We start from the raw sequence: 144,179 nt of genomic DNA, 5'->3' as shown, positions 1-144,179 counted from the left end.
TCTTCTCCAAGGTCACGCTGCCAGAACCAAGTCTATAAATCATGACATAAAACTGAATCTCGTCTTTTGATATGAAGGTCTACTCACAGCCTGGACCTTAGTCACAGAGTGATTGTTTGGCTCTTGGCAAGTCATTTGATTTCTCAGTGGTCCAGGCAAGTCTCTGAGACTATAAATTAATCATAATAAAGAACAAAAACTCTATGTAAGCCTTTTCTGTAAGGGAACTGAGGAAGGGCAGTGGACAGCGAGCCCAGGCCTTCAGAGCATGGGCAACCTCTGAGCTGAATCTCACTGAAAGATTAGTATTTCTTACACCACAATAATATTACATTACAACCAAAAATCCCAGTTTGTTGATCCATTCCCCTTCTGATAGATTTTTTTCAATTTCCAAATTTTCGCCACTACAAAAATAGCTACTAGAAATATTGGATATCTCTGGGATACAGACTGAAAGATCATTCCTTGATCCTTGCTAGGGTTCAGAGTTGATCTATATGCAAAATCCAGCTTTGATTCAGACCACAGAACCCTAGGACCCTGGGACATTGGAAGCTAACATTCCTGACCCTTCGAAATCCACAAGGCCCAAGCCTCCAGAGTAATCTCCTGCATCAAAAGGCAAAAAGATCGAGGTCTGACCTGGGTCAGGTTCAGAGGGACAAAGGCCAGGGCCTCTCCCTTCACTGGTCCCATCAGCAACGGCATCTAACCAAGAGGGTCGACCAAGGAGAGCCAACTAAGGCCCCCACATCTCCCTGAAGGTGCTCCTGGTCCTTATCACGCACCTGTGAATGGTCAAAGCTAAGTTAGCGTAACAGAGCCAATAGATTCCAATTCTCCCTTCTCCATCCACGGCACCTTTATTCCTCTTGGGGGGAAAGACACCATCAGAGATGGTTTCTGCATGTGTGACATCATGCCATGGGAGACAGTCTCTGCACACATCAGTCATGTTAAAACACATAAAACACATGTTTACACATGAGTGTGTGTATATACACCTGTGTTTGTATATATTCATATTTATTTTAAGGTGTGTGGATTGTAAATTCCTTGAAGACAGGAATTGTTTCAATTTTACCTTTATACACCGAGATCTGGCACAGTTCCTTTGGTACTTAAATACTGACTCAAAGACTGAGGGATGGGTGCCTTAGTTACAGAATTATCATCAGTCTTCACTGGTAAAGACTCATTTCCTCCAGAGTTCCCAAACCAAAGAGCTCGGATCAAACCCAAAAGTTCTAAAAATCCATCTTTCTGCATCCTCTCAACTGCAGACTAATCGAGCGCTTGTAGTTGACCGTCTCTGCATGTTAAAGGACCCCGGAAAGACCCCATTTCCTGCCTTGGAGCCTTGGGGGTCCAGTGGATACAGGGATCTTGCCAGACCGATCCCAGTCAAGTATGCCTCTCTTGCTCCAGGCCCCTCCCCGCAGCCAAAGTCTGGGAATCTGCAGGCCTGGGCCAGTTGGGCCCACAGAGCCAGGAGAAACAATACTGGTGAGGGATCCTCTTACAGAACGAGCCCGCACAGTCGGACCATCCCCCGGACTCAGCAAGCCAACTGACCATCCTTTCAGGGGGATCTGGCTCCCCATGGAGCCCACCCTCACCCAAGCCCACGCTCCCCCTGCGGCCCGCCAGGCTCACACCTCCTTCCTCTTCCACATTCCAGAACCATGAGGTCTTTTGGCTTCCTCGAAATCTGTGTTTCTATCTATCTCTTGTTAGAGAGCTACACAACCAAAAGGGTTTTTTTTTTTTTCCCTCAAGCCATTTCCCCCCATTTTAACAATATAGTGACTTTCTTTATTCAGAGCCAAGGACCAGGAGCCAAATATTTTGCATGTTGGAGGTAGGACTTTGGATACAAAATACAGCTTCCTTTCAGCGTGGCTTTCTGGTAAAGAATAATAATAATGCCTGCCTGCCATGCAGAACCCCGTGCTATCTCATTAACTCTCCAAATAGCCCCAAGTGGGATAGAAGGGAAGGTCACAGTCAGCCATGAAGCGATCAGATCTTTTCCTTACTGGACTTCAAACATTTCCATGAGAAAAGATAAAGGTCTTTCTCTACAAGGGGCTGGAATGGGAGATGTTCAAGCCAAGGTCCTCTCCAGCTAAACCACCCACCCTCAAAATGGGATCCTCCTTGCTTTTTTCTTTGTATTATTTCTTTTTCCACATAAGAGAGTCAAAACTAGGGCAGGGAAGTCCGAGTTTTTACCCAGGTTTTAAAATTTAGAGAGTACTGACAACACTTAAAATCCTCCAACGATTAAAAATAATTGAACTTAACACTATTTTAGGGAGAAGATCATATAAAAATGAAGTTATTAAAGGCCTATTCCTCCTTTCTTCCACAGACAACATCCTTTACCGCTTCTCATAAAATATCATAAAAAGTTGATCTGAAGGTGCATTTGTTTTCTGCTTGTCCCCTCTACAATTGCTGGCTGTTATAATGGTAATTTTCCAAGAATTACTTAAATAAGATCCCTCCAAAAAATAAGTAAAATCCTCTAGAAAAGTAATTGAGATAAAGGGAGGGATCGAATGTGTCGTCTTCTATTTTGTTGTTGTTTCTGTTAACAACAAGAAAATAAAAAGGACGTGTACTTTAATGTCGATAATTGGGTGCCCTCCCTGTTTGTTGTCTTTAACTTGAGTTTTATTGGCCTTTGGGGTTGACTTTGTTTATATGACTACATTATTGTAGTCATTGTGTATATTGCTCTTTGGGCTCTGCTTTCCTCACTTGGTATTACTTCATACCAGACTTGCCATGTTCCTCTGAATTTCTCACATTCATCATTCTCTGTGGCGCAATAATATCCCATTATATTCATATACCGTAATTTGTTCAGTCACTAGGACCTAACAAATTATGGTAAATTGGTCACTAGGACCTAGTACGCATTGTGTTTCCAACTTTTTGCTGTTATGAAAAATGGTACTAGAAATATTTTTGAATAGAGGGATCTTTTCCACATAAAGATAGAAGCCCAGTTGTGGGAACTCTGGGTCAAAGTGCAGGAAGAGCTTAGGAACCTTTCTTGTGTAATTCCAAACTACCATCTGGCCAATTCACGGCTTACTTGGAGTAAGTTACCATGTCCCGTGATAATCCCTCCAACATTGACTTTTCCAATATTCTTCCATTTTTGCCAATGTGATGAGTTTGAGTTGATAGCACAAAATTGTATGGATTTGAAACTCTCTGATTATTAGGAAATGTAAATAATTATTCAGATGGAAAAAAATCTGCAAAGGTTGTTTTTACTAACATTTAACCAACAATAGCACTATCACCTTATGTAAACTTTTTTATTTCTAGCTTTTATGGGAAAAGTCTGTGATAGAGAAATAAAGAGAACAGAGGGGAATTTTGAGTTTAATAAGAAAGAGGAGAAAATTATGCAAGTAAAAGAAGAGGGGGTTATGTAGGTGATTTGGAGGGGTTTGGACTTTTGAAGAAGGCAAAAGGTTAAATTTGGAAGAAATTGAGCAAAATCCAGAGAAAAGTGATTTGGGTTCAACTTCTAGGATTTGTAAGAATGAACAGGATTAGGGACCTGAGAGGAGACCAGGAGACAATGATTCAGTAATCAAAGTAATCAAGTAATAAAAAAAGGCAAGCAAAAGAAATCGCCAAACAAAATTAATTGGTAAAGAATAAATAAAACAAAATAACAATAAAAAATTAGTGGAAAAAGATACAAATTACACACTTGAGGCTAAAGAACAATGTTGGAACTGTTCCTCAAGAAGACCAAGCAGCATGTACTGAGGAGGAACCGATGACCAAGTAGATAGTGTGGATAGATATGGGATCTGGAGTCAAGAAAGACAAATCTGGTCTCGGCCACTAGCTGTGTGATCCTGGGATCACCTGACTTCTGTCTACCTCGATTTCTCATCTGGTAAATGGAAAGAATAATAGCTATTACCTCTCAAAGTTGTTGTGAAGATCAGTGAGATAAATCTCTTTGAAATTGTAAATCTCTTGTAAATTTGTAAATCTCTTTGAAATTGTTAAGAACCATATAAGTTCTAGGTATTAATTGAAAACTCAGTCAGAAGAATCAAGGGAAGGAGTAAAAGTTGATATCATTCAACTCAGGTGTATAGTTATCGACAGATAACCTGATAGTAACAAAGAGATCAATTATCTTCCTGAGAAATGTGTGCAAGTAATAACAGGAAAGTTGCCAATTAGTGGAAAGGAATGCTTCGCAGTTCTGGTGATTCACGTGGGCAAAGAAAATATTGCCAGAAGAAACCCATAAATATTGCCAAGAAATTGAAGATCAAAGGGAGGCACAAATGATCTTTTGCTAATTTCAACAAAAGAAGTACACAGAAGAGAAAAACTGATTTGCACACCTCCTTTGTCATCTTTGTCCTATCATTTTTAATAATAATAACCTCAGTAACAATAACAGCTAACATGAAATAATAAAGACTATAATAAAAAATGTTTTCAGTCTTACAACTGTTCCCTTTGAAAGGACAAACAAAAAACAAAAAGAAAGTAAGAACTGAGCTACAATTCCTTTTCCTCACTGTCAGTTACAATCAACCAATTAATTTCTGTCAGTTTCATTCTGAAAATTTTGGATTATCTAATGTACATAATCCTATTGGAGCCCTTTTATCCTTAATACTCAGAACAGTGCCTCAAACCTATTGACCATTTATTACTTTTAGAACAGAATTATATCACATACTGTTATTCAATGTTTTCCATTATTATTTTCTGTTAAAGATCCATAAGCCATTCCTATGCTCTGACTGTACTACAAAACAAAGTTAAGTTCCCAGACCTCATTCTCTTTATTTTTAGAAAATATGAATGATATCTGTCCCTCCCCACTGAGAGGATTATAAATTTAGTTCTGGTTGGAGGACCTTAGAGACTCCCCTTGTTTCATATGTTGGGAAGCTGAGGCAACAAGGGGAAGCAACTTATCCAGCTTCACCCAAGGAGTCACATGGCAGAAATGGGATTGGAAGAGTGGTCCCAGAAGTTCTTTCCCTCATTCAAGCCCTTCGATACAATGGATCCAAGACCACTGACCATGTCCCATCAATCACATCTGCCAATTCTTTCAGAACTCTGTGGTGTAGCTTGTCCGGGCCAAGAGGACTGAACTCATCCAGAACAGCTGAGCATTCTCTTTATTTATCTCCCCTTTCAAAACCTACCATTATCTCTTTTATCTTCCCCAACCCACAGATCATCCTTTTTGGCAGAGAAAAGCAAAGCAAATGAGTGATGAATTCTCTGCCTTCTCTTTGTCATATTTTATCAACCATTTGAGCGGCCATCTGAGCTTTCTTTAAAGTTCTTCCTTTCATCAATATGTGAGAGAGAGAGAGAGAGAGAGAGAGAGAGAGAGAGAGAGAGAGAGAGAGAGAGAGACGGACAGAGAGAAACAGGCAGAGAAACAGAGACCAAGAGAAACAGAGACAGAGACAGAGAGAGAGACAGAGAGACAGAGAGACAGAGAGATAGAGAGAAAAAAAAACAGAGACACAGAGAGAGACAGAGACAGAGAGACAGAGACAGAGACAGAAACAGAGACAGAGACAGAGACAGAGAGAGAAAAACAGAGACAGAGACAGAGAGAGACAGAGACAGAGACAGAGGCAGAGACAGAAACAGAGAGACAGAGACAGAGAGAGGGGAGACATTTGGGGGGAGTCAGTGGGTGGGTGGGTATGTGGGAGGGGTGGAAAGGGGGTGGTGGAGATTTTCCCAGCTGCATGTGATCCAATCTGTGACAGCTTAGAAGTGCCTCGAGGGGCTGGCTCCAAGTTCAGAAGAGGAAGGTTTAGAGTTTGCACAACTGTAGAGTGGGTGAATGAGGGAAGCATTGTGCTCCCATGGGGAGGAGGTGGCTGCACCTGGCTGCAGAGCCCAGAGCCAAGATTACCCATCCTGGGGTGGGGGGGACACGGCCCAGCTTTCCCAGCTTCCGATTGTTGGGCGACACACTTAGGGCTAAACTCTGAGGTCATTTCAGGTGCCCCAGCCTCCTGGCCCCTAGCTTACTACATGGTGGACACGTGCTAGATGCACATTGATCTGTGGACTTGACCAATGTTCCCCATGCCCAGAAGCCTAAAGCTCACTCTCTTTCCTGCAGGGATTCGTCACGGCTCCCATGGCAAACCGGTGGAGAAAACGGCCCCATGCTGTGCTGGGGCCCGGGGCCACAAATCATTTATTTCCCTTCAACTTCTCCCATACTGGGCCAATCAGTTGCCTTTGATTAGCCACGAGTCATTCTCTGATGAGCTCTGATGTACGGCGGCCTCCTGCTGTGGGAAAGTCTCAAAGGAAGATGCAGTTACCCACAAGACCCTGCTCAATCAGGAATGACTTCTCTCTGCTTCTGCAGCTGCCTTGGTGGAAATATCCCTGCACCCCCTTGCCCAAAGTTCTATCTCTAGTCACACAATTATCAGGTGTCAAAGTCTGGGTTTAATGTACTTAATTCAATGTTTAGCATTATAATATATATATATATATATATATATATAATATTATAGTATTCAATTCAATGTATAGTATTATAATATTCTACACTATACCATACTAATATATATTGTGCTGTAGAGTTACATACTCTTCTATATTATAGTATATATAATGCAATAGGATTAAATTTAATGTATGTCTTATAGTATTCCATATGTGCTAGTATTACATATAGTGCTACGATATTCAAGTCAATGTATAGTATTATAATATTCTTCACTATACAATACTAATATATATTATAGTATAGTATATATAATGCAATAGAATTAAATTTAATGTATAGTGTTATAGTATTCCATACTATGGTAATATATATCATTATAGTGTTATATATTCTTCTATACTATAATGAGATATATATATATATATATATATATATATATAGTGTATAGTATTACAGTATACACAGTAGCATGGAATCCTATCCTACAGCAATATCTGTGTGTATACATGTATCTGTGTGTATATGTCTATGTACAAGTGTGTGTGTGTGCGTATGTATAATCTTATAATATTCAGTTCCACAAACAGGATCATAGATTTGAGCCCGCCCACCTGGTTCAGCTCCTCGCTTCGGTGGAAAGTGAAGGCTGAGGAAGGGAGGCTCGTCCAGGTCCTCATGGTCAGCCAGTGCCGGGCCGAGGTTCTGGGTCAGATGTTCTGGCTCTGCATCTAGTCCTCCCGCTGACCCCTGCCCCAAATGCAGCCGGAGAAGAGTTCGTGTGGAAAGGACGTTTCCATCCACCACTTGCTGGGTGAGGAGGCAGAAGCTCTCCATGGTGGCCGGGAGTGGGAGGGAAGGTTTGCTGTCCTGGGAGAGCTCGTGGTCAGCCTGGGGGCGGGCTGGTCAGACGGTCTGGAATCCTGGGCCCAAGTCGGTTTTGAGAGGGCCTGGGCCAGCCTGGCATGTGTCCGCAGAAGGGCATCCAGGACGTGGAAAGCCTCCAAGCGAAGTCATCCAGGCTGACCGAAGGGACTGGGAATGTTTATCCTGGAGAAGAGAAGACTCCGGGGAGATGGCTGCTGTCTTCAAATACTTGTAGACTCAAGCTGTGGAAAAGGGATGGGATTTGTTCCACTCGGCGCTGGAAAACAAAATGATGAGCGGCTGGCTGAAGTTATGGGACCCTTGTTTCTGCCCAACATAGGGGGAAAATTCCTAATAATTAGTGACCTTGAGAAATGGAGTCAGTTGCCTTGGAAGAGAGAACGTTGGGAGAGGTCAGAAGATCCGAGTTCAAGGCTAACCTTACGAGGCAGGTCACAAACTCTCTTTGGCTCAGTTTTCCCATTTATAAAATGGGCACAATAATAGCATCTCTCTCCCATGTTGGTTTTGAGAACCAAATGAGATAATTGCCTGGCACATAGTAAAAAGAATATAAAATATTATTATTTGTGTATTTTTATTCATTATTGAACATCTTCCAAAAAAAAGATGGGTGGCCACTTTTCTAGGATATATAGACAGAATTCAAGTTTTGAGTTAGGTTAGAGCAGCTGACATATGAGAATCTCAGGTTCACTGACTCCTCAATCCCTCTCTGCTCTAAATTCATGGCACTATATGGACATCCCTCGTACATTGGGGAAGATGGCGTTGTATTTACTTGTACAGCTGCCAGTAGCTCATAAGAAGTCCCTTGAAGGCAGAGCTCCTCCCTTATTTCTCATGCTCTCTCCTTCCCACCTGACACAGTACGCAGCCCCACATTACAGGAAGTAGAGAAGGAAAGGACACTCTGAGGAGCAGGTTTCCCAGTCAAATATCTAATTACTTGGAAAATCAAGTTTAATGTCTCCGTGTTCTGGCCTTCACCCAAATCCTACGAATTCTTTAATCCAATTCAATTTAGCATTTATTAAATGAAAGTTTTCTAGGGTCTGGAAATGAAAAGAGCCACAAAAATAATCCTGGACCTCAAAGAGCTCATATTCTGCTGGAGGAAAAGAAACACAAGAAAATACAAGACCATCCGAGGATGGGAGGAGAGCATCAATAACGGGGGGAGGACAGGACACAAGGAACGGTCTTACAGAGGAGCTGAGCCTTGAAAAAAAGCAGGAATTCTCTGATTTGGGAATGGAGAGAATTCCAAGCATGGGAGAGAGCTTATACAAAGGCCCAGTGGTGGGAGACGGAATTAGGTGGTTTTAGAACATCTGGTCATTTAGTCTGGCTGAAACACAGAGGGCCTGAAGGGAAGAATTAGGAAATAAGTCTGGAAAGGTAGGCTGGAGCCAGATTATGAAAGACTTGGGATGCCAGGCTAGACAGGCTCTATTTTATCCTAGAAGCAGAGGCAAGCCACAAAAGGCTTTTGAGCTGGGAAAAGACACGATCAGACTCATAGCTGTGGAATATGGGGAGCCGTGTGGAGATTCGGGGAGACTGACCGGGGCTCTTGCAACAGGCCAAAGTGAGAGGGGATGAGCGCCTCAAAAGGAGAAGGAGCTGAGATAGTGGAGAGACGAGATGGTGGTGAGAACGGGAATTGGCAAAAGATGGCAAGGGGAGGATTGAGGGAAAGGGGAGGGGGGAGGACTCTGAGGTCACCCAGAGGGGAAGGATGGGGCCACCCTCAGTCAAAATACAGCAGCCTGGAGGAGGGACATGTGCCATGGGAGCTGTTGGGGACCCAGTGAGTGTCTGTGATTTCAAAGCTCAGCTCAGAAGTTACTTTCTGTATGAAGTTTTTCCCAATCCCCAGATGCTAGTGCTTCCCCCACAAAATAACACATTTATGGGTTGCTTTTGTAGGGATTCTTCATCTTCCTTTCTTTCTTTCTTTCTTTCTTTCTTTCTTTCTTTCTTTCTTTCTTTCTTTCTTTCTTTCTTTCTTTCTTTCTTTCTTTCTTTCTTTCCTTCCCCTTCCTTCCTTCCTTCCTTCCTTCCTTCCTTCCTTCCTTCCTTCCTTCCTTCCTTCCTTCCTTCCTTTTTATCTTTTTTGCCTCTTTTTATCTTTCTATGTCTTTCTTTTTATCTGTGTCCATTTATCTATGTCTGTGTTTTTCTTTCTGTCTGTGTCTATTATCTATTTGTGTCTTTCTATTTTTCTGTCTCTTTATCTGTCTTTCTATTTTTCTATTTGTGTCTATTTCTCTATCTGTCTGTGTTTTTCTGTCTGTCTGTCTATGTATTCTGTCTCCCCAATAGAATATAAGCTCCCTGAAGGCAAGAGCTGTTTCTCTTCTGTCTTTGTTCTTGTATTGCTGACACATTTTCAGACCTATCGTTGTTCAGTCACTTTTCAGTCATACTTGCCTTTTTGTGACCCCATCTGGGGCTTTATCGGAGGGGTCTGCCATTTCCTTCTCTAGCTCATTTTACAGATGGGGAAACTGAGGCTTGCCCAGCATCAGCCAGCCCCGAAGTGTCTGGGGCCGGATCTGCGCTTGGGGAGATGAGTGATGGCAGCCGAGTTTACACCCAGAGAAGCTTTAGAAATTCAGGACTCGGATAGGCTCAATCAGCAGAGGAGCAATCAGATGGCAGAGGGATTACAATGGGGGAGAATACAAGCTTTTTCACCCGCCAGAAGGCAGTGTCCATGCGAGCAGCTCCAATGGGATCGCCACCGTGGTGGGAGATGGGATGAATGAATCTGGCCGAGTCTGTCCCTGCTTATATGCTCCAGTATAATTACATTATCTTGTGGAACTATAGTGTACTCTAGATTAAGTATATTAATTAAGTATATTAAAAACTATATTAAGTACATGTACTGAGCCAGAGAACTATCGATCCCCATGCTAGACGAGATAACCCTGAGTTAGCACCTTGTAAAAATCCTTGTTTCAGAGTTCTGGCCCATGACAGAGAAGGTGGTGGAGGGATTGCCCCGCTAAAAGGTCCCAGAGCCTCCAAGGTTGAGTATACCCACAGCTAAGCCAGACCAGTCATCCCCAGGCACATCTTGAGTTCTCCTGTGCACGAGGAAAGAACTGAGATTGTACCCACGGAGAGGTGTCAGGTCCGGAAAGGAGCAGGGCGCAGGGAGATGGCCGAGGGCCGGACATCACCACGAGACCAAGGAATGGGCCGTCTGGGAACCTGTCTGGAATCCAGCAGAACCCGCACCTTCGCCCAGGAGACCCTGGGCCTCTGAGCTCCCCAAGCGGCTCCAAGACGTGCAGGGGCAGAGCCAGCCAACGGGGCCCTTCCTCAGTGGGGGCCCCACTGTGAGGTCACAGATCCGGCCCCATCCGGATTTACATCACACCCTTTTCTGATCACCTTACCTGAGCTGTTTCCCTTAAAAGAAAACTAGGAAAGGTGATCTCAGCAAAGGTGTCCAGTGTGGAGGGGCCCAAGCCTGTTCCTCCTGCTGCCTCAGGAGTCTGTCGAGGGGCCCCTCAAGCTTCCTTTGGGGCAGGGACGGGGCAGAGGGGCTTGGCTTTAGTGGAACTGGAGTCTAGAAGCCCCGGGGAAGTCACTCCCAAAGCGGAGGGGATTGGCCCAGATGGACCCCAAGGTCCTCCGGCTCTGATCCGCTGTCCCAGGAGGTGAGAACAGCACCTAGGTGACAGACCACTGAGGGTCACAGGGAATAATGTTTGTCAATCCTTCACAGACCCTGGAGCTCTATGGAAATGTCTGCCAGGATTTATCTGAAGACCAGCCCGTTTTATGGTTGGGGAGGCTGGTGGTCTCACAGTGGGGGCTGCAGGGAAGCATTTCTGCTTGGGAGTGTGTGTGTGTGTGTGTGTGTGTGTTATGTGTGCGTGTGTGTTGTGTGTTGTATGTGCAAGTGTATTTGTGTGTGCATTTGTGTTATGTATATATGCATGTAATATGTGCACTTATGTGCGTTGTGTGTGTGCTGTACTGTATATGCGCTATGTTGTGTGTATTGTGTGTGCGCTCTGTGTTGTGTGCATTGTGTGTGCACTCTGTGTTGTGGGCACCGTATGCCCCACTAAGGCTGGGCCAACTCCTGGGCAGGCCCACGGTCCCCGGCCTGGGACAGGCCACGGTCTCCCACAGATGTTGGGAAGATGTGGCCTGGGCTGTTGCTGCCTTTCAAGGCCCCATGGGAAGTCCGCTAGGGCAGAGCCGGGGCCAGAAGCCAGATTTCTTGGGGGTCCCATATCCTTTGGCTGGGATCTGGCGAGGATACACAAACCCTCATAGACTGGGTGCAGGAGGTCAGGGTGCTCCCGCTAAAAGCTCCAACGGAGCGCCAGCTCCCAGCTTGGTGAGCCCTGAGCCACCTTACGGCCCTCCAGGAAGGGCTCACCCCATGAGCAGCTTTCGGCCCGCTGAGCCGGCCCCCGATCTGCTTGGGGACGGCCCCAATGACTAGGAAACTTCTCAAGCACAAAGCCCGGCTGGGCTCTTTCTGGCTCCCCTCCCGCTCCCTACAATCTCTCCTCCACCTGACGGCCTCAAGCCCCCGCCTCCTAAATGTTCTTGTCTCCTCCGGACTAAACTTCCCGAGTTCCTTCAAGCAGGGTCCCTACGGTACAGCCCGAATGGCCCATTTGAACCGCCAGAAATTATTCCAGAGCTGGACCATGTAACGGTACCAAACACAAGAACCAGAACATTGCTCTGATTTCCATGCTACAGATGGGCATCGTGGGTAGCCATAATCAAAGGGAGCTGAAAGGTTTTTTCAATGCCTCTTTTTGCAGATAAAGGAACTGAGGTCCAGAGAGGCCGGGCCTTTCCCAAGAGCCCACGGGCAGTAAATGTCAAGCTGGGATTTGAACACAGAACCCTCTGTTCCTTCCATGACGCAGCCACGAGTGACTGATTTCAAAAAAGTCTGAAACTGGTCAGGCCGTGGGAGAGCTTCCCAGGCTGTTATGTCACCCCATTATCCCAATTTTATTATCCATCCCAGTCCCAATGGGACCGGAGATGGGGGCCCCCAACGGCTGCTCCATCCTCTTTATTTGTACCATTTTCAGGGAGCCTTTATCAGCTTGGGAAGTGGCTCAGTCGGCCGTCAAGCAGACTGACCCCTGTCTCTTTTCCCTGGATGTGGGAGTTCACATCCTCTGGGTTCCCATCCCTTCCTCTGAACCCACAACTCCTTGGAAGGGCAGAAGCCCAAGCAAACAACAGACAAAAAATAATAATAATAACTCGGGGCGGAGAGGTCAGAGGATGTGACAAGGAGAAGAATTACATCCTTCACCTCAGCTCCAGGAAAGCTGGTCCTAAAACATGCCAGAAGCTGAAGGAAATAAGTCCCGCTGATATCCTGGGAGAATAATGTACACAGAGCAATATTCCGTCCCAGACCTCCGGGACTGTCGCCTATAATTTGCACTTGGACCTTCCCCAGCCCCGGTTCCTTGTTTATTGAACGAGGGCTTTTCCGGTGTGTTTCTGGGTTTGTTTTTCTGATATTTTGGGAAGGGGTGGAAAACAACCCATATTTCCGAAAATCCTGTCCAGCCCGAAGAGCGAGGGGTTAGTGGTTCAGCACCTGGTTGAACCCAAGGAGATTCTCACTAGAAAGTCTCTCCTAGGCCGCAGCGACCAAGGCCGGGCCGGGATAGTTTGGAAGGCAGAGGAGAGAGAAGGAGAGCTTTGGTGCCCTTGAAATAGGAGCACGGGGGCACTTGAGAGCATCAGTGCCCCCCAGGATCAGAGCAAGAAGGGGCTCCGGGGCTACCCAGTCTCACCGAATCCTTTGCAACGGAGCATTCTGATGCCAGAGTGACTGGGAGTCGTTGCTGATGGAGAGCCAGGCTCGGAGGCGAAAGGCCTAACTTAAAACACTCCAAATACAGTCTTTTATATAAAAATACAACAAAAAATAATAAATAAAAAAATACAATAAAATAAACAAAATACCACAAGATACACATACATTGGATCTAACATGTTTGACCTCTACTGGACTACTTGCCATCTAGGGGAGGAGGGGGTGGGGAACTGGAACAAAGGTTTTGCAAGGGTTAGTGCTGGGAAGTATCCACGCATGGTTTGAAAAATAAGACGCTTTCATTAAAAAAACAGTATTGTGAATAGTTCCTTAAGACTGTGCTTCTAGAAAAATCGAATATGGACTAAGTAGAAAACCAAATAAAAACCGTTAGATGGAGTAGGTACCTCCAGAGAGCCTGGATCAAGGGCGCCTTAGGGGGCAGCCTCTGAGAGGCTCCCCGGCCAGGAGGTGTCACAGACCGCCACGGAACCTCCCGCCTCCCCGACTCCGAACCCAGCGGCACCCACTCTGTGCCCGGAGCACCCGGCAGCCGGCAACCTCGTTTCCGCCCCTTTGCACTAGGACTGACTAAACAAGGACGGCCCTTGCGCTTTCCTTCTCCCACCCCCGCCCCTAGGCCGGCCCAGGAGACCCCCGCAGCTGCCACCCCCGCAGCTGCCTTCTGCCTCAGTCAGGGCCAAGCCCGGGACGCCGCGGCCGGTGGGGAGCCCCGGAAAGCGCCCCCGGGAAAGGCTCCGGGGACCCTCCGGGCCCCTTCGCCTCCGCTCCGACCTGTGGGGCGGGGGCTGCAAGCGCCGCCGGTTTTCAGATGAGGAAACTGAGGCGGACCGTTTGGCGGCTCACAGCGTTTACTGTGTTTTATGTATGTTATGTTTTGTTATATGTTATATTGGAGTACTTTAATGTAGGCCTTTCTGCCTCCGGAGGTGTCTGGCCCGAAGGCAGCCCAGGTAGCTTGGGAATCTCATCCGGGGCCTTCCCCCACCCCCACCCCCACCCATAATTACGCTAACGACGCTCCTGAGACCGGAGAAAGGCGTTTATTTTGACGGAGAGATCATTAAATTAAGATCGAAACCACGTGGCCCCGGCCCGGCGCAAGGGGGACCCTCAGGGCAGAGGAAGAGGACTCGGAGGGGGGGAGGGAGGGGAGGAAACAGCCCTTTCCTCCACTTGGGTAAATATTACTTCCTGGCCCCGGGGCCTTTTCCCGGCCCAGCCCTTCCCACCCCGGAGCTCGGCCACAAAACGGGCAGGTTCCCGCCCCTCCCCCCCCCCCCCCCACGCAGGAAGTGGTCCCTTCGGTGCCGGGGCGGGGGCGGGGCCGCGGGCCGAGCCTGGGACGTGGGGATGGGGGGGAAGGGCGTCGGGACACAGAAGGGGAATCGCGGCTGGGGGAGGGGCCGCAGGGACCCCGCCGCTGAGGGTCTCCCCCCCCCCCCCTCGCTCTCGCAGCCCTTTTTGGCAGGCTTTGCTAAGGCCCCGCTAATCAAACTGTGGGTCACGGAGGTTACAAAATGACAATTTCTTATCAGAATCATTTTTATTTATTAGTGATTTATCATTATTTATATTGTTATGTTATTATACTTATTCATTAACGTGGGATCTGCAGCCCCGGTTTGTGTTGCTCCGTCCCGGGGATCACGGGAAATTTTCTCGGGTAAAAGGGGTCGCGAGGGGGCAGAGTTTAAGGTCTGGGCCAAAGCCCTGGGGGAATCCAACAGGTGAGACACAGATGCGGCCACAGCGCGGCTCCCACACGCGTGGATGGGGAAACGGAGGCAACTCGAAGCGGATCGATCCATCACCGAGCCCCGGAGCCGGGGGTCCCACAGCAGAACACTCCCCGCCCTGTAGCCCAGGCTGGAAACAACTTTACTGTGGAACCTCTGGGATAAGAGCAAAGGCTTCCGAGCAGGAAGGATGCTCCAGGGAAGCTGGAGCATCCCTCCCATTACACAGAGGGGACGCCGAGGCTGAGAGAGGCGCCCTGGGGGCCACGTGACGCGTGGGCATCGGGGGCGGGGTTGGCACTCGGTTTGGGGGCTCGTCCAGGGCGGAGTCTCGGCTGCGTCACTTCCCACGGGGAGTCATGTAGCTTGTCTGAGCCTCGGCTTCCCCATCGGCCCAAAGGAGAAAAGGCCTTTGAGGCGCTCCCTAGTCTGGGCCTACGATCCCATGAGCTTACAAATGGGGAGACTGAGGACACACGAAGCCCCCGCGCCGCTCCTGGGGACCTGGACCCCGCGCCGCAAGGGCAGACACGACCGGGAGTGACGCGCCCGCGTCCCCAGGTGACAGGAAGCCAAGGCGGGAGGATTCGAAGCCTGGGGCACCAAGTTCTACTTGGCCCAGTCCCTGTCTGCCCTGGCCGGAGGAGGCCGTGCGGCCGGAACAAGGCTGGGCGTCCACGTGGGGCTAATGACTCGGCAAACGGGGGCCGATAATGGCCAAGGGTCTTTTCTCCATCACCTGGAGCTTTGCAAAGTGGTTCCCCCGAGCCTCATCCTAGCTCTGCTGGAGGTGGACGATCCGTTCATTTTATGGATGAGGAGACTGAGGCCCGAGGACGCTCGGGGACGGACCGCCCGGCCGGGAAGGGCAGAGGCCCAGTCTCGCTGGGACTGGAGGCCGTCTCCGGGGCAGCCTCTCACAGGGCCGGCCTCCGCCCTGGCCTCCCTCCGCTTCCTCTCTTCCCGGCAGCTGGGGGGATGCCCCACCCAGCCCGGGGCCAAAGGCTGTTCCCGTGGGTGTTGGATCCTAAGAAGCCACTTCTGATTTTCCATCAACAATTGTTAACCACCCACTGTATACCAGGCTCCGGTACCGATGGGCCCTAGCCTCCGGAAGCTCGCTGCCTCCTGCAGAGACAAGACCTACCCAGCTGCCATCAATAAGCTGCAGGCGGGATCCCCTGGAGGCGGTCCGCCCCGGGCAGGCCCTGGAGTCAGGGGGCTGGGAGAGCTTCCCCCTGAGCCAGGGAAGCCGGGAGGGAAAGGAAGCGGGAGAGAATGCCCGAGAAACCTGCTTCCCCAGCGGCCCGTCAGAAGGGCTTTCCTTCGCACAGGAGCAGGGGCGTCAAAGCAGGAAATATGTGCATATAAATGTATGTTACATAGATCATATATTATATTATATAATATATATAAATATAGAGAGAAGAAAATAGCATTATATATGAATATATGTTACATAGATCATATAATTTCTACATTATATATAAATATAAAGAAAATAATAGCATTATATATAAACGTATATTATATATTACAATATACATTATGTATATAAATATAGAGAGAAGAAAATTATAGCATTATATATATTACATATATTATATAGTGATATACAATATATAGAAATATATAGAAAGAAGAAAATAATAGCATTATACATAAATATATGTTATATATTGCAATATAATATATAATAATATATGTACAAATATAGAGAAGAAAATAATAGCATTATATATAAATATATTATGTATTATATATAATGTGTATAGAATAAAATAATAGCATATATATTACATGTATCATATATATTATATTATATATATATTATATATATAATATATATTATATATATATATTATATAATATATAGAAAGAAGAAAATAATAGCATTATATATAAATACAATATATTATGTATTATATAATATAGAAAGAAGAAAGTAATAGCATTATATATTACATTTATCATATATTGTATAATAATATATTATGCATATAAATATATAGAGAAAAAAATAATAGCATTATATATAAATACAATATATTATGTATTATATAATATAGAAAGAAGAAAGTAATAGCATTATATATTACATTTATCATATATTATATAATAATATATTATGCATATAAATATATAGAGAAGAAAATAATAGCATTATATATAAATATAATATGTATTATATATAATATAGAGAGAAGAATATATATATATATATATATATATATATATATAAAGGGGGGGGGAAGAATGTAGCCTAAATAACCTCTAAAGCCTTCCTTCCAACTCTGGATCTTATAAACTTGTTCTTCAACTTCTAACTGTGGGACCCTGAGTGTCCCTGGAAACCAAATAATGGATTCTCAAAGATTCAGGGACTTTGGGACCCATGGGGACCAACCCATATCGGAAAAAGGATCCACTGCACAAAGTGGAGATCCAGGCTTTGCTTGAGAGGATACCCACCACCTCCCCGAGCAGCCCCTTCCTGTTTGGAGAGACCTAATGGCTGGGAAGGGCTTTGCTTGTTGTTCTGCCTTGTTTTGTTTGTGGTATCAAGCCTGGCTGTCTGTAGCTTCCACCCACCGCTCCTGGTTCTGCCCTCTGGGCAGCAGTCCAAAATCCTAACCATGCAGTCTCTACTTTGCGGATGTATTAAAGAATAAACAAACAACAACAACAACGATAACCTTTCTCTAACTTCTTAATTTATTCAAGACTATTGAGTGCAGAGGGCTTAAGCCAGTCTATTTTTTTCCCCTGTGGATTGAGTAAAATATAAAAAATTACAGAGAAGTGAGAATCATTAAAAAAAAGTTGAGATTTTTAACAATTTCAGTAAGACTGCAGGATATAAAATAAACCCACAGAAATTGACAGCTTTTCTGTATGTTGCCAACAAAGTCTAGCAGCGAGGGATAGAAAGAGAAATTCCATTTAAAATAAGTAGACAATATAAAATATCTAAGAGTGTATCTACCAAGGCAAATCCAGGAACTATGTGAACACAATTACAAACACTTTTCATACAAATAAAGTCAGATTTAAACATTGGAAAATATTAATTGTTCCTAGGTAGGGAAAACCAATATAATAAAAATGACAATTCTATCTAAATTAACTTATTCAGTACCATGCCAATCAAATTGCTAAAAATAATTATTATACAAGGCTAGGAAAAAAATAACAAAATCCATGTGAAAGAATAAAAGGTCAAAAATATCAAGGAAATTAATGAAGGAAGGTGGTCTAACCATACCAGATCTCAAACTATATTATAAAGCAATAATCATAAAAACAATCTGATCTGGCTAAAAAATAGAGTGGTGTGTCAGTATAAAAGATCATAATAATCCAGTATATGATAAACCCAAAGATCCAAGCTTTTGGAAGTAGAACTCATTATTTGATAAAAACTGGAAAACTGGAAAGCAATTTGGAACAAACTACACAGAGACCAACATCTCACATTGTATACCAAGATAACATCCAAACAGTTATTTGATTTAGACAAAAGGTGCTATCATAAGCAAATAAGGGGAATGTGGAACGTTTTAAGTGTCTGATCTATGGATAAGAGAAGAATTTATAACCAAACAGATAGCATTATAGAATGTAAAGTGAATAATTTTGATTACATTCATTGAAAAAGATTTTGCACAAACAATACCAATGCAGCCAAGAATAGAAGAAAAGCAGAAGGGGAGAAAGGGTTTAACAAGGGTTTCTGATAAAGACTTTATTTCTCAAACACACAGAAAACTGAGTCTTTTTTTTTCTGTTATTTAGTATTTTATTTCCCCCCAGTAAACAATTTTCAACATTTGTTTTAAAACCTTTGAGTTCCAAATTTTCTCCCTTCCTCCCTTCCCACCCCCTCCTTGAGAATATAAGCAATTCAAAGTAAGTTATACATGTATAGTCATGCAAAGCATTTTCATCATAATTATATTGTGAAAGAAAACAGACTGAGAAAAAACCTTCAAGAAAAATAAATTGTTTTGTTTTGGTTTGGTTTTGGTTTTTAAGAATGTTTCAATCTGTTTTCAGACACCATCAGTTCTTTTTCTGGGTGCGGACAGCATTTTTTTCCTGAGTCCTTCACAGTTGTCTTGGGCTACTTTATTTCTGAGAACAGCCAAGTCACAGTTGATCCTCCTACAATATTGCTATTACTTTGTAGACAGTACATTTCACTTTGTATCAGCTCGTGGAAGTCTTCCCCGGTTTTTTCTGAGAGCATCCTGCTTCTCATTGCTTACAGCACGGTAGTATTCCATCATAATCACATAGCACAATTTATTCAGCCATCCCCCAATTGATGGGAATTCCCTCAACTTCTAATTCTTTGCCTCCAGAAAAGAGCTATTTTAAGATTTTTGTACATATAGGTTCTTTCTCCCCTTTTAAAAAAATCTGGTAGCAGTATTTCTAGGTTGAAGAGTATTCACTGTTTTATATAAGGCCTTTGGGCATAGCTCCAAATTGCTCTATAGAGCGGTTAAATCGAACAATCAGATTTATAAGAATATGAGTCATTCCCCAATTGATAAATGATTAAAAGAAAAACAGCTAAGTTTCCAAGGAAAAAAATTAAAAGCTATTTATAGTCATATAAAAATGTTCTAAATCACGATTGATTAGAGGAATGCAAATTAAAATAACTCTGAGGTACCCCCCATACCTATCAGATTGGTAGAAAAAGGAAGAACAATACATGTTGGAGGGGATGTGGAAAATTGGGATACTGGTAAGTTGTTAGTGGAGTTGTGAATTGATCCAACCATTCCGGAGAGCGATTTGGAATTATGCCTAAAGGGCTATAAATCTATGTATACCCTTTGACCCAGCAAAAAAATGTATATTTGTCATCATACATTTTGAGGTAAACATTTCTAGGTAGAAACTAATCTGTTAATGATTAAATAGAAGTGGGGTGCAGAAGGGGAACCTATTCCCTACAATGGAAGGAATATTAATCAGTAAAGTACAAAGTCTGTAGCCCAAAGAAATTTTTTTTAAAGAAAAAGGATATATTTGTACCAAAATATTTATAATGCCTCTTTTTGCAGTGACAAAAAAACCTGAAAATGATGGAAATATCCATCAATTGGGAGTCAAATTGAAGCATAAGATTATATTATAAAAATGGTGCACAGGATGTTTTCAGAAGAGGTGGAAGTAGGGAGGGGGGTTTATTCCTGCCTGTTCTGCACAGTCTGGTCCTTTAAGTGCTAGAGGGGATTCTCATGGGGGTCACTGGCCATAATGAGTGTGGATCCAGGATTGCAGGTGGGATGGTACAGTCAGCCAGCCAGAAGTCCGAAATGCAAGCCCAGTGGAAGTTTTGGACCTGAAACTGGTACTGTGCTCTATGGGAACCAAACTAAGCAATGAACACAATCTCCTTCCCCTGAGCAGGGACTGAGGTGGGAAGGGGGAAGAAGAAGGATTTTACCTCCCCCATGGCAGGCAGGGCAGGTGGAATAAGTTTGTATATTTGTCATCATACATTTGGAGGTAAACATTTCTGGGTAGAAACTAATCTGTCCCTGATTAAATGGAACTGGGATGCAGGAGGAACCTATTCCCTACAATGGAAGGAATATAATCAGTAAAGTCTGGAGCCATTAGCAGAGAACCTAAAAACACACAAATCCCTAAAGGGCACTGAAGAATGCTGCAAGTGAAGGGAAATTTTAATTATTTGAACTTCAAGGCAGTGAGGACACTAAATGTGTTACACCAGAAAAATAATATATACAACGATTATAGAAATGTGAATGAAAAAATATTTTTAAATAGGAAAGTTTTGTAAAATTGAAATGACCTAATGGCCCCCAATAAGAGATGAGAAAATGGACCTCTCCTTCCATTGCAGGCACGGGGGACCACGTGTACAGAACCTTGCATTTAATGTCAGACTCAATGGGCTGGGTTAATTTTGATGAAGTACTTTCCTTTATTTCTTTCTTAATCTTTGTTACGAGAGATGGCTGTCTGAGGAAGGGAGGGAGAAGGATATATTTGGAAATTCTATCAATACATTTTTTAAATATGCCATCTCCCATATAGATATCTTCCTTGCGAGGAGGTTCCCATTATTTACACCTAGTTCAGTTCTTTATATCTAAGAGAATCAGATCCAGAAAACAATTTTCTCTTGAGAAGGATCTTTTGAAGGATGAAACTATTATTAAGGCAAAATGAGAAAGCATTCCCTGCTGCACTTTTTTTCAGAGGGAATTTCTGGAGGTTCTTTCCAATGACAATATCCCTTCTATCTGACCTGTTCAGTCATTTTTCAGTTATTTCCCACTCTTCATGACCCCATTTGGGGTTTTCTTGGCAAAGATACTTCCTAAAAAGCTATAAAAAAAAAATATTTCCTAGCCCCACAGTTGACTTTCTGTTGATCTTCACTCAAATAGTGTCTATATTTTCTTCTTCAGAGACAAGGAAAACGGATCCTTTAAGACTATGACCTCCTCTGTATGTCCTTGGTTTGGTCCAGCTACTCTTCCCATATTTGTTTCCTTTGGTGCCATTTCTGCCTTATCAAATAGCACATCAAACGGTTCCATCATCATTGATAGAGAAAAAAAAGTTTCTGAGAGAAATCTGTAGCAGTCTTTCCCATTTTCCATCTCTTCATGGACCTCCTCCCTGTTTTAGCCTTAAATGCCTTCAGAATGATCTGGCTGAGTTGGTTCTCTTGCCAAGCTGTCTATAAACTTGTTTTCCATGCATGGCTTCTCACTGTTTTATGAGATGATACTGCTCATTATCTTCCACCACCCTCCTCCAAAAGATTATATAAATAAGCTTCCATTCTAAAGCATCACTGCCCTGACTCTGTTCAGCAAAAAGATCAAGTGTTTTAATCATAGGATCATAGTTTTAAAGTTATAGAGAAACTTAGTGATCACACAGTCCCAACCCCACCCCTTATTTCATTGATTAGAAACTGAGGACTACAGAAAGGACTTGGCCACAGATAATAAGTGACAGAGGCAGGATTAAGATTAGGAGCCTCACTGATTTACATCCTAATTTCCTTAGCTAAAATCAAATATCCATGTAAATGTTTGTTCTTTCATCCATTTCTCTCTCTCTCTCTCTCTCTCTCTCTCTTTCTCACCATAATATTTTATCTATGTTTTGCTCTTATTTTGGCATTATTTTTTATCTTTTGTCTAAAAAAAGCAAATTGACAATTCACAGTTGAATTACAGATAACTTCACATAGAATAAGTTAGGTTCATAAGAAAATAATTAATGATTATGGTAATTTACTGTTTGATAAACCCAAAGACCCCAGCTTCTGGGATGAAAACTCACTATTTGACAAAAACTGCTGGGAAAATGAGAAATTAGTAGGGCAGAAACTAGGCATTGATCCACACCTAACACCCTATGGCAAGATAAGGTCAAAATGGGTTCATGATTTAGACATAAAGAGTGATACTATAAGCAAATTAGGAGAACAAAGGAAAGTTTATCTCTCAGATCTATGGAGAGGGAAGGAATTTGTGACCAAAGAAGAATTAGAGTACATTATGAAATGCAAAATGGATAATTTTTATTATATTCAGTTAAAAAGGTTTTGTACAAACAAAACCAATGCAGACAAGTTTAGAAGAGAAGCAGTAAAATGGGAAAATAAAATTTGCATCCAAGGGTTCTGATAAAGGCCTCGTTTCTAAAATATAGAGAGAATTGACTCAAATTTATAACAATACTAATCATTTTCCAACTGATAAATGATCAAAAAATATGAACAATTTTCAGATGAAGAAATTAAACTATTTCTAGTTATATAAAAAAAGGTCAGAGAAATGCAAATTAAGAGAACTCTGAGATACCACTGTACACCTCTAACTAGCTAACATGACAGAAAAAGATAATGATAAATGTTGGAGGGGATGTGGGAAAACAGGGCACTGGTACATTGTTGGTGGAGTTGTGAACTGTTCCAACCATTCTGGAAAGCAATTTGGAACTGTGCCCAGAGCACTATCAAACTGTGTGTCCCCTTTGATCCATCAGGTGTCTCTTCTGGGTTTGTTTCCCAAAGAGATCATAAAGGAGGAAAAAGATATTATGAACCACACAGGCTTGGTGTATGGAGGTAACAAAATAATATGAAATAACATGTAGAATGCTTTGCCCATCTTAATGTTATTTAATGCTAGCTATTATTACTGACATAATAAGAACTGACTAAGTGCTCATTGATTGATAATGATTTTCATTAAAGATGTCTATCCCAATTCTGCCTCCTATCATTTTGAGAGAAGCATAAAGTGACTTCAATTCTTTGGGCCTTAGTTTCTTCATCTGTAAAACGGAAAGGTGGGACTCAGTGAGGTCTAAGTTCTCTTCTACCTCTAACTTTATAAACTTACAATAAACTGGCTTTGTGACCCTGCGTGAGCCATTTTCTTTCCCCGAGTCTCATTTTCCTACTTTGTAAAATGAGAATATTGAATTAAACATTCATAACTTGGCCCTGTGGGGGCTGCTTTTTCAGTCCTCCTGACTCTGTGGCCCCGTTTGAGGTTTTCTAGGCAGAGACACGGAGGGGTTTGCCATTTCCTTCTCCAGCCCATTTTAGAGATGAGCAACCTGAGGCAAGTAGAATGACTTTCCCAGGATCACCCAGACAGGTCTGAGGGTTACCCTGTGGTTTATCAAATCATTGTTTTTAATGAATTTTTTCCTTCATCTCTGGTCTTTTCTAGCTCTGTGATCCCTTTATTTATTTTTTTCTAGAAGAAAAGGAGCCCTGTAGGATGAAGGGGCGATATCAGAGTGATGTTTCTGCCCTGTGCTGGGCCAGATCTGAGACCCTCCAGGACTGGTCCTTTGGCCTGTTTGCTGAGGCTTCTAAGCCGGGCTTCTGCCTCCTCTACCTCACCTAGTGAAGTCAGGACAAACCATGGGGAGGTGGGAGAGCTACAGGCACAGGGACTGAGGCTGTTTGTATTTCTCCTTTGTTTTCTCAGCAGGAGCAGGGAGGTGGAGGCCAAAAAGTGAAGCAGAAACTGGAAAGCCTGCCAGAGAGTGGGCTGGCACTGAAAGAGCGGCGAGGCTGGAAGACTGAGGGAAAGGTCTGTGGCTAATTGCACGCCTGTAGCAGGAGCTGCCTCCCTGAGCATCCTCCCAGCCCCACCCCCCCACAGATACCTAGGGATGGCAGGAGGTTGGCCCTGGGAGCTGGGCCCGCCAGTGCCCTCGGCAGGATTCCACAGGCTCCTCCGTAAACCAGGAGCGTTGGACACCTCCGTGTCCTAGAGCCCTCTGGCAGGCAGATTGGGGGAGCCCAGGGCCCCCTTCCCAAAAGCATGCTGTAAATGTGACAAATGTGCAGGGATGGGAGGGAACCAGAGGTTAAAGGGGGAAAGAAGAAGGAGATAAAGGTATACCTTTCCCCTCCTAGATTCACAGACCTGCAGAAATCTATCTATAAAACTCCTCCTCGTGGCTTTCAGATTAAAGACTCCTAAGCCCCCTCCCAGCACTGACATTCCCTGTTTTAAAGCCCCTCTTGCTCTGACATTCCCTTTTAGCTCTGAGCTTTCATATAATCTTATACCAATAAGTACCATTTTTCAATAGCTTCAAACTTAGCTAAAGACACTTGGAAAGAGAAGAGAAGACAAAAGAAAAGGAAAGGAGACAAGAGGAGAGAAGAAAAAGAAGAAAAAAGAAGAGAAAAGAAGAAAAGAAGCAAAGAGAAAAGAAGAAAAAGAAAGAAAAAAGAAGAGAAAGAAAAAGAAGAGAAAATTTTTTTCTTTCTTAGGTAAGAATCTCTTGTATGCAACTCATGCCTTTGATTTCTCAATTTATTGCTTATACATTTGTGCGCACGTGATATACATGTGCCTCTGTGTGTGTGTGTGTGTGTTAGGTAAGAACCTCTGGAACAGATTCACTTTAAACGATGACCTTGAACGCCATCCAGGGTCTCTGATCCTCCAGTTTTTGCCGGGCAGGGGTCTTCTCCAGTTGTTTTGTTCTGTATCTGCCCATTGGACTCCGATGGCTCAGGAGGAGAGCTCTCCCTCCCTGAAATCCACTTCATTTGCACGTCCCGGCATCATCTCCTGAGGTCATGGTCCTCTTGGAGAACAAAGAACCAACAATAATTTGCTGGGATGTGGAAGGCTCACTTTGAGGGGAGTCGGGAGACCTTCGATGATGTCCCAGCTTGGAACTCTAGAACTTTAGGGTTAGAAAAGCCATAAGAGGTCATGGAAACCAACTTCTGTCTCATCAAGGATCCCCCTTCAACATTCCCAACTAAAGGGGATCAAGCCCCCTGGACTATTGGAGCCTTTTCATTCATTTTCTGCCTTTAGTCTCTCCTCTCTCCAATCTGCAACGTACCCTCTGAGGGCTGCCCGAAGCAGTGAAGACATAAATGACTCACTCAGCCAGTATGGGGCAGATGCAGGAGTTAAACCCAGGCGTCCAGATCACTGTCCACTGTGCTACACTCCCTCTCACCTGGCGGTGATTAATTAATGCTTGTTTCGTGTATAAAAGGTGCTTCATAAATGCTTACATAGACCATGAATTTGTAAGGCAGCCCGTTCACTTTTTGTGCGCCTCTGGTTGCGCCTCTACTTTCAATCTGCTCCTGCTCACTCCTGCCTGTGATGACCGCGTTTAGCACCCAGATTATATTAAAATCAGCCAGAGTCAGAATAAGGGAAAATCCTTGAGCTTTATTCTTTGCGGAGGTGAAGGGGGATGGGATACGAAGTGAGAGCAACACATCAGGACTTGCACAGAGAGTGGGCAGGGCTGTTCTTTCTCGAAGCACATGTTAATAGAGTATCATCCAATTGCTATTTAGCCTCATGTGCTTGGGACCTCAGTGCATCAGCTGGAGCTTCAGCCCATTACACCTTCCCACCCATCCATCTCCTCTCCCGACCCCGGCACTCTCTGGCACCTCTTAGCCACACAATTTGGGACAAGTTAACTGGCTCCGGGCTTGGATCTCCGTCGGGTAAAATGAAGGGATGGCATTAAGGATTTCCGGTTCTGCCCGTCTGTGTTCCAGCGGCTCTTCCAGATCGTCCAGACCATCCGTATCACAAGATGGAGGCTTTATGTAACTCAAACCTCAATCTTCACTTGCCTCACAGAGGCTCTTGGGATGGCCAGATCTACAAATTAATTCTTTGACCTCTCTGACCTTAGGCCAGGGATCTTGGTGGGAGCCAGGCAGCCTGGCTGGGCCTGGAGGAGGTGAAGGAAAACCAGGGTGATAAATGTGAAAAAGGAGCCAGACTGGGAAGGGCTTCGTGAGCCAAGGAGAGCTGAGCATCCCAGAGGCAGAAAGGATCCACAGGGACTTAAGTGAACCTGAGAGGGAGGTGGTTAGAGCCAGGCTTTGGCAAAGTGGCTTGGAGGTTGTGTGAAAGTGTATTGGATTTTACAGAGAAGACTCCAAAGCTGAATCTCATCAGCTGGTCCAAGGGTTTATCTGAAATGGATAGAAGAAAAATATGGAGGAGGAGGAGCAAGAAAAGGAGGAGAAAAAGGAGGAGGAGCAAGAGAAGGAGAAGGAGAAAAAGGAGGAGGAACAAGAAGAGGAAGAAGGAGGAAGAGGAAGAGGAAGGAAGGAAGGAAGGAAGGAAGGAAGGAAGGAAGGAAGGAAGGAAGGAAGGAAGGAAGGAAGGAAGGAAGGAAGGAAAGAGAGAAAAACTCTCTAATACTGAATATACTTAGGCAAAACAAATTCCCACAATGCTCATGACCAACATTTATCTCCTTCATATTTTACCTGTCATCTTTCTGTCAGGAGGTGAGTAGCATTTATTATCACCAGACCTGTAGACTCATGATTGATCACTGAGTTGATTGCTTCTTCAATTCAAAAATCTGGGTTTTTTCCAGTAAAGTCATCACTCCAGTGGGACAGGTTGCGTCCCTTCTACACCTGGGCAGATGGTTCTCACGCTCCTTAACATTCAGACTTAGAAAGGTTCTCCGTGGCCACTTAGTCCCACCCAAAAAGCATCCCAAATGCAACATCCTTGGCAAAATGTCATCTCCCTTCTGCCTGGGGACCAGTTCCCCTGACAGAGAACTGACTGTCCCCATAGGTGACCTTTCTACATTTGTCCCATTTAATCGTCAGGAAGTTTTGCTTGATATCAAGCCTAAATTTGTCCCTTTGCAACTTCCACCTATTGTGTGTGCTTCTGACCTTTGGAGCCAAACAGAACAAGTGAAATCCCTCCTGCAATGGCGGCCCTTCCAGTCCTGGCAGGGGGTACCTGTGCTCTCTGAGTTCTACCCAGCAACCCTTCCTTCAACCAATCCTCATAGGGCACAGACTCAGGCGCTTCTCCATTCTGATTGCCCTCCTCCCAGACTGGCCCGCTTCAGCTAGAGTGCCTGGAACTGAACTGCAAAAGGGAGACTCTGGGCGTTGGAGGGAAGCACTTATTCCTGGAAGCTCTGACTGACTTTCTCTGCTTCCTTGTCACAGTCTCGGGTCCAAAAACAAAGCGTGAGCTCTAGTGCCAGAGCCTGGGAGAGGATGGGAGGAAGCTCCCCTTACTGACATGGTTCTTCCCACTCAGCAATAGAAAGCCCGAAAAAGCTGAAGCAAACTTAGGGTTCTAAAAGGCAGAGAGGAGCAAGGGAAGGAGTCTAGTATCAAGCCCGAACTGTGCAAAAGTGCATAACTGGGACCTAGACTGCCCGTGTAAAAGGAACAGCAGCGGACGCTCGAGTGTTTGAAGGGGAGACGGCGTCCTAGGGTGGAAATGAAGGAGGGGGCCACGTTGTGAAACTTCATCATGGAGGGGGGATGGCGATGACCGCAGAGCATTTGGCAGATCCCAGTGAGCGGGAAACCCCAGGTACAGAATCCGAAGGCCGGGGTGCAGGTCTGCCATCTGAGCACCAGCTGTTGGAGAAATTCTAAACCAGGCCGATGACAGAGTCGGGAATTTATCGGTTGCAGAAACTCAATTTGTTTTGTTTTGGTTTTGGAATGCAAGCTTAATAGGAGTCAAGAGCATGACAATGAAACACAGAAAGACACGTCCATGTTGGATGGAATTAGGAGATGCAGAACTTCCAGGAATAAGGAGGGGACCCTGCCTCTGGCCCCACCTCCCCCCCACCCCCAGCATCTTTCATATTCCAACCCGGAACCTGGAGTTCAGTTCTAGACACATTCTCCCTGAAGCTGGGCTTCCTTCAGTGTCTTGTGCCTCAGACTCAGCTCCATTAAGAGCTATGTTCACTTCTTTTTTTCTATTTTTTTTCTTTTTCTCTCCCTTGGTTTTCCTTTGGGTTTGAATTTTTCTCTCCCAACATGACTTATAAGGAAATGTATATTTTAAAAGTTAATATACATATATAGCTAGAAAAAAATAAAACAATAATTTAAAAAAAAAAGATTTTTAGTGAGTAAAAGGCCTGCCTCCCCTTGTGGGTCTCCTGCATTTAGCACAATACTTAGAACATGGCAATCACTAAGTGATAAATGTTTTTTTCATCAAACTTTTTCTTTTTTTTTAAAGTTCTTCATGCTTGGTTTTTAATTTTATATTTATACATATATATATATGAAACTTTTTATTTTCAAAACATATGCAAGGATAATTTTTCACCATTGACCCTTGCAAATTCACCAGTTTTCCCTCCTTCCCTTTTTCATCAAACTTCAATCACTCATCACCTGATTCCTTAAGTCTTCCCCATCAATTACGTTTATTATATTGCTATTTCTTTGGGTTCATGGTGTCTTCCATGGATAGAGCACAAATCCTTCCATCTTACTTTCCTTTCAGCTTTATCCCCAGGAGCCCAGCAGGGTGCCTGAAGTAAAATAGGCTTTTAACAAATGTAGGGTTGGTTGATTAGCTGACGGTCAGAACTATTACTCTATTTTCCTCCCCTTTGCTCACCTTGTTCCCATATAATCACAAATGGCCATTGAGGAATCGTATCTAGAACTGAAGGGAACCTGTGGCCTTCCAATCCCTCATATCAAAGGAGCACTGAGGTCCAGGGACACAAAGTGCCCTGTCCAGCATCACCCAGGTGGCAGCAGGGGCGTTGGAACCCAGGTCTCCGGATCCATTGGCTCGTTCTGCTGTACCAAGATGCCCTATTAATCCTGTCATAATGGAGGCCCAGTAAGAAAAAGCATCAATTCCCCTCTCATTCATGCTAGGGATTGCATTCAGGGCTTTCATCTCTCTTCAAATAAACCTGTTTCCACTTGCAAAGAAGGGAGGGGAAAAGTTATTTATTGTCTCTTGTTCCCCCAATAAAGGAAATGGTTCCTTCCTTGTGGGAAGTTTTGTCCCTCATCTCCTTTCCACCCTGCCTCCCACTCAGAATGTTCCTGCAGAGGATGCTGCCCCTGGCTCTGCTGGACCAAGGAGCTGGGGACTAAAACTGCCTGAGCAGAGACAGATGGTCCACATTACGTGCAGAGTTGTTTGTGAGAGGTCCCGTGACAATATATTTGACCCACACTTTCCTAGAAAGAGGCTGGAGAAAACATTTTGAAACTTATTATTTCCCCTGAACAGGGGACAATTCAGGGCAGAATCAGAATCCACTGGAAGGCAAAGCACGTAGTTTTCCCAATTTTTATTTGGTCTTTCAATAACAGTATCCAGCATGGAAGTAAATAGGACCAAGGCAGGCTATTTGACATTCAAGAGTAAAAACACTTATCAGGGAAATGTTCATGTTAGGGGCAGTACTGTGTGAAATTAATTTCCTCCTAATTTCCTCAAGCCAAGGAGAAAGGTGAGTAGCCGTTCAGATCACCTGGAAAGTATCCTTGGGGCTCCTGGGGGCTCCTTGGAGATTCTCTCCTTACAGTCTGACCATAGTTCCCCCCTTTCCTTCTGGCTGCCCTGGATTCTGCCGTGCTAGCTTTCTCTCTGGAAAGCTTCTCTGGTCTCTAAGATCAGGTTACTCTTCCATTTGTTTTTCCCCTCACAAAACACCCAGGTCATCTTGGTGACCCCTGAAGGCTGATTCAGGCTTCTTATGCTGGGCTTAAGTTCTGAGCAATTGTGCAGCAGATGTGACAGTGTACCAATAAGAATTTACCTTGATGACCCTTAAGTCAATTTAGTCAAAGTGTGGGAGAGGTTTGAGTCAGGATGACCTAGATTCAATCTGGCTTCTGATACATACTAGCTATGTGACTCTGAGAAAGTCTTTGAGAAAGAAGGAAGGAAGGAAGGAAGGAAGGAAGGAAGGAAGGAAGGAAGGAAGGAAGGAAGGAAGGAAGGAAGGAAGGAAGGAAAGAAGGAAGGAAGGAAGAAGGAAGGAAGAAGGAAGGAAAGAAGGAAGGAAGGAAGGAAGGAGAGAGGGAGGCTAGGAAGGACGGAAGGAAGGAATGAAAGGAAGGGGAGGGAGAAAGGAGGGAGGAAGGGAGGCTAGGAAGGAAAGAAGGAAGAAAGAAAGAAAAGAAAAGAAAGAATGAAGGAAGGAAACAAAGAAGGGAGGCTAGGAAGGAAAGAAGGAAGAAAGAAAGAAAAGAAAAGAAAGAAGGAAGGAATGAAGGAAGGAAAGAAAGAAGGATAATATAAGATTATATTATCTTATATAATATAAGAAAGAAAGAGAAAGGAGAAAAAGGGGGGAAAGGCAAGAAGGGAGGAAAGACAGAATTTGAGGAGATGAGGTAAAAATATAAGAAGAAAAATTGAACAAAACCAGGATTTTAACTGTAAGAATGACCACTTTGACTTTTTAAACTGACCACTTCTCAAACCTACTATAAGATGCCCCCCCCCCACCCCATGAACATACCAACACAGGAAGTAAGTGCTGGGGAGAAGAACAAAGGGACCCTCCCCAGGTGGCCTGGGCAAGCAAAGCTTAGAGAGAAAGAAGAATGAAAAGGACCTTCCACCTTTGATACAGGGGATACTCCACCCACCCCTTCCCTTGCAAACACAATGCTTTACCCAAAATCCAAGGGAGCTACTCCCAGGACCTTCTGAAGGAAAGACATCCCCTTTTTGATAAGAATGTGTCTGATATCCCAAATCTATCTTTTAGAAAGATCTAAAAGCAAAGTGTTTTTGACTAAACCCATTTCACAGAATCATTGTTCAGAATTTGAAGGGACCTCAGACACAAATAGTCCAGCCCCCACCAACCCAAGCATCCTCTTGATAACATCACTGGAGAATGACCCTCCAGCCTCTGCCTGAAGACCTTCCAGAAGGGAGACCCCAAAACCTCCCAAAGTCGCCTTTCCCATTCTGGGACAGCTCTTATCCCTAAGGAAGCATTTCTTTTTTTAGAATAGCTTTTTATTTTCAAAATATCTGCAAAGATAGTTTTCAACATTCACCCTCACAAAACTTTGTTCCAAATTTGCTCCCTTCCCACTTCTAGACCACAAGTAATCTGATATATGTTAAAATAATGTGCAGTTCTTTTATATTTCCACAATTATCAAGCTGCACAGGAAAAATCAGATCAAAAAGGAAAAAGAATACGAAAAAATAAAATGCAAGCAAACAACAACAAAAGTGAGCATACTATGTTGTGATCCACACTCAGTTCCCATAGTCCCCTCTCTGGGTGCAGATGGTTTTCTCCATTACAAGGTTATTGGAACTAGCCTGAATCACCTCCTTGTTGAAAAGAGCCGGAATTGATCATCACATAATCTTGTTGTTACTGTGTATAATGAGTTCCTGGTCCTGCTCACTTCTCTCAGCATCAGTTCATGTAAATCTCTCCAGGCCTCCCTGAAATCATCCTGCTGATCATTTCGTACAGAACAATAATATTCCATAACACTCATATACCATAATTTATTCAGCCATTCTCCAACTGAGGGGCATTCCCTCAGTGTCCAGTTAAGGAAGCATTTCTCGACATCAACTTTGACATCTCTCTATTTATCACTTCCATCCACTGGCCTTATTTCTGCCTTTTCTGACAAGTCAGGTCAGAAGGGTCCACCCACATTTATCAAAGCCATTCTGCCTCACAAAACTGTTGTTTACTGGAGTCCTGGGAGGATGACAATCTGAACAATATTTTTCTTTTCTTATAGCTGAGGAAAGCAAAGTCATTTCCCACCTTGCTCAGGTAAGAAGGATGGGAGAGGGGATTTGAATCCAGATCTCTTTGTTCAAACTCCCATAATCTTGCCCCCATACTGCGAGGACCATCCAGTCTAGGCTTGCTTCTATGGGACAACTCCAAAACACCTGGATCAATTAATAAATAACACAGTGGACAGAATGGGAACTTGGAATGAGACCCATGTGAATTCCAAAACACACTTTCTAGCTGTGTTATCCTAAGCAAGTCACTTAACCCTTCTAAAACTTAGTTCCAAATCAGGGATACTAACATTACCAACCCCACAGGATTGTTGTGAGATAATACAATCTACTTAAAGTGTTTTATAAACCTATGAAGTCATAAATATTCAAAGACTACTGTCTTGTGCTAACCCTGTAAACTAAAAATCAGAATAAAAAATTCAAAGAACACTACACAGCATGTCATACAAGAAGGTGGAACTGGGGAGCCTTAGCCTAGCAAGGGAAAAATTTGGGGGGAGTGAAAATGGAAATCTTCCTGGGTTTTTCTGAAATCATTCCCCTCATTGTTTGTTATTGTTCCATAGTATCCCCTCACATCACACTACAATTTGTTCAACTCCTCTCCAGTTGATGGTCATCCCTTTTATTTCCAATTCTTTGTCACCCTAAAAAATAATTACTATAGACATTTTTGTACTTAATGTCAAGGCTCAGAGGTCAACCTTGTAGCCTTGAGAATAAGTAATTTCCTTTCTCTGAACTCCAGTTTCCTCATCTGAACTCCAGAATCATGCCCATTAAATGTACCTCATGAGAATATGCTTAGGATCAAAGGAAATCATCACTGTGTGGTACCATGAGCCCAATAGCTTTATTTTTTTCTTTTTTCTTTCATATCTTTTAAAATTTTATTTCATTAAATATTTCCCAATTGCATGTAAAAAATTAATCATTTTTAAAGTGTTTGAGTTCTAAATTCTTTTCTTCTTTCATGTCTCTCCCCACTCCTTGACATGACAAGCAATTTGATATCAATTATATATGTGAGGTCATGAAAAACATATTATCCATGTTGCAAGAGAAAATAAAAACAAAACAACAACCAAAAAAAAAAACAAAAAACCAAGAAAATTAAGAAAGAAGGAAAAAACTGTGCCTCAATTTTCAGTTCAGTTAATCAGTAGAGAGCAATTTTCATCACGGGTCCTTTGGATTTGTGTTGAATCATCATCTTGATCAGAATAGCTAAGTCCTTCTCAACTACACAATATAAGTTGTAACTGTGTATGCTTTTCTCCTGCTTCTCCTTAATTCATTTTGCATCAGTTCATAAAAGTCTTCGCAGGTTTTTCTGAAACCATTCCCCTCATCATTTATTATACTACAATATCCCATCACATCATACACTACAATTTGTTCAATTATTCCCCAATTGATGGGCATCCCTTTTATTTCCAATTCTTTGCCACCACAAAAAGAAAATAATTGGTATAGATATTTTTGTATAAATATGTCATTTTCCCTTTAATCTCTTTGGAAGACAGACCAATAATGATATTGTTAGGTCCAAGGGTATAGAGTTTTATAGCCCAAATTGTCTTCCAGAATGATTGGACTAGTTCACAACTCTATTAACTGCAGTAGTACATCAGCATCTCAATTTTCCTTTTCTACCATATCAGCCAATCTTATAGCTATAAGGTTATACCTCACAATTGTTTTAATTTGCATTTCTCTAATAAAGTTATTTAGAATACTTTTTCATGTCACTATAAATAGCTTTGATTTCTTTCTTGGACAACTGTTTGTTCATATCCTTTGGCTATTAATTGAAGAATGACTCATATCTTTATAAATTTGATTCAGATCACTATATACTATAGAAATGATATATTTTTCCGAAACACTTGCTACATGTTTTCCACTCAGTTTCCTGTTTTCCTCCTCATCTTGGTTGCATTAGTTTTGTTTGTGCAAAATCTTTTTAATTTAATGTAATCACAATTCATTTTATGTCCTACAAAAATTGCTTTTTCTTGTTTGATCATAAATTCTTCCCTTATCCATAGATCTGACAAGTAAAATTTTCCATGCTCCCCTAATTTGTGTATAGAATCACCTTTGATAACTAAATCATGTACCCATTTTGACTTTTTTCTTGGTGTTCAGTGTGCAATATTGATCTTTTCCTGGTTTCCAGTTTTCTAAACAGTTTTTGTCTGAAATCTTTGGGTTTATTATCACTAAATCATCATGGTCATTTAGAATCTAATCTATTCCACTAATTCACCATTCTATTTCTTAGCCAGAACCATTTTGTTCTGATAATTGTTGATAATTTATAATATAGTTTAAATCTGGCACGACTAGGCTTCCTTCCTTGACATTTTTATAGTCTCTTGATATTCCTGACTTTTTATTCTTCCAGATAAATTTTATGATTTTTTCCTAACTCTATAAAATAATTTTGATAGTTTGAGTGATATAACACTGAATAATTAAATTAGTGATAAGTTTTCATTTTTATTATATAGGCTCACCCTATCCATGAACAATTAATATTTCTCCACTTATTTAGATCTGACTTGATTTGTGTAAAAAGTATTTGGTGATTGTTCTTGGCAAGTGGATTCCTATGTATTTTAAATTTCCTACAATTACTTTAAATGGAATTTCTTTTTCTATTTCTTCCCTCTGGATTTTGTTGGTAGTAGATAGACATGCTAATGATTTATGTGGGTTTATTTTATATTCCGCAATTTTGCTGAACTTGTTCATTGTTTCAACTTGTTTTTTAGTTGATTCTCTTCTCAAATGTCTTTGTCTACTGGGATGTGGATATTTGCCCCATTAACATGTGAAGATAAACAAAATGTAGAAAGCACTTTGTGTCTCTCAAGCTTTGTTTGCATCTTCAGTGGTAGAGAGAGGACTGAATTTGAAACCAGGAAGCCTCTACTTTAATTCCCTCATTGATGTAATGAAAGATTTGTAGATAATCTCTAAACCCCCTTAAGCTTGAAATCCTATCATCTGTTTTACCTCCACCTTCCAAAAACATCACTGTTCCATCTCCAGTTAGGTCAGCCCCAGTTTCAACTTCTCCCAGAGCAAGGCCTCCAGGCCCTTCACCATCCTCTTCCTCTGGACATGGTCTGGCTGATTCATAGAGAGGGTCTTAAATTCAAGATCTCAGACTTGCTCAGTATAATAGAAACTACAATGGGGCAGCTTCGTGGCAGGTGATAGAACGGGAGCTGTGGAGTCAGAAGGATCTGAATCCAGGTCTAATCTCACCACTCACTGCATGATCCTGAGCAAATCACTTAACCCCACTGTCAAATAAAGGAAGAGAGACAGAGATGGAGAGAGGGACAGAGACAGAGAGACAGGCAGAGAAATGCAGAGAGACAGTTTGAGAGAAGGAAGAGGAAGAAAGAAAGAAAGAAAGAAAGAAAGAAAGAAAGAAAGAAAGAAAGAAAGAAAGAAAGAAAGAAAGAAAGAAAGAAAGAAAGAAAGAAAGAAAGAAAGAAAAAGAAAGAAAGAAAGAAAGAAAGGAAGGAAGAAACAGAGAAAGAGAGAAAGAGAGAAAGAAAGAAAGAGAGAGAGAGAAAGAAAGAAAGAAAGAGAGAAAGAGAGAGAGAGAGAAAGAAAGAGAAAGGAGAAGAAGAAGAAGGAAGGAAGGAAGAAGAAGAAGAAGAAGAAGGAAGAAGAAAGAAAAAAAGAAAGAAAAGAGGAAGGGAAAAAAAAAGAAAAAAAAAAAAGAAAAGAGAAAGAGAGAAAGGAAGAAAGAAAGAAAAAGAGAGAGGGAAAGAGAGAGAAAGGAAGAAAAAGTGGAGGAGGAAAGAGAGAGAAGAAAGGAAAGAGAAGAAAAGGGGAAAGAAGGGAAGGAAAAGAAAGAAAGAAAGAAAGAAAGAAAGAAAAGAAAGAAAGAAGAAAGAAAGGAAAAGAAAGAAAAGAAAGAAGAAAGAAAGGAATGTATTTTCTGCTGATTGACAAAAGAGTTTGGGACTCACTTTCTGGTTTATCTGTCAACCTAAAAGCAATAGATGCTTCAGGGGTATCTGGCAGATCTCCTTCAGCCTAGACCCCAGCCTGTGACCCTGAACAGGTCACTGCCCCCGTGTGCCTCAGTTTCCCCCTCTGTAAAACGAGCGGGAGAAGGGAACGGCCGACCGCCCCAGTCTCTCCGCCAAGACAGCCCCGGACGGGGTCACAAAGGGTCCCGGCTGCAGATCAAAGACCTAAATCTCCTTCTGCCCGCGCGTCCCCCTGCCCGGGACCCCCCCCCCCCCGCCCCCCGGGGCCGGGCCATTGTGACCGGCCCTTCTGCCCGAGAGACAAACAGTCTGACCCATTATCAGCCGGCGTAGACGGGGCCGGCAGCGGGGCTGATAAGGCCCGATTGTCCCCGGGGTCTCCATTCATTCCCGGGTCAGAGTGCGCTCCCGCCCGACTCAGCAGCGGCCCGCAGGAAGGGCCCCCAGCCCCGCCCCCCAGGAAGGGCCCCCAGCCCCGCCCGCAGGAAGGGCCCCCAGCCCCGCCCCCCAGGAAGGGCCCCCAGCCCCGCCCCCCAGGAAGGGCCCCCCCCAGCCCCGCCCCTCCCCCCGCCCCGCGCTCAGGTCACCTCGGAGGTAGCTCCTTTGTTTCGTCCCCGAGCGCCCGCATCCCATTTAGTGACTCCCCCCAGGGGCCTGAAGAACCTCCGCCATTGTCTGGTCTCCTGCTCCGGCAGGGGAGAGCCTGGGATGGCTGGAAGGGCGAACGGGGAAAGAAGTAAAGGCTGGGGGTCCTTGGGCGGCCTCCCGCGGGGGAGCCCTGCCCACTTCGGGGCCCACTAGTGGTTCTCTGGGCCTAGTTCGGTTATGAAAAGTAAGGCCTCCGCGGGAACGCTGCTCAGCCTGACGGCAGCTGCCCTCGGCCAGCACCCCCCCAGCCCCTGAAGGCCCCCTTTGGGACCGAAGGCGGAGCCCCCCATCCACTCGGAAGATGTGCCCTTTAGGAAGCCTTCCCAGCTCTGCCTTCCCGCCGGCGGTCCCCCTTCCCCTGGAAGTGACTGTGCTCCCCTGGAAGTGACTGTGCTCCCCTGGAAGTGACTGTGCTCCCCTGTTCCACTTCCCTCCCCCTCCGCGCCCGTTGCTTTTCTCTAAAGAGGCCGGCACCCTCCCGAGGGCAGGACTGCCTTTGTCCCCTCCCCCCCAGCCCAAAATCTCGCGAGAAATGAAGGCGGACGCACCTAATGGTCTTCTACTGCACGAGGCGCCGCGTGAAAGGAGGGAAACGGGGCCGCGGCCGCTGTGGGCGCGCACTCTGAGACCGACGCGGACAGAGCTGGGCTTGGGGGAAGGGCGGGACCCCCCCCTCCCGGGGGCCGCCTCAGTGGGGAGACTTGGCGGGAGACCCTGACGTTCCCCGGGCTCTGGGAGGGGCGGGGCCGCTGTCTGCGCGCCCCGTGAGGTGGAACATCAGTAGAAAGGCACGTGGAGCAGGGCCGGGGACTGCGGGGAAGAGACCGTGTGTGTGTGTGTGTGTGTGTGTGTGTGTGTGTAATATATAAGTAGCCTGACTAGCCGACAAGCCTCCTTCGCTGGGTCGCCTGGGCCGGCCGCCCGCCCGGAAGGTGCAGGAAGGTTTCCCCTCCCCCCCTCCGCATTGGAGACTCTGGGTCCTCGGGGAGACAGAGCAGCTGGGGGAGGGGCCGGCGCCGGCGTCCACAGCAGCCTCCCGGAGTCAGCAGCGCGCATGGCTCTGCTCAAAAACCCGTCGGGCCTGGACGGCGAACGGACCCCTGAAGGCGGCGGGGCCCAGGAGGCTTCGGGTCTCCTTTGTCTGTGGCACTTGCCCGAGGGCCGCCCAATGGGGAGTCCCGGGAGGAGGGGAGAGAGGGCTGGAACCCCTCACCGTGAGGGGGTCGGTGATGACCCGCCCTCCTTCCATCAGTCTCCCGTCCGCCTCGGCTTTGTCGGATCCCGGCATCTCCGTCCTCTAGCAGCGGGCGCTCCGCTTTTCTCAAATCTGGGCCAGTTGGGGCCCTTTCCCTCATGCCTGGGCGGGGAAAGAAACCGGATCCTGATTCGAACCCGCTGTTTGGAGATCACCTGGGGAGGGGAGTCTTTTGGGAAGGCTTTTTTAAAGGCCTTTCTCCCCGGTGCCTGGGCACTCTTTTTTTATTTTATTTTATTTTTTAATCAAAGCTTTTTTATTTCCAGAACAAAAGGATGCGCGGGTAATTTTTCAACACTGACCCTTGCAAAACCTTGTGTTCCAATTTTCCCTCCTTCCCCCCATCCCCTCCCCTAGATGGCAAGTAACCCAATATATGTTACACATGGTGAAAATAAATGTTAAATGCAATATAGGTATACTGCACAAGAAAACTCAAATCAAAGAAGGAAGAAGGAAGAAGAAAGAAGAAGAGAAGAATAACAAGAAAAGGAAGAAGAAGGAAGGAGGAAGAAGAGAAGAATAACAAGAAGAAGAAGAAGGAAGGAGAAAGAAGAAGAAAGAAAAGAAAAGGAAGAAGAAGAAGAAGGAAGGAGGAAGAAGAAGAGAAGAATAACAAGAAAAGGAAGAAGAAGGAAGGAGGAAGAAGAAGAGAAGAATAACAAGAAAAGGAAGAAGAAGAGAAGAATAACAAGAAAAGGAAGAAGAGAAGAATAACAAGAAGAAGAAGAAGGAAGGAGGAAGAAGAAGAGAAGAATAAGAAAAGGAAGAAGAAGAAGAAGGAAGGAGGAAGAAGAAGAGAAGAATAACAAGAAAAGGAAGGAGGAAGAAAAAGAGAAGAATAACAAGAAGAAGAAGGAAGGAGGAAGAAGAAGAGAAGAATAAGAAAAGGAAGAAGAAGAAGAAGGAAGGAGGAAGAAGAAGAGAAGAATAACAAGAAAAGGAAGAAGAAGAAGGAAGGAGGAAGAAGAAGAAGAGAAGAATAACAAGAAGAAGAAGGAAGGAGGAAGAAGAAGAAGAGAAGAATAAGAAAAGGAAGAAGAAGAAGAAGGAAGGAGGAAAAAGAAGAGAAGAATAAGAAAAGGAAGAAGAAGAAGGAAGGAGGAAGAAGAAGAGAAGAATAACAAGAAAAGGAAGAAGAAGAAGGAAGGAGGAAGAAGGAAGAGAAGAATAACAAGAAGAAAAGAACAAAAAGCAACAAAAAAAAAGAGTGAAATGTCTTGATAAATGACTTTCAATAATGACCATTGGAACGCCTGAACATCTCACTGTTGAAGAGAGTCACATCCACGAATTAATCATCTTTGTCTTGCAGCGGGACAATGATTGTCCTGATTTTCAGCATCAGTTCCCTGTCAGTCTCCCCCAGGCCTCTGAAACCATCCTTTCATTTCTTTTTTTTTTTTTTTTTTTTTTTTTTTATTTAATACCTTAAACCCCAGGACACATACATGGGCAACCCAACACCAAAATTGCCAAACCTCCTGCCCAATCCCCCACCTCCCACCCCCACCCCTCCCCCAAACGGCAGGACATTGAGACAAATAATAAAATATAATTAGATAAAATAAGTATACATGAAAAAATACTTTGCTGACAAAAAAATGCCTGAATTACACAATTAGCTTGTGAAGGAAATCAAAGATGGGGGAAAAAACATAGGGACTGGGAATTCAATGAATGGTTTTTAGTCATCCCCAGAGTTCCTCCTGTATAGTGTCAGTTCATTACCCCCATTAGAAATGATTTTTGGGATCTCTTTGAGGGATGGCCTGATCCATCAGGGACTAGTTCATCTAGTATTTTTGTTAAATCAATGATCTCCTGGTCCTGCTTCACCCCCAGCATCAGTTCGTAAGTCTCCAGGCCTTCCAACCATCCCCTGGTCATTTTCAGAACACAACACTCCACAATTTTCATATAACAATTTATTACCATTCTCCAACTGATGGACATCCACTAGCCTATTTGCCACCACAAAAAAGGGCTCCACAAAACTTCACAACAGGTCCCCTTCCTTCCCTACAATTCCTAAACCAAGTAATTTTGGATCAAAGGGAGATTAGTTTGATAACTTTTTAATAGTTCCAAACCCTCCAAAATGGTTTGGACCTGCTAAACCCACCAACTGGTCATTTCTTACACAACAATAGTATTCCATAGCATTCGTACACCATCACTTACTCAGCCATCCCCAACTGATGGGCTGTTTCCAGTTTCTTAGGGCAAACTTTAAAACTGTCTGATCCCTTCTATCAAATCATTTCCATTTCCACATTCTTTGGCCTACTTAAAGCCAATGTTTGAGCAGGATTCTTAGAATACAAGATGTTATAATTGAGAGAGAATTTAGAACACAAAATATTTAGAAAGACATAGTTGAATGTCAGAGCTGTGGGTGATCTGGATTAAAACTAGAGGAACTGATGAAAATCAAATGTCATGGGGGGAACTTAAAAAATGTTAAAACCCAGAACCCAGAGCTAAAAGGAACCCCAAACCACAGGATATTAGAAAATAGAAGGTAAGAATGGGGGAAAAAAAGAGTTTTGAATTTAGAATGTAAGATTATAAAGGTACTGAGAACATAGCGTATTAGAACACAGAATGTTTCAGCACGAACATTAGAAACTAGAGTGTACACATTGGAAAGGACATGGAGAAATATAAAGAAGGCAATGTCAGAAATGGTGGGGCTATTACAGGTCAGCAGATTCAAGCCCTTTGTTCTACAGTAGAAGAAACGGGGTTGGGGGCATAAAGGACAAATGTTTTGTGTCCAAAGTCAAACAGCAAGCTAGAGACAGAGCTCCAATTAGAAAGTCTTTTTACCCCAGCTTGCTGCCTACCTTAAGGACCATATAACTAGTTCTGACCTTAATTATGGAGTATTCAGGGCCATATCTAGCATCTTGTTTTCATAAGGGCAGAATTAGGGCATTAGCCAGACCATCTGCCAAGAGATATTTCATGGCTGGGTTTCAGACATCTTGTCTTTTCCTGTAAGAATGATGACATTGATAACATTTACATTAAATAGGAAGGAAAGAAGGGAAAAAAGGAAGGAAGGAGGGAAGGAAAGAAAGATGAAAGAAAGGAAGGAAAAAAGGAAGGAAGGGAAGGAAAGAAAGAGGGAAGGAAGGAAGGGAAGGAAAGAAAGAGGGAAGGAAGAGAAGGGAGAAAGGAGGGAAGGAAGGAAAAGAAGGAAGGAAGGGAAGGAAAGAAAGAGGGAAGGAAGAAAGGGAGAAAGGAGGGAAGGGAGGAAGGGAGGAGGGAAGGAGGGGGGAAGAAGGACGAGAAGAATTTGAGTTATTGAAACAGAAAAGACAAGAAAAAACAATTTGAGCAATAAATGAAGTTGTACACAGCAAAAAAAAAAACAGTCCAAAATGACTACCAAATCAATAGTTCAGAGAGTGTGTGTGTTTGTGTGTGTGTGTGTGTACATGTTTTTCAAAGCTGATGTTTCTTGTCAAAAAATTAGCTGATGTTTTTCCTGGAACTGGCTTTTGGAAGGACAAATGAGACTTGATTAAATATGAAGTGATTTGAAATCCAAAGACCTCACTGCATAATGTCATGTTTACTCGGCATTGAAAGGGACACTGCCAAGGACTGGTCTCATTCTTCATTATTTACTCTTCATTCTTTCAAAACCTCTTTTTGGATGCTGTCAGAACGAACCCTTCTCTCTGTTTTGTCCTTTTCACAGAATTAAATGTCCAAATTTTCTCCGAGGTGGGAGGAATGGGGGAGAAGGGGGAGGATGTTCCCCAAACCCCAGGACTTCCGCCTCCTGGAGGTCTGTCATTGTCTCTTCCTGGTTTGGAGCCCTGGTCTTGCCACAGATTTGTGGGGTGGCCTTGAACAACTCACACGAATCCCAGATTCTCTGAGCTGGAAGGGAACTTAGATGTGAACCTGAACATGGACCCAGAATGACCCAATGTGGCAAGATGTAGAATGGAAGCTTCTTGAGGGCAGGTGCAGATTTCCCTTTTTCTTTTGTATCCCTAGCGCTTGGTGCGATACCTGACCCATGGCAAGTCCTTAATAAACACTTCTGGGTTGGTCCAGTCATCCATTTCAAAGCCGGGACCAAGTCCAGATTCTCCAAAGTCAAATCCACTTCAATTTCCACTCTGTCACCCTACTACCACCTGATCTTCCTCCTCTCTAGGTCAGACTTCTCCAGTCTCTTCTACCTGTGGCTCAGTGACAGAGCCCTGGTTGTCCTCCTTCCAGCTTCTCATTCTGAATGGTCGGCCTGGAACTGAAGCCCCTTCTCCAAAATGGTCTGAGCAAGGAAGCGGACAAAGGGATCTCTCCCTATTATGATGATGACGACGACGACATTTATATAATGCTTTAAAGTTTAAAAAGTGATTTTCATCCATTCACTCATTTTGTTCTTCACAGAAAACCTTAGAGATACATGCTAGTATCATGTCCATTTTATAGATAAAGAAACTGAGATTCAGAGGGATTAAGGGACTTGCCCTCTGTCACATAGCAAGTGGCTGAGGCAGGATTCTAAGTGACGTGTTCCTGCCTCTGTGTCCCCTGCTTTACTTACTGAGCTGGCAAGCTGCCTTCTGGGTTTACATTAGCTTTTTTGTTTGTTTGTTTGCCACATCACATTGATGACTCATGATAATCTTTTAGGCCACTAAAATGCTGGAGTTTTTTCTCTTGCACTACTGCCCCACCTTTGTTCTATTCTAGTGCCATTGGCTTTTTGGAATTGAGCATAAAGTTTCTATTTATCTATTATACTCTGATTTTATTTAATTAATAAAATTGACTAATGTTTGCTAAATGTCTATGATGTGTGAGACATGATGTTGGATGCTGGAGATACACTGATAAAAGTCATGTGATCCTGATTCTCAAAGATCTCAGCTTCTAATGTGATAGATCACACACACACACACACACACACACACACACACACATAAAAGATAGAAATCACAGAATCTGTGAAACGGAAGGGACCTGCACAGCCCTCCACATCAAAATCACCATAATATTCATCATGAGGGCCATCTACCCTCTGCTTAAAGACCTCCATCATCGAAGAATCCACCATTATCTTTATACAAGCACATACTTATTTAAAGTTCAATGCAATGAATATATAAGCATTTATTAAGCACCTGCCATATGTCAGTCATTGAGTTAAATGTTGGGAATAGTAATGAAAAGAATGAAAATATTCCTGTTTCCAAGGAGTCAACTTTCTAATGGAGGAGACGATATGTGTATGTATATATGTGTGTATGTGTATATATGTATATAAATATGTAAATATTTACATGTAAATATAAATTACATATAATTGTGTATAACATATATTGGATTGATTGCTATCTGGGGAGGGGATGGGGGGAAGGAGGGGAAAATCTGAAACACAAGGCTGTGCAATGGTCAATGTTGAAAAATGATCCATGCATATGTTTTGAAAAATAAAAAGCAAAAAAGCTTTTTTCAAAATAAATTTTCAAAATAAAATTTGTCAAAATAAAGAAATATCCTAAAACCACCAAAGATGCCTAGGATGGTAACCCAAAATCCCAAGCAGAAGGAAAGCAGGTTAGCATCCCAGCTGGAAAGAAATAAATTCCCAAATTGAAAGCCACAACATTCAAGGCCATTTGCTTGAATTATGCCCCTAACTTCTCTATTAACAAGTAGAAGGCCCCTTTTCATTTTTCTGATTATGTTGATTTGGATTTATTTTCTTTCCTGGGCTGTCACTCTTCCCAGAGTTTCTAATACTATTACATTTATAGCAGACATGTTGACTCTATGGCAAACATGGGTTTCATTTCCCAGACCACTTTAAGCAGCATTTGTACCCCCAACAACATAGCTGGGGAAGTTCCGGATTTGAATCTTGGTTCTCCTACTGAGTATTTGGGAAAATGTGGACAAATACCTTCCACCTTTCTGTCTCACTTTCTCAACCAGGCTCCAGAGATCATCACTATCTCCTAGGAAGTGAAGATACTTAATTTGGAATTCTTCCCTGGGGCTGAACTGTCTTAATACAGGAGTGAATAACTACAAACCTACTAGTTAATTAAATTTACCCCAATCATGCTTCACATCCCAATAGCCATGAATGTCTGCCATCTTGCCATCAGCCCTGTGGCACTCTCCTCCTGGTTTTCCACCTTTCAATTTAGAAATAATAAATGGCTACTACGATTGCTCCTGGAAAGCCTCTTGCCTTTGACTCCACTCCCCATCCCCATGAGTAACTAGGCTCAAACTCCATCTCCAGGGATACCTCCAGCCATGTCCAATGGAATTCAAAGCTTCTTCAGGGGAGAAACTGCCTCACTTTTCTGTTCTTATCACAGGTGGCTAGCTTAGCACCTAATACATAGGAAGCACTTAATGATGCTTTTTCACTCATTCATTCATTTATTCATCAGCACATTCTCAATGTTTTGTCACCAGATTCCATCAAATTAGTTGTTGAGTCTTATCAATTAAACCTCGCACTGAAAATAATATCCAGCATTTCTAATATACATTTAGGTTTGCAAAACACTTTAAATATGTTCAATCAATTCTTATAATAACCCTCAAAAGCTGGTGACATTACTAATCCCTGTTTTACAAGGAAGGGAACCGAGACAGACTGAAGTTAGATGACTTGCCCAGAATCTCACAGCTGGTGGATTTTGGAAATGGGATTCAAATTGAGGGCATCCCGAAACCAAATTCAGTGTTCTCTCTATGCTCCACTTGGCTCCCTGTGTACATTCATATCATCTTTCCCATCTGTCTCCTGCTCTCGGCTCACCTAACCACCAGCCTGGTTCAGGCCCACGTCATCTTGCTTTCAGATTATTTTAATAATATCTTGACTAGACTCTTTTCCTCAATTCTCTCTCCAGTCCAGTGTGTACTACACCCTGTCACTGAGTTGACTTACCTGAAGTACAGGTTTGACTATATCACACACTCACACACACTCACACATACACACTCACATACTCACACACTACCACCACTTATACCTTCACAAAAAGTTCCAAAGGCTCCTTCTTATAAGCTATTTATAGCTCTCTCTCTGTCTCTTCCTCTCTGTCTCTTTCTCTCTCTCTCTCTCTCTCTGTCTCTCTGTCTCTCTGTCTCTCTGTCTCTCTCTCTCTCTCTCTCCTTCTCTCTCTCTCTGTTACTCTCTTCCCCCCTCTCTCTCTCTATATCTATCTATCTATACACACATATATACATATATCTATATATATATATGTATACATATATACATTTCTATATATATACATACACATATATGTATCCAAATACATGCAAACATGTATAATATATGCTTTGCATAATATACACATGTTATATATTCATGCAGATATGTATATATGCACGTTATATATGTGCACCCATGCATTAATATGTATATAAGATCATTTTTCCTTTCTAGACTTCATTTTCCTGTTTTGTAAAATGAAAGAAAGAAAATTATACTTTAATTAATATTTATATTCCATCAGTCCATTAACTAGAGATGGATGCCTCCATTTACTTTTCTCTCATGATCATAAGTATAACTTTTATTCTCATTATTCAACTGAAACTGCTTTCTCCCAGGTTTGTTCCACTAGCCATGAAGGAGGCTGATGAGGGCATTAGGGAGTGTTTAGAGCTTACTTAGTCAGACATGGAAGATGTCAAGGTCATTCCCTGCATCCTGGAACATCGCTAACTTAACTTTTGTCTTGCCGCTAGTCTTCAATGACCGGAAGAGAGAAGAAGGACAACTTTGTGCAACTCTGCCACACTTAAATTCAATTCATCACAAATCAAGATGTTACACTGTGATGTTATTGGTCGTCTCTGAAAATAAAGGATAAACAACAACAAAAACAACATCTGGAGATGTATAGTAATTTTCAAAATTATAGTATAGAAATTATATACTATAGAAATTATAGTAAATTTCTAAGTGCTTTAGAATCGTCTTGGATTATTGTATTGATCAGAATAGCTAAGTCATTTACAGTTGATCATTGTACAATATTTTTCTTACTGAATGCAATGTTCCCCTGATTCCCACAAGAATTTTGTTATGTTTTTCTAGCTCTATAAAACATGTTTTTGGTAATTTGATTGGCATGGCACTGAATAATGAAATTAGCTTAGGTACAATTATCATTTTCATGTTGAATTTTGTTCATAATATGTAGAAAGAAATGCTGATGATTTATATGGGTTTATTTTAGATCCTGCTACTTTGCTGATGTTGTAAGTTGTTTCAAATATCTTTTTATTTGATTCTGTAGGATTGTCTAAGTATACTATTATATCATTTACAAAGTGTTTTGTTTTCTAATTCTTCCCATTTATTTTTCTTGTCTTATTTCTATCCCTAATATTTCTAATATAATATTGAATAATGGTGATAATGGATATCTTTGCTTCACCCCTGACCTTACTGGGATGACTTCTAGGTTGTCCCTATGACAGATAATGCTTTCTGGTGATTTTAGAAAAATACTTATTATTATTTTAAGGAAAGTTCCACTTAACCCTATGTTTTCTAGTATTTTAATGGGAATGAGAGATGTTTTTTAAAAATATTTTTCTTAATGTATTGAGATAATCACATGATAATATTTTTTTCTTTCTAATATTGAACCAGTCCTGCACTCTTGGCATAAATCCCACCTGGCCATCGTACTTTAATCTCCTTGCCACTAGTTTGTTTGCAATTTATTCACTAGAGAAATTGGCCTTTAGTTCTTTTTCTCGGTTTTTGCTCTTCCTGATTTAGGGATCAGAACTATACTTATGTCACAAAAGGAATTTTTTCCCCAAATAATTTATACTATATTGATATCAATTGTTCTTTCAATATTTGGCAGAATTCACTTGTGAATCCATCTAGTTCTGGTGATTTTTTTTCTTAGGGATTTCACTTATTTTCCCCTCCTTCCCCCCATCCCCTCCCCTCTCCTACTTTTTCTAAGTAGGGTTTTTTTTTTAGTATTTTATTTCTTCTTCCATTAAGCAATTTATACTTTTGTAAATGTTCATCCATTTCACTAGACTGTTAGCTTTATTTGGCATATAATTGGACTGTTTTTCTGTCTTGGAAGGACTTGTTCCTGTGCAGCCACAAATTCACAAGCTTCTCTTTGTGCTGGAATTGTGACCCAGAACTGAATATAGGCAAAGCAACAGGGGCCTGCAGCCAGTGCCAGCAAAGTATCACCTGTAATCTCTTTCTGACCAATTGTCTGACCATCACCCCACCGCCACCCCCACTGAGAACTCCTGAAGCAGCTGTTTGCTACCGGGGTTACCATGGTATAGGCTCTGCTCTCCAAATCCCACAGTGACACAGACCCCTCCTGCTAAGCTCCTATGTTGCCTTGGTTTGGGAAAATGTTTCACCCTGATTGTTTCTTAGCTCTGACACTCTGATTTCTATTTAAGGCATTATTTTAAAGTTGTTTGGAAATGAATGTTGGGAGGCTTGAAGTTCACTATCCTGGAGTGGAAAATTTCAAACGTTTCTTTGGTTCTATCACTTCTATGTTCAAAATTTTCTTCTTCAGTAAGACACATGCACCTCAAACTTCATACACTTCATACAAACCTGATCTAGGAGGTACCTCAGGGCAAAGAAACATAGAACCCCCCCCCAAAATAGAGCTAAAAAAATCAGTGACCCAATCAATTAGTGATATCAATCAAGAAACAGAGAGACATGTTGAGGGTGGAACAGAACATTGATCTGTAGATGTGTGTTGAATGAAGAGATGAATGTTTGCTTTCTTCATGCTGGGGCCAAAGGTTCCTTGCTGAAGTGGGCCATTTCCTCACGCTGAGTGATTCCCATGTACCTTAGGAGTCTCAGAGTCTGTGACTTTCTCGCATTATGTTCACCACTTCCTTCCTTGCCACTTATAAAAGAGCCATCTTCAGTGGAGTCCCAGCCACTGTTTTGCTATCCATCTTCCTTATTCCTGAACATTTCCACTGCACTTGATGACCTCTCATAATCTCAGCAGTATTTTTCCTTTTGCTCACTCCGCCCTTTGGATTCTGATCCGATTTGTTTGGATCTGAAGCCTTTTCGATTAGTTTATGGCCTATTCACTCAGACTCTTCCCTTAGTTTCTCTCTAAGGAATATATTTCTGCGATCTCATTCAGCCTGGGAGAATCAAGTTTTAGCTACTCTCCCAGGAGGCCAAGTAGAAAAATGAATATTCTGAATTGATTGCATTTTTCTACTTGGCCTCCTAGGAAAGTTGTTTGTTTGCACAATTATATTATGGGTACATATGTGTCCAAGTACATATACATTTGTATTTGTGCAAATATGAATATTCATAAATATATTGTGTGTATATGCATATGTAATATACATGTGTGTTATATAAAATGCATGCATGTGCATATGGACATAACTCATCCTGTGACTGAAAAACAAAATGGATTTACTTTATCTACGACTGACTTCCAGCTCATTTCTTCTGGTAGCTCCAGTGGCTCCAGACCAGCTTCCTTTGCAGATATTTAAAGACCGTTCACCATTTATCTCTGTTTCCTGGACTATTTATGGTTTATTACCTCCATCTGCCTAACATGAGATTATATTTGGGAGCTGATGAAGCAAAAAAATGTCTTTGAATTTAAAATGCCAAAGGAAGTCTTCAGGGCTCCCACCCACCTACCCATGATGGATGAACCGTTTTCTAGCGGGTTAAATTTGACCCATTGTTGGCTTGTAGAAGAAGGATGACCCAGTGGCAAGATCTCTTTGACAATATTTGTTATCCTGGGCAAGTGGGAAGGTGACAGTCCCGAAACACAATCCATGAGACCCTGCGCTTTGATGATGCCGTAGGAGCCAACCACTGGAGCACAGCAGAATCACCACATCATACAGTTAGTGAGACTGAGAGGTAGCTGTGAAAATCCTGGCTCTTTGCTGTTGATGTGGCTCTGGGTGAGTTTCCTCACCTGCTGAAACTCCTTTTCCTTCTCTGTGAAATGAAGGGTGGAAGTGATTCAGCTTTGGGACTTTTTTCAGCCTAGCATCCCGGCAGTCCCCTCCAGGTCTTCCCAATGGCTTCTTCTGTTCTCCTCTCGTCATCCTGGCTAGCCTTCCCTGAAGTTTCCACCTGCACTTCCCTCCAACGTGACCTCCCATTTATCCGTCTTTACCTCATATATACGTAATCGTTTGCATGTAGACTTCCCCATTAGACTACAAGTTCCTTGAGAGCAGACTGCTGTTTTTGGACTGCCCACCACATCGTAAACCCCTAAAAAAAATAAGACTTAACTGACCAAATAAAAATAATATGGTCAACCCCACCCAGACAAGGAAATGGGCCAGAAAAGGAAAGCAAGAAGCAGCCCTCTGGATTTGCTTCCATCTTCCTCACTTGGGCCTGGCAACTTTCGTTTGTTCCCTGAATATTTTGCATTTACTTACCTGGGTCTTATTCCCCACTTCCTCTAGTAGAATGTCAGGCTTTTGAGAGCAGGTACTTTTTATTTTTGTCTCCGTTATCCCAGCACCAAAGTCCTGGGCTGTAATACCAATACCTAATAATAATAGCTAATACTGCGCTTGGTAATCAATGCTCGTGGAACCGAAGTTAATTGGGGATCAGCTAGGGGATTTCTAAGTTTCTTTCCAGTTTCCATACTTAATGGCCTATGACTGAATGGAGTCACGGACTGAAAGTTGAAAGAAATTATCCAACTTAAAACGGGCATTTTACAAATAAGGAAACACTGACTCAGGAAGTTTGTGGCTGCCCAAGATCCTAGAATGAGTAAGTAAATAGCAAAGGCTGAATTCTAAGCAAAGTTTTCATCATTTTTTCACACATTGCCTCTCAGAATGAATGGAAGAGGATATTTGAGCAGAAGTTAGGAGGGTGTAAGCAAAAGTCCACAGGACAGCAAGGCTGGGCCCTGGACTCCTCCAAGCTGACCATGTTTCCGATGGCCACTTCCAAATTCAATAAACAGAGGGACTGCTTCCTCCCCACCCCCACTATCACCCCCAATTTTCAGGCAACTTTTTCCAACATGGCTTAGACATGGGTCTGACTTCTGCTAAGATACCTTCTCCTTTAAGACCAGAAACTCCACTGGAGTTAGATTTGGAAGGGGGATGGACAGGCTGATGATATATCCTCCCAACCACATGGCCCCCCTCAAACACTCTCTTAATGGGAACCACATGGCCTGGCATTCAGGGAGGCCCTTCTCGCTTTGACATCACTGGGGGAGGGGAGTTGGGAGGGAGAGTCTTCAGCCAAGCTCATCAAATGACCGAGGTCTCCGGTGGGGAAAGGGTGGAAGGCGGAAAGTGGGGCTTCAGGCTCTGTGCACCCTCCCCACCCTCCTCCCCCGCCCAGGTCCCCACTGATGAAAAGGGCCCTCTCTCTCCACTGACATTTGTTATGACTCCAATTTTGATTATTTACATGGTGTAATGAAATACCCCATTCCTGGTCTCTTTCTCTCTACCCACATGTGACTGTTCCTGATTAAGGCAGGAGAAGCGCGTGGTCAAGGGGAAGAGCCCACATTTGGGGTCCGGGATCTGGGGTGTAGAGCTGGCCCTTCAACAAGCCCCCTGGGTGACCCTGACAAGCCGTCCTAGGCCTCAGCTTCCTGCGTGGAACATGTCCAGCATCCCGTCCAGGTCCAAATTCTGGGATGTTCGGCTAAGTGGAGAATCCTCGGGGGCTGCTGCTGAGGTTGGGTGTCAGTTAATTAATCAACAAAACTATACTCAGTGCTGGGAACTGGGTTAAGTTCTGTCAGAGATTAAGAAATAAAAGCACCACTCACTTCTTTCAAGGAGTCTCCATGCTCCAGGTTTTCATAAAATACATGTAAAAAACGTTATATAATGAATGAATAAATGAATAAATGAAAAAAAGCCCTACTATGTTCCAAAATTCTGATGATACAAAGGCAAAGGAAAAAAATAGATCCTGTCTGCAAGGAGCTTCCAGTGAAACTGTAAGGGACAGCCTGACTAGACCTAGGCCTATTTCTCAATGATTTAAATTAATGTAAACTATAAAGAGGGAAAGGTCCCTGCCGGAAACGATAGCTCTGGATGTCGTGTCTCTCTTAATGTAGCTCAAGATTCCATTAGCTTTTGGGCTGCCATATTGAACTGTTGGTATAGATTGAGTTTGCTGTCCACTAAGACCCCCGGTACTTTTTCAGAGGAACTGCTCTCTAGCCCATCTTAATTCATGAAGTTAAATTTTTAAGTTTTATGCTTATCCCATTTAAAATGCATCTTATTAGATTCAAGCTAATGGAACTCAATGCAATCATGTAATGTAATTCAGTCTGCCTAGATCATTTTGGATGATTGGATGATCCAATATGGAAATTTAATGTCATCCTGCAAATTGGATAAATAAGCCATTTATAGTTTTTGTTTTTTCTAACTCATTTATAAGAATATTCAATTGCACGGAGCACAGATGGATTCCTGAGGTGCTCCACTAACCATGTCTTTCCAAGGTGACATCAAACTAATAATTGGCTCTTTAGGTCCAGATATTAAAACTATTCCAAGTCTAGCTATCTGAGTTATCACGTAGCCCGTTGTCTTCATCTTGTCCACAAAGACAGCATGGGATGGAAGATTTAAAGGTAAAATTTAGAGGTTTTTATTATTTTTAAGATGCAGCAAATGAATAAGGTCCAGAGAAGGGAAATAATTTCCCTAAAATCATATAGGTAGTGAGTGAGAAACTCAGGATTTGAATCTAAGTCCCTTGATTCTAAACCCAGAACCGTTCCCATTACACAATTAATAAGAAAATTGCGCAATGTTTTGATAAAACCCAAACTATATCTACAGCTATCCCCTTTATCCACCAATCCAAGCAGCCTATCAAAAAGGAGATGAAGTGAGCTTGACAAGGTCTTTTCCTAATGAATCATTCTGGCTCTTTGGAATCACCATTTCTTTTTTGTAGATGTCTGCTATACGTCCATTTCTTTCATAATATGTTCTAAACTGTCTTTAGGAACCAAAGTCAAATTCACCTTTGCCTTTTTCTGAAAACTAGAACAAAATTGTTTTTCTCTAATCCTAGAGTACCTCAACTGCTCTCCAAGTCTGATCTTTCCAAGGTCATTAACACTGACTCACTCATTTCACTTGCCAGTTCTCTCAGGACCCAGAAATGCAATTCATCTACTCCTAGTGACCTAATCTCATCACAGGCTACTTGGCTCTCTCTTGTTATGTTTCTGGTCATCGTGGATATTAATCCCTTATTCTCCATCTCCTCTCCATCTCATCTCTTCTTTAATAGCACAATCTTTTCATCCGCTGCCAATTATGGAAACCTGGCTACCTCTGAGGGAAGATATCTCATCCCATGGTACATTTTCCAATGTGAAAAGCAAATTCTTTTACAGCTTTCCTCCCTTTCTCAGCAGTTATTTGCTTTCTCATTCCCCTTCAGTTCCTCATCACCCACTTTCTCTCCATCCCATGACAATCAGATTCCTAATCCAATCTAGTAAGAGATTATTAAATGAATATGTAATATACATGTGTGTTATATAAAATATAGAGATTACATATAGATTTATATGTAAATTTATGTAATATATAATTTATGTAAATTTTAATATAAATATATAATTTATAATTAATTTATATAAATTACATAAAATGTGTTATATATGAATGGAATTCTGGAATACTTATCCTCTTTAATTAACCAATTTGCTTAATTCCAATGGCCAACATCTTCATCTCACCTCAGCCATCACAGGGATGGTCAAATTTAAGATTTTTCCACTCCATATAAACCTGATTCTGATTTTTTTTTTCCTTCTTTCCTTGTGCCTCAGCTCTACTAAACTTTTTCTTTCTCCTTACACTGACCTCTTTACACTTCCCTGTTCTCCCAGTCTATCATCCCTCCTCTGTCTCTGCTTTATGGTCTTCACAGTATTGACCCTTTAGTTGATCTCTTCAAATATACTCTGTCCTCCACCTTTGACCCTCTTCTACCACCATCCAAAGCCTGAGAATCCTCAGCCCCAGGTAACCCCCACCATCTGTCTTCTCTCCTCCTACTCCTATGCTCCTGAATATAGGAGCAAGTCACAGAACCAAGTCAGCTGGGTTGGCTACAGATTCATGTTATCTAATCGCAACTGGGTGCTCACAGCCCGCATAAATCCTTTTATTCTTTCTTATCTGATGGACTCTAGATCACACTCCCGACAGGGGTATTTTCAAGGAGTCTTCCCTCTTTTTCAGCCTTTATTCCAGTCCCAAGCCATTCTCTCAGGAGATAACCTCACCACTTTCCTGATGAAATCAAGGCCATCATTCATAAGCTCCCTTATCTCTATTCCAAACCACAAATGCTTATACACCTTCACTCCTTCTTCATTTCAAGGTCAGCCCTCTACTTGCACCTTGATCCTATCTTTTCTCAAATCTTTTGTAAATGGGCCCCAGTAATCAGTTATTCTCTCCTGTTAACTCAACTTTAACCCTTCTCTACTATTTTCTTCACTGACAGCTACAAATCTATACTTATGTCTGCCAACAACAAAAGAAAGAAGGAAAGAGAAAGAGAGAGGGAGAGAGAGGAGGAGGAAGAGAAGGAGGAGGAGGAGGAGGAGGAGGAGGAAGAGGAGAAGGAGGAAGAGGAGGACAAAGAGGAGGAGGAGGAGGAGGAAGAAAAAAGAGAGAAAGGAAGGAAGGAAGGAAGCAAAGAAAAGAATTCTTTACTTGACCCTAACATCTTGTCAAGTTATCTTTCTTTAGCTCTCCTCCCTTTCTCAGCTGTTATTTGCTTTCATTCCCCTTTATTTCCCCATCGTCCACTTTCTTTCCATCCCATGACAATCACGTTCCTAATCCAATCAACTAAGATTATTAAATGAATACTCTGTATACTGGCCGTAGACCTTAGAGCTAATTGCCACTCTCTGAAATGATTCTCTCCAAGAATATGAGGGCTCTCTTTCTTACTAAATCTAATAGACTTTCTGAAATTTTCATCGTCCTTGGAAGGTTTTTGTGAAACTTTTGATAAATGACCAAATTCCTCTGGTCCTCCCAAGGGATCTGTGGATAAATTTAGGGGCTTCTTGAATTTGCATGAGAAAAAAATCAAATCTTTTTTTTTTTTTTTTTTACTAACTCCTATCTGAAATTTATCGTTCCTTTCCAAAATATTCTTCCAAATAAGAATAAGAATAAAAAATATTCTTCTAAAAAGAAGCCCATAGACTTTAGCAGATGGCAAAAGGAATCCATGATATAAAAACAGGCTAAGGACCACAAATCATACTGAATACTCTCTCTTGCCTTGGCTTCCATGACATTTCAACCTGCTTGCTTACTTCAATTCAATGTTTTCTGAGTTCACTTTCCATCTTTCATTACCTACACATAGACATGTCCCAGAATTCTCTCCTAAGTTTTCTGTTCTTCTCTATACATTCTCTTTCTTGGTAAAAGGATTAGCTCCCATGGGCTCCATTGTCATTTCAACATAGATGAATCCCATCTTTATGTACGGGAGCCTAAAGTTTCTCCTAAATTTCTGAGATGTTTCATCAATTGATTTCTGGACATCCCCATCTGAATGTCCTTTAATAGCTCAAATTCAAAATTTCCAAAGCAAAATTGGTCATCTCCTTTCTAAAACGACTCCTCCTTCTTGCTTCATATTTTTGTTGAGGACACTATTATCTTTCCAGACCCACAGATCTGGGCATCTTAGTGGAGTCAGCAGGATATTGAGGAAGCTGCAAAAACGGATGAGATCTTGGGCTACAATAAGAGTATCACAGCGTTCAAGAATAGAGAAGTAATGGTCTTTCTGCACTCTACCTGTGTCAGAACTCAATACAAGTGCAGAGGCAGATAGGTTATAGTACAGTGGATAGAGAGCTAGGACTTGAGTCAAGAAAATCTGAATTCACTTCAGACATTTACTAGCTGTGTGATCCTGAGCAAATCACTTAAACTCTTTGTTTCAAAAGTTAAAAAAAAAAATCCTCAAATGTAAAATGGGGTAATAATAGGGTTGTTGAGAAAATCAAATAGAAAATGGCCTGTGCAGCCTTTTTCCAGCACTGGTGGTTGAGGAACAAAAAAAAGGTCCATTAGATGCTAAGACTCAGGCTGTTTTTAAAACTCTATATTATAAACATTAGCAGGGCTGTGGAGAGTGGATTGACCTCAAAGCCAGGACAATCTATGTTCAAGTCTCACCTTTGACCCATCCTGGATGGATAACCCTGAGTAAGTTACATAACCCTTCAGTGCTCTAGGCAACTACACCTATAGTGAGAGAGTGAGAGTGAGAGAAAGAGAGAGAGAGAGACAGAGAGAGACAGAGAGACAGAGAGAGACAGAGACAGAGAGAGAGACAGAGAAAGAGAGAGACAGAGACAGAGAAAGAGAGAGAGACAGGGAGAGACAAAGAGAGAAAGAGAGAGAGAGAGAGATGGAATTAAAACTATAACTTTCTGAAAAGATGCCAAAATGCATTAATAAAAGAAATCTGAGAGCTTCCCATAGTTAAGTGGCAAGTCCAGTCTTTGTTGCAATAGACATCAACTTAGCTCTTGGAACTCTGAATCTGAGATTCTTGTCCAATGATCTCTGAGCAAACACTCTCTTAAAGAAAAAGAAGAATATTAGTGTTTGTATTCTTGGTATAAATGAATTCAGAAGAGAAAAAGAAGTTGCTATTCAGTGGAAGGAGAACTCAGAGATTCTTCTCAGAGAGTCAAAGAAATTAGTTTATTATTGAGCCTCCAAAAGGCAACCAAAGACATCATTTCATGGATAACTTCACTCGTAACTTTATATTGCTCTCAATGGACTTTCGACAAGAAAGCAATTGCAGTTTCTACCCCAATATCGATTGCAGAACAGGAGAAGGCAGATAAAATCCACTGAAAAATTGGATGAGACTATTGAAACTAAATCAACCTATATGTCAACATTTGATGGCTTCAATGCCAAAAGGAGCACGGAACGTGACTCTAAAAGATAATTTAGGACTAAAAAAAGAAAGAAAGAAAGAAAAAGAAAGCAGCAAAGGGTTTGTGGACAATAAAGAAGCCTCCTGTCTAGACAGCTTTAATATTTTCTTCTAGAAGCACCAAATAGAATCTTACAAAAAATGACATCGACTAAAATTGAATTGGCCAGGAACTCCTCATTACTTGCATGGAACTAATTTGTGAATCAGCCAGATGTGTAGACGTAGATCTCTGACTTTGTAAAAGCAAAGATTAAAATCAGTACCGAATTAGAAAGCAATAGGAACTGAACCTGGGATTTCATTGGCACAAAAAACTCCCAGAGATGGCAATTCCAGCCACCAAAGCAGGTTTTCCCTTCTCTGAAACTGCTGAGTTTTGAGATTTGCCCGGGGCACCAGAAAGTTCAATAACTTGTCCAGGATCCCTTTGCCAATTTGTGTCAGAAACAGGACCTTAATCTGGGGTTTTCTGGCTTCCCTCCTTGATCTCACACTGCATAAAATGAACAGATAAGATTTACAATAGAAGTAACTCCAACCTGACCTATTTAAATAAGTCGCAGATGCCAACAAGGGAAAGGGAAGGCAAGAACGGGCTCCACCTAGAATATGTTCATTTCTTAAGGAAGGTATGCAAATTAATTGCCATGAGTCAGCTAGCAATCGCTTAATATTCTTTCCAAGGAGGAAGATAGAGGAGCTAGAGAAAGAGAAAGGGAAGGGAAAGGAAGGCAAGGCAACAAGCAGCTCTGAATCACTGCCTATGTGCCAGGTGCTATGCTAAGTGTGTTACGAATGTTATCTTTTACGATCAGTGGAGGCAGAGGTATTGGTTTTGCAATTGAGGAAACTGAGTCAAGGATAAGTTTATCCATCTAGTAAGTATTTAGAAATACTCAGGTATTTCTGACTCCAAGCCAGGTGCTTGATGCACTAAGCTTCCAGCTGTTTCTGATAAAGATGGATAGATAGATGGATAGATAGATGGATGGATGGATGGATGGATGGATAGATGGATGGATATATATATCTATATATCTATATAGATATATAGATATATATATATAGATAGATAGATAGACAGATGGATGGATAGATACATAGATAGATGGATGGATGGATAGATAGAAAGAAAGAATATTTATTCAGCACCTAATTATGGACCAAGGAAATAAAAATACAAGCCAAAAAAAAAAAAAAAATTCCCTGCCCTTGAGATTACACATAAAAGGAAGCCCCAAGTCTAAAGAATTAAGAGTGCAATATGTAGCTGTGACTTCATTGCCAGATCTGTGCCCTCCCTTAGTGCAAATTGAAACTCCCCTCACTTGGTAGCTTCTCCTCCAAGGAACCCTCCGAAAAAGGTATGTCCAATGTGCTCGGTAACTTCCATTAGAGCTTTTGACATTTCTCAGGTCCCAGTCCCTCTGTCATTCCTCTTTCCTAGAATGAAGCTAACTCAGCTCCTGTTCAGATCCCCTCAGGATGTCTTTGCTTCTCAGTCTGGTCCTTCAGAAGAACAAAGAACTGGCCTCTGAACTGAAGACCTGGATCCCTTTGGGGTGGGACCATATAGTCTCAATTTTCCCAAAGTAACTAGACCCAAAAGTTCGTCTTTCTCATCCCACAATTCCCTAGGACTAGAAATCACAATACACAGCCTGAGGACTCAAAACTGAGGGTCCCCAAAGAGCAATAGAGAGATACCTTTGCTCAGTTTCCTTTATTGTAAAGTAATTATAGCACCTTCTCCCAGAATGGTTGGGAGGAGCAAATGAGATAATATTTGTAAAAGGCTTGGCACACAGTAGGGACTTAATAAATGTTATTTCCTTCTTCTCTGCCATCCATCCTCTGCCATGGTGAGAGTCCTAAAGCATTTCTTCTTCACTGGCTTCTTCTCTCCTCTGCTCAGTATGTGCCTGTAGCTCTTTCCCTAGAGATTATAAAGATTCATTGAAGTTTATTGACTATAGGGACACTTATAAGGAGACTCAGATTTGTATTTAAGGAAAATCACAATGGCATCTGGGCAGAGGACGGGTTGGAGAAAAGAGAAACTGTCCCTGCTTGAAGCAGGGACACTCATTAGGCAATCAATGAAACACTCTGAGTGGGAGGTGGTGAAGACCTCAACCAAGGTAGTTCATTCTTCTTCTTCACAGTTGAGAAGTTCTCAACTTCACAGTTGAGAAAACTGAGCAAAGGCATCTCTCTATTGCTCTTTGGGGACCCTCAATTTTGAGTTCTCAGACTGTGTGTTGTGATTTCCAGTCCTACAGAACTGTGGGATGAGAAAGATGGACTTTTGGGTCTAGAAACTTTGGGAAAGTTGAGACTATATGGTCCCATCCCAAAGGGATCCAGGCCTCCAGTTCAGAGGCCAGTTTTTTGTTCTTCTGAGTAGAGAGAAGAGCTCATATTCAAGAGATTTGCGAGAGGAGAAATAATGAGATTTGTCAACCAGCTGGATATGTGGCACAAGGAAGAGCAATAAATAAAGAATAATACACAGAGCGACACGGGGAGACAGAAAAATGTGGCACTTTTGAAAGAGGCAAATTGGGTCAGGGAGAAAGTTTGAGGGCAAAAATAATTTGAGCACTAGAATATAAGCATCTTGAACTCAGGGACTGTTTTTTCCCTTTTTAAAATTTTTATACCCCCAGAGTCTAACAAAATGCCTGGCACAGGATAAGTGCTTAATAAATGTTTGTTGAATTAAATTAAATTAAGCTGAATTAAACGTTGTTTATTTACTTCTCTGTGTTTTTGTCTTATTCCTTTTATTAGACTTAATTCTTCTCTTCAAAGGAAGTAGGGATATTTAGCCTAGAGAAGAAGAGACTCAAGTTCGCTCTCCCCCTTCTCAGAGACCCTCGAGGAAAGGGTGGACAACCATTTGTCAGGGGTGTTTGATACAATTCCTTGGAGGTAGGATTTAAAAGACACAGCCACTGAGGTCTATCCTAACTCACAGATTCTGAGGTTTTGAGATTTCTGTGAGCTCCGTGAGCGCAGAATAGATTTTAACTCACCCCCCAGGGCCTGGCACAGTGCTCTCTGCTGTGTGTACCCTTTGATCCAGCAATGTCTCTATTAGGTCTTTATCCCGGCAATTCTTTTTATAATGGCAAGGAAATGGAAACTGAGCAGATGCCCATCAGTTGGGGAATGGCTGAATAAGTGATGGTATATGAATGTTATGGAATATTATTGTTCTGTAAGAAATGAGCAGCAGGAGGATTTCAGAGAGGCCTGGAGAGACTGACAGGAACTGGTGCTGAGGGAAGTGAGCAGAACCAAGAGAACATTGTTATTATACCAACAAAATTATATTATGATCTAGAATGAGGTGATCCAATAGACTTGTGATAGAAAGTGTCATCCGCATTCAGAAAGAGAACAATGGAGACTGAATATGGAACAAAGCATAGTATTTTCACCTTTTGTTGCTGTTTGTTTGCTTTTTTCCCTCTTTCTCTTGTTATTTTTTTCCCCTTTTGATCCGATTTTTCTTGTGCAATATGACAAAAATGAATGTTGAAAATCATCTCTACATATAATTGGAAAAATAATATAATATTAACATAACATTTTTTAAAAGTTAGTTGGGATCTTGGAGATCTAGTCCACATGATCTGATCTGACCCTCTTGTCAACCCTATAATGGAGACAGGTAGATACACATCATTATCCTATTTTACCAATAGACAATCTGAGATTTAGAGAGGTGCTAAATGACATTATAAGCGTGTCAGTAGCAGAATCAAGATTTGAACTCAGGTCTTTGGACTCCAAGTCAATGGTTTTTACAGCACGTCTCCCTGCTTCGCTTAATATGTATATGTACAAGTTTTCTTTAAGGAGTGAGGAGAAAAAAAATCTGTTTTCCTTTGGACAGCCAAGTTGTCTTTCCTTTGCACCTACTATGCCAAGGGTGCCTCATAAACTTCAAATAATAATAATGGTGCTATCCCAGAGGGGAGAAGTTAGTCATAAAAAGCCATTTTATGGAAGCTTCTCTGTAGAGGCTGGTAGGTGGCTGGAAGTGGTCAGAACATCCATAAATATCAGATTCCAGAGGAAAACACTTGGGTGGTGGGGAAAGGCACCCAGCTATTGATGGCCACCCATGGTGGTCCTTCTCCAATCCAATGGTAAGTCGCAGGGTAAAGGATCTTTCTCTCTGCTGGACTTGAATTATTATTCAAATTATTTTAAAAATTAATAATTTGAATTATTATATCTGAATTATTTCAGACCCGAAAGAAATGTTCCATGTAATGGCCAAGCAGAACAGCCCCTTAAGAGGGGATGCTGCCATGTGGCAGTGAAGTATAATGGAGAGAGGCAAGACTCAGAGTCAGCATCAGGGAGAATCATGGGATCATCAGATAATCAAAGAGATTAACTAGATGAACCTTTTCCTCCTCCCCCATTTTACTGAGGAGGGAAGTAGGATCCAAAGTCAAACATGAAGTAGTTGGCAAACCTAGAACATAAAACAAAAACAACTCATAGCATCAGAACATAGAATGTCAACAGAGAGTGCAGGGGACTAGAACATAGAATGTTAAGGAATTAAATATTACGCTAGAGGATCATGGATGTCAAAATGTATAACCTAGAATGTTATGATGCATCGTGGTATGATATAGAAATAAATATTTTAATAAAGAATGTTAAGATATAGCATTGTGAATATTAAAGTATAGAACCCTAAAATGATATAGAACTTAAACTATTTGAAAATAGAACGTTAATAGAACCTAGAATGTTAAGATATAAGTTTTGAATATTAAAATGTAGAACCCTAGAAGGTTAGAATGAATCATACTGTGATATAGATATATGTTTAAACAAGAAATGTTAAGAAGGAACAGAGACTATTCAAATGCAAAAGTTTCTGAGTCACAAGGTACTCTATCTAATCTCTACTTTTGACAGATGAGGAAATTTGAAACTCCAGAGCACCTGAATGATTCATCCAGATCACATAGTTCATTACTGACTCTGGGCCCTCCATTGCTTCCCTAGGCAAGCAACAATTGATATTCTAGATCAAATAAAGAAACGTATGTAAAACTTTTTGTGAACCTTAGAGAGCTATGTAACCATTGGCTAGTATTATTATTTTTAATAATCACCAATGTGCATACTTGTTACCTTAATATTTCACAACCTAAATTTTCTCTAAGAAAAGAAAATGGAAATTTCTTTGCTTTTTTCCATTTAAAGATAAATAAACTTGGTGAAAGCATTTTCAGAAACATCCCCAGGGTTTCCGATGGCATCTATCAGGTGAAATATCACCAATGAGAATAGTTTATATTTTGACATAGCCCTTTATGACCTCCTGCTTACTCATTTTGTGACCCAGGGCAAGTGATTTCATTTTTCTGGACCTCACTGGGGCTAAATAACCTCCCAATTCTCTCCTAGCTTTAACTATATGAAAGCAGATAATAGGAGAATCCATAGTGGATTACACTGAATCTCTACACGTTGGACTTGATGTCAGGAAGATTTGTTTCAGAGAAAGAACTCTGGGAGATGACTAAAAACCATTACATTGAATCCCCAATCCCTATATTTACGCACACCTGCATTTTTGATTTCCTTCACAAGCTAATTGTACAATATTTCAGAGTCTGATTCTTTTTGTACAGCAAAATAACGGTTTGGTCATGTATACTTATTGTGTATCTAATTTATATTTTAATATATTTAACATCTACTGGCCATCCTGCCATCTGGGGGAGAGGGTGGGGGGGTAAGAGGTGAAAAATTGGAACAAGAGGTTTGGCAATTGTTAATGTTGTAAAGTTACCCATGCATATAACCTGTAAATAAAAGGCTATTAAATAAAAATAAAAATTAAAAAAAAAAAGATTTGTTTCAGATTTGGCTTTTGCTGTTTGCTAAGCAGCACAGGGATATCCTTTTTTAGCTGAGTCTCCGTTTCTTCATATGGAAATAAGAATAAAAATCTCTGAAGTATACACTCCACCCGATTGCTGTAGACTCAAGATGAGCAAAATTATACAAGATGCTTTAAAAATATAAAAGTTTTACATAAAAGTGATGACTTTTTCTGATATTTACAATATTGAAGTGATTCCTAGAGCATTGAGAAGTGTAGCAATACACAATCTATACGTGTGAGGAGCAGGATTTAAAAGCTGGATCACTTTTCTATTCACAATGGCACATAGAATAAAGTAACCGATACATGAAAAAAAAAAGTGGCTATTCTTAAGAGTGAGATTTGATTATTTGAATAGTACACAAGTATACAGGTAAAGGCTTGCCCCTTTCAGATTTCAGCAAACTTGCTGGTGTTAAAGGATAAGTTACAGAGACAATGACACAGAAAGACAAATATGCTTGGAACACATTTGCAACCTTTTTTTCAGATTTGAGTGAATTGTGTTCACATTATAAAAGATATTATAGAAGGGCGTGGATTGTTTCTGTTTCCTTCACACAGAATGGATAGGTTAACTGGAGACTTTTGGAATTGTTTTTAACCAAGTAATCCAGAACCTTAGAATTATTTGGGGATTGTTGAGCAAATGGCCATTGCCTGAATATGTTCCAGTGTGCTGGGATAAAGATTTGGCAAATATATTGAATGATTATCATAAGTTAGGATGAGGTCTTTCACTAAAAACAACTGAATTAGAAACAGTTATTAAAAGGAAAAACTAAACCTCCTTTAGAAAGTTATTAAATATATTGGATTTCACATATATTTGGGGGAGGGAGTGGGGGAAGGGAGGGAAAATTGGTACACAAGGTTTTGCAAGGGCTAATGTTAAAGAATTGACCATGAATGTGTTTTGAAAAATAAAAAAAGAATAAGAAAAGCACACTACTTTGAAAGAGAGAGACAGAGAGAGAGAGAGACAGAGAGAGAGAGAGAGAGAGAGGAAGGAAGGAAGGAAAAGGAAGAAAGAAAGAAAGAAAGAAAGAAAGAAAGAAAGAAAGAAAGAAAGAAAGAAAGAAAGAAAGAAAGAGAGAGAGAAGGAGGGAGAGAGGGAGGAAGGAAGGAAGGAAGGAAGGAAGGAAGAAAGAAAGAAAGAAAGAAAGAGAGAAGGAGGGAGAGAGGGAGGAAAGAAGGAAGGAAGGAAGGAAGGAAGAAAGAAAGGAAGGAAGGAAGGAAGAAAGAAAGGAAGGAAGGAAGGAAGGAAGGAAGAAAGAAAGAAAGAAAGAAAGAAAGAAAGAGAGAAGGAGGGAGAGAGGGAGGAAAGAAGGAAGGAAGGAAGGAAGAAAGGAAGGAAGGAAGGAAGGAAGGAAGGAAGGAAGGAAGGAAGGAAGAAAGAAAGAAAGAAAGAAAGAAAGAAAGAAAGAAAGAAAGAAAGAAAGAAAGAAAGAAAGAAAGAGAGAGAGAAGGAGGGAGAGAGGGAGGAAGGAAGGAAGGAAGGAAGGAAGGAAGGAAGGAAGGAAGGAAGGAAGGAAGGAAAAGAAGAATTATTAAAAGGAAAGACTAAACCTCCATTTGCCTTTCTCCTTCCTAGGAAGTGGCAAACCTCAGAGTTGAAGCCCTGAGGGAGTATTATCAGAGACTTCTCCCAGTCCTAGGCTAAGGGTCTCTGCTTTCTGAAATGGCTCAGCAGTAAATAACCGGCCTGAGTTTGGAACCTGAATTGGAGGTGTTAGATATTCCAGAAAGAAGCAATGTCAAGGAATCCAGCAAGTGACCTAGAAGCAGCAAGCCCAGCCAAGCAATCCATCTGGGAGAAACCTCCCAGTTTCTGAGGAGTCAGCCATTGACTTTAAGCTTGAGCCCACTCTCCCCATAAATATCCCGCGTATTTCTGGGAGATTGCCTTCTACACTGGGAGACAGAGGAGGTTGCAAGTATTGCTCTTGCTTTGTATTTGAAAAAATGCCTTTGCTAAGTTCATTGAACCTTGTGGTCAGTTATTAATGGGAAGCCCACTGGTGGGGGCTTGTGAGCTACATACAGCTGCAAGATGCTCTGAAGATAGCCATCCCTCTGGGGACCATATGGGACTTAGGGGACATCTGCATCCCACCGTGGAGCCAAACTCGACCCTACGGCCCCAACTTTCAGGCCGGCTCGGGGCTACGAGCTGCAGCTGTCTCTCCCCCGGTGGCTTGTCTCTGGAGGGCATTGTAGGACTGGTTTTCAAGTAGTTGTGGATGTTTTTAAGCATCCACCAGAGGAAAATCGCCTCACAGCAGCGGGCACAGAAAAATATAGGAAAGCCCCGGAAATTTGGCGTATTTTCTCTGGCAAGCGACCCAGAGCATCCTTTCGTTGCTCAGCAGTCCCTCCCCCTCTCCCGAGAGAGCAGGGTGTTTTCCAAATTGCAGGGTACGGCTGGCTGTCGGCTCTCTGGAGATGTTAGCTCTTTGGTAAAACCAGACCAGGCCCTCATTAGAAAGCCTCAAACCAGGCTGGGCACAGGCTCTCTTCCAACCCGGGCCCAACCAGCCCAGCCTTTGACTCGGGTCTGAACTTTTCACCCCCAATCAATTCAGAGCTAGACTATTTTAAAAAATGATCTTACTTTGTCTGACCTTGACAATTAAGCATAAAGAGCCGTCTCTCTTGCTAGAACAATCTGTCATTTTTAAATTGCTTGATTCATGACAAAATGATCTAAGAATTATATTGGGGACTTAGGGCTGGGAGGGACCCAGGGTCATCAAATATTAGAGCTGAGAAATACAGAGAGTGTCAGCATTGGGTTGGACCATAAAATATAGAATATTGGCGCAGGAGGGATCTTGTAACAATAATTATCATTTTAATGGCACTTTAATGTTGGCAAAGCACTTTTCTCGGGTCATCTTATTGGATCCTTATTTCAACATGGAGAGAGACACTATCACTGTTCCCATTTTACTGATAGGAAACTGAGACAAATAGAGGTCACCTCGGCTCACACCATGTTTTGTGCCAGAGCTAGGCCTAGAACCCAGATCTCTTGGCTCCTAAAATTACTAAGGTTCTTTCTAGCACCAGATGTCTTAGAAAACAATTTTATGGTATTTTTAGTGTCTTCTGATTTAAGCACATTCAGTCATTCAATCTGGTTTTTGTTACAATAATATTATTAGGCATTCAAGCAATCCATATTTATTAAACCCCTAAAATGGGCCAAACACTGTGCTAAGGAAACATTCGTGGAAGAAACTAATTTTTTTTTAACAAGCACTTTCTGAAACATTAGAATTTAAGAGGATTCTGGGAAGATGGCAGAGTACCTCCCACTTTCCCCACAAATAGAACAAATTTGCGCCTTAGGGGGAACATGGAATGGTGAAAAATCAAGACTTGGGGCAGAACAGGGGGCCTCTGATATAACTAGAGAAGATCTGAAGAAAGACCCCAGGCTGGGGATTTACCTGTCTGAAGAGCACCCACCTGTGGGCTAGCTCCAGAGAAAATTCAGGTGGGGAGCCCTGCCCCCCCAGGGGGTGACTGGAGCCTCAGCTGGAATCACAGACTTTCACCTCCAGGAGTCTGGGTTTGAGTCCGGGAGGAATGAGTGACCCTGGGCTGACTGGGAACCCCAGCCCACCTGAGCCACTGAGACATGGCTCTGGGAAAGGCGGAACCGTTGGCTATGGGTGCTTGCAAGGTGCTCTTGATTTGGGGTTCCTGGTCAGAGTGAGAGCTGAAGGGAAGCCTGAGGCACCATTCCCCCACCCCACAATTAGAAGTGCTTATATTAATATCTCTTGTTTAAAAAAAATGAACCAACAAAAAAGAAAGAACCCCACCATTGAAACCTATTATGGGAACAAGGAAGACCAGGGTTCATTTTCATTATCAAACACTGAAGTAAAAAAAGCTTCTACCCCAAAGAATAACATGAAATGGCTTCTGCCTAAAGAGAATTCATAGAAGAACTTTAAAAAGAATTGAAAAATCAAATGAGAGATATTGAGGAAAAGCTTTAAAACAATCTTAAAAACCATTCAAGAAAAACAAGATTATGGAAAAAAAGTTAACCAACTAGAAAAGGAAGTGCAGAGTCTCAAAATGAAAATGATTCTTTGAAAAGTAGAATTGAGCCAGGGGAAGCCAGTGAAGCTATGAGAGACCAAGAAATAACAAAACAGATTACAAAGAATGAGAAAATAGAACCGAATGTGAAACATCTTATAAGAAAAATGACAGATCGGGAGAACAGATCAAGAGAAAATATAAGAATACTTGGACTGCCAGAAAGTTGTGATCAAAAGGAGAATCCTGACCCAATCATGCAGGAAATAATCCAAGAAAATTGTTTTAAAGTGATAGAACATGACCAAAAAAAAGAAATAGAAAAAATCCACCAGTCACCACCTCAAAGAGATCCTTTGTGGAAACCATACAGGAATATTATCACCACATTTCAAAACCTCCAAATCAGAGAACATTTCGCAAGAAACCAACAAACAAAAAAAACAACTCAAATATGCTGGAGTTTCAAGTGCTGGACAAGACTTGTACAGGACTTATCAGCAGCTACAATAAAAGACTTCAGGTCCTAGAATCATATTACCAACAATCAAAAGAACTAGGCCTGCAGCCAAAAGTATATCCAGAAAAATTGTCTATAATTTTGAATGAGAAAAAATGGGCCTTCAATGAATTTATAGGTTTTCAGAACTTTCTATCAACCAAATCTGAACTTAATAGAAAATTTAACATGTAAGAATCAATATGAAAGATCAGTTTTAAGGAACTTAAGATAGAAAAACTGTTTAAACACAAATTGTTTAATTTTTTTTAAAACATGGGAAATGTATACTCTATATTTAAGATTCACATCAGCAATAGGGTAACTTAAAAGAAAGATTGGCAGAAATAAATATAAAAATAGTAAGCAGATTATACAAATGAGGTGCAGAGCAACAATAGTCACAGAGGCATTAGAGGGGGAAGGAGGGCTTGTAGTTCTGAAAACCTGCTCACATCGGGAATGGATTCAATAGGCAACATTACATACATACCACAAAGGGTCTAGCACCCTCCAAAATCTATAAAGAAATGGGCAGATGGGAAAGCAAAAGAGGTGGGAAGAAGACAAGGGAGGTATCCTTGGATGGGGGAGGGGATTAATTCATAATAAGACAAGGTATGGAGCAGATTATAATGAAAGGAGCAGTAAGGACAGGAAAGACTCCTGTGTATGTGGGTGTGAGTTTGTGTATGTATGTTTATATCTACATATGTTTACACAAATATATTTTTTCTTAACTATAGCCTGGGGGGATGAAAGAGGGGAAAAAGAATAAAGTAAGCAAGGTGCTTACAGATAACTAAAGAACAATTTAAAGAAAAAATTGACATTCATGAATATAATTTCTTACATATGTATATATGTATATATATTCTTGATCTGGTAATTTATTGTTATAGATTTTGAATCCCTCCGGGTGTTCTGCTGCAACACATGATAATGTTCTGTTTTGTTTTGCTTTGTTTTATTTCGTTTTGTATTTCTTTTCTGTTTTTTTTTTCTCTGTTTTTCAAATAAAATAAATTTTATAAAAAGATTAGAATTTGAATAATCAGTAACTGCTTGTATTGTCAAAGCAATTGTTGGTAACGATGCATATCACATACATGACATCAGATAAACGTTTTCTATACATGTAATACATTACAGCCCTCTATTCTGGGGGCTGTATTAGTGCCATTTTATAGAGAAGTTTCAGAGAGTTGGATTGAGCTATCCAGGCTCACATTGTCACCAAGAGGGACTCAAATTTAAATCTGACCCCATTTCCTTTTTTTTTTTTTTTTTTTTTGCCACCTTGCACTTCCTGGGCTCACGTTTTTTATCAAATGCCCCCAGTAAGGACTACAGAAAAGCAGGCTTTAGGGGGCTTTTTGCCCACTCACTCCCCAAGAAGTTCATCACCTACAACGTCCATCAAGGACCATCCAAAACAGCTTTGAAGTTCTTACTAGTGTAACAGCTTCTTATCCAGTTAAGCATGACCTAGTTAACTCATGACCAAAAAAAACCAAATAAGAATTACATCTGTGACTCAAGAGTGGAAGAGACCTAGAGTCATCAGATATCCAAGCTGAGAAACACATAGAATATCAGTGTTGGACTGGACCATAAAGTATGGAGGATTAGAGCTGGGAGGGAGCTTATAATAATAATTAGCATTTTTGTGGCACTTTACAGATAAAGAAACTGAGACCTATTAATTTATGTATAAATATCAGTCACCTAGTCACCCCCATCTTCCTCCTCCCTTTTAATTCCAATATTCATAATAATAATACTAATAATATTAATAGCCATCATTCACATAGCAATTAAAGGCTTTCAAAGAGCTTTCCATACCTCTCATTGTACACAATGACTGTGGGAGGCAGATACTCTTATTTTCCCTATGTCTATATGAGGTAACTGAAGCTCTTGCTCACGGGCTCAAGGACTTGCTCATGGTCACGTAGCTCCATGATTCCAAACCTAGCACTGATTCTACCAGGCTGCCTAGGACTGAAAAGGACATTGCAGCTTTGGGCAAGTTAGAATTAGCCTCAGAGAACCTGTCTTAGAGCCCATCCATCTCTGCCATGATGGACCCTTTTCCCTCTCTAGGTCTCAGTTCAGTGAAACGAGAGGTTGGGGTGGACAAGAGATGCTCCAAGGTCTCAGGTCATCCTTCTTCCTTTGCATAATTTAGCTGAAGTCATCTCAGTTACATTGTGTTGATTGGATGGGACATTTTCTAATCACCCCCCACCATTATTCCTACTTTTAATTCCAAACACAATCTCCTTTTCTCCTTTTTTATTCTTGTTTTTTCTTTTTTAACAACTATTCTCTGTCGCCTCCGAATTCATAGAATTTAAAGCTGGAATGCTCATTAAGAGGCCACTGATTTTATGCCTTTGATTATAGATAAGGAAACTGAGTTAAATGATATGATTAAAGTCATGAAAATAAAAAGTGACAAAACTAAGATTTGAATCCAGATCTGATCCCTTAGAGCTGGAAGAGCCTTCAGAGGTCATCTGGTATCATCCTCTCATTTTACAGAAGAGGATTTTATTTTATTTTGCTTTACTTGCCCACAGTGACATGTAAGCATTGCAAGTGGGCTCTAAATTTGTCTCTATCCCTCTATCCTTCTGCAGCACCATCCTAGATCCTTCACCAAGATATGACCTCCTTCTTCCCTCATCCTTGAGGTCAGGTCCTCCTATTTCCAGGTTGTTAACTCAATTCTCTGCTTCTCCTTCATTGGGTTGCTGTCTATAATATCCAGCCCTGGACCGTGTCCACTCATTGTTAAGAGAGTGGGACAAACAGACAATAGAAAAAAGTACCCACCCATCTCACAATGGCGAGCAGGACATTTGGCTTCCATGGCTGCTGACCATTAACCATCCAGAGGTGTTTGGGTGCTTCAGGAGGTGGAGAGGTCTTCCTTGGGGTTTTTAAGGGACATCTGGGGTCCCCTTGATGGTTGTATTGCCCAAAGATGAGTTGAGATGGTTTCAGTCCTTGTGCTTATGGGACTTCGGGGGCCCTTTGATGGTTATATTGCCCATCCTTGTACTTTTGGCCCCACTGCCTCACATGGGGTTTAATAAATGAGGGCATGTCTCTGAACCCCTGCATGTTCCTTATCCAAGTACTTATCCAAGTACTTACAGTCTTCCTGATGGAGTGGAAGCTCCTAGAGGGCAGGATCTTTGTGATTTTAGACACGTTGGTTCTTCACATCTCAGACTTAAAGATGAAAGAGACTTTAATGGTCCTTTACCTCAAACTGGGAGAGTTTGTAACAAGTGTTACTGGGAGTTTCCATTGCCATTTCCATTGGGCAGCTGGAGGGCACAGAGTGCCAGACCCAGAGTCATCTTCTTCAATTCAAACCCAGTGTCAGACATTTACTAATGGTGTGATTCTGTGCAAGTCATCTAACCCCATTTGCCTCAGTTTCCCCATCTGTCAAATGAGTTGGAGAAGGAAATGGCAAGGTACTCCCTCCCAAGGGGTCATGAAAAGTCAGACAGGACTTAACAACAAAAGAGCAGCAGGAAGGGGGAAAGGGCAGGAGGAGCAGAGCGCGGGGCCTTCTGGGATTGCCCAAAGATCAAAGGCGAGAGTGCTCAGGAGCACTCTCAGGAGCAGAAGCAGAGTGTGGAAGACCGAATGCTAATGCCCAGCTGTGCCAGTCTCGGCTCCTGGGGCCCAAGATCTACATGTGCATTTCTCCTCTGTTTCAAATCAAATAAATAATTATCCACTGCTGAGAGAGAATTCAAGAAAGGGAGATTTTATCTGGCTCCTCCATACAATTGAGCTGTGACCTGTTGGGCTCTGATCACAGGAAGGGCCTTTTCAGCCAGAGAGGAGCACAATGGGACTCACAGAGCATGAGTAATTTGTTAAATAACTTTTTCTTCTCTTTGGAAACTTTCTCGGTTTCCTCTTCTGAAAAAGGGGGCAATGGATTAGGCCATCTCTGGTTCTCACATTCTGGATCCCGGATCCATCTACCTTTAATTACCACTCAATGTTCCATCTTTCTAAGGTTCAAACACATATAATTCACACACCGAGTTCTACAGTTCTCCACTCCAAGATGGCTTTCAGAGTTAACATTCTGTTTCTTCTCCGAGGCTCCTGCAGGGCTGATACCTTATGTCCCAGCATTCTCTATCTGAGGTCCCTTCAGAAGGCCAATATTCTTAGTTCTTATGGTACATCCTCGGGCTTTTCCCAGCTCTGCCAACCTGAATTTCTGAGGGTCTAACCCACTCTTTCCTGAGAAAGCTGCTAAGAAAGTCAGCTCATGCCTCCCTATCCCTGGCCCCAAACAAACCACCAGCAGAAAGTGTTAATGTTTAACACCCCATCCTCCTAGCATTCAAAGCAGGAGGATGAAACGACTGGGGTGTTCTCTCACTGGCCCAGCTCCCAGAGACCCTTGGGAAACACCCTTCTCAAGTCAAGACAGCCTTCCCCATCAGTCCCCTCCCCCATCTCTCTTTCTTTTTCTCTGTCTGTCTCTGTCTCTCTCTCTCTCTGAGTCTATGTCTCTCTTTTCATTTCTTTCTGTCTGTCTCTCTGTCTCTTTGTCTCTCTGTCTCCTCTCTCTTTCTGAGTCTCTTTAATGTCTTTTTCTTTTCATTTCTTTTTGTCTTTCTCTCTTTCTGAGTCTCTTTATGTCTTTCTCTTTTCATTTCTTTTTGTCTTTCTCTCTTTCTGAGTCTCTTTATGTCTTTCTCTTTTCATTTCTTTTTGTCTTTCTCTCTTTCTGAGTCTCTTTATGTCTCTCTTTTCATTTCTTTCTCTGTCTCTGTCCCTTCATTTCTGCCGCTTCCTCCATCTTTCTCCCTCCCTCCCTCCCTCCCTCTCACCACCCCCCTCCCCTCTTCCTTTTGAGAAAGCAGTCTGCTTCTGCGCCCCCCAGACCTCTCACGGGCCAGTGCTCGGCTACAACAGTGGATTAAAGTGGAGACAAGAAAGCGGGAGAGAAAAGGGAGCTGGTGGGAGGGTGGCTGCAGAAACCCGGAGCATTTGTGTCGAGGAGCAGCCGAGGCTGGGGGAGAAACGAGTCCATTTGCATTGGGGGCCGGGCCTGGTACTGGGCCCAATTCCGAGGACTTCAAAGGTTCCCGCCTGGGGCAGCTGAATTATTTTTCAAAACAAGAGGGTCAGAGGGAGGGGACCAGGGACTGAAAGTTCTTCTTCTTATTATTATTACTACAACTTTCCACCTGGCCAGAAACACATTAGAGGGAGGCTGTGGGAGGGTTTCTCTAGTGGCCCCAGAGTTGCCTTTCGGTTGTTGGATTTTGTTTTGGCCAAAGGGAAATTGCGGCCCCTGGGCCTGGGCTGGCCCACGAGGAGCCCCAGCCCCAGCAGAAGGATTTCCCTGGGAGACTTTCCTCCTGAAGGCTCCTCGGGCCGGGTCTCCACCATCTGACCGGAGCTCCAGCCACAAGAAAATCCCTTTCCCTAGACTATGACCTTCAGGAGGATGGAGGTGGCCCTGGGGCCTCCAGTCCCCTGACTCAATCCCGTAGCTGGCCCAAAAGCCCATTTGTGCACAGGAGCCAATGCCGGCTCATAAAGATCACGGAACCACGGTCTGTCTGAACTGGAAGGATCCCAGGACAGAGATCTGGGATAGCCCAGAATGAAGAAGGTGAAAAACTCCTAATGGACATTCAGGACACAGAGAACATGGAATCAATGAAGGGGATCCTAGAAGACGGTTTGCAGGAGTGGAGGGAAACCACAAAGTGGAGCACAGAATAAGAATAAGAGCATATAATATGAAAATAAAATAAGAGCTAAAAAAGAAATAAAAATGATAAAATAAATAATAAAAATAAAATAAGAGCTAAAAAAGAAATAAAAATGATAAAATAAAAATAAAATAAGAGCTAAAAAAGAAATAAATAATAAAAATAAAATAAGAGCTAAAAAAGAAATAAAAATAATAAAAATAAAATAAGAGCTAAAAAAGAAATAAAAATAACAAAATAAATCATCAAAATAAAATAAGAGCCAAAAAAGAACCTTGGAATAGAGAAAGTTAGAACATGTTTCATTGGAAGTGAATGTAGAAGGTTAGAACAGGGGATGTCAGGAATGAGAGGGGCCTGAGAACACAATGTCAGGACTAGCAGGGATCTTAAAACAGGGGATGTCAAGAGGAGGGAAAGAGAAAATTAAACATATTATGATAGACCTGAGCATAGAACATTCAAAACAAAAAACTTAAAAATAGAGAGTAAGGGCTGAAAGGACCTCCAGGGAGAAAGCTCCAAAGCAGTGTCATGACTATCTGGGGCCACACAGACTGAATCACAGGATAAATGATTTTTGGAGGGAACCTCAGATACCGTCTAGTCCAACTCTCCCATCTTACAAATAAGGAAATTGAGTCCAGAGGTGAAGTGCTTGGCCAAAGATCATCAGGAATTGGCTCTGACTATAAAACCAGCGATTTTTCTACTTACATTCTGACCTCATTTTATAGAGAAAAAAAATTGAGGGCTACAGGGTCATGCATAGAATGGTAGAGTTTGGGGGATCCATTAAACTCAACTCCTGGCCCAATAAATGACTGAATCACCTTTCCAATGTTCCAGAAAGTGCAGACACTGAAGCTCTCTTTGAGGATTTCTAGTAAGTGGAAGCTCATTATTGAACCTTTCAGTCCCTTTTATTGCTCACCTCACTCCGCTCTGACTGGACTCAGAATCTGCCTTCCCCTAATTTTCAGTTTCTGGGTTTTGTTCCAGCCTCTGGGCCCACACAACACGAGAGCTCTCTTAAAGAAGATCCCAACTTCTCTAAAGTGCTGTGTAAAGGGAATGGGAGAATCAGGATCAGTATCTGGCTATGTCTGAAGAACTGTCCTGTGGCAGACAAGCTGCTGGCCAGTGACTGAAGAAGGCAGCAGGTGGACAAGAAAGAAAAGATTCAGGCAAAAGGGGGAGAGAGAGAGAGAGAGAGAGAGAGAGAGAGAGAGAGAGAGAGAGAGAGGTGGGGAGGGAGAGGGAGACAGAGAGAGACAGACAGAGTGGGGGAGGGAGAGGGAGGACGGACAGAGAGAGAGAGACAGAGACAGAGAGAGACAGAGAGACAGAGACAGAGAGAGACAAAGACAGAGAGAGACACACAGAAAGAGACAGAGACAGAGAGACAGAGAGAGAGAGAAAAAGAGAGAGACAGAGACAGAGACAAAGAGACAGACAGACAGAGAGAGAGAGACAGAGACAGAGAAACAGAGACAGAGAGAGACAGAGGGACAGACAAAGAGAGAGACAGACGAGGAGAACAGAGGAGAGAGAGAGAGAAAAGAGGAGAACAGAGGAAAAGAGGAGGGAAGGAGGGAGGAGGGAGAGAGATGGATAAATAGATGGATGAATATATGGGTAGACAGACTGACAGATGGACAGACAGGCAGACAGATAGATGGCTGGATAGACAGGTGGGTGGATGGATAGATGGGTATATAGATAGACAGACAGATGGTTCTGGAAATACCTGTTTTACAGGTAGGTTAAATTACTTGACCAGGTTCTATAGTTCAACTCCCAAGGCTGTAAGAAAGGGATGGAACAACCATTCTAATAGAAATTGCTTGAGGGCAGACCCTGTTTAAATTTTATATTTGTATCTCTAGCATCTGGCACAGTTCTTGGCACTTAGGGAGCCTTTAATAAATGCTTAATTATTGAATCTAAAAAAAATTAGTTTTGGAATATTTTGTTTTTACATCATTTTTATTTCCAAATCAACTCCTCTTTTTTTTTTTTTTTTTTTTTTTTGTCCCCAGAGAGCTATATTTCTAACAAGGGAAAAGAGAGAGGGAAAAAAAATTCATGAAAAACCAACCCATTCATCGACCATGCCCGACAATTCACCCCGGATGCCAATGGACTGCCACTTTCGTGCTAAAGCAAAGCAGGCTGTGCCCTGCGATCCAGGGGAAGCAGAAGACTTCTTTTGCCCCAGCTTAAAGAAGTGACCTCAGCTAGTACTTGGACAGATACAAGAGCCTTGGAGGATGGAGGAGAGGTCCTTCCTTTTACCCAAACTTTGAGCGTTGGTGAGAAGTTAAATAATTTGCCTAAAACCACAGTCAGAACTGTTGAAATCTCCTCACTGACTCATAGATTTAGAGATGGAAGGTGCTTTCAAGGCCATCTAGCTTTTACATTTTACTAAACTGAGGGGCCAATACTAATACTACATAACATTCATATAATATTTTATCATTCGCAAGGTAAGATGCAAATATTATTTCATTTAATTCTCACAAAAGTCCTGAGAAGTTCTCGCTCTTATAATCCCCATTTTGCAGATGAGGAAACTGAGGTAGATATTTTATATATATTTATATATATATATACACACACACACACACACACACACACACACACACACACACAAATGACCTGATTAGAGGCACACAGACATTAAGTGTCAGGAGCCAGATTCAGACATAGTCTGAGAGATAATAGAGCTAGTAAATAGAGTCAGAATTTGAATTCAGGTCTTGCAGATCCCAGCCTCTTTCCAATTCTGTGTCTCAATTCCAGCCTCATTTCTCACCGGAGACTTCTCGGACTCCAGGAAGCTCTTTCTTGGGAAAAGCTCATCATCCTTCAAGACCCCCCCAATCTTGGCTCTCCTCATCACCCTCTGTCCCTCTGACGGGAGGGTGGAGCTATGAACTCTCAAACCTGCAGATAAGGAGGGAGCTCGGCTCTGAAACCTGCTCATTTCTCCCCTAGCTGCACTACTTTGGGGATCCCGACCTCCGAAGCCATCTTGGGTACCTCCTTACCTCTGTCACACTGCACAGCTCCCTTTTGGGTGTCGTCTCTCCCTTCAGAGTGTAAGATCCTTGAGGGCAGACTCATTTTTAAACATTTTATTTGTATCGCCAGAGATGAGCTCCCAGCCTGGAACATAATGACTATTTTGACTATTTTTGACCATTGACCATTGACCTTTCCATCCCATCCAGATTGAGATTTTCACTCATTTACTTGACAAATGAGCTGGGTGGTTTAAAATGTTTGGATTTGGCTCCAAAAAAACCTTCATTCACATTTAAGTTCTGTCACTTCCTGGGACTCTAGCTGTAAAACTGGGGCTGCAATAGATAACCTTTTACCCAAACTTTGAGTGTTTGTGAGAAGTTAAATAATTTGCCTAAAACCACAGTTGGGAACTGCTGAAATCTCCTCACTGAATCATAGATTTAGAGATGGAAGGTGCTTTCAAGGCCATCTAGCTTTTACATTTTACTAAACTGAAGTAGTCCCTATTAGGGACCAAATAGGGTCCCTAAATCTGTGAACTTGCCCTTCAAAACTGTAGCAGGATGAGAGAAATCCAACCCGTAATTGTTTAGTCCCATGTCTAAATTGGAGATTCCGAGCTGGGCCTAGAATCTGGGTTCCCCAATTCAATTGCCACCCACCCTCCTAATCCTGTGACATGCTGCTTGTAATCCCATTACTCTGTCAGCTTCCTCTGCTTCTCCCCCCTCTCCCCATGACTACACGACCCCCCATCTGTTCTGCTGGCCTGAGTCGGGCGTCTGTCCCAGGACGCTCCCTCCCTAGTGGGTCCTGCTGAAATCCCTGCCCTGGCTCCGGAGATCAGTGAGTCAATCAAACAGGAAAAGGGAACTGAGGAAACAGAAAAGGGAAAGTTTTGTTTGCCCACAAATGCCACCAAAATGAGGGGAAAGGAAATGCTGAAATAGGCCATGAATCAGAGGATCTCTCAAGGAGAAATTTGCTAGTCTGGGACCCGAACCAGCTGTTTCCTCTATTCTACCCCCAGTGTTTCTCCCATATCTCTTATGACCTCTACAAATAAGTCATCCTCCCGCGGCTTCATGAGAACCTTCAGTGACAGGGAGCTCACTACTTACCCTGGGCGCCGTTGCATACGGAGACAGCTTTGATTTGTACAGTATCCCAGAATTTCAGAGGTGGAAGGAAATTCAGCAATCTCTAGTCCATTTATTTTTGAAAGAAAGAAACAGACAAACAAACAAACAAAAAAACAACCCCCATGAGAATTTATTCAGAAATTGGTCATTTTGTCTTTGCTGGTAATGTTTATTAACAAAGAAGGAGAATTCACTATTTTCCCAGGCACTGAATCCCATTTTGGAATACATTTTCTCCTTTATGAAGAATAAACCAAGGCAGATTATCTTGAGAACATTTGTATTTGAAAATGCAAAGCCAACATTTTTCTTTCTTTCTCTCTCTCTTCCTACCTTCCTTCCTTCCTTCTTTCCTTTCTTTTTCTTTCTTTCTTTCTTTCTTTCTCTCTTCCTTCTTTCTCTTTCTTTTCTTTCTTTCTTCCTTTCTCTCTCTCCCCCATTCCTTCCTTCCTTCCTTCCTTCCTTCCTTCCTTCCTTCCTTCCTTCCTTCCTTCCTTCCTTCCTTCCTTTCCTTCCTTCCTTCCTTCCTCTCTCCCTCGCCCTCCCTCCTTCTCTCTCTCTCATACCTTTTTATTTTTCCAAATCCATGCAAAGAGAGCTTTCAACATTCACCCTTGCAAAACCTTGTGTACCATTTTTCCCCCCTTCCCAAGACAGCAAGTAATTCGATACAGGTTAAATACGTACAGTTCTTCTAAACATCTCCCCATTTATCATAAGGCCAACAGCTTTTGCACTTTGTGGGGACTGAGTCCAGACTGTTCCATGGACAAGACTTGGGGACACTTTCTGACTGTCCCCCATTTTAGGAACATACTCCCTCCTCAGCTGACCTCCCTGGCCTCCTTCAAATTCAAATTATCTCTTTGCAATCCCCTCTTCACTCTAGTGCTTCCCTTTTAATCTTTTTCAGCTTGTGTGCATGTGGTTACTTGTGGTTCAATGAGTGCAGGGACTGTGTTTGCCTTTCTGTACCCCATCTCTCAGCACAGTGCCTGACACTCCCAGTAAATGCCACTATCACCATCTTACGGACAAGTAAACTGAGGCAGGCGGGGAAAGTGCCTGTCCCAGAATCACACAGCATTGTCTGAGGCCAGACTTGCACAGGTCACCCCGATCCCTCGCCCGACGCCCTACCCACTGCCTTCTACGGCAGATTTTAGTTGGTTCTAGACACCGACTCCCGAGGAGCTAGAACTTCACGAACTTGAATTTCGCCTCCAGTGACACGAGTATTAGCCCAGCCACGGCCACCCTCCCAGTGCGACTGGCGTTCACATTCCCGTGTTCACCACACGGGACCGACGTAACAGACCTTAGCGGCTGTTGAAGATAACTCGCCTTCATCTTGCCAGGAGGGAACATGGAGCTCAGGGATCTGGCCCAGGTCAGGTAGCTAAGAACCGTCACATCTGAGCCCTCGAGTCCTCTGCCCCTCAGCGGCCCAGCCTCACGGACCGCAGCTGCCTCTCATCCTTGGTGAAAGAGGATCCTCCTCGTTGTTACATCTCTGGGGAGGCAGCGGTCCCAAAGGAGGGGTTGCCCGGTGGTTGGAGCCCTGGGACCAGAACCATGGAGGCTTCTCTCCCAGAATTCAAATCCAGACACTCACTAGCTATGAGCCTGGGGAAATTTTACCCCGTGTACCTCAGTTTCCCCATCTGCAAAATGAGCTGGAGAAGGAAGTGGCCGACCGCCCCAGTATCCCTGCCAAGAAAACCCCAAATGGGGTCAGAGTCAGACGCAACCGAAAAATGGCCGAATAAGGGGGTGGAGTGATTGGAGCCAAGATGGGGCTTCAGGTTCCTGGAAGGGGACAGGCTTTCCCCCAGGCTTTGTCCTCATTCTGCCTGGCTTTATTCCAAGTGCAGCTCAAGGGCCCTTCTCGGAGGTCTCCCCCTCCTCCCGACTTAGACCCACTGGGTGCCGCTTCCTGCCAGCAGCCACGCTGCTGCCCTGGCACAGACGGGCCCTCGGCAGGCCCTGGCACTTGGCACAGTCAGCGTGGGACAGAGGCTGAGTCAGTGAAGGGACCCACGGCTCTGGAGACGCCCGGGAGGGAGACTGGGGAGAGGGGCTGGCTCACACATGACTCAGGGGGTGGGGAGATTGCACAAGGTCTGGGAACAATGACCTCTCCTTCCTCTGACCCCCAGGCAGGACCCGGCGTCACAGCTCGGGTTCATTAATCTTCTCTTTTGCAACAAAGGGCTTTTCCCAAAGCTGGAACGAGGCACAGGCAAGGAACTGAGATGTGTGAGACAGAGACAGAGCCACACAGAGAGAGACAGAGACAGAGGGCAAAAGAGAGACAGAGAGAGACAGAGACAGAGAGAGAGAGAGAGAAAATTGAAAGAAGTAGAGACAAAGACAGAAAGAAATGAAAAGAGAAAGAGATAGAGAGGCCAGAGGAATTTACTGAATAGGGGAGGGACAGGATCAGATCTGCTCTGGGACAGGCGAGTTGCTGACACGGTGGAGCGGGAGTCCAATAGTCCAGGAGGGAGGTCCCTGTCCTTCGCCAGAGGAGAAGTGGGCAAATGTAAGGAAAAAGAGTAAAAAAGGATTTTTAAAAAAGGGTAAAGTAAGGGAAACATAACAGAGGATCACAGAATGTGGCAACTGACTAGACTTGGGGGTGAGAGAGCAGAGTGCAGGACAGGGGTAAGTGTCTCGTCCAAGGTCCCTAAATTCTTCTGAACCCCCTCAGGCCTGAGATACAAGGAATCCAGAAGAGCCCCGATGTAATTAGTCATGTTATGAGCTTTTATTTCAAAAAGCACATTTATACAGCCATTGTTCTGCAGATACAAACTTTTGTGTTCTCGTATTCTACAAAAGTCTTCGAATAGTCTTTTTCTTTACAAATGTCAACATTACAAAAATACGGACAATTTCACCCTTTTTTTATACAACCATCTCTAGCTGTCGCTATCTTTTCTTCATTTTCTGACAACTCCTACAGAGCTACGAACGTTTTAGTTGACTAGATGAAAAAAAAAACAAAAAGTAACTCAATGCTTTTTCAAGCAGCATGATGTAAATAACACAGGTCAAGACACCGTTGATAATCATAGTGGATATATCTAAAATTGTTTCAGAAATAATATTTTACATAGTTAATTTTTAATGCTTTATACATTATTTATATAATATTTATATATAAAAATCATAGCTTGCTATAGTTGAAATGGCAGGACGGATTCTTGAATGTGCCGATGGCCAATCTGTTTGGTTTTCCACGGCCCTTTGGGTTAAGCCCTTTACAAGGTCTTCGCCCAAGAGCCAGAGATCGGGGCTCAGGGAGGATTCTTCAATCCCCTTTTTCCTTCCCTGGGAAAGCCAAGTCATTGGATCACTACCTACTGCCTCTAAGAAGACCTAACTCGTCGGGCTTTCCGGGTAGAGGATGAGGAAATGAAAGAGGGGCTCTGGCGGGCGGGGGCTCTGCCCTGCAGAGTGCGCCGCCGCCGCCGGACCCTCGGCTCCCGGGACTCCATCCCAAATCCACAGTGCTTTACACATCGCAAGAAGATGGCCTTCGAGGGCCCAAAAGGGACACCCTTGGAGGATGCGGGACAACCTGTTGCCCTCGGCCAGGCGCTCTCTCTGTCCCAGCCCCCTCCCCACCTGCCCCCGTCCCGTTGTACTTTTTAAGAGAAGGCTGACTTCCTTCAGGGCAGAATCCAGCCCTAACCCTGGACTTTAAGATGCTGTGGCTCATGGGGAAATGATAAAATGCATTTATTTTAATTCTTTTTTGGGGGAAGGGGAGAAGGATGGGGAACCAACGCCTCACTTCATCTAAAACGCACCTGACTTAGCCAAATGCAAGTGCAGATCGGCCTCTGGGTCACTGCCTGACCGCTATGAGGCGTTCAAAGGGAAGGGGTGATGCCGGGAGGAGGCCCCCCCCCCCGCGGCGGGTTCACCCTTGTGCTGTCGGTCAAAGCCCACAAAGCATGCTAGTGGCTAAAAGTGAGCAAGCTCCGGTCACCGGCGGGACGAGGAGGGTAAAGTGGTGAGTGGGGGACGAGCCCCTCGCGGGCGGCCGGAGCAGCCGCGCTCGGACATTCTGACCGGGGGGCTTGGGACACCGCCAGAGTCAGTGGGGAGCCAGGCGCCCAGGCCGGGAGGCCACCGCCCGCAGGCCTCAGTTCAGTGCTGTCGTCGCCTCCGGGGGGCTACAATCGGAAGTGGCTTGTGGGAGGAGCGCGGACGGCCCCCCAGACGCAGCCGCGCGCTCCCATGAACAGGCCGGTGTTCACTACAACATGAACACGTGGGACGAGTCCGTCGGCGCTGGAAAAGTGTGTCCGTTTTCACCGATGTCTCCATCTGGCTGAACCACCACCAATTTCACAAGGCCACGGAGTAAGGTTTTTTAAAAAAAAAAGATCGGGCAAAAAGCAGTTTTCCCCTACATTCTACTGTCTGATGAGATTTGGGAGCAGCAGCAGCAGTGGGTGCTGTCGGCAGTCAGTTTGCGAACCTCTCGGGCAGCCAGCGGCCTACACCATATTGTGGTGATTGTTCCTGTCTATGATGTCCACGGGGGAGAGGATGTCCTTGTGGATGGGAGGGGGGGGCAGCGAGATGGCCGTCTTGCTCTTGAAGAGATCGGAGACGAAGAAGACCTGGAAGGAAGCGAGAGGAGACGTTAGGATGCAAAATCCCGCCTGGGAGCCAGTCCCCCGGGCAGCAAGGGCATCAGTCCCCCCAGGCCCCGGTGCCCGGTTCTTGTCAACGCTCATCAGGCGGAAGTGAACCTGTCGCCCTTCTCCCCTCCCACCCCCCCGGCGCCCTGTGGTCAAGCAGACCTTGCTGCCTCATCTCCACTATGGCTGAGGCCCAGAAGGGAAGGGACCGGGCCACAATCACACAATGCATCCTGGGGCATTAGGTGCTCGGGCTGTGGGGTTAGAGATCACGGACCCAAGCAAGAGGGGTTGCCGGGGCCAAACTAGTCCGGATCCCACTTCCCAGGCAACAAGACTGAGGCACGGGGAGAGAGCCACAGGCAGAAGCAACAGAAGGAGCCGAGGCGGGCTTCACACCCAGGACCCCAATATTAGCCCACTGCCCTTTCTATCACCTCATGATTCCTTCTAGAAATTCAGTTTATTATTTTAGCTTAGATTTTTTTTTTTTAGTTTGGTTTAGATGATTATTTTGAAGAAATCAACTTTGAAAAAATGAAGGTTCCAACTTGCCTCTTAGTCTCCCTGTATTCAGACCTTAGTACAGCCATCCTGCGCACTTGTCAGTCTGTCTCTTTCCTTTCTCCTTCCCTTTCCCTCCCTCCTCTCTCTCCTTCCTTCCCTCCCTCCCTCCCTCTCATCCCCCCTTCCTCCTTTCTCCTTCCTTTCTTCCTCCTCTCCCTCTATCCTCCCTTTTTTCTCTCCCTCCTTCATTCCCTCCCTCTATCTACCCCTCCTCCTCTTTCTTTCCTTCCTTCCCTCCCTCTCTCTCCCTCTATCCTCCCCTTTCTCCTGTCTCTCTCCCCCTTTCTCGCCCCGCTCCCTCTCTCGGGCTGGCTTGAGGTTACATAAACACTTTGAGGATTCATGAAACACAATCTTGGAAGGGCTTAAACACTCTGTTAAAGAGGCTTAGGGCTTGTGCTTGAATGGGGAGTGGGGGCCGGGGGAAGACACAAAAAAGGCAATGAAAATAAGAAGGCCGCCGCTTGGAGGGGAGCCACTTCCTGGAGAAGGCGCTCTCCACCCATAAAGAAAACTTGAAGGCGTCAGGAATGTCCCACAGAAACGGAGGCGCTCGGACTGCTCTGTCAGAACATCCCCGTCGGGCAGATGCTCTTGGATCTAGAAATGGGGGATGAGCCAAATGATCCGGATGCGTGTTCTAGACTCTCGGACTCCTCCCGGCTCCAGCATTTGGTGTTCTCTGTGCTAATACTATTTGGACTAAGGTCCCTTCTGGTTTCAATATTTTATGAACTAGGACAATTAAAAACAATAAAAACATGTTTTAGATCATTATTTAAAAAAAAAAAAACAATCTGGGTGAAAAAGAGCCCGAGTGATTGGGTTTCAAGCTGGACTCTTCTTGGAGGCCGTGTTCTTTCCGTCAGAGACAGTGAGGAACCTGGAGCTCAGCTTGGGTCGTGGGCCCTGTTCTCTGGGCACTTTGGAGCCCCTTGGGATTTGTCAGACCTGCCCTGGACCCTTCGGCCCACAATGCATCCCCTTGCTGGTACGAAGCCCATCCTGCCCTAGTGATTTTTACCACATGATCTAAGGTTTTGTGTGTCCCTCATTGCCCCTCCTTCCTTGCTGCCTTTCTTAGTGCCTCCGGCCCTTAGCAAGAGCCGACTAAGAGATGTTTGACAATGCTCTGGAAACCTGCGTATCAGAATCCCAGAATTTCAGAGCCTTTGAGCCCAAATTTGGACAAGAAAATGGGAGGCCCAGAGGTGGGAAATAACCTTCCCAAGATCCCAGTGTCAAGGCCGAGACCTGACCCCAAGAGCTTCGTGGCTACCCTCTGGCCGCTCACCGGCCGGTCCAGCCCTGGGAGAGCCAGTGAAGGCATCTGGGCGGCCGCTTGCCTGAGTCACGGCAGAAGAAAGTTCTTTGTGCTGAGCGTGTCTATGGGGATGGAAAGTCATTTGAGTCACTTCTCAAACAATGTGACACTTCCTGCAGCTGGATGACTAGACACAAAAACGGCCTCGTCAGTCGTTCTGGGGAAGGAGCTCCTCGTGGCTCGGTCACGGGCCTGCGCGGGCTCGGGGCACGGGGCCAAGCCCGGGAACAGGCGGGTTGGGTAAGCGCGTGGGGGGCCCTGCTCTTTCAACGCTTCATGATCCGCCGCGTGACACGTACACATGGGCCAGAACCAAAATCAGCCCCAGGCTGGGCCTTCGGGGGAGACTGGAAGAGGGCCTGAAGTCTGGCTCAAAGGAAGCTGACTCAACCATCACTCAGTAAGCGCCCATTAAGCACCAGCACTGTGGTCAAGGATGGAGGTATGAGACAGAAAAAGGAACAAAACAATAAAAAAGCCCAAGTCTCACCCTCAAGTACATTGCACTCCCCTGGTCAACTAACCAACGAGCATTTATCACTATGTTGGGGGGCACTGGGCCCGTTTCTGGGGTAAAAACACAAAATTGAAACCATTCCTGCTCTCAGAGAGATTATTTTCTATTGGAGGACAATACATATAAATAGATAGGAAATACGAGCCAAGTGAGTACAAGATGATGTGTGGTTGTTAAGGTTCTGGAAGCAAAATCTCTGCTGTCTTTTAATAAAAAACCAGAATCCCTGAAAATTAGCACCAGCAGAATTACTGGAAGGAATTGCTCAGAGTGGGTGCCAGGTACAGCGAGCACCTGCAGCAAGTGGCCAACTAGCCTTGGCCCGAGTTCCGATGAACTTGGAGTCTTGGCAGGCCAATAAATCCCCACGGGCCACGCTCTAACTGGCAGCAAATCTCCTTCTGTCCAGAAGGACTTGCCTCTTTGCAATTTGAGGGTCCTGGGGAATCCCAGGGGGAAGGAACTCTGGGCCAGCTCCGGTAGCATGTTCTTTACTATTGGGATAACGGTCATCAAGGAACTGGTTTCTGCTTGTTGGAGGGGTCCAAGGCACCTAAAGCTTCAGTCCCTCCCTTAGCTTTACGACAAAGACTGAAGAACCTTAAAGTACGAAGGAGATGGAGGATGGAGAAATATAGACTATAGAAACCCAAGGGCCCATAGACCTGCCCCTCTCTGACGCTGCTGAACCCCCAGGACCCCTTCTCAGAACAGGGCTCGTTACCAAGGGGATTTGGAGGGAAACACTGAACTTCGGTTCAAGATGCCTGGAAATGAAGGTCAAGTTGCTCCTTTAACAGATGAGGCCCGAAGTGAGGCGACTCACTCAAACGGAACGGGCGCCCATCTCTGCAGGAGCCAGACTCTGAAAGGGGCTGCCCAGGTTGCCTTCATTTCCAGTCAGGAAACCAACAAGTCACCGGCAGACTCTGGGCTCGGGGACGGCCCGGCCCCAGCCCTCCCTGGGGGCCCCGGGGACACGCGCGAGGAATCCCGAGCTCGTCTGGCCGGGGGGCTCCTGACGCGATGGATCATTTGGCCGAGTCCAGCCTGGCCCATGATATTTTATAAATGACTGTATAAATGTGCGCAGAACTGAGTTTGCCATGAATCAACAGGAAGCCTTTCTGAAGAGCCCATCTTGACTTGTCAACAAACATTTGGCTTCAGCTGCAGCTCCCCCGCCCAACTACAATACTCTATTGTCTGCATAATGACCTAAAGAAGTTTTCTCGAGGACCAGATCCTCCCCCAAATATGTTTCTGGATGCTTGTCTGGAAGCCGGCCACGGCCTGGGAAGCGGGCTGCCCATCTGGCCCTCGGCATGGCGAGGGGACTCCAGAGCAGGCCCGCCAGCTTCCTCCCTCAGCTGAAGGGGCCGGGCCGGGGACTAGCGCTGCTTTCTGACCTCGATAAAGGGGCTTCCTTCAGAAGCTTTGTAGAGTTGGGAGTTGGCCAGTACGAGGCTTGGGCTCCCTGTTTTTCTGATGCTTGGGAGGCTTCTGGGAAGCGGCACGGGGCAGTGCAGTCTGGGCTGGGCAAGCGACTGAAGCCTGGATTCATTTCTCTTGGAATCAGAATTTCCTCAAATGTAAAAGGAGACTGGACTGGCCCCTCCCAGCTCTGCCATCCCCTGTTCTAAGCCCCCTCCCAGCCCCGACATCCCCTGTTCAAAGCCCCCTCCCAGCCCTGAGAGTCCACGAGTCCCACCCAGTTCTCACATCTTTCCCATGGGCAGAAATCGGGCTCTCCCCAATATCCCGGGAAGGGGCTCCAGGACAAAAGCTCTAGAGCCAGAGAGCCCCACACCCTGGTCAAGGAAAGAGCCCGTGTGCTCATGAATTTCAAGGGCAGCCGCTTCCTATGCGATGGAGGGTCAGCGGTGGCCCCGAGGAGCTCCCCCCTTTCCCGACCATTCACCAGCTGTTGGAGGGGTCGGGGAGGAGCCGGCCTGGCTCTGTGTTACCAGACAGGAAATGCATCAGGGGCCGTCCTTGCTCTGGGAGTGGGGGGAAATGCCCTGCAAGGTGGGAGTGTGGGTGGGGGCGACTGGTGCGCAAGTGAGCAGGTTCTGCTGTCTGGTCTCTGCCAGAGAGGGAGGGAGGGAGGGGGGAGAGAGACAGAGACAGAGAGAAGAGGGAGAGAAGGAGAGGGGAGAGACCTGACTACTGGGCCGATGAGGAAATCAGACCCCGCCCACGAACGTAGCTAGACCTGCAGAACAGGACTGTGGCCCCGCTGGGCAGGAGGATGCCATTGTTGTCGCCTGCCCCCCAAGGCTCCGGGTCTGGTCCCACTGGCCTGGAGGCCCGGGGAAGGCCCCGATCTGGGAGCAGAAGCTATGTGTCCAGGAGCTCTCCGACAGCTCCAGGCCGCTTCCTCATCCCTGCTGCTCCCAGGCAGGGAGGATGCCCGGCGGGGCGGGGCAGGGGGAGGGCCTTGCCGTGGATCAGCCGTACTCGGATGCCTCGGACCCTTACCAGGATCCTCCTGCCGCAGAGCCCCCACGGCTCTAACTGCTCTGGCCGGTCCGGCCTCCCGAGGCCTCCCCCCCTCCAGTCCCTGTCCTCGGGCCCTTTCCTGTCGGCTCTGGTCCCTCCCGGCTCCGACATTCTGGGTCCCGGACCCTGCCCTGACAATCCCTCACTTCTCAGACCAACTGCAGCCCAGAGCAGCCGGAGCTACCCCAAGGGAGCATCTTTGCCCGTGATGGAGGCAGGTCCAAGGCCCTGGGCCTCCCACCTGTCTGGAGCCCAGGGTCTTGCCCACTACCTTGGCCACGGCCAGGGTTATTTTTTCCTTCTTACCAAGTCAAGTGCAGAGCAAGCCCCTGGGCCGCGCTCCCATCCTGTGGGGCCGCCTGAGCTGCACAGGATGGAAGGCCGGGCCCTCACTTCCCCTCTCGAAAATAAACCTCTGACCGAGTGGACGCTCGGGCCAAGCCCGTGTTTCACCCCAGGACGGTAACAACAACAACACTTTGATAGTGAGCAAATCCACCATCTGCGCAATTTCCCAAGAACCTGGAGGCGCAGGGACAGACCCCAGACCCTGGGGAGACAAGCAGGCAGCTGTGCAGGGGGGAGTGAGCCCCAGGGCCAGTTGGGCACCCGTGCCACGGGCTGTCCCCTCCCCTGCCCCATTTCCCCTCCTGTCAAATGGCAGGTTATCCCTCCTGGCTCTTAGTTCTCAGTCCTGGCTATCACAAGCGTTAGCCAGGTGACCCTATCACTTGACTTACATGCCTCAGTTTCCCCATCGCTGGACTTATGTGCCTCAGTTTCCCCATCGCTGGACTTATGTGCCTCAGTTTCCCCATCGCTGGACTTATGTGCCTCAGTTTCCCCATCACTGGACTTACGTGCCTCAGTTTCCCCATCACTGGACTTATGTGCCTCAGTTTCCCCATTGCTGGACTTATGTGCCTCAGTTTCCCCATCACTGGATTTACGTGCCTCAGTTTCCCCATCACTGGACTTACGTGCCTCAGTTTTCCCATCTCCTGTAATTGTCCTCCTCAACCTACATACTCAGAGTCACCAAGAGGTAAAAAGCCTCCAGGCTTTCAGACTCATGGCCAGCATTTTCTAACTCCCAAGGGCCAGGTGCTGACCAGGAAGGTAAGCATCTTGTTGTTGTGGGAGAATGGGATTGTGAGACCCTGAGCGAGAAGGGAGCCTCCCACTACACAAGGGATGGCCCAGGGCTGGGCAGGGGCTGGACGGGAACGAGCCCAGGAAGGAGAGATCGGGGAGGGTCTGGATCGCCGGGCTAAGGTCTGACAGGGGCCTTTGGCCCCATGCCCTGGTACCTGCCCGAGGACCCCAGGACCGGGTCTGCCTAGGATAGAGGGGGAAAATCTCCTGGGAGGCAGGTAGCAAAAGGCCTTCCCTGACCTGGGCTTCCGAGGGACACAAGGGGCTGTGAGAACGCCCTTCCTCAAGCTCATTACTAATGAGCCCAAAGCAACAAGTGGGGCTGCAAAGGTGAGCAGAGAGAAGTCACGGGTGTGGAGGCCTTGGCCCAGGATGGGAGCGCGCGGCTACTGAGGTCAGGGACACAGCCCGGGTCTCCCCAAGTCAGTGAAAATGTCGGTCCGGCCCAGGAAAGCAGTAACCTCCCCCCCCCCCCCCCCCCCCCCCCCCCCCCCCGCCCCGTCCGTCTGTCCATCCGCCCGTCGGTGAGGGTTTCCTGTGGAAGAGAATGGCACTTACTATGCAGAAGGCCACCAGGGAGCCCTGCGCGAAGCCCGCCAGCACGTCTGTGGGGTGGTGCTTGTGGTCGGACACCCGAGACAGGCCGGTGTAGAAGGCCATCATGATGAGCGTGAACTGCAGCAGGGGCCGGAGCAGGCGGGCCCCTCTCCAGGTGAAGCGCGCCTGCAGGTACAGCTGCAAGAGAGGGAGCAGAGAAGGTGAGGGCGGGGCTGGACCCCGCGTGTCACGGCCTGGGCAGCTCACCCGTCCCCTGTCTTACTCAGGGTACACACATCATATCTGACTTCTATTTATGATGATGCAACAAAACGGGCACGGGCTGGTACCACGAAGCTGTCCCATCTTGTAATTTTTTAGTCAATTTTTTATTTTCTGACAATTTTAATTAATTTTATTACTCGTTTTAGGATAAAACAAAATTCTGATTTGAAAAAAATTGCTCCGATTCATTTCCAAAATTACAGCCACAAAGGGCTACCCATGAGCAGGGAGCTGGAGCCAGAGGAGCTGGGTCTGGGGCATCTCAGATGAGAAGCTGGAAGGGACGATCGGAGATTAAAGAGAGAGACCCAGTCTGCGATCTCCAAGGGCTTCCCTGGACAGGGCCAAGTTCTGGAGAGAAAAGGAGACAGAGACAGAGACAGAGATGAGACAGAAAGAAAGAGAGAGAGACAGAGACAGTGAGAGAGAGAGAGACAGAGACAGAGAGAGAGAGAAAGAAAAACACAGAGAGTGGGGGGGGGGACTAGAAGAAGGAAAGTGGGCTAGAACTTTGAAGCAAAAAAGAGAGAAGTGACGTCATCCGAGCATTGTCCACTCGGAGCTATCTGGACAGAGTTTCCGCTCTAACCTCGGGCCACAGCCCATTTCCCAGGTTCCTGTGGGAACTTGGGAAGCAAAAGGGAAGAGGTAACCGGACAAGTGGCCGCTTCCTCCCGCAAATCAAAGCGGAGAAGGCAGGACAGGATGGGAGAGGAAAGAGGGGCCAGGAGAGAGCTCGGAGCGGGCTCTAAAGATAGAGCGGCCGGTGCCCTTCCCAGACAAATGGCCACCTTCCTGTGGCAGGAGGAGGAAGCTGGCAGGGCAGCCCGGGAGGGAGGAGGGGGCGGCTCCGCAGTCTGTGAATGGGAGCTGGGAACGTGAGGGCACGAAGGACCCCAGAAGGACGTCAGCCCGGGAGCACAGGATGCCGGCCCTCCAGGGCCTCCGGGTCCAGGACCCCGCCTCAGAGCGGCACGTTAAGGGGACCTTGTGCTCATCGAGCACAGAAGGGCAGAGATGAGGGCCTAGAACCACTCTCAGGACTCTGTGTAGAGTAACCGGGCCTTCCGGGGCAAAGCCCGCCTGGAAAACGGGCGAGAAGTGACCTGTCCGAGCGCACGGGGCGAGCCAGGCCAGCCGGCCACCACACTAAGAAACGTGGCTTCTGCCCCAACAGAGAAACCAGCAAAACCAACAAGACGGAAAACGGAAACCAGCCTGGAGAGAAGCCGGGAAACGGGGACGGAGGTGGAAGTGAGCAATGGGGATGTGAAAGGGAAAACTCCCAACAGAATGCCTCTGAACACGTTACAGACCCAAATAATTCAGATTTATGTATATTCATTATATATATTCATTAAATTTATGAATATATTCAATGAATTTATTATGTTAAATAAAAAAATTAAATAATCGTTGCGGGGGGGGGGGGGAACACCACGTGATCTGCCCAGGTGAGAGAGTTTGGCACATAATTAAAAACCTGCACTGACTGACTGGCCAGATTAGGAGAAGGCAGACTGGGAGTCAGATGCTCTGGGTTCGAACTCCCATTGTGCTGTGGGACCTTGCTTTTGTCTCTGGGCTTCAGTTTCCTCATACCCAAGATGGGGACGCTGAACTAGATGAGCCACAGGTTCTCCCCCAAAGCCAGGCAATCCTGCCACAGGTTCCCAAGGGGAAGGGAGAGTCGGACCGAAGGAAGAACGAGCTTCCTCTGGAGTCCCATCAGCCGCCATCGGGCCCTTCTCAGGGACCCTCCCGGCTCCATCCAGTCCCGGGTCCGTGGCCACCATCGGAGACCTGGGCCAAAGGCCAAGGAGCAACATGCTCGTGCACCCACTCCTGGCCGGGACGACAGCTCGAGGGGTGCTAGGAGCCGCCAGCCCAGCGAGCCCGGAACTCAGGACAATTTAAAGAAGCGGGAGAGGCAGCCGTGGGAGGAGAACCTGGAGTGCTCCGGGCTCTGCTCCCTCCTGGGGGTCACCTCCCTGTGAAGGGTGGGAGGCGGCCCTGTCAGGGTGGGGGCGAAGGTGGTCCCCGAGTGAAGGAGCTCCTGCCAGCAGAGCCGTCTGAGGGGCAGCTGTGGGCCGGCCTCCAGCCCCCAGGACCCGCGGGTCTCTGGGTCAGAATTCCCACTTGGCGGCACCGGATCCAGCTCCTCAGTCCTCAGGCCACTCCACCCCCAGCCACTCCTGGGAAACCTTTGTCCCCTGCTCACTTCCCTTCCCTTGGGGTCGGACTTCCCTTCTGAGCAATCTCTGACCCTTATCTGGCTTCCCGGATCCAGCTATTAGCAGCTCTGGGGAGGAAGGCACTTTCTGACCTCCATCCCCTACAACAAGGAAGGCGCTCTGTGTCTCTGTCCCTGTCCCTGGTCTGTCTCTGTTTCTCATCTCTGTGTCTCTGTCTCTGTCTTTCTCTCTCTGTCTCTGTCCCTGTGTCTGTCTCTGTCTCTCACCTCTGTGTTTCTGTCTCTGTCCCTGGTCTGTCTCTGTCTCTGTCTTTGTCTCTCTGTCTCTGTCTCTCACCTCTGTGTTTCTGTCTCTGTCCCTGGTCTGTCTCTGTCTCTGATCTCTGTGTCTCTGTCTCTGTCTGTTTCTAGTCTATCTCTGTCTCTGATCTGTGTCTCTGTCTCTGTCCCTGTGTCTATCTCTGTCTCTCACCTGTGTCTCTGTCTCACACACATATACACAGACACATTTTGCTTTCTGGCCTTAGGAGTCAGGCCGGGGCTTGGGAAGGATTCCAGGAGAGAGAAAGGCCCGCCGTTCTCCCAAGAGTTCCTGCAACCCGAATCCTAAGGCCGGAGCTCATCAAAGATGAAAGTAAATCATAAAAGAGTGAATGTGAGAAAAAAGGAAAGAGAAAAAGAATGAATGGAGGAGCTCTGGGGGGGCAGGGAGAAAATTTACTGATAGCACAGATACAGCAGCTTTCCCTTCATGATCCGAATCATGTCAGCATCCTGAGCGACAGAGACAGAGATATAGAGAGAGATACAGACAGGAGGGTAAAGGGAGAGGGAGACAGAAGGGAGAAAACAGGGATTTTCCCCTCTTTTGCAAGGGGTGGTTCTGACCACTGGGGGCTTCTGGGTAAGGAAATGCCTTCTACCAATGCAGATTAAAGCACCCAAAGTTAAGGATCACACATCCAGTATGTCAAAGGTGGGACTTGAATTTAAACTAGGGCTGCCAGAGATGGTTAAGTCCCTTTTCCAGAGAAAGAGACAGAGGGTCAGAGAACCTTCAGAGCCTCTATACCAGATTCTTGCTTTACTGATGAAGAAGCCGTTCTGCAGGCAGATTCATGGACTTGCCTGGGCACAAAGCTATCAGGCCGCAAAGCAGAACCTGAACCCGGCTCCTCCCCAACCAGAGCCCAGTGCAGCCACTTCTCCAAGGAGATCCAAGTTAGTGAAGGCCAGACCCTTACCTTCCATCCGGGGAATAGGTACTTTGGGGGAAATCGGGCTAAAAAACCCTGTTTCTGACCAACCACAGAAGGAAAATAAAGAATTCTGTGATTGTTAGATTTCCTGACTCTTTTGCTGGGAGACCTGACCCATAGTCACTGCTGAAAAATACAAGAGCCTTAAAGCATAGGATGCTAGAACATGGAGGTCAGGATGTTAGAGCCCAAAAGAACAGCTCCTTAAAACAGAGAATGCAAGACAGGGAAGGGACCTTAGAACACAGAATATTATTAGAATTAAAAGAAATCTTAGTACATAGAATGTCAGAGCCAGAAAAACCCTTAGAGATGAACTTTTTCAACCCATATACTTTATAGAGAAGGAAAAATAAAGTTCAGAGAAAAAATACATCCATCCTTCCCTCCATCCATCCACTCTTTGGAAGCTGGGTCTCCCTCTCTTGTCCCATCTGGAAGTGGTCGTAGGCCAAACCAACATTGATCGGCATGGAATATTGACTTTATAATTTGGGGGGAACATTGTAACTCAAGATGGACCAAAGCAAGTTACTTATCTCCGAACCTCAATTTTTCCATCCATAACAAGGGCTCAGAGTGGATGGTCTCCATACTTTATCCTAGTTCCCACATTTGGAAAGGACTCAAAGCTAGCTCAGGAGTGACGCAAAGATCAGGGCGGTATCTGCGTTTTTCTGTGGGGAGGGCAGGAAGGAGCAGAATCTGAAATTTGGGAGGGATAAATCTGGCTCTGCTTGGGACGGAAAGCAGCTACAAAGTCACCCAGAGACTCCATCAGGCCCGGTCTGGGCCTTTTTAACTGTCAGGGCTGCCCATGGTGACCCGGGCTGACTTGGAGGCAATCTGAGGTACCATCTCTGAAAAACGCCGAGTGCCCACTTGTCCAGATACAGAGAGACTTTCTGCTGGGGCACAGGCAGGGCCAGACAGTATGGGATCCTTTCCCAGCTCCGAGATGAGGAAGTGAGAATCTTCCAAAAAGTCGGGACCGGCTCCTCAAACAAAACCCGACACACGTAATTTAATAACTAATTTAGGGCAACTAGAAACTGAATGCTTCAAAGTCGAGATAATTTAGCTCAATCGTCGCATATTAAAAACAATAACTGACATTCAGGCGGAACTTTAGGATGTATGAAACATCCCCCATCTCGCCTGATTCTCCCCCTGACGGCTGTGAGAGCAGGGAGCCGAGGCCCACAGCCTACCCAGAGTAACAGGGGGCAGAGAGCCAGGGCTCTGAATGAGGGCCTTCGCCTCGCAGCTCGGGACTGCGGCCCCCTTGCCTGGACACGGTAGCCGGGGAGAAGGAGGTTACCCTTGGACTCCGACTGCCCCACAGCTACAGCTTTTGTCTTCCATTGAATGGTTTGCAGATGGGCAGAACTTGGGGAGGCTCCCCTCCCCACCCTGTTTCCCTCCCTCTGGGGACAGACAGCTCTGCAAACAGTCAAGAATGAGCCCTTTGTCACTGATCCCAACCCCCCGCCCACAGACACCTCTCCGTCCTCCCAGTGAGCCAGGCCTGGGGGGCAGGCGGTGGGACCCCTTTGGGCAGGGGTCAGTCCTCCCGCTCTGCTCCCCACGGTCCCTCGGAGTCTGGAAGGTGACCTTGGACTTGCCTGGACGGCCCCAGCAAAGAACAGCCGCTCTGTCAGATTTTGGTGGCCCAAGGGACAAAGAGAAGCTGGTCCATCAATGGCAACGGATCAGCGGGTTCCTTCGTTCATCTCGGACACTTAACAGATACTCCCTGGCTGCTCGCTATAGTCTCAGAAATCTGAGCATCCCTGGCCTTGGGAAATCCCAGCGAGCTAAGAAAGAGCATCCAGGACCTGGAAGGGCCTTTAAAGGCGATTATTTTTACCAAGGAGAAGCCCCCAGCAACCAGGGAGTCGGTAGCAAAGCCAGAATGTAACTAGAACGCCTGTTCTCGGCACCGAGGCGCTACCATCGTGCACATCCCACTCAGAAAAGGCCATGGGCAGCCCCAGGGGATCACAGAGCTGGGAACTTAGAGGACGCTGCGTCCAAACCGACCCCGATTTTAAGTCAACGACTCCCGGGACCACATTACTCATTCACTCCAAGGCACCTTCTCTCACCCTCCAAGCTCTTTCCCACCAGGAAGAGTCAGGACATAAAACCATCAGGTTCTTTCCTGCTTGAACTAAAGCTAAATAATTAATTTGAGAGAACTAATGCATTATGGGAGTGGCAGGAGAAAGGAGAATGAAAGACCAGAACCTCAGAGTTAGGGAGGATCCGGGAGGCTGCCGATTCTAACTGGACTTGACCAAGAAGGACCTATATAGTAAATCCTACCAGGTGCCCTGGCCTTTGTTTGAAGACAGCCTCCCCCCACCCCCCCCCAATCCTGGACCTCACCACCTCCTGCGGCCACCCCTTTCACACTGGAAGGACTCTAATGACTAGGAAGTTCTTGCTCACATGGAGCCGGCTGGCCATTTCCGCCCATTGTTAGCAGCTCTGCCCTCTGGGGCAGAGCAGGTTTGGAAATCATCCCCGGGCTTCTCTGGGAGTGAGAGGATGATTTTCCCCAATTTGCAGGCCCAGGGAAGGCTCCAGATGCAGGCAGAGGGAGGGGCGCATCCAGGGGCCTGATGCTCCTCCGGTGAATGACAGGAGACTGAGGGACGAGGCTTAAGGGGAGGACGGGGGTCAGGCAGAGCCCCAGGGCTGGAAGGACCCAAAGGCCTTCTCATCTCTGACCTGAAGCTCCCGGAGGTGAAGCTGCGGCCCCTCGGGAGGCTCTGGCCTAAGCAGAACCAGCCACCCCCTCCCCAGGCCTGCCTCAGGTGCCTTCTCCCGCAGAAGGCCTCTCCCCTGGAACTTGGCCAAGATCACCCAGCGAAGGATGGAGGGAGTTATGGCCTTGAACTATGGTCTTCTAGCTCTAACCTAGTATCTCCTTTACACTGTTTTGGGCTGTTTCTGTTGGGTGACGTACTAGGTCCTCAAGGGCTGCTGGGAGATTTCCGCTGGCTACTCTCACTACTGGCTCAGAGAACTAGAACCGAGTCAAGTCCCTGCCCATCCAATGAGAGCCTTTCCTGGGGGAAAAGTGGATCCTGGATCCAGCCGGGATGGGGGAGAAGCGGATCCTGGATCCAGCCGGGATTGGGGAGGAAGTGGATGACATCACTTCCAAGATGGATTTGGAGTCAGAAGTGCGTTTCCAATCCCACCTCAGACACTTATAAGTTGGATCAATTCAAGCAAGTCTCAGTTTCCTCATTTGTAAAATGGGAATATCATAGTTCCTACTTCAGTTTCAGTGAAGATCAAATGAAATGTTTCCCCTTTGGGTAACTGAACCCCTGTCACTGCCCTCGGACAAACAGAGGGAGAGAGGACAGGGAGAGGAGGGAAAGAAAAAAAAGGAGAGAAAGAATGGAAGGAAAAAGAAAGGTGAGAGAGAAAGGAAAAAGGGGAGGGAGGATAGCTCAAAGATAAATAAAATCTGTTTAATGGTTTTTCAAGTTGGGGCCCACCTTTCAGCTCCACAGCCACCATAGCAGGAAGCTCAGGGGCCTCCCACCTCTGAAAGGACTAGAGGAAAAAAACCAACCCCTCCTGCTCTTTTTCAAATCTCTAATAATGTTTTTTAAACAAATCCAAAACAAAGGCCCATTTTCCCTCCCCACCTGTCTGTCTGACCTCCCCGGGCCCCTCGATGAGGTCCATCCCCGGGCCAAAGGCAGGAAGTTCCTGGGCACACCTGCCTCCGTCTGTGGGAGATGAAAGGAAGGGCAGAACCCGAAGTCCGGGACAGAGAGACCCAGAGGCCCACACACTCCGGTTTTGGCAGCGGCCTCAGGAAGCAGCCAGCCGGCTGACAGATGGTGCCGTCACCTGCGGCTCTCTTGATCATCCTGGACGAGCCAACGGGACTCGGTTTCCCCAAAGGCTTTTCCTTTCACACATGGAAAATGAAGGCCGGTGGCCAGTGTGCGAGGTCCAGAAGGACAGAGAGAGACAGAACCTGGTCCTTGGCAACAGAAACGGGGCCTCTGGCTTTTCATCCAGTATTTTGTCAGAGTTTCCATTTCTGATGGGCCCTTCCCACAGACCACCCCAAAGAGGCAAACTGAGGGTCAGCCTCGAGTACTCACCGCCAAGTAGAGCATGGTGTACATGGAGAAGGAAGCATGGCCGGAGAAGAAGGACTTCCTGCGCCAGAGAAAACGGGGAAAGGGGGAGAGTGAGTCGGGTAAACTTGGGACTTCCTCAATCCCAGAATACTGATTCTCACCCTCCGTCACTCATTCGTTCTCTCACTCATTCTCTTTTCCTCTCTTTCTCTTTTTTTTTCCTCCTCTCTAAATGGGTATAAAGCCAGCTTTCTCTCACTCTCTTTTCCTCTTTTTCTTTTTTTTCCCCCCTCTCTCTAAATGGGTATAAAACCAGCTTCCTCTTACTCATTCTCTTTTCCTTTCTCCTTTTTTTCCCTTCCTTTTTCTTTCCCTCTCTAAATGGGTATAAAAAACCAGCTTTCTTTCACTCTTTTTTTTCCCTCTCTCTAAGTGGGTATAAAACCAGCAGCGTGCTTGTGGGAAGCCCACACCAATATGCTCCCCAAAGCTCCAGAGCTGGAGGCGGTTTCCCAGAAGGGATCCCCACAGCCGAAGAGTGGTTGTCCAGACCAAAGTGGGACTTCTGAGGCAACCTACTTATTAGATTAATATCCTAATCATTGCTAATTAATTTCATAATAATCACCACAATAATAATTATCCAGCGCAGCTTACACCCACTCCCTAATTTGGGCCCGGCAGAACAGGCCCGATCTCTCCTCTGGGACAGCTGCAGATAACATGGCGTACGTCCCTCTGCTCTCTGCCATCCTTAGTTCCTTTCACCCATCCCATGTTTCAACGGCTCTCCAGCCTCGGAGCCTACACCTGAGCTCCAGTCCTGCCTCCAGGTATCTGACCCTGTGGGGTCACCCTGTGCCAGGCTGTGGGCTGGGGCAGGGGTCTCTCTCCTCAAGAAGTTCCTTCTAGGTTTGCAAAGTGCACAACAAGCCAGGGAGCTGGGGGGTGGAAGCTAAATTCCTTCCATTTCTCAGATAGTCAAACTGAGGTTCAGAAGCCAAGTGTCTTGCTCAGGGTCCCAAGGCAGGATTCTAACCATACTGATCCCGAGCTTTCCCCGTAATCCCCGGGGGTGCCCCGATAAGTGCTAATGGTTTTGCTTTCAGGGGAACGAGCACCCTGGGCACGTCTTCCGTTTTTCCTGTATTAATCTACCTTGTGTACAACTGTCTCCCCCTCCCACCCAGGGCTCCTTGTGGGCAGGAGCTTCGCCGCTGTCCGGACTCCCAAGCCTTCGCCCGGGCCCGGTACACAGTAAGTGCCAAACGCGCGCTCGGCCCCGGCCGGCCCCTACCTGGCTTCCTGGACCCTGCTGTCGTCCCCGCGGCACTCGTAGATCTGCACGTAGCCCACGGAGCAGTTGACCTTGCTGAAGTCGGGGTTGCAGACGTCCAGGAAGTGGGGGCGCAGGCGGCCCACAGACACCTTGGCGATGTCCGTGAAGGACTGGCTGATGGCGCAGCCGAAGACGAAGCAGCCCACCTGCTTGTAGAGGGCGGCCACGTACGGGTTCTGGATCACGGACGGACCCTTCTCCTTCAGGTAGTAGATGCGGTAGAACTCCCCGGTGATGATCTGGAGGGGGAGGGAGAGCGTGAGAGGGGCGGGGAACGGGGGGTCTTGTTCCTCTTCCTTCCATAGCATATAATGTATATATGCACACACATGTATTTATACATGCACATACACATATAACCACACATGCAAACACACACAAACATATGTGTAAATATACACACAAACATATGTGTAAATATACATGCAAACACATATATGTATACGTATGCACATGTATAGATACACACGTACACATCCCTTCCTCTGACACCGCTTGTTCAAAGTTCCTATATACGAGATATATCCCACGGATAAACTTTAAAGGGCTATATAAATTATCCCAAACCCCCTCATCACCCACCAGGAGGGACCCGAATGCCCCCAACACGGATGGGACAAACTCCCTTGGGTTCCAAAGGGACCCACGTCTGCCCAGCTGCATCGTAGGCACGGGACCAGCCCCCCCAGCGCTCCCAGATAAGACCAGATGGTCACACTGTGTACAGGGGGAAGATTAAGGCTTTTACCACGTGTTTAAACAAAAAAGTCAGTTGATTCTTGGTTCTGCATCTGTCACAAGCTGTTACTGTTGCTTTGTTACTCTCCCTCCATGGTCTCAGTTGCCTCATCTATATAATGGGCATAAACTGCATATTGACCAGTTTGTTGTCACAAGAGTCAAACCTTATAAACCTTAAAAAGTCACAGAAATAAAGACTTTTTCCCAAGGATCACAAATCAGGACTTGGGGATTCTAGCTGCACTTCCGTCATTAATGGGAATGACCAAAGTCAAGTAACTGTCCCTAAGCCACAATTTTATCGGCTACGACAGGAGAATAAATTATCCCCATTTCACAGGCTCAATTAGCCTATCAGGAAGCATTTATTAAGCTCCCATTTGTTACGTGTGGGCAACGCGCCAAGTCCCTAGGATACAAAGACAAAGCAAAAGCAGCCCCTGCCCTCGAGGAACTTGCGTTCAATATGGCGGCTGGGAGGAAAAGGCCTCCCAAGGATGCCGTCTCCCACCGGGCAAAGCGCTTCGCCAGCCAGAAGTCTGCCAGCCCTCGCTGCTGCTCTGTCCCAGACACCGCACGATGATTCAGCCTTCGCAGGCTGGCCCTCTCCCCCTCCCCGAACCTTCTGTAGGCTCCCACTTGCTCTCGTTTTTGCTGCCGTCAGGAAAACCGTTTTCTGCCTAGACCTGCAGAAGGCCCCGTGTCGGGCCCTGGAGCCGGCCCAGCTCTTCAGCGTCCTCCTGCTCGAGCCATCAGTAAGCAGCCATTCCTTGTTCTTTCCCTGACCCCAGGGAGGCTCTGGGAGAGCACAGGACAGTCCTAAAGAACCATCCTGAAGCAGCCAAGGCTGGCCCTTGTCATTCTGACTTATTCTCCCTGGAGGAGGACTTGACCCAGACGGCCCCACCACCTCGCACCCCTTGGCCCCGGATTCACAGCGTTAGGGTCTGAGCCAGGAAAGGCAAGTCTTCCCCTCTGTCCGCCAGCTTCCATCTCTCTGTCCCCCAGCCTCCGGCCCGGTTCTGGTCACCAAGTTTAACCATCAGTGAAAACGCCTTCGAGCTGGTCCCTCTGACACAGCCGGCAACACAATCTGGGAGGGATGGCCGTCGGCCAGGAGCGTGCTGAGGGGAAGTCTCCCCTACCTGCCCCCGAAACGCCTGGCACGGCGTCTGGAAACTAATAAACTGGGGAAATGGCCCAATAAGGCTCCGAGAGCTGAAGCTGCTCGGGGCGTCTCTGCCCTGATGAAGAACGGGACCCAGCCTAGAAAATGGCTCCGTTTGTCTCGGAAAGCTTTTCTGGCCTCCTAGAGCAAAAGGTTACAGGGAGGTGAGCCCAGCCAGGCACAACAAGCTTCATCAGAAATATGGTTTTGTTTGATTTCTCAATGGGGAGGGGACAAGCTGGAGGGAGGGAGAGAATCGGGCGCTTAGATGTTTTTTAAAAATCAGCGTTAATTAAATAAAGTATAATTATCTTAACAAATAAGTGCATTTGCTTTTTAGTTACAGCTGCTGGCAGGAACACCTCTGCTGGAGGATTGAGGAGGAAATTCTTCCTGCAAACCTTGGACAGAACGCTCTCCTCCCTGTGCTCGCTTTTCTCATCTGGCCCTTTCCAGATAATTACATCATCTATTGAGCGCTGGAAAGGGCCTGAAATGACTTCTCAAACACAGCCTCCTGACCGTCTCCTAGACCTGGAAGGCAGGACCACCGTCAATCCCTGCCTCGATTTCCCTGGCTTGCTTCAAGACTGCTCCAACAGCACCAGGATCAGGTGTGTGGACTTATTTATTTACCCTTCATCTCCTCGTTACAATGAAAGCTTCCTAACGAGGTGCTTTGTTTTGCCTTTTTGGCATCCTCGGCCCATTACTTTAACACAGACTTGGAGGGAATAAGCAGTTATTAAGTGCTTTCTGGTGTCAGGCACTGTGCCAAGGGCTTTACAAATATTATCTCACTGGAAGTTTGGGAAGGTAGGTGCTATTGTTACCCTCATTTGGGGAAATGGGGACAGAGAGTGGTTAAGTGACTTGCCCAAAGTCATACAGCTAGCAAATTTCTCATGGAGGATTTGAACTCGGGTTTTCCCGAGTTTGCACCCAGTGCTTCCTCCACAAAGCCAACTAGCTGCCTCTTAACTGACATCTCATCGGTTATTCCAAAGCCAGGCTTCCTCACAATCCGGTCTGGTCCAAAGCTGAGCGAATACTGACCGTCCTGTTGTCCTGTTAAATCTACACCATTTTCTTATTCTTTATAAATATTAAATATAAATATTATTCTTATTCTTTATAAATATTATTAATCAAATATAAATATTATTCTTATAAAAACCCCTCCAATTTCTTCCATGTTTATGCAGTTATATCACCCTCCATCTTGTCCACCCGACAAACTCCTTTTCAGAGACAGACAAGAATCTGTCTTCTTCCTTCCCTTTTCCTTGCTGTGATTAAAAGCAAGCCAATATCAACAAATTTCCAACCCAAAACAGGGAAGTATTTTATTTAGAGGCTCGGGTTCTGCGAGGGGAGGGGAGGGACAGGAGAGCAACTCCATTCTGATTCTGTTTTCATTTAATGGCACATAAGCCAAAGACCTCCTTGGACCCCTATTCCTGCCACCAAGGCTCAGAGTTAGAGCTGGAACAGGCCTGGAAGGACATCCTGCCCAAATCCAACTTTTTTCCATGGGGAGAAACTGATGTTTCTAGCAGACGTAAGGGACTCGCATGGGATAGAGGGCTGAACTCGGATTTGCCTGGCTATGGCACCTCTTGGGAAGCAGGAATTCTGGGACACTGCAGGGTTAGTAAAGCGGCATCTTCCATTCATCTCCTAAGCAACGGACCAACGTTGGTCAATGTGACTCCCAGACGTGATGTAGATTCCAGCTGGGGTTCATGATTCCATATGGGGGTTTGTAACTAAATATGGTGGTCGCTAAATTACGATTTATTATCCACAAAGGTTGGATTTGTAAATCTTTTTTATATGTTTATATAAACAAAGTCATATATAGATTTCTCAGGTGAAAAGGCCTCAAGTTTAAAAAGCCTTGGTAGATTACCAGTTACCAAAAGCCTTGAAGCTTGAATCCGAGTTCAAATCCTCCCCGACACCCTCACCACCTGTGCCGATCCTAGATAAGTCCCTTACATCCCAAGTCTATGTTTCTTCCTATGTAAAAGGCTGGGCTTGGTGACCCCACAAATCTGAATCTATGATCTTAGGAAATAATTCCACAGGATTTTAGATTTGGAAGGGATCCTAGAATTTTCTTACTCAACTGGCTGTGTGCCCCGGACAAGTGACTTCACCCTGTTTGACTCAGTTTCCCTATTGGTAAAACGAGCCAGAGAAGGAAATGGCTCCAGTATCTCTGCCAAGAAAACCCCAAACAGGGATTATGGACGGGACTGAAATACTCAAAACCCAGGGAGACGTGTACTTTCTCCTCATTTGTAAGGAGTAAGGAGCGGCTCCGTACATAAAAGCAAGCTCCGGCACGTGCAATCAAGTATTCACAATCTCTAAGGTGGCCGAGAGCTCACAGACATTTTGTCCGACACATCCCAGAACAAAAGCTGCTCCTGCGATCTGTCCGATCACCTAGCTTTCGTCTGAACTCCCCAAGACAGGAGAGCGGGTACTTAGATTTCTTTAATAATAAGAAGTTGTATAATGTGCTGAACTCATCATTTAGATAAGTAACGTGCTGTGGCAGAGAGTGGGAGTCTGGAGTCAGGTTCAGCTCTCCCACCGCGTCTCACTGCCCCAGGTGACATAACTAAGGGGATACTGAAAGGGGGGGTTGCGCCCTGAAAGTCACCGGTTTTGCTGAACCAAAAACCTGCCTCTGCCACTTTCAGCTCCGAGTTTGGGGAGCTCCCATGCTACTAACTCATGGGAGTCATGCAGAATAACAACAAAACACTAGCTAACGTTTATGTAGCCATTTTAGGTGCTAAAAATCTCTTGGGATTAACTGGAATAAGTAGAGTCCCTCTTCCTCACAGAAATACTCAGAATTATGGCAGATCCCTCCCCTAATCTTCTTTTCTCCACATTGACTTCCCACTTCCTCCTTCTAGTTCTCAATCAGCCCCTGCTTTTCCTCCTCCCAGTCCCTCATTTCAGGATCCACTCCCACCAGCCTCTCACTGTTCTAGAGTTCATGCCATGTTCTGGAAGCCTGCAATTGGAGCTGATTAAATACTGTCTTCGAACCCTGGCCCTTCTCCCAGTGCTCAAATGCCCTCCTCTGCACCCCACCCCCAGCGGTGATTTTCTGCAAATCCAGACACTTAACAGGTTTGGCGAGTCTCTCGGGAATGGCCAAATTCTGCCATGAATGCCGCTCTCCCGACAGCATTCCTCTTTCTCCCTGCTGAATGTTGTTAAGGCTGTGACCCCTGGGTGCCAGTACCACCAGCCAGGCACCCCGGGGCGGGAGAGATCGACAGGACCAATGACCAATGGGTAGGACCATTTCGTGGGGGGAAGCGGGGAGGAACCGGTGCTGGAAGCAAACACAAGGAAGCAGGTCTCTCTCTTCAAGAACCTTAGGCTTAAATAACACACAGAGGACCCGGAATGGGGAGTCACAGGGATGCAATCCTGGGCAGAAACCTTAGTGATAACCAGAAATTGATAATTTAAAGGAAGGAAAGATAAAAATGGGGAAAGATGTCTGGGGGGGGGAAGGCCCATAATGGATTTGAGGCCTCTGCGATGGGGTGGTTTGGCCCCAGGGAGGGCCAAAGCTGAGGGGATTAACTGCTCCTGGGAGAGAAGGGGAGCCCAGCCTCCGAAGGTCACATTCAGAGAGTGCGCTCCCAGGGGGGAGGCCCAAAGCAAGACAGATGGCAGACGGTTGTCGAGGAGGGCGGCAAGAGTGGCTGCAGAAGGGATGGACAAGCAACCTCAGTCCGGGCGTACGGACACCGCTCTCCCCCCTCTCCCCAGCACGTCCAGAGTGTTCAGGACGGTCTCAACCATTTGATCGGGGACAACAAAGCAAGAAGATTAATTTGCTCCTTCTCGGTTGGTGGTCTTGGTAATTGCCCAGATGGAGCGGATTGTAAATTGGGGGATTGGGTCTCCTGCTGATCCCCCACTGGGCAGGGACAACTTCGCTTCTCGAGAGAGCCGAAAACCTGACCGGACTCTAATGAGGGGCCCGGCTCCCAGAGCCCTGTGTGGCTGGTGGAGCTGCCTCTGATAAAGAGAAAGGGAGAAGACTAATTCAGCCCAGATGTGTGGAAACTGAAGCCTGATCCTGAATAAACACGTCTCAGAGATCTGGTGCTCTTCTTGTGTCTCCAACAAGCCATTTGCATGCGGTGCAGAGAATGTTGCTCTGTGTGAATTGCTGGAAGTATTTAAGGGAGATATTTGAGAAGCAAATATTGGGCTTCTCTTCCCTCCCAAGTTCATGGACTCATGGGATGTCAGCGGAGAGGGCCCCTCGAATGCAGAGCACTGGGACAGAGAGCACCCGAGATCAGGAGCAGAAGGGGCGTTCAGGCCTGCCTGGAACGTTAGGACATCAGAGCTGGACTGGGCCAGGGAAGCAGGAGGCCAAATCAGAGCTAAGAGGGACACACTATATATATAATATAATGTAAAAGATATTCACGTCTAATATAGAACGTGAAAGCCAGAAAAGCCCTTGAGATATAAAGCATCAGAACAAGAAACCCGGCATGTTAGAGATCACTGAAATCCCAAACCTTCACTGGATCACAGAAGTAAAAGGTCCTAAGGGAAGAGATGTGCGCAAGATCACACATCATTAGATTTAAAATGAGCCTCGTTATTAAGACCAAGAGTTCTTCGTCTTTTCTTTCATCCTGGGCCCCTCGGACAGGTCTGAGAAGTCAGGAGTCCCTTGTGGGAATTGTGTCTTAAAACATGTAAAACCAGTTAAAGGGATCACCAAAAAAAAAAAAAAAAAAATGCTGTCCAGAAAATAAACATTTATCAGATAAAGTGACGCCCTGAGCAAGAGCAAGATTTAGGATGATCTGAAAGACAAGCGGGTCCGTCTGAGAGCTTCCTGGGGGCTCTTCCACCTTTCCAGCCTTTCTGGTGACTTCCCTTTGCCCCCCTAGAAAACTCTCTGTCCACCTCCATAACCCGGCTTTCCCCCATCTCGATCTCCCCTGAGGAAAGGAAGCTCCTTAGGGAAGGGACTGTTTCACGTTTGCCCCAGCACACAGCTGGCACTTACTACGTGCTTGCTGGACTGGCCATGATCCAAATTTGGTGAATTTCCCCAGTGAGAGGATCAAAGCTCTGTACACAGCAGGAGTTTACTAATTGTTGTTTCACCAAACAAATGGGTGTCATTAGCTCTAGTCCTGAAAGGGACCTTGGGGATTGAGTATTCAAAGCCTTTCACGTTACGGAGGACAGAGGTCCAGCTAGGGAGCAGCATTCGAACTTTGAAGCTGGAACAAGTGGGTGTCAGGACGCCCAGACTCGGCCCCCTATGCTTTCACTCTATAGTGGGGTGAGCCTGAGCCCATCTCCCTCAATTTTCTCATCTGGGAAAGGGGCTTCCAGGTGAAACATTCTGAGAGACCCCAGTGAGCGCCGCCGGCCAAGGCGAAGAACTGCACAGGCAGCCGTGGCCGGGCCTGGAGCTGCCACTCACTGCGCACCCACGGGAGAAAGACGGGCAGATAAAAGAGGGGACGGGTATTTTGTTTCTCCGTCCTAATCCCCCTCCCCTGCTAGAGTCATCAAGCCTGCTGAGGCAAATGTGAGGGGGGAGAAAGGCCTGAGCCTGGTGGCTCTGGAAGGTGCTTAGCTTCTGCTGGGAGACGGGGCCTGGGGGCCATCTGGAAAAGAGGTCCGGATGACGAGCTTTTTCCTCCGCTTTTGCCATCACAAGGGCCTGTTTCCTCAATCACTTGTTAAAGTTTCTGTCCTCGGGTCTCTATCCCATTAGCCTCATGGTGAGGGCCGGGAGGGGGAAGCCCCAACCAGGGCCTCGTTCTGCCCGAGATCCGCCCCCCCCCCCCCCCCCTCGCCCCGGCAAGTCCATCTTGTCCCAGAAAAGCCCAAAGCTGCGCGCTGCAGGCCGTGTGTGCAGGCGCCCTGGTCCCTAAAGAAAAATCTAAGAGGGGGATGTCCTTGGAGCAGCAGGCCCGGCTGGGCCGCTCATCCCGGACCCTCACCCCATCCCCCCCACTGGCCTTGGGATTCTGCACACAATAGTTACAGAAAGGGGGGATGCAGGGGAAGGCAATCAGGGACTGATTGCTGGTCACACACCCGAAGGCTCTGGACAACCAAAGCCCGCCTGGTAGGTAAGCGGATTTAGCCCGACAGGAAGAGCCTGCCCACCTGGCCCCCAAGGACGGGCTCCCCCTCGCGAGAGCCCCTAGTAGACTTCACAAACCATCAGGCAGGGGTGGGGTGTCTGCCAACTCGAAAGCCCATGATCCTGCCCTCTGGGCACAGCATCGGCATCGTCTCCCCAATGTATGGCAGGGAGCCGAGCTCAGAGGCAAAGGCCACGCGCATCACTTGGTTCAGATCCCTCGGCTTTTAGATGAAAGGATGGTAAATGACTAAAGAGCGTTTTAGAGTATACAGTACATTCTCACCACAACGGTGTTATTGTGCCCATTTTACCGATAAACAAACGAGGGGGAGGCGTTTTCACCCAACTCCCAGACCGATGCTCCGCCTGCCGGGCAGCGCCAGCCACCCACCGGCTCCAGAAAGAAAGAGCTCTGGGAGCTTTGGCCTCCTCCCCCCAACATCCCCGGGAAAGCCCGCGCCCTTACCGCAAGGATGGCGATGACGATGCCCACGGCGCACAGGACGGCGTCATTGATGGTCTCCCCCGTCTTCAGGGGGTAGCGGATGCTCTCATCGCTGCAGTAGAAGCCTCGCCGGTACGGCTTGATGGTGCTGGTCTCGATGATGAGGAAGGGCAGACCCGCTGGGGAGGGAGAGAGAACAAGGTCAGCACTGTGGTACCCAGCAGGAACGGCCTGCAGGGAGGGGGAGCCACCCATGGGGAGGGGGAGCCGGCCCCAGTGTCCCTGGGCACCCAGCCCCATACCCGTCCCGAAGGAGGCCCCCTGCCCAGCCCAAGGGAGGGCCCTGGCCTGCGGGGAGGAGGAGCCAGCCCAAGTATCCCCAGGACTCCCAGCCCGTGCCCGGCCCGAAGGAGGCGACTGGAACTATCATTTCCCTGGGAGAGTCAGAGGTCAGGAAATCCTGCCTCCTCAGTCTGTACAGAAGGGGAGCAAATGGGGGTCCCCCACTCCAAGAGAAGTGGACTGGCTTAGGGTCACGCAGCTATGAAGCGTCTAAGGCAGGAGTTGAACTCAGATCTCTCAGCAAGATATCTAGCCCTCCTCATGAGGTGGGGAAGTCCCCCAGAGCCCACCCAAAATCTGGATAAGTGAGAAACAGAACGGGAAGCCAGGTCTTCTCCCTGCCCGCTGCACCACACTGCCTGGCACACAGCAGGGGCTTAAGCCAGGAATTCTCTATCCCAGATGAGCAGCCCAGTACCGGGCACAAAGCGGAGGCCTGTGCATGGATTGTACCACTGAGACCCCAGGCTCACTCTCAGATGATGAAACACCAAAAGACAGAAAACAAGGAACTAGACTATCACCATTTATTAAGCGCTTATAGTATACCAGATGGCGGACATCACCTTGACCAACATTGTCTTTTTACAGATCAGGCAATCGAAGCCTGGAGAGAAATCCTGTCCTGAGCCACACAATCAGGGAAAGTGAACCCCCCACCTTTGTGGGCCTCCCTTAGCACAGCCTAATTTTTATATTAACTCAGGCCTTATCTACCCCAGGAGGCGAGAAATTCCTCTAGGCAGAGACACTAGTTCTCATTCATCCCTTATCCCTTCTGGGAGCTCCCAGAAGCCTCCTCTGCCCCTTGGGCTCCTCCCAGAACTCCCCTTACGGGGGCATTTGGACCAGCTGGATCTCATTCCTCTGTCAGTGAAACCCTCCATGACAGCCCTGACAAGGGACGGGGAGCTCACTACCACCGCCCTACTTTTCAACAACCCATGATGGGGGAGGTTTCCCGAGCCTCCCTGTCTCTGGCTTAAAAGCAGAAGCAGCCCAGCTGGCCGCAGCTCCAGGACCCAGAGCCATCCATTTGGGCCTTGGCCCTTTAAATACTGGAGGCAGTTCTCAGGCCCCCCCCCAGCCCAGGCTTTTCCCCCGAGGTCTCCCCTGATTGGGCGTCATGGGCACTGCCTTTGGGAGCCCTGCCATCCCAAGAGCCAACTCGGGCAAAGGTCACCCAGAGCGGCCGTGCTGAGAAAGCGGCTCAGCGCCCACCTTCGGAGGCCGCGGACCAAGGGAAAGGCTTGTTCCCTGCCACAATCCCTCCAGGCTGCACATAAAACAAAATAATAAAATCACCAAAGCTGAGGCTACGTCCATTCATTGGATCACTGGAGCTGAAAAGACATCCCCTAATATACACACGTCCCCTTCAAATACAGCTCAGGAAACCGGTCTGGAGAGCCCCCGAACAGTAGCTTGTCCAAGTCACTTCCATAAGGAGCCGCGGCAGAACTGGAACCCAGAACCTCCGCCTAGACCGACTTCTTTCCTCTTTAACTAAACTGCGCAGTGGGATCTCCACGAGCATACTCGGATTCTCCCAGCATCCACCTGGTTGTCAGGCCATTCACATTCGCATCCGGACCCGGTATTGCCCACAAAATCTAACCGCAACGTTCTGGTCTTTGGTTCTCCGTCTCCGGTAGAGTGTAAACTACTGAGGGCAGGGCCTAGAACGGAACCTGGTACAGAACAGAAGCTGGTACAGAACCGGGGCTTGAAGATCGGTGAATTGATCCTTGCCCTCTGACCTCCTTCAAATGCTTTGGCGAAAAGCTGAGCCTTAAAGAGCTAGAAAAATGAGTTAATAATGTGGTTTTATTCTAACATTTTTTAGGCTATCCTAGGGTCTTTGCCCTTTGCCCCAAACCCCATCTGAAAAACATCAGAGAAGGGGTAACTATACTCAATTTCATTTGTTCCGTCTCCCTTTCTGGGAGAAAAAAAAATGGGCGGCCGGGAGGAGGGGCATGTTTTTATATTGTCACAGAAACACAAAAGGCCTTATCTGGCTTCATTCTTTGGACTTATTTAAATTCCATTGTTATTTACTTTTGTGACCCCTGACTGCTTCCGGTTAGAACAACAATTTACTTTATCAAATTTATATTGGCTCACAAAAGAAATAAAAGCAGCCGCCACATCATGGTGCCCGGGTCAAAAAGTAAACAAGCACAGTTATCAAATGCTGTTACCTTCCAGCCTCCTGTCACCCTGTGAGGGACAAAAAGAGAGGGAGGAAAAAGGGGGAAGGAAAGGAAGGAAGGGAGGGAGGAAACGAGCATTTATTAAGCGCCAACTGTGAGCCAGTCACTGAGCTAAATATTTTACAAATATTATCTTACTTATGGGCTGATTGATATGTGGTATTGATACGTTGCCTTAAGATTAGCAAGATATATATTTTATATATTATGTATAATATATTATATCATATATATTATGTATATTATATCTTTATATAATATGTTATATTAATATATAACAATATATTTAATATATTGTTATATATTAATGTATTATTATATACAATATATTCTATATTAACATATACTAATATATAATGTTTTAGTAATTATATTAATATATTATGCATAATATATTCTATCTTAACACATATTAATTACATGTCATATTAATATAGAATTAAGATATATTATACATAATATATATGATATATATTTTATAGATAACATATATTATCTTAATTGATTCTCCCTGAGCCAAAGAGGTGCTTAGTATTATTATACCCATTTTATAGCGACAGGGCCTGAAGCTGAAGAGAAGGAAGTGGTCCGGAGTCCCACAGCATCTGCAGCGGAACTTCAGCCCAGGTCTTCCCAGGACTCTTACTCCAGCAAAAAGGTCACAGTAAACCTTGCGAGGTTATCAGGGTGGAAAATATTATCCTTTGTCTTACAGAGAAGAAATCTAAGGCTGCAAAAAGCTGTGCAAAAACCTTCATGTTTAACCCAGCCCATGGAAGGCTTGAAGGCTTTCTATACAGTGACCCCATGGGGTCAATGGGTGGCCAGTTTCCTTTGGGCACCCGACTGCAAGATGAGAAGATGGCCTTAGAAATCCTCCTTTTAAAAGCAATAAAGGGGCAGCTGGGTGGCTCAGTGGGTAGAGCACCAGCCCTGAAGTCAGGAGGACCCGAGTTCAAATCCATCCTGAAGACACTTAATACCTCCCTGCCTGTGGGATCCTGGGTAAGTCACTTAACCCCGATTGCCTCAGCAAAAAATAAAAATAAATAAAAGGTTCGGAAAAGTGAAGTGGCCTGTTTTAGGCCTTTCCCCAGAGGCAGCCAGGACTTGATGGTTCCAGACTCTGGCTCTCAGGGGGCCATTCTCTGAGCACTGGGAAGCCGAGTCCTGGGCTCTGGCTCCCATGGGGAGGCCCGGGCCTCGGCGAGCCGGTCCAAGCACTCGAAGGTCCAGTGACGGCCGACTTCACAGGGAGCGGGGGAGCTTTCCAACCCTTCATCAAGCTACCTAAGTGTCTGAAACCTGACCGCCAACTCCAAGCCAGCTCCCGGGCCAGAAACGGGATATTCATCGTCTGCTTTTAAAATCCTCACATCATAATGAAAAAACGCGGCTCTGACGCGGGGGCCTGCCTCGGTCTCTCTCCAGGGCCTCGGGGTGGGAGCCACGGGCCGGGGGGAGGGGGCGGGAAGGGCCCGGGCCCAGCTCCCACATACGTGGCTGAGGGCCGGGGAGCCAGCTCCTCTCTTTGGCTAATAGCTTTCACATGACAGGTCTGTAAAACACATGTTCCCAGAGACAATTAAACGGGCCTCGCAGCCGAGCACGCCGGGAAAGCAGAAGTCTGGCCTGTCCCTTTGCCCTCCCAAACCCAAGCAGAAGCTGTTATTTTTCTCCCATTCTCTTCATTTGCCACCTCCCAGCCCAGCCCCTCGGCTTCCAAACAGGAGGCGAGTGTTCGAGCCTCCACTCTGAGCACCATGATGGGAAGCAGATGAAAGGCCCGACTCAAGCCTGCTGCTGCCTCTCTCTTGGCAGGCCCAGAAGCTGGTGATTTCTGTTCTCCCCTCCTCTCCTTTTCCATCAGTATTGTGGGGATTCACTCCCCTCCTTTTTTCCCCTCCCCTTTCTATCTGTTCCCTTCCTTTCCCTTTCTTCTCCTTCCCTCCTTTTCTTCCCTCCCCTTCTCTCCCTCTGCTTCTCTCTGTCTTTCTCTCCCTCTCCTCTTTTCTCTGTCTCTGTCTCTTTCCTTCTCTCCCCCTTTCCCTCTACTTATCCTAACTCTAGAGAGCTATTGGAAAGAACAAATGAGATGAGGTAACACAGTATTGTAGGGGACAAATACACCAGAAGTCAGGACACTTATCTGTTTGGTCCTGAACAAACTATGTAACCTCTCAGTTAGTTCATCTGTATAATGGGGGCATTAACTAGATCCCCTCTGACTCCCCTTCCGAGCTAAGATGACCTAGGGGATGTGTTTAAGTTTTAAAACACCCCATAAATGTCACTGTTACTTGTTCTCTCCTGTGGCCAAACAGGACAACGGAGGCCCAGAGAGGCTGGTTCTGACCCAAATCTCCAAATCCAGTTCTCCCTCCCGTGGGGCCAGCTGCCTGCCATCCAAGCCCGGCTCTCTCCTAGTCAGATCGCCCTGGAGAGGCGGGCGTAAAGGAGGCCAAAAAAAACGGGCCTCTGGCAAACGGACAGAAAATCAAAGGGCTCTGTGTTGGTTCAGGGCTTTGGAAGGCAAACACTCGCACAGGGAGGGGGGGCAGGCTGAGCTTTCCCTGCCCACCCACTGATCTGGGGCCCCGGCCCCGACACCCTGGTCCTCCCTGCCCCAAGTTCACTTCTACACTCAATTCAGACAGACCCCGGCTTCCTGAAGCGTTCCCAGGGAGCTGTGGGAAGGAGGAAGTCACCTTCATTTTCTACACGGAAACCAGGGGCTTGGAGGCGGGCTCTCATTTCCCACATCCCAACTCTGATTAGAGATTCCAAAGCCTAATTATAGCAAAGGAGAAGCATCAGCTGGGAGGGCTCGGGCCTCCTCACTGAGGGAGCCCCTTCGGCCAATCACCTCCTTCCGAGCTCTGGTTTCCTCATCTAGGGAACCAAGGGGCTGGAGCCCCAAACTGCCGACCGTCCGGCTGCTTTTTCCTCGGGGCCTTTGTCTGAAGGCCCTTTCCAGCTGTGACCTCCCCTCTCCCAATTCCTCAGTTTCCCCTTCCCCACACAATCCCCCCTCCCTCCTCCCTCCCCCCCCCCCCAGTAAAGAAACACTCTGAGGGCCGTCTGACAAACCGAACCCTTCCTTCGAAGCTGCTAACGCAAATATTTAGGGAACATGCAAGTGACAGGCTTCCTATTGAAGGTAATTAATAGCTGCTGGCTCTCGGAACGCGCAGCCCACCTTACTCGGTTTACAATATTTGTTCAGATTTGGAGTCTGGACGTGATCCAGGTTCAACCAAAGCGGCTTCGCCGGGGGCGGCTTGTCCCCGGCCCGGATGCGGGCAGTGTGACCAACGCCAGCTTTATTTACTGGGACGCATGTCGAGTACAGAGCCTTTTGGGAGAAAGGGTGACTGGTTCTTCCGAACTGCCACGGCCGGGCCTTTTGGACCAAGGATGGGGGTCTCTGGTGGCAGGAAAGGGCCCGAGCTGTGAGAGGCTCAAACCCTACTCTGCCGCTTCCCGTTCTCTGGAGCCGGTAGGGAAGATGTCTCACGCAGGAAATGGGAAGATATGAACTATTCCATTCCATTCAAGACGGAACACACCCGCTGGGAATGGAGAAGATCCGGGCCTTCCGGAGTCTCATCGCTAGTTTTTTAGACCCTGCCCATCGATGGCAAATTCCAGCCAGTGCCAGCAAGCCCCGTAAGTATGAGAATGAACGACCCGGCAACTGTCCTAGAAGCCCCGACCAACGTAAGGAAGCCGGAGCTCACCCCTGGAAGGGGTGTCATCAGTCAAGGAGTCCTCCCACCGTAGCACCCACGAAAATCACCTGTCCCAACAAAGAAAGGTCGCCATCTGGTCAGTGGAAGGATGGACACGCTAGTGAGATGAGGGAGGTTGGAGTGCTCGAATGACAGTTCTACTCACCTGCCATCAATCAACAAGCATTTTTAAAGCTCCAACTGTATGTGATATATAGTATAGACACATATAAACATATATAGTATATAAATATGTATATTTATATAACACATATATGTAAATATGTACATTTATATGCATATATAATATATATCTGCATATATATATATATACATTTATATACACAAATATCTATCTATATCTATCTATATATCTACACACACACATATATAAATAAACAAATATAAAGATGGAAGGAAGGAAGGGAAAGGAGGGAGGAATTGCTCCTGCCCTCAAGAAGCTTTTATTCTCTATCAAGAGATAGCTCGAGTTCATCCTTTATCCTGCCTTCCAACAAATGTACCGCAGAAGTTCAGTGTTAACATGTTATGAATCAGTCAGTTAATACATATAAAGTGCCTACTATGTGCCAGACTTAGTGGAACTTTTATTTTACACACACCTCATCTCCTTGGGAACCATCAGCCCAAAGTGACTTTTCACATGAAATCTCCCCCTTTATTTGGGGGCTCCTGACACAAACACTCTGGGGAGTGGGATCCAACACTCCACCCACAGGCCTGGGGAACACATTCTCCCAAAGTTCATCCATAAATAGGCCCCTCAGTCGGGGCTTGGGTTCCTCTCACCCTCGGCTCTGCTCACCATGTTTGCCGTGGCTATTGAAGACTGTGGCAAACATTCCCCCGACCAGCGCATTTCCCATTTGGGAGGACAGGCTAAGGGTTAACCCTGGGCACTTGTGTCCAGCCTGGGCTCCTGCTGGGCAGAGTCCCCGGGCCCCTGCCATGCCCAGGGGCCCCTCAGGGGCTCGGAGCGCTGTGCCTTCCTGCCTTCTGTCCCTCCTCAGCCCAGGCTCACTCTTGGCCCAGCGGCTGCCTCAAGTCCACCCGAGAGCCGCCTCTGACGTCCAACCTCCCGGACTTCTGATGTCCCGCCAGGCCCGGCGGAGTTTATTTTACCGCCCCGTGACCCTCCCGTTTTCAGCACACCTGGCTCCGGGGCCTGGATAGGGGCATTCATTCCCAGGAATGCTTTTTTTAACCATTTGAAAAACAAAAACATTGGGGACTTTCCCCCCGCATTATTATGATCGTGATTATTGTTATTACAGGCTTGCCTGTTAGTCCAGCATGGGGCAAGGGTTGGGGTGTGAACCCCCAGGTCCACAACCTGAAATTTCCTTTCCCGGGGCGGCAGTCGAGGTTCTGCTGTGGAGAGAAAACCCCAGCTCCTTCTGAGGCCAAAGGTGGCCCTGGACGGCCTCCCGGCCTCCATCCAGCGCCCTGGCTGTGCTCTTGTGGGGGCCTGGCTCAGTCTGGAGGGCCTAATTAATGCTTTTCAGCCAGCCGCACCCAAAAATATTGATGTTTGTTTATTCGGCCGGGGGAGAGGGAAAGGGGCCAACAGCGAGCAGATCTGCGCTCTCGCTCAGAGCCGCAAACTGGACGCGAGGCCGACAGGAACCTGGCCTTGACCGGCCACCAGCTTCATTAGGGAGATAATTATCACCCTAAAATCCAGCTTCCAGCTGGGAGGGCAGGGATGACTCTGGGCGATGGGCACAGAAGCTTGTCTCTCACTGACACTGTGAACCATTAGTACGGATATTAACAAACAAACTGAATTAGGAACGGAGGAGGAGGAAATGGGGCTGACACACAATGCGGGGATTGTACAGAGAATCCCAGCTCCCCATGAGGACCATATTCTGTAGGTGAAAGATATTATGTGACTGGGAATCATGGAATGAGGAGGAGGAGGAAGAGGAGGGAGATAGGGAAGAAGGAAGAAAACTCACTGGTCTTTGCACCTTAACACTCTGTATCAGGATAAAGTGCCATGCAAGGAATGGCTTAAAAAAGCATTCACTTTGGAGTTAAGAGGACGGACCTGGGTTCAAATTCCAGCAAGACCCCGACTCCTCGGGGCTTCGGTTTTCTGTACAGCAGGAAGGTTGACCTGCATCAGCTCTAAGGTCCCTTCTGGCTCTGGACATGTGATCTCAAGGAGAGAACCCCAAAGAACGAGAAAAGGAACCGACATGGACATGAAGGAGCTGCCCGTCCAGTTGGGGAATGACTGAACAATGTGACGGAATAGGGCGTTATTGTGTAAGGGGGCAGAAGAAGGAAACTTGGGAAGACTTCCACAAACTGACGAAAAGTGAACAGAATCAGGAGAGTATCCAATAGCAACTTTGTGAAGCCAAACTTTTAAGATCAATTAGACGCCCAACCGTGACTCCAAAGGACTGTTGGTGAAATCTGCTCATCTTCCTCCAAATCTTATGGTCCACAATAAGAATATATTTGAGGATATGGACACGGTGGGAATTTGTGTTGCTCAAGTACACGTGTTATAATGGTCATTTTTCCTTTCTTTTACACCAGCCAGAGGAAAACGGAGGATTCTGGGAAGGAGAATGGGTGGATTTTTTTTCATTAAAAACAAAAATTTTTTAAACAGTGGAATGCTGCAAAGTACAGTAGGAGTTAAGGTGAGAAGGCAATAATTAGCAAGGTGTCTGGAACTGGAAGCTAGCTTTGAGAACCAGGAGGAAAAAGGCTAAAAGATGCGGGCCCCATTACCCAAAAGACTTGAATTCTAAATTGCAGAGTTGTGACCTAATCTGATGGGCGGGAGGAAGTCCTATTGATTTTTGGAGCAAAGGAGATACTTATTTAAATAAGTGGGCCACAAGGCTAGGTCTGAAAGATACTCAAGTCCAGATAGTCGACCTGAAAGTAAAAATCTCCTCCTAAGCTGCACATAATTCCACCTCCCACTTTAGATTGTGATCATTCCAATGCCCCAAATCCACCTTCTTCAAAGGTCAAAGCTACAAAATTCCAAGCATCTTTCAGAAAAACGAACAATTAAGTCAAGATTCAGCTGTTGTGTTTGCATGGTGACTAACCACCAACATCCCTGGTTTGCTCAGTGAGGAGATCGTGTCGGCCAAATGTTCTGTGACCTGTGGACTGAACCTGACAGTTTGGGAACCAGGACCCGAGGAGGCAATAAAGGGAAAAGACAACTGGAATTGATGTCGGAGGGACAAAACTGGGAAAGGGGTCTCAGATTACATGGTCTCTAGTTTTATGACTTAAGAAAGCAAGGTGGCTCAGTGGGTAAAGCTCTACATGACTTCAAATATTCATTGGCTGTGTGATCCTGGGCAAGTCATTTAACTCTTTTTTGCCTCAGTTTCCTCAGCTGTAAAATAGTCTGGAGAAGTGGCCTGAATCTCTGCCAAGAAAGCCCCAAATGGAGCTACGGAGAGTGGGACACGACTGAACAACAAAATTCTATGACCCTGCAACCCATGTGACCTCTCTCGGCCTGTTTTCTCTTCTGTAAAACGAGGGGGTTGGGCTGGATGACCCCTAAGGCCTGTCCAGCGTTAGGGCGCTGACCCTGGGATTGGAAGGTGCTGCTCCAAAAGGCCCTGAGGCAATCCCGGTGAGAAGGTCCTCCTTCATCCGTGGGAGCACGGCTAAAAGGGGGCCCAGGGCCACTCCCACCTCCCAAGCTCTGTCAATGTTCCTTTTGTAAAATGTAGAAATTTTCTTCCAATCTGACAGCCGCCACCTGCACAAATAATCTCGGTGGGTAATTCTGTAACTGAATACAAGCACTGAAAGCTGTGCAGTTTGAAGTCCCCCCAAATCCTTTTGACCTCCTCCTTCAAGGCTCACTAATCACTTTCTAATTTAGAGGTGATTTCCTTTTCACAGGCCTTCTCTATAGGATTCTCTTGCTTTGAGTATCTAGGAGGGAAATGGATTACATTAACTCCCTTCATTAAAATGGAAGTCAGGCTGGGGCCAGTGATGCTCGAGGTCTGGCAGACTCGCCGGTGACCTCTCCAAAAGGTACAGGGAAAAGGGGGCGTGAGGGGAAGAAAGCGGTTTTAGAATAACCTCTTGCTGAGCGAGGGCCGAAGCCCGCCTGAAAACATGAAACCCAATTCTTTCCTCCTCCACCCCCACCCTCCTGCCTCAGAATCTCTTCTCAGAGACTGCTCTCGGTGGAATCTTCTCTGGCCTACGCTCCACTGGGTCCCCGGCCAAGGTCACCTCCACACAGTCCCCAGAGAGGAAGGCCATCGGCACCCCCCAGCTCTGGGCCATACCGGGCACCTCCCTTGCCAGGCAGCCGCCTGAGACGCGATAAAGACCGGCCTGACCTAGGGCTGGAAATGAGACCGGTCCCACGTAGCCATCCTTGGGAAGAGGAAAACAACTTCAGCTGGCAACCCCCCACAGACAAGGGCAAAAACAGAATTATTACTATTATTGGGGAAGCTGACAGCAATAAAAATAAGCTCACACTTTTAGAGTGCTTTCAGACGTGCGGAAAACAACTCGTGTTTTCTTCGGGCCAGAGGCGCTGCTCCTTCCGACCCACCAGAGAGCCCACTCGTGCACGAGTATCAACAAAGTGCAAAACTTCATAGGAGGGCTTCGTGGATGAGACCTTGAAGTGGGCCTGCAAATTGAAACACTTGGAGGATTACTGGAAATAGAAGAAACTATAAGACCAAAAGTGCAAGGGACACTCACAGGATGAGCTGCCTTGATTTATTTTCTATTATCTGGGTGCTCCTCCACTGCCAGGTGACCCATTGCTACATGGAAAGCAGGCTGTCATCTGAAAGCAATTGGTCTCCTTGGGGTTTTGCAGGATTTAGGGCTCCGCAAACTGCCACCCTTCAGGGTGGATGAGATCCTGAAGTCTGAGGAGGGCCAGGAGGCCAAGAAATGAGCACTAGGAAATTAGAGAGAAAATCTGGCCTGTATCAGGGGTTTCTAATCTGGAGAGGAAATGCCTTATCTGGGGCAGAGGTTAGAACCTGTGGCAGGAAATCACCAGGGTTGAGTAAATGGACTTGGGAGGCAGGGACTGAGGGGCTGAGGCTCTTCTGGAGACTGTGAGCTGGTCGTGGTCAAGTGGCGTGGTCATGGTCAGCTACCCCCCCACCCCCTTCTGAGTTTCAGGCTCATTACTAAACTAGGGTTGCCATGCCAACCTCCCAGGACTGAAGGGAAGACCTAGTGGGACCAGAGACGGGAAAGCCCTCTGTAATCATAAACCCTCCTATAAATGTCAGCGATTAGCAGGATCGTGATTAATTAGAACAACAATTTGCAGAACAGACCGACTCCCTCCGCTGTGATCATTTCCTCACTAATAGGAGTTCTGTTAGTGGGCAAGTAGCTGGGTTTCTCTCTATAGATTTCACTGAAACTCAGCTGGAGAAGAAGCAGGAAAAAGCTGGGAATTACAGCATAGTCATTGACCAATTTATCTTAGATTTAAAAAAAAGTAAAAACCACTAAATGATGCTGGGTATCAAGAAAAGGAACTCATACTTCCAAATGGAAGGTACTAGACCTACAGTCAGGAAAACATGGCTTCCGTTCCCACTTTTGCCCCAAGCTATCCAGCTGGCCCAATGGATAGAACCCCAGACGTGGAGTTCAGAAGCCCCATCTTCCTGAGCTCAAATCCAACCTCCGAAGCTCATTAGCTATGGGCTAGTCACTTAACCCTGTTTGTCTCAGTTTCCTCACCTGTAAAATGAACCGGAGAAGGAAATGGCAAACTACTCTTAATTTCTGCTGAGAAAACCCCAAATAGGCTCGAGAAGAGTCAAACATGATTGAAAAATATCCAAACAACTCATATGTTGTCATGGGCAAGTGATCCATGGGCCAATCGAGAAGCCTCAGTTTCCTCACCTGCAAAATGGGGATAATACCTGTCATAACTAATTCACTGGGATTTGGGGAAGACCAAATGATCGCCATGTTTAGCTCAGGCTGAGGAAACTCCCTCTACAAACGTAGCAGGTTCCTGGTTTGTAACAACGAGAGACAGTAGTTTTCACTCTTTGTCTCCATCCCAAGAATCATCATCACTATAAGGTCACGCACATACAATGTTTTACCAGAGGCTCTCACAACCACCGTGGGAAGTAGGTGCTATTATCCTGTCCCTTTACAGAAGAAGAAACTGAGTCTGGGAGCAATCAATTGACTTGCTAAGAGTCACACAGCTAGAAAATGTCTAAGACTAATTCCTTCCCTCTGAGGTACTTCCCACCTAGTCAATGTCAAATCTTGTCAGTATCTGGTAATTTACAAGCCATCTCTTTCATTAATATTTAAGCCCCTTGAAGGCAGGGCAGGTTTGTGCTGGTTGATTTCCAAACCCAATGTTTATGTTAATAAGTTCTTAATAAATAAGTTCACAAGTTCTAATTAAAAGTAAGTAATAAGTTCTTAATAAGTAACAAGTTCTTGCTAAAAGTATCCAGAAGTATCTTGTAAGTCCTGGGGAAAAGCTAGCCAGAGGATCTTCTCTATCATCATTACTGCGGTTGTTCAGCATCTCCCAGAGTCCCAGAGAGACAGAGCTGTGGCCACCTCCCTACTACTTAGAGGCCAATCGAGATTTCCGGGACCACCGAGGCTGCTCCGCACCCTTCCCATTAACTGAGAATCCAAGCCTGGCTGGTAGTGAAGCAGCCATTAGCTGCTCTCTGCTCCAGAGAGGCTCCGCCGGGCGGAATTCTCCCAGAAGCCACCGCTGCCTGATGCCTTTTCCAGCTGTTCAGGTAAAGGGAGGCTCCAGGGGACCCTGGGGAACTTTCTTCCTCAGCCTTGGAAGCCAGCCCCCCGTTTTGTTCTTCATCTTCCCCACTCAGGGGGAGGCCGCTGAGAGCCCGTCTCTTTGTCCCGGGAGAGCTTGGGACACAATGTCTAGAGTGTTCCTTTAAAAATAAAAGCGGATCGCTCGCCACTTCCCATTCCAGCCCGTCTCCGCAACAATGACCAGTCAGGCTGTCCAGCAATGTGTGAATAAATAGAGGGTGGGGGGAGGTTAAAGCAGCCAGAGGGAATTGAGAGTCTTCCCCTCATCCCACCTCCCACCAACCACCAAGGCTCCCCCTCTCCATGGCAGTAAATGTCGACAAAGCCCCCAGTGTTCTCTCCCCCCCAACCCCCCCACCCCCATTCAAGGGAGGGCACCGTGCCAAGTAACGTTACTCCCCCTCACCATGGTACTGGCATGAATGCGGGCTGGTATGTTTGCTGAAAAATTGCTAGTTTTCATGGAAATGCCGGTCCCACAACAACCCCCTTTTGTCAGATTGGAAGTGAAAAGAGGAGGAGGTTTCTGATGGGGACCGAACAAAAGACACGGGGCCGCGGGGTTGGCCGGGCTGTGGCTCCTCACAGGCCTGGCTCCCCTTCCAGGACTGCTTCCTCCCGACCTTCTCCCAGCCCCCCGGCCAAGAGGCTTCCCGAGTCCCCCTTCACACGCTGCCCCATCTTGAGGCCCATTTGGGTCCTGGGCTCAGCCGAGATTTACGACTCCCAGGGGCAGCCTCGGCCACTCGGGCCCCAGTTTGCTCATCTGTGAAAGGAGCCAGTTGTACCCATCTGTGGGGTAATGGCTGAACAAATTGTAATATATGGAGGAAATGGAAAATTATAGGGTTGTCAGAAACAACAAATATGAGGAATTCGGAGAACGTTGGTGGGGCTCAGATGAAGGCGGCTGCGAAAAGCAAGCAGAAGCAGGATGAGAGCAGTAATGGAAAGGGGAAGAGAAAAATCGGCTGCAGCCAAGTTCTGTGGAGTTGGAATCACTGGGCCTGGCTCCCCGAAGAAGAAGGATTTCCTTCGGGAGGTGGAGAACAAGGATGCACAATGCACAACGGCAGCTGCTTTCTTTGGCTACAATGGCTTTTTTCCTTTATGACAAGAGAAAACTTTTGCCAGGGGGAGAGATCCAGAGGTAAAAACAAGAGATAGTAATGAAAAAAGTTTAAATAATAATAAAATAACATGATATAAATGATATAAAAACAATAAATAACATGGATTAAATAAACATTTTAAATTAAAGAAAGTGAAAAGGAAGGAGCAACAAAGAATCTCTGAAGTCTCTTCTAGAGCCCATACAGTGAGGTAGGTTTACAGTAGCTAAGTTAAAATATACTATATGTGTGTGTGTGTGTGTGTTATATAAACATACACTTATATGTATATGTTGGTCTATGTGTATTTATGCATATATGTGGTTGTGTACATGTATGCTCATGTGCACATGTATGTAAACACGTGTGTATGCATAGATATCTATGTATACGGGCAGCTATGTGACACAGTACACTCAGTACACAAGTACACAGTACACAAGCCTAGAGTCAGGAAGATTTCTCATCTGGTCCCAGACACTTAGTAACTGTATGAGTCCAGGCAAGTTATTTATCCCTGTTTGTCTCAGTTTCCTCAACTGTAAAATGAGCTAGAGCAGGCAATGGCAAACCTCTCCAGTATCTTTGCCAAGAAAACGGGATCCACCAAATGTAATCAGTACGATACAACTGAAACGCAACAACAAAATGTGTGTAAGTATGGGTATGTGTGTATGTATACACATGTGTGTATGTATATGTATGTATTCACTGAACAGTCAGAAACTAGCTTTAGCATGGACTGTTTGAAAAGGAAAAGAGAAAGAAGGATAAGGGAGTTGGAGAATTTCTCCTGCTTTCTTACCCCCAAACTGACATTTTTTTAATAGCATTAGAAGAAAAAAAAATAGGTCTCTCTCATATTGTACATATTACATTCATTATCCCATTGGAGTCTCGCCACATTTAGTCATTCCTTCAACTAGCACCGGTTTGTTCAGCCTTTACTGTGGGCCAGGGCCTGGGCACTCAAAAGACAGAACTGAAGCAGGACCAGCCTTCAAGGGGATTAAATTTTTCAGCAGGAAAATGTGTACACAGATAAGCCATTTGCAAAACAATTGCAAAGCAATTTTCCAAGCTTGGTATTCTAAGAAGTGGAGGTTGGAAGGGAAAAGTGTCCCAGGCAGAAGGAACAGGCAATTCTAAGGCCTGGAGATGGGAGGTGGGGTGCTGTACCTGAGGAAAGTTAAGAGGGCAGCCTGTGCAACTGGCTCTTGCCAATCATTAAATCTAGAAAAGGAAGCTAGAAACAGCAAGATTATCCGATGATCAATTCTGATGGATGTGGCTCTTTTCAATAATGAGATGATTGAGGCCACTTCCAATGATCTTGTGATGATGAGAGCCATCTACATCCAGAGAGAGACTGTGGGAACAGAGTGTGGTTCACAACATAGCATTTTCACTCCTTTTGTTGTTGTTTGCTTGCACTGTGTTTTCTTTCTCATTGTTTTTTTCCTTTTGATGTGATTTTTGTGGTGCTGCATGATAATTGTGGAAATATGTATAAAAGAATTACACATGTTTAACATACATTGGATTATTTACCATGTAGGAGAGAGAACAGGAAGAAGGGAGGAAAAAAAAATCGGAACAAAAGGTTTTGTAAGGATGATGAAAATGATCCATGCATATGTTTTGAAAATAAAAAGTTTAAATAAATAAATAAATAAATGAATATATATATATATTTTTTTTTTTAAAGGGAGAAAAGGAAGCTAGAGCCAGATCATGAAAAGGCTTGAAAGGCCAAATAGAGGATTTTTATTCTAAAGGGAAGAGGGAGCCACTAGGGCTCCTAGAGCAGGGGATTGAGTGACATGGGTAAATAGTTCAACGTTTATGAAAAGCTGCCTCTGTGCAAGGTGCCTGCCGGGCAAGCATTTACAGAATTACACAATCAGAGGATTCTGCAAGATATGGGATGGAGAGATCCCAAAACCATAGGGTCACAAATCTAGGGGACGTTAGTCTAACCCCATCATTATACGAGTAAGAAAACAATCTCAAGGAGGTTAAGGCGGCTATATAATACTGGACATAAACTAACACAGTAGCTGTGTGACCCCACTGTAAAAAGAAAAAAAGGATAAAGCATTGACTTTGAAGGGATCAAATGCGATATTAATTGGAAAGCACATAGTGGGTGCCTAATAAATGCTTTTACTCTTCCTGCCCCTCTCCTTTCCCTTAAATGACTTGCTCAAGATGACAATAAGATAATAAATCAAGGATTTAAATCCTGCTCTTCTGACCCCAAATTCTTTCTACTGAACCCTGTTACCATATCACAACAAAAATCAATGAATGTTCTTTCCCTCTCACTAATATATAAAAAGTGTGTATCCATACACATATACATCTATATAAAATATTAATTCACAAATATACCTATACACATATAATATACTATAAGTATATATATAACATATATACATATATATTAAAATTATATATAATATATAACATATATATTAAAAGTATATATAATATATAACATACATATATAATGTATTAAAAGCATATATATATATACACATTTAATATATATTAATATAATATGCTATAATATAATAATATATTATGTTCAATACTTTACATTGTATGTTCACTTCCTATCTGTATCAAAGATGGGAAAACTAGGCCCACAGAGGGTCCAGGCCCACACAATGAGAACACCAGAGATTTAGCGCTTGAAGGTCACCTAGTTCCACACTATTTTACAAGTAAGGAAGCGGAGGTCAGGCCAGGGGAAATGATCTGAAGATCACCTAAGTCAATGACAAGTTCAGAATTTGAACTCGGGTCCACTGGATCTAACCCAAGACTCTCTCCTGCCCCACAGCAGAGCTTGGACAAAGGCCCAGAGCTCCCGCTGCTAAATCCTGTTCTCTCCATCCTGGAGGCCAGGCCCCGGGGGCCTGTGAACTGGGGCAGGGGATGTGAGAAAGGGCAGCGGGCTCTCCTCCTCGGGGGCTGGCCACCCGAACTCGGGGCACAGGGACCCCTGCTTGTCCATCAAGATGACAGAAGGGGCCTTGGCGAGGACTAATTAATTATTCAGCAGGCCTGGCTTTTAGAAATTGCCTGAAAAGGAAGGATTCCAGGCCTTTCTGCAGGCTGGCTCTCTGAGCACTCAAAGGCCCGGGCACTTCAAAGGCCGCACAAAACCCCAGGCCGGGCTTGGCAGGAGTTCACCAGCCACTGGGGCTTTCTGTGTGTGGCTTGTAATGACAAGCAGCCCAGATGCCAGGCGGCCCCTCCTCGGGGAGGGGCGGCCAATTAGCCGCAGGTCCCCGGGCCCTGAGGGAGCCTGCTGCAAGGCACATGGCTCCTGGCCTGGGAAAGGCACCCATTTTGCACAGAGGAGCTCCTTGGACAACGGGACTGCCCAAATATCAGGGCGATCGCCGCGGGGAAAGGACAGAGATGCATGAGGAGCTGGCAGGTGACAGAGGAAGAGGAGAAGGAACCAAACACAGGGAGGAAGGTATTCCTGACTCTCATGCTTTTATTCTAAATCTTTCTTTTAGGGAGCGAAGATGACCATGGGTCCGTACTTAACCTCCCCTACCTTAGAGGAAGGACACCAAACGGGCAGGAAGTCAGGTCCCCAAAAGCTCGGGCAGAAATACTGGGCAAGAAAGACAAAACTCCTTGGTCTTTCAGGTCAATGACCAGTAACAGCAGCTGGGCAGATGATGCTCCTGTGAAAGTCAGCCGGGCAACCTCCACCTGGGCAGCCTCCACCCGGGCCAGCCACAGAATTACCTACTTAGAACTAAGGGTGACCTGACAAGTCACTGCACGGAGCTTTTCTGTGAGGCACAGAGAGGCTGTGTTACTTTCCCAGAATCACCCAGCTAGCCTATGTCCAAGTGGAACTGGACCCTCTCCTGACTCCAAGTTCTATTTTCTATTCAGTGACCCATGCTGGCCACAGCTGTGACTTTGGAAAGGCAGTTTTCAACCAAAACTGAGTGACAACAGGGGGGCCCAAATGTAGTGGGGAGAGGGCCACCCTGGAATATAAACCATCTCCCTCTGCCGGCCTCCAACCCCACTGGTAATCTCCAGTGTTTCTACAGCAGCAGTCTGTCATCTCATCCAGCTCCCACAACATCCAAGTCAGGACAACATCTGAAGAAACTGAGGCAATGAGGGCTCAGAACCTAACTATCCGGTGCCAGAAACAAGATCCGGACTCAGTTCTGCAAACTGCCAGCCACATCCCACCGTATCAAACCACTCATAAATAAACTGAAAATAACAGACGTTATTAGGATGAGAAATTTCTGTGAAAAAGATTTTTACAACATGTATCTCTAAAGACTGAAGAATGGCCATGGGACCCCCCCAGGGGAAACCACTGGTAGCCTTGAACAGTCGACACAAAGCGAGGCAGGGCCCCAGCCCGTTGGGTGGTCACCCTGTGGCAAACGCAGGGCAAGAGCGGAGAGGATGGCAAGGCGCAGATAGGCGCAGATACCCATCTTGGTAGGAAACATCCATAGTGGTGTGAGCCCAGATACAGGAGAAGGGAGCCATAAATTAAATCACTTATGTTTGAGAAGTCCTTTTACAGCATTTCTCGAGTCTGACTATAAATCCCCCGATGGGGACCCTCTGGCCAAGAATTAAGTGACCCGTTTGGGACCAGGTCACTACAAAGTGTTAGAGATCCCAAGTCCCTTAGCCTCACAGGAAGCCAGATCCGCGGCTGGGAAGGACCTGGGTCATCTGGTCTGACCCCTTATTTTACAGATGGAGAAACTGAGGTCCAGATGAAAAATGACTTGCTCGCCACCCCATGGGAGATAAGCAGCCGAGGTCCCAGGGACATCAGCTAAGGAGGATTCCCGTGGACACCAACAGTCTCTCTTATCTCCAACACTTGGACGACTGCTCTTTTCTAACAGGGGATGATGGGGCTCAAAGTTGTTCTACGAGCCAGGGTCTTGCTGGGGTTTGGGGGAAGGTGTGGAGGAAGGGTGGAGTTGACCTTTATTCAGACCTTTATTCGGTGGCTAGAATGGTCACGGTTAATTAAAGGGTTAAACTCACTTCCTTTTTTTGTTCCCAATCTCATGGCTAAACATCTGTCTAGAATGTCCAAACTGACTTCCAGGCCTCCCCGGGAGGGGAGGGAACTTACTGAGCCGAACAATGCTTCTTTGAAGATGAAGGCCCCAGAGCCATCCTTGGAAACCTCCAAAATTAGACAGAAGCAAGACACCAGTGCCCCCCACCAGGTAAGGCCCCAGATGACAGGGATCTACATCCTGGTCACACTCTCAGTTCCTTCATCTGCAAAATGGGAGCAATAACACTTGGGGCCCCTGTTTACAAGGATTATAATTGGTAACAATCACAAGCTGATTGTTTTGTAAAAATAAAGGGGAGGGGGTATATATATATTATATATGAAGCATTTAATTAATAGAACTAAGATCACTTAACATGGTGTTGTCTCCATTTTAGAGATGAGGACTCGGACACATGTTAAGTGATAATCCAAGAGCTTCCAGCAAAAGTAGTAAAGGGGATATTTGAACCCATAGCTTCCTGATTCCAAGACCCTACGTCCGATATTCTATTCGGTTAATGTGACTTAGACGGCCGACCACGTGGAACAGTATTACCCAGTGAATGGGGGCCTTTCAATACTAGATTTATTAGCAGGAGTCCTGGGTTCAAATCATGGGTCTCCTTGCTTTATTGCAATATAACTTTCAGCAAATAATCTAATCTAAGTCTCACTTTACCTGTGTAACATGACTAGGCAGTGCTAACATTCTATTCTAGTTCTAACATAATGATGTCTGCTGTTCTAACATTTTGTGTGCTAAAGTTTCCTTAGGGTCTCATGTTCTGTCCTCCAATCCGTTCAGCACTAAATCAGTTTCAGCATTGTATGTTCTTTCTGAAATCCCACTCAACTTTAACATTCTAGTCTAGTCCCTTCCCTAATATTATGTCCTGAAATTCCAATTCTAACAATCCTTAATTCTAAAGTTCCTTTCAGGTTCCAGGTGCTTTTCTAGCATTGTAAGAAAGACTTCTTTTATGTTTTGGAAACAGCAGCTCACGTCCAGGAAGGTTAGATCCCAAAGAAAGATTTTTCTCCCTAAAGCTGGTAACAGAGAACCACATGGGGAGAGGAGCAGTCTTCCTCCTTCCCAGACTCTGGGTGCCATCCGAGTCAGGGTGATGGGTCTTCGCATGGCCTAGGAGACCCCATGGAGCTCCCCCGGAGGGCCACACCACGGCTGCTCACTCTGGACACCTGGACCGCCGGCCTTGCTGGGTCAGCGGCCTGCCCAGCAGCCCTGCCCTTCCTTTTCTTCCCTTATTTCCTCTTCTATAAATTGTTCAGCTCAGTTGACAGGATGCAGGTCCTGTCCTGTCCTGAAAGTTTTTAATAAGCTCAAGTTGAAAAGAGAGAGAGAGAGAGAGAGAGAGAGAGAGAGAGAGAGAGAGAGAGAGAGAGAGAAAGAGTGTGATATAGGCCAGAGGGGGTTGTTCTTTTAAAAAATAATCCACTTCCTTTTCCTTAAACAACATAATTATTAAAACTCTCCAATTTACATTTCTCCCGAGATCTCACTCCTCTCAGTCCTTGTCAGTGTAATGGTTGCGGGGACAAAGATAAGAAAACAAAACTGAAAAGCACAGAACAGGGAACGTCTTTAAAACAGGGACTGTCAGAGCTGGGAGGAACCTCAGAAAAAGGAAATCTTGGTGCTGAAGAGAGCTTACAAATCACCTAGACTACCAGTCCCCTCATTCTACAGATACTAAACCGAGTTCCTGAGAAGGAAAATGATTTGGCTCTGGTCACCAGGCTAGGAACTCTGGGCTAATCCCCATTTTCTCTGACTCTGAATGGAAGAGACTTTCTTCTTCCACTTCCTGTACCCTAAACATCCCTTTGGGAGAGGGGGTGGAAGCAGATGCTCTACAACATATACACGTGTGCACATGCGTACATATACATTGACACACCCACATTTCGGAGGGTTTCTGAATAGAACCACATTGTGCAAGCAACCTTATCAGCTTCCCCCACAGATCTCAGGTCCCCCCCTCTCCTCTTCCTCATCAAGTCTCAGAGGGATTTTCCAGGCCCTGGCTCCTTTGGGTATAGCCAAGGCTCAGCCTCACTCCTCAAAAGGCCCTTTGTTCCGCAGCTCTCCAAGTCAGCATATCCCGCACTTGGCTCCCCTGCCCCGCCAGCCTTGGAGAGGGCCCTGGCAGCAGGACGGGGGTTGCCAGCAGGTTTGGGTCCATAATCAATTTTTAAAATTTCCACTGGAAGACGGTCTGAGGCTAAGGCACTTTTCAAGCAGGAGAGAAAGAGTTTTTAAAAGGTACTTTTAAAAGAGCTGCAAAAAGAGCTGCAAATCGACTCCTTCTGTCATAAAGAAAAGTTTGCTCCCTAGATTCCGATTACAGTGAGAACCTTAATGATCAATAAACAATAAAACAGGAATAGTTAACATTTGCCTAGTACCTTAAAGTCTGTGCTTTACATAAATTATCTCCTTTTAACCTTTAATTGATTTTAAATCATATGAAGAACTCAAACCGACTTGAGACTCCATGTCTTAGTTTTTTTCACTAGCCACATTCTTTGTTAAAGGGGCAGCTAGGGGGTGCAGTGGGCAGAGCCCCAGCCCAGAAGTCAGGAGGACCCGAGTTCAAATCTAACCTCAGATAATTTACACTTCCACACTTCAAGGGTTAACACAAGCACAGGAAGGAAGGCCTGGACCCAAACTTGTAACAGTCACTAGCTGTAGCCCTAAGTTTGTTTTCTGCTGGGGAAAGCAGACCATCGGCTCACAGGACCCAGGCTGCGGGTAGAAAGGGCCACAGAAATGGGGGCCGGGGTCCCCGCGTCTCAGTGACAAGCAAAGGAAACTTCCTGGGCTCGTGCACCTCCAGCCGAGGGCAGGACCAGCTGCTCCCCCCGAGGATGCCCAAGGGTCGCTGGGAGGTGTCCACAGCTTGGAGCCACAGGGAGGTCGGGGTGGGAAGCCCTGCCAGGATGAAGGGGACATGACCGGGACTCCCGCTGGGCCGGCCCAGGCGACCTCCTCCGAGCACAGGCCAGTGGGACCCCTGGCTAGCAGGTCCCTGACTTGACCCAAGGCCCTGGCTCTTCTAATCCGCCCCTGGGATTCCCTAACCTGCGGTGGCCCAGCCACTTTCCTCAGGGCCAGCAGGTTTCCTCCTTCGGTCTATTTGCTTCTGGCCACAAGGACGCGGAAAGTCAGGGGAACTGCCAGACACTAGAGGAGGGAGGCCGAGGACCCAAAGGCCCGAGTCTGAAGCCAGCTGCTCTTGACGGCAAAGTCTGAGCCAGACTAAGTACCTTGGGGGAAAGTGCTTTAGGTCCACCTGACCAGGCCTGTGGCTACAGACTGTCCAGGCCCATGAGGTCAGCCCTCCGGCACTGAAACCTGCCCCTGGGAGGGATGGAGGGAGAAGGAGAGGGGAGTCTCAGCTATAACCTCCAGCCCCTGGCAGCAGCCAGGGACAAAGAAAAGGCTACGTGATTTTAAACCTAAAACGGACACTCATTAAGGCTCTTAAGTGACTCTAAAACTTCATGGGTTCAAAGTTAAATGTCTTCTTTTTATGGCAGAGGGGAAAGGGGAGAAGGAGGGAGAAAGAGACAGAGACAGAGATACACAGAGACAGACGGATAGAGAGAGACAGAAACAGAAACAGAGACAGGGATCTGGAATCAAAAAGACCTGAGCGGAAATGTAGTCTCAGATACTTATCAAGTGGGCAACTCTGGCAAAGTCATTTAACTTCCCTCTGCCTCGATTTCTTCATTTGTAAAACAGGGTCACTGAGGTTCCAACGAGATCCTATCTGTGAACCACTCTGCCAACTTTACAACGCTACATAAACGCTAATTGTACCATTATTACAAAATAACAGGGTAACAGACTTGACGGCAACCCCAGCATTATGGCCCAGCTCCTCACTGGGCCCCGGTTCCTCCTCAGGAAAATTAGCAGTTGGACGGGGCGAGCCGTAAGGCGCCGCCCAGCCCTGAGTGCGTTACAACATCTAGAACGTGTTTTACAAGAAGTGGCAGCAGCCCATTATTAGAGCAGAACCCAAGGAGTTCAAAGGCTCCAGGGAAAGAACTAGGTTAAGGCTAACAGGCGTTCGGGGCTAGACTATAGGACATGAAGCGTCCCGGCGCCTCACGGGTGGAAGGGACATTCAAACTCAAGTCCTTCTAGCCCAAGAGTGTTCGTAAACCCTAAAATGCTACATAAATGTCGGTTATTCAGCTAACATCGACTCTCCCAGGAGTCTGGAATGAGCTCCTAGCCCAAGTCCCCTCGCTTTTCAGATGGAAAAAGGGAAAGAGCAGAAGGGAAAGTAACCGGCACAGACGGAAGGCCAGGAGGAGAGGTCTTCATTTTATCGCCATTCTCGCTCATTCAAGGCTCTGAAAAAGCAATCTCCCGTTCTGTTTTTTATGTGAAAATGACCATACTTTCTGTCCTTCTACCTGAGCAGGTGGAGGGCTCCTTGGGAAGCGAGCAGGCTCCCTTTGAGAGTTTCTATGGCAACATGGATAAACAGTACCAAACTACTTTTCGATCTGTTTTTCTTGTGCAGCAAAATAATTATATGAATATGTTTATATATATTGGATTTAATATATATTTAACATTTATAACATCTATGGGATTGCTTGCCATCTAGGGGAGGAAATGCGTGGAAGGAGGGGAAATTTTGGAACACAAATTTTCCATGCATAGGTTTTGAAGATAAAAAACTAACTTAAAAAAAAAATACTAAACTAAGTTGAGGACAGCTGGGAGTCAAGAAGACTCATCTTCCCAAGTTCAAATCTGGCTTCAGACACTCGCTAGCTGTGTGATCTTGGATAAATCACTTAACCAATCTGCCTCAGTTTCCTTATCCATAAAATGAACTGGAGAGGGAAACAGCAAACCCCTCTGGTATCTTTGTCAAGAAAGCCCCAAATGGGATCACAGAGGTTGGACACCACTGGTCTGGGCCAATCACACTTGCAGAATCCGGTGTGGAAATCACTGTGATCAGGGAATCATGATCTAGAGGCTGTACTTCCCAATTCTGTTTCCTTTTCCTCCATCTTTCCTCCATCTCTGTGTCTCTACAGCCCCCCCCCCCCCTCCTTCCAGAGCTGAGGGTGACTTCAGAGACCCCCACAATCGGATCCAACCCCAGTCCTGGGGAGAAATTCCTCCCCAGAAAATGATGGAGGACATCAGGCTGGCTGCAGTTCCCACTGGCCCCCTGGAAATAATGGGAATGGAGGCCGATAGAGCTCGCCACACTCTCGGGACAGCTGGAGCGGGGCCTGTTCCCAGCCTCCTGTTCCCAGAAGCCTTTTCATTAGAAGCATGACCAGTTTCCACAAAGCGATCGCTCCCAAGGCCTATTGGACCATAGGCTCTGTGCCTGTCAGTTTTGTGCCAGACTACAGAGAAAGAAAGGCCATGGAATCTGTTTTTTAAAGGGTCAGCGGGGAGGGGAGGGAAAGAGCCCCTTTGGATGCTGGCTCATATGCTAATTCCTCTATTATTCAATGCTCAGCTGAAGAGAAACCTTACAATGGTGGAGAAAACATATTGGACCCACTCGCCAGGCTGTGGGGGCCTTTACCCAGCATGCTCTGGTTTCCTTAGGATTTCAGGCCATTCAAGAAAATAAATGAGAAGAGGGGAATATAGAAGGCTTATCACAGTATCTGTAATGAGAGAGAGAGAGAGAAAGAGACAGAGACAGAGACACAGAGAGACAGAGAGAGAGAAGGAAGGAGAAAGGGAAAAGGAGACTTGCTCCAAGTGACCAAAATCAGCTACTCTGGTCAGGTTTTTAGCAAACCCACTACATGTGAGAAGCAAGTGAGCCACTTCCTCCTGGTGGTTACTCCCTTAGGGCCATGGCAAGTGGGAAGTGATGGGGGAGGGAAGCTCTGAGCCGCACTTAATGAAGGGGCTCCCTCCACCGCCACTAAACCGTGAAACTTGGGGTTTTCCGACTCGACCTAAGCAGGGAGGAGACCCTGACCACTGCCAGGAAGAGGCAAGAGCCCCAAGAGCTTGTGTAAAAATAGCTCACGTTTCTAGTGGGGAGCTGAGGTCACAAAGCTGCTAGTGTGTCACCGGCACAGGGAGGGGGCTACGGGCCGCCCAGGGTCGGTCCCCGTTTCCTGGAGGAGGGGGCACCCGAGCCGAGGGGGGTGATGGAGAGGAAGAGGGAGCGGATTCCAGGCACAGGGGATGAAGGCTGGGGAAGCCATGGTCCTGAAACCCCAACTTTCGGACTCATTAATGGTTTCTAAGCCTCAGAAAGTTGTCCTGTGACCTCGGCCTAGTCTGCCTTTATCTGAGACTGGGATGACCCTTAACCTTCCTCATCTGAAAAAGGAGGGGTCATCAAGATCGAGTACCCCAGGACACAATCAAACTCACGATAACAGCGATCGCCAGGATTGATTGTGCTTCCAAGGTGCCCAAAGCACTCCTCACGTTAAAACCGTAGGGGGAGCTGGGGGTGCAGTGGATAGAACACTGGACCGGCACCTTCCTGAAGGCAAGTCCAGCCTCAGACTTCCACAGCTATGGGACGCTGGGCAAGTCCTCGTTTCCTCAGTTTCCTCACCTATCTCAAAAGGCAAAGCACTCCGGGATCCTGCCAAGAAAACCCCAGAGGGGGTCTCGGAGGAAAAATAGCTCCACTAGAACTCGGGGGTCCAGAAACCCAGCCCGGCCCGTTTCACATCAGAAACCGGGGCCGCCTTTATTGGCTCTGATAATTAAAAGACATTTTTGAAATGGAAGGTTCCAGAGCTAGGTGAGCCCACTGCCCACCCTCAGGAGGGGATGGGGGGGGAGGAAATTGCTCCTTAAGCAGCCCAGGAATCACAAGCACTGTAATTACACTTAAAAGACACAAGCAAATATAGACTTAAGTGCCATCTCCAGAAACTCTGCTGATTGACGGTTCTGGGCAGGGAGGTCAGCCCGGAGCAGAGCTTCCTCGGGGGCTGCACGATCGTGGCCGGGCCCTTTTGGAGAACCTGTGCACAGGTACCTTCCAGTGTCTCTGCTTCTGACCCCAACGCTCCATGCAGCCTCACTTCCTCGCTCGGTCTCCAGGGATATAATTTTGTTAATTGGTGACAAACCTCAAAACACACACACTCACTCACTCCTCTCCATCTCTCTGTCTCTGTCTGTCTCTCTGTGTCTCTCTCTCCGTCTCTCCCTCCTCTCCTGGGCCTGTGAAAGTACCAGCCAGCATTTCCTCGGCACCTTCTCTGTGCCCGGCCCTGAGTTGCTCCCTGCTCATACCAATAAAGACAAAACAACCAGGGGTCTCTAGGCTTCTGGTTGAGCAGTTTCACTAAGTGTCAGGTTCTCATTCACAACCGATTCTCACCATAGTGAAAAAGGCGGCAAACACCGACTGGGAGCGGCAAACACCAACTGGGGGCGGCCCCGCTGCCTCCAGAAGCCCCTCTTGCGGCTCACCCTCAGTGGGATCCCTGGGAGGAAGTCAGTAGCCATGGGGGACAAAAACTCACTTCTATCCCAAAACCTTCTGGGAGCCTCAGTTTCCCTGCCTGTAAAGGAGGATTGGACCAGACAGGGAGGCCTGGATTCAAATCCTCCCTCGGAGCCTCAGTTACTTCAGATGGAAAATAAGATGGATTCAGTGCCTTCTAAGGTCAAGTCCTTTTTCCTTGATCTTCCCATAATCCCTCCGGCTTCCTCTCAGCTCTCAAGGGCTTGGGACCCAGAAGTGGGTCTCACACCAGCCCCGTCATCTACAAGTGGCCTTAGGCACGCTGCCTAATTACTGCCTCTGAGCCCCGGGCCCCTCGCTCATAAACCGGGGAGCCGTCCCTCACCCCCTATCTCTCTCACACAGTTTCGGGGAGGATCAAATTAGCTAATGCCTCTGGAGCACTCCATAAATGGAAGCTATCATTACCATCGTGGGCCCCAACCATCATTATCATCACCATCATTATTATTATCATCATCCCCATCTTGTGATTTCTCCCTGACCCCGGGGAAGACTGGAGGGCTTTTGTTACACAAGAATGGACTCCAGAGGGCAACCCAGCTATGGGTATGAGGCTCAATTTGTCCCCTGCCCTCCCCCCCCACATGTCCAGCCCTGCACACCGGGGCCGAGCGGAGCAAGCCGAATCCCTCTTTTTCCAAAACTCTCTTCAAATACCTGAAGACAATTCTCAGTTCCCCCAGAAATCTAACCTACACTGGGACTAACCCCCCTCGGCTCCTTCACTTAAACCAAGATTCTTCTCGGCTCCAATGTCCTGGTTCTTCAACATCCTTACCAGGCTTCCAAGGGAGCCCAGCTATCCAGATGTGTCCTAAGCACGGCAGAGTTCAACAAAACTGGATGCTTTGTGATGATTAATGCAGTCTAAGGTCACCACATACTGCTGATGGAGCACGGGCTTGGCCCGACTATTTTGAAAAACAATCCGGAATTAGGCAAGCAAAGTTACAAAACTCTTTGGACCCGGTGACCCAGGAGTTCTACTGTTGGGTTAATCCCCAAAGGAGGTTGTTGCCCAGAAGAGACAAGATCTAATTATGCAAAAATATTCCTAGCAACGATATCTATAGTAGGAAAATGGTGGAAATGGAGCACAGGCCCACTGACCAAGGAGGGGCTGGCTGCTCTGGTCTATGAACAAGAAGGAGCCTTACGATGTTGTAAGAAAAGATAAGAGTTCAGAGCCACGTGGAAGGACTGGATCGAGTGATACGGAAAGAAGGAAGAAAATAATGGGCAGTTGCTACAATCATATGAATGGAGGCAGTTTCAAATGGCAACAAAAAGACTAAAAATACTGGAAAGGAGACACAAGAATACATATGCCATTTTTTTAAACAAATGGAAAACTTCCCAAGGATAAGGTCAAAAGAATTGTCGACCGAGGCCTCACTTTTTTAATGCTTAATTGTGGACTGGGCCGATACAAGTGATGAGGGGTTAATTTTAAGCATCTATGTGGCGTCTTTGCTCTTTCTCTTGCTCCTGATTTTTTTTAGGACTTCCTTTATGTTTAGTTGTAACCGTCCCAACTTTTTTCAGACCACAAAACACTTTATCTACGATCTAGGTTTCTTCTCCTTCTGGTTTACGATCTAGGTTTCTTCTCCTTCTGGTTATCATCTTTCCATGTCCTTTAAAACCTGTCAGTGAACTCCCTGGGAGCCACACTGGTCTCTACAGTTCCCAGCCCCAGTTTCCTCATTTGAATCATCCGTGTTTGTCATCAGAATTTTGTGCTCCCTCAGCCATTCTCCCATCCTTCCCCCTAAGAGCCCGATCCCAAATTCCAGCTTTGTCACTCTGGAAGTCAGTTAAAATATGATTTCTAGGGTCCGTCCAGCTCTGAATCTTATGTTCAATCTCATCGCTGATACTAGAAAATGATTCCACCTCCATGAAAGCAGCTCCTTATCTGTAAGATGAGAGCTCCTGATAATACGGCCTTTGAGGTGCTTTCCAACTCAGGGTCATTCCCCCCTGGCCTTCTGGTCTTGAGGCAGTAACTCCCCAGAATTTTAGGCCGGGGGCCAATGTATGGGTGAAGGTCCAACCGTGTCCAATTGTCTTCTCCATTACTAGGGAATCTAGGCTTTTCCTCATTTCTACTAGGCCAATCAGCTGTTTATTGTTTTGTTTTGTTTTTTTCCTGCCCCTGTAAGCTTCCTCATCAGAATGCAAGCTCTTGGAAATCGGGGATCGTTTCAACTTTGTACCTGCCCGGGAGAAGCGCCTGGAACAAAGATCACCTTGATAAAAATCGTTTGTGTGACCAGGTGAATGACTGCTCTTTCTCTGAGGGAGTTTTCACTAAACTAAAAGGTTAACACTGGAGGGAAGCTTTGGAGATCATTTATTTTGTTCCACCCATGAAGGAGCTGCAGCTTGTAGGAGAAGGAGCAGCCACCAAGATCCTGACAGAAGGAGGGCCGATGTCGCCTAGGGCCTCTGCCCACTGTGTCCAAACACCTGACAAACAGCACAAGCGACCCAGGGCTGCCCCGGGCTCAAGGCCGTCACCTCTCCCAGCAAACATGTTCCGGGCGGTTGTTTGCGGGATCGCGCCAGCCCCAGATAAGAGATATCAGTCACCTATCTGGTGCCCACGTCAAGGCCTCCAGTCCTACCGCACTGGCACTCACTGGCATGGGCTCTCAGCTGCATCCGTGTGACCCGCTTTTAACACGGTCATGGGGGAGGAGCAAACGTCTCCCTGGAAAAAGTGTCCAGAGGAAATATTACAAGTCAAATGGCTGCGAAACCATAGGGAAGACCAACTGAGAAGTGGCCGGGTGTCGGGGAAATCACCCCCTCTCAGAAGCCGGGGACACGTGTGTGAGTCACTTATTGGCTGCGTGGCCTGAGGTGACTCTCTCCGGTCAGCCACGTGCAAGGTTCAACTCCTAAGTACATGTTAAAGTAAATGAACAAACATTTGTGGGTTAAATTAAATTAATCCGTAAAATAAAGGGGTTACATTAGATCTTTTCTGGGTCATGGACCCCACTCCTTTGACAGTCTGGCAAAAGCAATGGAGTCCTCAAGATGTTGGAAGCTATAAAATTAAGGGAATGCTTAAAGAATAATAAGTTCACAGTCCTGAGGTTAAGAACCCCGGCACCTGACGATCTCTAGATGACTCATAAGATTCAACATTCTATGTTCAATGTCCTTTTCCACACAGATGTTCTATGTTCTAGGGGCCTTCTGGCTCTTGCTCCGTCCCAGCTGTGTCAGCCCCTGTTCTAAGAGTCCTCCTGGTTCTGTGCCTGAGGAACCCTCTCATTGGCAGTCTATGTTCGAAGGTCCCAGACCTTCCACTGCAGTTCTAAGGTTCCTTCAGTGTTTTATGCCCAAGAACAAACAGGGCAATGAAATCCGTTCCCTTTGAGGGAAGAGTGGAAGAAGTCCTGACCTCGGGGGCAGAAGATCCAGCTTCAAATCTAGTTCCTGCCACTGAGTACCTGGGAGGCTTGGGAAGATTAGATCAACACTGTTAGCTCTCAGTTTCCTCATCTGTAAAATGGGCAAAGGGTGGAGTCCCAGCTCAAGTAAGGGGTGCCCACGGGGGCCCAAGCTCAGTGAGGGAGCTAAGTAAGCGCTAGCTCTTTCCACCAAGGCATCCAAAGGGGAAGTCTGGGGCACAGAAGGGTGGGAGAATCTGAGAACAGGTTAAGATGGGTCCAAAGATCGGGCCCTTGTAGCACTGCTGTCCCACTGGCTGGGCGAGCCCAGTTAATTCTACTTCTTTCCTTTAAGCCTCCTTGCCTTCCCCCTTCTGTTAAAGGAAGCAATCATTCATACCCTAATGACGAATGGCTTCTTTCCAGGAGAATGGAGACAGAAGAGGATTCAAATCCACATCTTTGGCTCCCGGGCCCAAGAGCAGGGATTTTCCCCACAGGAACTAACAAGAACTAAATGTGAAAAAAGAGCAGAGAAAGCAGGAGGTTCACGACTTCCCCTTCTAGGAACAGGTGCCATTCACGGTGAATCCCCCAAGACTAAGTGTAAGAGAAAGTTAGGCAAGGTGACCCGAGAATGGGGTTAATCACTGGGGGGTGCAAGTGCAAGTGGGGGATGAGAGCAAGGAGGGTGGAAGTGGGGAATGGAACTATGAGGGTGGACGTGCTCAGGGGAGGGGGAACTGTGATTTCACAGCTGTCTAAGAAACTAAGAGGGGATTACCAGATAAGCTGCTGGTGAAATAAAGGAAGCAGAGGCAAATTCTGAGAACCAGTCACCCGTACAGGGTTAAGGAGAATCTGTTCTTCACATCTCAGTGGCAGAATTTCAAACAGGTCACAGAACTTGGGGATTAGAAAAACATTAAAATACAAGACTGTTGCAACATAGATTATCAGACATGAAACATCGGGATATCAGAACATGGGGTATTACAACTAAAAGGAACATGAGAGTATTAGAGTGGCCTAGAACATGCACCATAAGCCCAGGGGGTATCTTTTAGCAACAGAGTATCAGAAGCTATTGCCCAAGAATATAATGTAAAGGCGAGAAGAGCCTTAGAACAGAGAATGTTAGAACTGGCAGGGAGCCCAGAAAAAGGGATGTCAGAGCTGGGAAGGACCCTAGAACATGGGATGTCAGAGCTGGGAGGGGGCTTAAAATCTAAAATACCAAGAACTGAGAGGGGCATTAGGGGGCATCAGGTTCAGCCTCTTCAGTTTATATTAAGTTTAGGAAACTGAGGCTCAAAAACTGGAGCCCGTTTTCTTAGCAGACCCACAACTAACCAAAGCTAGAACCAGCCAGAAAGATCCAGCTGCTGCTTCTCCTCCATCCTTAGGCTCCTCCCTCAGAATTACGTGTTCTGTCTCTCAAAGAGCCTACTTGGAGTCAGTTGGCTTGAAAGTATGATCTACCACCTTTTACCCTGGAACAATGCCAGAAGGAAATGCTTTACAGGGGTGACATCTCTGAAGGTGCCTTTCTGCCATGATCTTTTTTTGTAACCCTGGACTACTCTAAATTTCCCCGGAAGGCCTCGGTCTTCCCATCTATAAAATGAGGAGATTCATTATCTATCTCAGAAGTCCATTCTCTTGCTATAAGGTCCCTGGCAGCTGTGACATTAAGATAGAAAATCTTCCTAGAAAGTGATTTTCAAATCATGCCATGAACTAGTAGGAAAGATAGTGAGTTCTCTGTCAAAGGGGATATTAAAGTGATTATTAGATGATGGCTCAAGAAGAAATTCATATTTCAGGTGTATATTGCTCAGATCTGGGTTCCCTTCCAACTCAGAAATTATATTTTAATAGGCTTCAAAATATTCCCTCTCTTCTTCCATGCCGTTTTCTAATGATTTCTATCCTTCGAGTAATCAACAAACATCTTACCTATTAAGCACCTACTATGTGCCAGTATCAGAAATACAAAGCAAGGGGCAATATGTATAGAATTGCACAAGATTAACACATATTGAATTACTTGCCATCTAGGGTTGGGGATGGGGGGAAGGGAGGGGAAAATTTGGAATACAAGGTTACGCAAGGGAGAATGCTGAAAATTATCCATGCATATATTTTGAAAATAAAGAGCCTTCTTCATTAAAAAAATAACAAAGCAAAAATGAAATCCTCTCTTCCTTCAAGAGCTTCTACCCTATTTCCAGATAAAGACCCCAAATTCTCCCCCCTTCTGCCTTCTCTTCCACACAGCACAATTAAGAACACTCTCCTCCCAGATGAAGTTGTTCAGCTCACAGAACAAAGCTGCAGATGAAGTACCCAATATGATGCAGGAACTTCTCCTTGCACAAAACTAGACTATGGTTGAAAGATAAATCTCTTTTCTGTGTGTTTCTCTGTGTGTGTGTGTGTGCACACACACATATATGTTTTCTGTATATGTATGTATATATGTTTATATATGTGTGTATGTTTTCTGTATAAAACATATACAGAAAACATATACATATATAACATATATACAGAAAACATACATATGTTTTATATATGTGTGTATATATGCTTTCTGTATATATGTTTTATATGTGTGTATATGTTTTCTATATATATGCTATATATGTATAGGTTTTCTATGTTATATATGTTTTCTGTGTATATATGTTTTCTGTATATGTTATGTATATATGTTTTCTCTGTATGTTTTATATGTGTGTATATATATGTTTTCTATATATATATATACATATACATATATATATATATATATATATATATAGACTTAATATATAGAATGAAAGATTTGGACATAGAGCAGTTTAGAGATCCCTTTGAACATTTTGTTGCTGCTTGGAATCTTCTGGCTTCCAATCCTATGAACTGTTTCGGGAGGGAAAGTTCAGGCCCATTTCCCACATAGAGAGATTTAGAGATCTCTGAACATTTTGTTGCTGCTTGGAATCTTCTGGCTTCCAATCCTATGAACTGTTTCGGGAGGGAAAGCTCGGGCCCATTTTTCACATAGAGAGATTTAGAGATCTCTGAACATTTTGTTGCTGCTTGGGATCTTCTGGCTTCCAATCCCTTGAACTGTTTCAGCAGGGAAAGCTCAGGCCCATTTCCCACACTGTTTCCTGTCTCCTTTGGCAAATTTGAGCTGAATTCAAGTTGTTTAAAATGAATCCTCCGATTGTCCTCATACATTCACTATGCAGGCCCCAATTCTACCATGGCACATCTGTCCACTAATTAAGAGAAAATCTGATCCAGGACAACTGATTCTATGCCTTGCTACAACAGAGTCTTCTAGCAACAGCCCGATCACTGGGGTCAGCCTCCCTCTCCCAATCAATCAGTGAGAATTCAATCCCTTTACCTAGCTGACCTTGTCCTTCAGTGCCTACATCAGCATAATAGATGACCTTGTTTAATTTAGGGTTCTGGCTGACAGGAAACAGAAGGCCGTGATTTTCTGAGTCAACACCTGCTTCCTTGAATTTTCTCCATCCTTACCGAGTACTCCAGACAGCAGCAAACCCAATAGGGCACCAAGCCTGGGAGAAACCCAACTCAGACTCAGGGAACCAAAAGATCTTTTCTTAAAAACAGAAGGGAATGGACTTAAGAGATGAAAAGTACTAACCGGCAGTCAGATCTGAATGGGAATTCTAGCTCCACTGTGTGCCTCCTGGGCGAGCCATCAACTCTGAGCCTCAGTTTCCCCACTTGTAAAATTGTGTAGGGAAAGGAAACAAGCATTTATTAAGGACCTACTATGTTCACATTCTCAACTGATCTTCACCAAAAACTTCTGGAGGTAACTGCTATTTATTTATTATTTCCATCTGACCAGTTTGAGGAAATGGAAGCAAAAAAGGTTAATAATGATGGCTTCTGAGATCTTTTTCATCTCTCAACCCACAATCTCAACTTTACTCTCATTGTCTTAACTGGTACTTTTCACTTCTTGCTCTAGTGGATAGGAACACACTTCTATTGCCATAGCAGTGTGGTTCTGAGCAAGACATTTCAGAGAGGCAGCTTTCTCATCTGAAAAATGGGGATAAAAATAACTCTACTACCTATGAATTAACAGGGCTGCAGTGAAAATTGAGAAACAATGTCCAGAAAAGGGACTGATTAAAAAGTACATATTATGCAACAGGTTGTCCCCAGTTAAGTTCACGGGATTTAAGGTAAGGCAACTTAAGATTGAATCCTGTCCAACTATTTTCTACCTTAAGAAAGTCACTTTGTTTCTCCGGGCCTCAGTTTCCCCATCTGTAAAACTGGGGAAAGGGAGGGAGTTGGACCAGATGACGCCTAAGGTCCCTCCTAGCTCTCGGTCTAGGCTCTTAAACATCACTGACTTCCATTACCAGTTAGTTGACTGATGGGAAGCCAAAACCTCCCTGAAAAGGCTACACTCCCAAACTAATTTGAAAGCATTTATTAGGCAAAGCTATAGCCCTTCTGTGGGCAATGATTAGCTTTACCCTGCCCAGAAACACACATGTCGCCTAATTCCTCTGTACCTTGAGCGAGTGAGCTTTTTGGGGTTTTTTCCCTTGTTTTTTTAATTTAACCAAGAATTTAACATTCCAAAAGGTAGATGAAAAAGTGAAACTAGCTGCATGGTTTCCATTTCTATAACTTTTTATATAGCACATCAGCTATTTTCCTTTTTCCAGATACGGGGAGGGATGGAGCTTCCTGGACTAGTATATATTCCTGTGGGAAAATAAACAGAAAACTATGTCTCTCTTCTTAATATATTAGTGCCTTGTAATCCAGACCATATGATCAACAGGCTACAAAAAAATTAAATCAAACTGACAGGCTTAAGCAAAATGCAGAGAAACATTCTCCCCCCTCCCAACCCCACCAAATACTGTGGCGTGTGGAATATTAAAATCACATGCTCTTGTGTTATTAATTTTTCTCTTGGAAGTCAAGCAAGAGCTTTCCTGCATGGATTTCTCAATTGGATGTTTACCCATCACACCAAAGGCCTTTTGAAGGGGGAGTTTCATGCCAAAGCTGTCATGGTAGAGGGTAGTCCTGGCATCTGTGGGGGCATTTCAGCTTCTGCCTACCTGGGACCCGAAGTTTTGGGGTTGGAGAAAGCTACTCTATATTGTCCCGATCTTGAAGAAATCCCGACTCCCCAGGCTGGGCTCCAAAAAGGTAGGTGTGCTCTCTTATTAGCCAAAGCAGATCCCTTGCACAATAGAAGAAGGTTGGGGAGGAAACCGGAATGGTAAAAATAAACAGAGCCAGGTGTGAGGAGAGGGACTCTGGGATAGTCGAACATGGGACCACAAGAGTCAGCCCAGAGTGTATTAAGGCAGCTCAGGGACAGAGAGGGAGCGTCCAGACACGGAGGGCCAGAGATACCCCAGACCTTACAGATCATGAAGCTCCAGGTCCCTCAGGTAGGGATTTAGCAGAACCTGTTCTTTACTCCAGTCCTTCCCCATCGTGCCACTTTCACACAAAGGTCATCCATCCCCTGTGCTGACACACACTTCCTACAGGAACCTTTCCTGATCACTTTAATTACTAGTAGAACCCACCTCCCACCACTCAGAATTATACTTTGTGGATCTTTCTTATCAATTAAGAGGCTTGTTTGTTTGTTTGTTTGTTTTCTGCTGAGAATAAATGGGGAATCTCTTTGAGAGCAGAGACTGTCATTTGTCCTCCTATTCCTAGTGCCCAAGATAATATTTGGCACAGATAATTCATAAGGTCATCGAGGGAGCTGGAAGGGAGCCCCTAGTCCAATCCCTTTCATGCAACAGATGAGGAAATCGAGGAAAGCCACAAAGATACTTTCCCTTACAATTTCCTTCCCCCTCCTTCTCTTCCTTTTGATTAATATTTGTTTGTTACAAGAGATGAGGGTGTAGACAGAGGGAACATTAGAATCTGCAAGTGAAGGTAACAAATGATAAAGCCTAATCTACTTCTGCTTTACAACAAGGCTTTCTTTTCAAAATCCCTGCCGTTCGTGGGTTTTCCCGGCTCTAGTTCCTCCTTCTTCAAAATCCGGGGAACCTGGGAAACGCTTTTATTAACGGAAGACCTCGAGCAGAGGCAAAACAACGAAACTGACAACAGCCCCCTGTCAAGCTCCGGCTTTCCTAAACCACCGCGATGTCCCCGGGGGCCCAACAGCAATCAAGCTCCAACCTCGGCTCCCCCCTCCCCGGGGCTTGCAAAGGACTTTGTTCACCGCGAGCAGGGATTCTCAGCCACAAGGCATCCATTTTCTGGGGGGACAGGGGGGATCGGGAGCGGTCTCGGGCTCCGGAAGTTCCTCGGGCTTGTCCCCCCCCCCCCCCCAAGTAACCCCCTCCCCCCGGTAAATCCTAAGGCCCGGAACGCCTGCCGCAGCAGGTTAGTGAATAGCCAGAGTGCAAGGACCTAGTTTCCCAGGCTGCAGCTCCCAGCTACAGGCAGCCCTTTCCCCCCTCGAAGTTAAGGTTTTAATTTAATTGCTAATCGGCGCGCAGTGCAAGATAATGAGAGGGGCCCAGGCCTGGGCCCACCGAGGCAATTCCTTTACACAGCAGTTTAACTCCTAATCGCTATTTAGTGCAAGGGGACGGAGAGATGTTTGCCGACCTCCGGTGACCTCTCTTGCCTCATTTGCATTATTTCACCTAGAGCTGTACGGTCTTAAAGGGACCAGGCTCCTTTTACAACTCGGGCTTACAACCCACCCCACCCCCCACCCCCCAAGCATAGCAACAAACGCATCGCGGGCTCGGGGAAGCTCTAGGAGCCTTAGGTAGAAGGTGGCCCGAGGCCGGATCTGGTGACAGCCTTAGGTGCCCAGCTGGGGAGTTGAGGGGGTGGAGGAGAGGGAGAAGCCGGAGCCCCCGGGAGATGCTTAGGGAGCCCCAGCCAATCTCCGGCCTCTCTCATTTCAGTTCCCATACGCCGCCGAGACAGAGCCCTTTCCCGGGAGGCCGGGGGCCCGGGGCCCCGCGGACCTTTTAAAGACACTCAATTCCCTCAATTGGGAAGACAGATGTTCCCCTAAGTGGCGCTCCGCAGCTACAGAAGCTCGCGCTCTTCCTCTCCCCCTCCCAACTTTTCCCTACTTTCTACAGAGGCTCCAAGCAGCAGCTAAAAAGTGAGGACCGCACCCCACCCGCGACGCAATCTGCCCCTAGTCTCCCCTTACTTTCTGTCCCCCCCCCAAAAAAAAAGAAAAAAATCTCCAAGTCCAGGGGCCATACCTCGGCCACAGCTCGCCTCAGGTCAGGGCTCTCCCCCCGCCCCCATATGACAGGAGCCCAGCGGTTCCAGCTGCGAGCCGAGCTTCAGGTGACGCGGTGAGCCCGGCTAGCCCCCCACTCTCGGGATGGGGGGCAGAAAGCGTGCCTGGCTCTCCCAAGCCAGCAGGGCCAGGCCGGGGTGAGGAGGGAGAGGAGACGGCTGCCGGGCCGGGGAGAAGCGGGCTCATCCATTTTGCGGGTCCCGCCCCCCCACCCCAGCTCCAGATCCAGGGGGGCAGCAGCCGACTCCTTCCTTCCCCTCCCTCGGCCGTCACCCCCTCCCCCGCCGTCCCCGGGCACGGAGCTGGCATTTGCAAAGCCCCCGTCCCCAGCCCGCAGGCTCGCTGAGCTCCGGCCACGGGGACAGCGGCCGGGGCCGAGCTCCAAGCCCCCCACCTCGCAGAATGGGGCAGCTCCGGGGGCGCGGAGCGGGGGAGCCCCGCTGCGGAGCCGGGGCGCGCGGAGCTGGCGGGGCAGGGGCCGGGGTCGGCGGCGCGGGGGAGCCGGTTGGGCAGCTTACTCACCCATGAAGAGGCAGAAGAGGTCGAGGCAGATGAGCAGCACCCGCTTGCGGCCGCCCTTCCTGGGGTTGTTGTTCAGGGCCGGGCTGCCCCCGTTCTTGCTCTCGGGCGGGATCGCCTTGTCGTACTTGTAGTTCTGCATGGTGTCTGGGACACGGGCCGGGGCTCCGAGGCCGGCACCCGCCGCCGCTCAGTGGCCGCGAGCCGGGAGGCAGCAGCCGAGTCCGCGGCTCGCTCCCAGCCGCCGCCGCCGCCGCCGCCGCCGCCGAGGCAAGGAAGCGGCTCCCGGGCCGGCCGGAGGCGAGAGGCGGTCGGGCTGGCCGAGGGCTGGGCTGGCCGAGGGCTGGGCTCCGCCGCTCTCTTGTGGCGGTCTGCTCTCGCTCTCCCCGGCCCGAGCGAGTCCGCGGCCCGGGAGGAGGCTGGCGGCGCGAGAAACTTCCAAAAACAGGCGAGGACGATCCAAAGCGAGCAACTTTGCCCAACTCCGGCGGGTCCGGCTCCGGAGCCGTGCGTGTGCGTGCGAGTGCGCGGTGTGTTTGGGTGTGCGTGTGTGCGCGCGTGGAC

The 144,179-nt window shown here is 46.1% G+C and overlaps 1 protein-coding gene and 1 long non-coding RNA gene across 2 annotated transcripts; one reads left to right on the top strand and one right to left on the bottom strand.

Annotated features, from left to right (window-relative positions):
• Nucleotides 1-13,994: 13,994 nt before the first annotated feature.
• On the top strand, nucleotides 13,995-24,695 carry LOC116423741. Its single transcript, XR_004234260.1, has 3 exons — nucleotides 13,995-14,109; nucleotides 23,998-24,102; nucleotides 24,611-24,695. It is a non-coding gene; the product is annotated as an uncharacterized LOC116423741 (long non-coding RNA).
• Nucleotides 24,696-79,262: 54,567 nt separating this feature from the next.
• PLPP3 (phospholipid phosphatase 3) lies at nucleotides 79,263-143,889 on the bottom strand. The gene is made up of 6 exons (XM_031969042.1): nucleotides 143,619-143,889; nucleotides 105,528-105,685; nucleotides 96,933-97,213; nucleotides 95,657-95,714; nucleotides 87,801-87,977; nucleotides 79,263-81,156 (listed from the first exon to the last, which is right to left on the bottom strand). The coding sequence occupies exons 1-6, from the start codon at nucleotides 143,755-143,757 to the stop codon at nucleotides 81,031-81,033; spliced, it is 939 nt and encodes a 312-aa protein (XP_031824902.1). The 5' UTR covers nucleotides 143,758-143,889; the 3' UTR covers nucleotides 79,263-81,030.
• Nucleotides 143,890-144,179: the final 290 nt, after the last annotated feature.

This window comes from Sarcophilus harrisii, chromosome 4 (assembly GCF_902635505.1).
Source record: "Sarcophilus harrisii chromosome 4, mSarHar1.11, whole genome shotgun sequence".
NCBI classification, from domain to species: domain Eukaryota; kingdom Metazoa; phylum Chordata; class Mammalia; order Dasyuromorphia; family Dasyuridae; genus Sarcophilus; species Sarcophilus harrisii.
The sequence above is the reverse complement of the archived record's forward strand: the minus strand, read 5'-3'. Positions and strand labels throughout refer to the sequence as shown.

Excerpts from the sequence above, each read along its gene's own strand:
- PLPP3 (XM_031969042.1), bottom strand. The coding sequence starts at position 143,757 with ATGCAGAACTACAAGTACGACAAGGCGATCCCGCCCGAGAGCAAGAAC. Across the intron at positions 105,686-143,618 it reads CCTCTTCTGCCTCTTCATGG|CGGGTCTGCCCTTCCTCATC; the intron begins GTGAGTAAGCTG and ends CTCCCTCCCCAG. Across the intron at positions 97,214-105,527 it reads TCGTCATCGCCATCCTTGCG|ATCATCACCGGGGAGTTCTA; the intron begins GTAAGGGCGCGG and ends CTCCCCCTCCAG.